A 144,179-nucleotide genomic window follows, 5' to 3' on the forward strand; every position below is an offset into this window, starting at 1 on the left:
ATTTGTGTTTATAAAATAAGTTCAGTATAAAATCATAACTATTCAAGGCTTATGCAGATGGGATCTGACATTTTGCAGGGCTGGGACCATGACTGAGCTCATGGGGTTGGGGCAGAGACAGGGGACTGAGCTCGCGGGGACAGGGCAGGAATGGTGATACATTTTTTCCTCCATGTCATTCTCTAGTAGAAATCTCTATCGAGGCTTAGTTAAAGGAGCAGTAAGTTAGGCGCCTATTTATTTAGAAACCTAACTTCTAGGCGCCCCTTTTAGAATTTCCCCCTTTATGCCTGTGACTGCTACACACTAGCTTGTGCTGCCTCCTTGTGGACTAAAGGTATTACTACATGTGCATCTTTGTTCTAGTCTGCTGTGATTCTGCGGTTAAGAGCAAGGGCTGCAAAATTTCTCTTAATACTACAGAATTGCAGCAGCTAGCTGGCTCTGTAGATATATATTGAGGGGGGGGGTGCTCCTCATCTCTTTGTTCCCCTCATACTGTTGGAAAAGAAGGTGAATAGCAGAGCTTCTCCTGCCATGCAGTTAGAGAATCGACTTCTCTTTCGAACTGTATGGAATGTCCTATTACTGTATGCTTGTGACAGTCAGATTAGAGCAGTGGGCTGAAAGCCAGGACTCGAATCCCATTTCTACCACCCGACACCTATGATCTTGGATTGTATCTCTGGTTGTCTCAGGGGCAGAAACATTAAATCTGAGTAGAATCACCAACACACTGTACTGTGTATAACTACTATTGTTATAATAATTACAATAATAATAATTATTATTATTATTGTCTACCCTGGGTGCTCCTGCTAGCAGCGAATCAACAAAGGAAGAGGGGAATCAGTGGAGAGAAGAGTGAGAATAAGGGACAGGAGAGTAGGTAGTGTTTGTAAGTAAGGATATGAGGGGTTTGTGTACGAGAATGAAGAGAGGGTGTGTGAAAGGTGATTTTTCCCTTACCTGGCCCAAACTCTCCTTATCCCGTTTTTGATCCCCAGTTACCCACATCCCTATCCCTGATATTTTCTATCTTCCCCATTCCTGAAATCTCTTCTTTCTTCCTCTCTGGTCCCAGTCCCTGCCCATCCCTTCCTCTACCTGTCACTAAGATCTACTTCTCCACCCCCAAAACTCAAACATCCCACTCTTATGTGAAAATAACACCCCCCCACTCCCCCCCTGGACACACAAAAAGTTAGGAACCAACTTTACTTTTTATAAAGTAAAGCAAACATATATACTGGTAATTCTGTACAGTATAGTACATAATACTGTAAAGACCTTCTTCAACTAAAGGTCACCCTCAGTCTACACCCAACCCCTTAAACCCCACCTCTACCCTTCTTTCTCCATTCTAATCTTCTGCCTAAATTTCTGTATAGTCCACTCTCAGCCTATACTCAAATAACTTGTATCTAAACTAAACTACTTATATTTAAACTACTGTTCTTAATTTGCTGTATAGTCCCTATATCTAAACTTCTGCACAGTCTTGTATGTCCAAGTATTTAAATCTACCGTATAATCTTGTATGTCCAATTCACTCCATTGTGAATGTTTACTTGTAAACCATTCTGAGCTACTGGGAGGACGGGATAAAAATCGAAATAAATAAATAATACTGCAGAATTGTTGAGCCTTTCCCATAGAATCTATCCCTGAACTTCCATCAGAAACTGTAGCTTGTGCTGAATATACATGCATAACGAGGTAGTCATCAGAAAGAGCATGAGTCACTTTGCTATCCTACATTTTGACTTTTGGAGTTATCCCAAGAATTTTAGGTGCTATTATTTGTATTTATCACAGATTAACATTTAAATCGTCAGATCGGTGTACCGTTTCTTTAGCTAAACTTAAACAGCTGGATATAACACTTGGGGGATTAAAACACCACCCGAGTGCAATTAGAGCATTCCTTGCATAGGTGATTACTCACAAAATTGTAAGCTTAGATCCAATTCTCACAGGATGTCTAAAATTAGCATAGCCCCCTCCAGATTGCTACTGTGGCAGTAACCCCCAGACTCCAGCAGCCCCCCCCCCTTCCCCGATCGGCTTTGTTTTCACAATTTCCAAGCAGGAGGAAGAAACAGCCCAAGTGAAAAAAAAATTAGGATAGCCATAAGTTTAAAAGAGGTCATTTCTTTGGTTGGGAAATGATTCAGCACCATTTAATAAGAGGGAATGATTTAATGAAACCTAGTGTTACCATATGGCTCCAGAAAAAAGGGGACGGATTGAGACATCCGGGTTTTACTTCCATTGAAAGCAATGGAAGTAAGGAGAACAGATTGAAACATCTTGGTTGCTTTCAATGGAAGTAAAACCCGGATGTCTCAATCCGTCCCTTTTTTTCTGGAGCCAATGAAACCACAAAAATCCCTTGCTTTCATTATATCAGCAGGTAATGTAAACATTAGGGTAATGGAAGGAAAGTAAATTGTCTTTATCCTCCCCCCCTTACAAAGGTTTTTGGTTGTTTTTTTTTAGTTTAGCAAGATGATATACCTGTTATTTGTGTAATCTGTTTATCAAAAGAGAGATTTTAGTCCACTGTGAACAAGTAGCAATGCTAGTACAGTACTAATACAGTGTTTCCCTGAAAATAAGACAGTGTCTTATGTTCATTTCGGGCCCTAAAAAGGCACTAGGTCTTATTTTCAGGTAGTGCTTCTCTCCCTTCCTCTCTTTCATCCCAATTCTTCCTCTTTCCTTTCTCTCCTCCACACGTACAACATCTTTCCTCCCCTCTCACCCATCCCCTTGTGCCTTCCCTCTGCAGCATCTTTCTATCCCTCCATCCTTCCCATCCCCCTGTGCAGCAGAACCCTTGCCCAGCTTCTATCCTTCCCTCCCTCCCATCCCTCGTGCAGCAGAACCCTTGAGCACCCGCCGCCACCCCCGCAATGCAGCCAAACCCCCGTTGACCTTCCATCCTTCCCTCCCAACCGATCCCTGTTGACCACGACCATAAATACCTTGCTGCAGAGGAGCGTCGGGCCAGCAGCACTCAAAGGCTGCTTCGTGGCTTTCTCGTTGGGGGCCGTCTGTGTACTGATGATGTCATCAGTACGCAGATGACCCCAGTGAGAAGGCCGCGAACTAGCCTGTGAGTGTTGCTGGCCCGACGCTCCTCTGCAGCAAGGTATTTATGGTCGCGGTCAACGAGGATCGGTTGGGTGGGAAGGATGGAGGGTCAGCAGGGGTTCGGTGGCGGGGGGGAAGCACGGCTGCTTATGCCTAGGGCTTATTTTCAGGGAAACACAGTAGTATGTCTCTATGGATCAGGGGTTCTCAACTCAGAGGCAGATTCTCAAAACTTACCGTGCCCTTAACGATGGTCACTATACCAGTTTCAGCTGGTTTAGCGTGTATGTATTTTAACGACCGATTATCAAAATGACTCGCCACAGTCTTTTCTGAGCTTTCTAGCAGTCTTTGACTCTGCCGTGCAAATGTCATTAATATTAAAATGGTAGCAAAATGGGCTTATCAGTATTCAAAGGAGCACTCCGGGTGATTCTCTATCATGGCCGTGTGATTCCCCAAGCTTTTAGTGACCAAAAATAACCGACTGCTTCAGAGGTGCTGGCACTGTGAAAATTGCATCTCAGGCATATGTTTCTGGCTAGGCTACTGCAAGTGCTGTTCAATTTGTCTGGCTAGTGGAACTAACACAATATTTGTTACAAGGAGTGGTTAACAAAATTGCAAAGTCTCCTGATACCGTATTTCCCCATATATAGGCAGTGGCCTATATATGGATTTTGCAAGCCTGCCCAGTGGGTTCGGCTTGCAAAACTGGGGTGGCCTATACAATTAAAAAAAAATCATGCCCCCCCTTCTTACCTCCGAGGCCGGGCTGGATGAGGCTGTGAAGCGGTAGGGGTTCAAGGTGGGTGAAGACGCAGGCAGAAGCACCAGATGAAGCTTCTTCAGACTCGGGCTCAAGGTAAGCAGCGGTGGCGGCAAGCAGCGCTGGGTGCAGGAGAAGTGGGGGCGCCGGCAAGGGGGGGGATCATCACCTAGAGAGCTCTCCTTGCTGTAGCGCGGCGGACTCTAGCACTTTACCAGCTTGGGCAATTGGAAATACTTGGCCTCATGCTGCAGCCAGCTTCGCTCGGGGAAGTAGTCGGGGTAACACCAGCCGCAGGTCCTGCAGGTAGTCCAGGATGTAGCGGAAGAGGAAGCCGTTGCGGTTGAGGAAGAAGTGTTCATGCGAAAACATGCACCCGGCACGGCGAGCAGCGTGACATGGCGGGTCACGTACACCTGCCCACCCACGTTTAGCTCCACCAGCTCTGGGAAAGATGACGAAAATGAGCCTCCTCCGTTGGGTAGCCCGCGAGCTGCGTTGTTCTACAGAGCCATTCCTCTGGGTGAGAAGTGAGCCTTTACCCTACCTCGGCACCACACGTGTTGAGCTAGCTTTAGCTGAAGGAGGGAGCAAGGGAGGTAAGGGGGGGATAATTTTTTTAAAACTTTATATGCCGCTTGTTACTGGTAGATAAGCCACGGCTAATACAATGGGGCTAATACAGTATATAGGCATTTTTTTATGGCCTATATGCAGGGAAATACTGTATTCAACACAAGCAATTGATCATCTAATTGCAATTGATTTTGTTAGTCTATGAACTGGACATTTTAGATTATTTGTTGGAATTTGTCATTGTTCACAATGCACCTTTTTTTTTTAAAATCTTTATTCATTTCATATTTAAAAATCAAGTACAGTAAATGATGTTTAACAATTGAACATTTAAAAACACTTGAATTATTACATTTGATCGTATCATCCTAAAATATTGTCCCCCCCCCCACCCTCATTAGCTGTCCAAAAAGGAAATTATAGCAAATTTCAGGATGTGTGGAGGCCATTGATAGATTATTGCAAAGATTAAAAATATTCTTCCCTGATTATAATATGACATGTGAGGGGAGGGAAAATTAGATTATTAAAGAAATAGATCATTATATATATATATAAAAATAATGATCTATTTCTTATATGATATATAAAATATATATATCATATATATATAATGATCTATTTCTTATATTTATATAAAATGAGGGGGGGGTACAATATTTTAGGCACAATGCACTTTATTAGCTTGTTACGGTGAGGGCAGTCGGGGTTATACGGTAATATGAATGAAATGTATAAATTATACTTGGCTGTATGTGAATACAACTATAATAAGTAGCTTATAAAAATTGGCAAAAAATTTTTGCTAAAATGTACTTCTTTATAGGGATCATGCTAAAATTTAACATTAAAAAATTACCAAATTCCAAAGCCTGTGAATTAGAGGCGTTTGTGAGCCGCACGTGTTTTGTGCCAAAATAGTGGATGGCTTGATGGAGGCTGGTTCTTAACCTCACGCTTTCCATGCTCTCCTGATGAGAAACTATGCAATGAGACCTCAACGGGATAACGACGGCGTTGCTTTTCCCAACGCATGCACACATTTGAGCCTCTTTTCGTGGCATATTCTGCATGCGCTGATCGCTATCACCAGCGATTCATTGCATGTAAATGTAACGGCCCTTCGTGAAACTCCACAGACCTCATTTGCATGCTTGGGGGGGTATTTTTTGAGAATGACTTTCTCTTTTTGAAATTGTTACAATAAAGGTCATGGGAGCGGCCCATCAGATTTTACCGAAAACATTAGAGAATCTTCCCCTCGGTCTGCAGGACACACCCAGCCAGTCAGGTTTTCATGATACCCACAATGAAATATGCCTGAGAGAATTTGCATACAATGGAGGCAATGCATGCAAATTTATCTCATGCACATTTATTGGGTATCTTGAAAAACACTCTGGTTTACTGTATCCCAAGTACTGGGGTGAGAACCTCTGTATTAAACACAGGTAGAATATTATTATTATATCATTGTATGTATACAGCTACCCGGTGGGGTACCTGGCTTCTTGGCTACCCTGGGTGGAGCACCCCCTCCTAGCAGCATGAGGGTATGTGAAACAGTCATGGGACCACAGTCCGCTTGCGCACAGCCTCTGGCTGTTGGTCCCCTGCCCCGGAACAGGAAATTGACAATAAGAGGGGGCGAGGCTGCGGGGTCCGAACGGCTTTTCAAAACCTGGTACTTTGGGTTTTGAAAAGCTTTTCTCCACATCGTGTCACATTCGCGGATGTCCTAACCAACGAGAGCAGGCAGCAGGGGGCGGGACTGGGGCAGGGATGGGTGGAACTCCTGATTGGTGAGGCCCGACTTTAGTTCAGGAAAAGGCAGTCGGAGCATACCGCGAGTGATTTCCTTCACTCGCTGGCGCTCTGGCTGCCCTCTCCTGCCTCTACGGCTGCCCTTTCCTGTCTCCCCTGCTAAAAACCGTATTTGCGGTTTTTCAACATTCGCGGGTGTTCCTGGAACGGAACCCCTGCGAATATCGGGGGAGTACTGTGTACATAATCAATAGGACAGACAGGTAGTAATGGAACACAGACTGAAACTAAGACGAGAGGGAAAATGGGGGAGAACTACATTATTTAAAGAGAAAAGAGGAAGTAGGGTAGAACAGCTAGGAGGGAAAACATAGAAGCTGACAATAGTGCAGGTCTAAAATGCATGTAAAACATCCTTAAAAGGACAGTCATAGTCCAAAGGCATCTTTGAAGAAGAGTGTTTTAAAGTTGGACTTGAAGATGTTTAGTGACGTATCCTCTCTTAGGTGGTTAGGGGCTGAGTTCCAGAGCATAGGGGCAGTTACGGAGAAAATATTAGTTTGCATGGAGTTGATATGTTTTGGGATTGAGAGCAAGCAACTTCTTGTCTCTGGTTGCAATGCAGCAAATATTAACCAAAAGAAGAGGAAGTCACCTTTGTATGCCTGTCTAAAAATACATTGGGAGCCTCGACAGAGGGAAGCCGTCTGTAACATCTTGGCTGAAGTTTCTCTAGCTCTGTTTTCTAGATTAGTGCTATAGAAATAATTAAAAGTAGTAGATTTCATTTTACCTATTTTTTTTCCTGTCTAGATACACACACTGTGTCCCAAACCCTATTACCACTCTCCTCGCCATCAGTGTATTATCACTGTTAATTTGGGATTTTGAAATGACGAGAGTCTCCGAAGGGAGTCCCTGTCTTCAGGGATTAAACCACATTATGTGTAAAAGTTAAGAGCTAGAGCAACCTTCAGCTGCTGCCTGAAAACAGCTGAACTATACCCTAAGAATGAGATTTTTAAATGAGAGTAAAGTGGCACGTTCAGAAAAACAGCAACTGGGTTGGTAACGATTGCGTTTCTACCAGAGCATTGGAATGTGATGCTAGTCATGGCTACAAAGACCTTCAACTTCCTTATCATCGGCTTTTCTTTGGGTTACGGCAGTACAGCGGGCCTATTTGGTCTACCGCTGCTGCCTGCTAGTAGGCTGAGGGCTTTATTTTGGTGAAAAAGGGCAATGGTGTTGCTCTCCATTCTCCTGTCAGATTGAGGCTAGGCCATATGCCCTCTCCATAAACGAGCTGCCAAAGAAGATCACGCTTAAGAGATTTTCCAGACAAGCACATCATATACAGCAACACCCTTCCTGCTATCCCATGTCCTCTAGACATTGTTTATCCTGGCAAATGCAGGTGTAGCAGGGCTGCCCAAATGCTAGTGATTTAGCTGCAGACAGAACATTCTGGACATTGTCAGTCAAAGGATAACAGTAGGTGCTACTTTCAGAGATTCCGGTTGAAGTAAGGGGGGGGGGGGGGCGCGGACCACTGGGACGCTGGGTCGGTGGGGGTACTGGCACCTCTCTGCCACTGTTCCCTCTAAGCTGTGTGCTTGTGGAATGGTCTGCTTTTGACTGTACAGCAATATCACAATGCGACTTTGACTTTGGAAATGGACATATCAGATCTCTTTGTTTAAAGTATAAACAATTTCTTCCTGAGGAAAGTGTTATTATTCAGCAATACAATGACTTTAAATTCCTTGTTTCATAAAAAATCAAAAGCAATCTGATAAACAGCTTTCCAGATATGACGAAATTTGCATTTCAGAATGATCAATTTGCAGATTTAGCTAAATTGATGGACATTGGTGCCACATTCTTAGCATCTAGTTCAGACTGTGAGTGTAGTTTTAGTCTAATGAACAATTTGAAGACTAAACAAAGGAATCGTTTACATTTAGAGCATTTGGAAATGCTGATGCGTGTTAAGAGTCACCTTCAAGAAGGAGGCTCAACAGATCTTGACAGAATTTATTCGGAATGGATAAATATGAAAGATCGCAGGGAAAAACTTTGAAAACTAAATTGCTGTTATTTTCTAAATTTTAAGTATAAAGTACAATGATACCTTGTTTATAGGTAGCGCTCAATGAAACATTTCAATGAAACATAATTTATGTTTATTAAAATGAGACTTTATGTTACATAAAGTGTAACTAAAATTACATTGTGTTTTTATTAATTCAGACTAAATTCAAAGACCTGCCCATAAATGCCCATAACTGAACTCTGGGCCCTCTGGCAATCATTTTTATAGCGCACACAAATTTAGTTTTTCTTTAAAATGCGCACAGATGAAATTTTTTGCGCACACAGCCTATGAAAAATTAGAGGGAACATTGCTCTCTGCCCTGCAACACCATGCCTTGCTTGCGCCATCCCTCTCCACCACCCCGTACCTCTGTATTATCTTTGTTAGCGTGAGCAACTTTTGCCTGCCTCTTCTCTCTATCGCAGCCCACCTCTGTGACACACTTCTTGCTTCCTGTTTCCTCAGACGTAGGTTGTGGCAGAGAGAAGAGGCTGGGGCTGGGAGTTAGGGGTGGAGTGGGTAAAACTGTGGGACCCATCTTTACAATTGTCTCTGTGGTGTTTTGTGTTATGTGAAGCCTAACATTGTCATGTTGCAACAAAATTTCCTTCTTGCACTTCCAGTTATTCTTGCAAAGTTTTCAGGGTTGCAATGTAACACTTCTAATTATCCCCCGATTGCCTTTATGAATTCATCAACCTTTCTCATATGAGAATTGCCCACTGCTGTCATGGGTCATCCACTTCATTTTTAATCACATGTTCAGCCCTTCACAGTCCACAATCTTTATATTTTTGGGGGACCAGTGGCACATCATATCAACAAGGTCATCACCATAAACAACCAGCATGTGGTGGTGAATTTCAATGGAGTGACTCCTTCAATAAGAACATAACATAAGAACATAAGCAGTGCCTCTGCTGGGTCAGACCAGGGGTCCATCCTGCCCAGCAGTCCGCTCACACGGCGGCCCATAAGGTCCAGGACCTGTATAATGATCTCTATCTATACCCTTCTATCCCTTTTTTTTCCCTATCTATCTATACCCTTCTATCCCTTTTTTCTTCAGGAATTCATCCAATCCCTTCTTGAACCCTGATACCGTACTCTGTCCTATCACACCCTCTGGAAGCGCATTCCAGGCATCCATCACCCTTTGGGTGAAGAAGAACTTCCTAGCATTGGTTCTGAATCTGCCCCTTCTTAATTTTTCCGAATGCCCTCTCATTCTTGTAGTTTCTGAAAGTTTGAAGAATCTGTCCCTCTCCACTTTCTCTATGCCCTTCATGATCTTGTCTCTATCATGTCCCCTCTGAGTCTCCGCTTTTCCAGGGAAAAGAGCCCCAGTTTCTCTAATCTTTCAGCATATGAAAGGTTTTCCATACCTCATCAATCGCGTTGCTCTTTTCTGAACCCTCTTGAGTATCACCATATCCTTCTTAAGGTACCTTTTGTGGTCAAAAGGTAGCCATGTTTCCTGAGGTGGTTAGGGCCACTCAAGCAAGATGAAAGCTTTTTCTTTACTATAGGGGTGACCTTTTAATTTTTTTATACAGTTCCCCTGTTGAAATCATCGGTGGGTTAATGCTTTCTTGGTTGTGGATGCAATGCGTGTAGTGGTATTGTGGTCCAAGATTGCACCATATGCCGTATAACTGCCTATATATGTGGTGGGCATGGTTGCAAATTGCCGACTGCCGTGTTTGTGACGCTAGTGGTTAATCATGAAGGAGTGAAACCTGCGTGGAGTGGTGGGTGTTACTCTGGCCACCTTGTTGGACAGACTGGATTTCATCATATTGCATTATATTTGCTTGATACACCGCAATAACAAAAATGATTTGGCTTTTATGCGATTAACAAAAAAAAACCAAAGCAAGTATGTCAGGAAAATGGAGTAAAAAAAAAAAAAAAGGAAAGAATATTTAGAAAGTACATGTTACCTGGAGATGTTGAAGGTCTCATGATAGAGCCAGGTCTTGATGTGGGTTTTAAATTTACCCTAAACAGCTGAATGAATGATCAAAATACTCATAAACACTCCATATTAGAAATGATTGTGTGTAATATTGGGTGACTTCAGTTTATATGAGGGTGGTTTGAAACATTTATTAAAAAAAAAAAAAACAGTTTAGTACAAAGGAGTCCTATGTCTCATCTAGAATGAGATTTACAATGGCTTTCTCTGAAAATGACTCACACTTGGATTGCACAAAGCTCACAGGTTTCACAGCAACATAAAATTCTTATTTTTAAATATAACAGTGGTGAGAAAAGACCTCGGACAGAGGCAACACTCCTTACTTAGGACTTCAATAGTCCATAAACAGTAACATAGGAGCTGCTATAGTTACTGGTCAAAAAAACACCCCCTCCACTTTCTGCTAAAGTCCATCATCAACCAAAGGGCAGTTCTTTAACTCACCAAAGACAGATTTTACTTAAACAGAGCAGATTCCTTTCACTCTACCAGCAGCCTGGGGCTGATCTTCCTCCAATAGTAGAGGGATCTTGCTAAGCTGTTGCATGGTGAGATACTTGTAGCTCTCAGCGTCTAGTCTAGGCAGAAACTCAGCGTTCTCTACCGCAGCTAATCCAGCTGCTGCCCCAGCACTCTTTTTGTTTCCAGGTCTTGGGAATGCCAGCCTAGTCTTGGGACTAAGTGAGACCTGATCATCACTAAGGTTTGCCAAAACAGGTATCCAGCATTGTCTGCACAATCAAGGCACAGGGTCCCGCTTGGAGGACAAACGTAGGACCTGCATTTTCACTTCCCCATTGGGTAGCAAAAGCTGGAGAAAAGGGAGGTAAGAAGAGCTCCTTTATTCAGCGTCCGCTCATAATGCTGTCTTGGCTCCCCTCTTCTCTAATTTTTGGTATAGCAGTTACCTTGAACTTATCTACCAGCACAAAAGCTGTAGGTCATCCACTACACTTACAACTGTTGGCAGAGATTGATATTCAGGACCAGCTCCTTCAGTGGTTTGGATCAGTTCTGCCTGAGCAATCATTTTTTGTGTGGAAAGAGCTGGATGAGGGGGCTTCCACTGTCCAGTGGCAGGAGGGAGTGGGCATCCCTCCTGCTGTTTGTTTGGGGGGGGAGGAGGAGAGGGGCCGATGGCAGAAGGGAGTGGGCATCCCTCCTGCCATATTTTTAAGCGTGGGTGTTCAGCCAGCTGCGGGCGGGGTAGGAGGGACCTGATGGTGCCGATGGCAGGAGGAACCAGGCATCCCTCCTGTCATATTTTACAGCACAGTGGGGGAAGTGTTGGGTGGCAGAAGGGAGTGGGCATCCCTCCTGCCATTTGTGCGACAGGTGGGGCATGGTTTTTTGACAAGTCTGCCTGTTTTTGATTCATGTTTTTTTACGGGGCAGATATTTTGCATGTGTAATACATGCAAAATATCTGCACCATGGAAAAAAAATGAATAAAAAAACTAGGCAGACCTGTCGATAACACAGTAACCGACAGGTCTACAGCAGTCGGGTTTTAGTATAGTAAAACCCGATGCAAAATAGCCAAGCAAATGTTAGTGAATCAATTGCTTGGCTATTTTGCATAGGGTTTTACGGATTGGGTCAGATCGGATCGGAAAATACACGGTGGGCCGTTTAGTGAATTGGGTGGGTAGCTGACTTTAGTGAATCAGGGCCTTAATCCCCCCCCATTGCCCCAGGCACATTAGATAGTGAGCTCTCAGGGACAGAGAGGGGAAAATGCTTGAGTACCTGAATAAATTCATGTAAACACTTTTTTCCTACTGTGATCCTTTGCAGTTGACTCCTCTCTCTGCACTCAGTTTCCTATTAATTTTGGGTTTATGCATACTGATAAACAACTTGCTGACTCTAGTTCTGGAACACTGCTATCTTTAGAATTATAATATTGCAACCTGGCTGGTGATACTGTTTTTAGATACCACCTGGTTTTCCTGGGCCGCTGACATAGCCCTTGCATGGGCAAAATACGGCCTGTGTCAGTATTTTAATGTCTTGTGTGTCTTCACCCCTGATGAAGATTGTACGAAACACGGACCGTGTTGGGTCCCTTGCCTAGAAAGAGGTTTTTAATTAATGATTTACTTGTTATAAATAAAGTCTGCCTGCATCGTGTACAAGGTCTGCAGTCTTCTGTTTTGTTTGCTTTGGATTGTTTTTTACTGCAGACAGTTGGACCTCTGACTCCTATTTTTGGTTGTGTTTGTGTGTCTCCACAACAATAAAGTTACATGGACACTTTGCTTTGGCTGATTTGCTGTTTTGGATCATCATCTTGGATTTTGCAGACCACCTGCCCTGTCGCTTTCTGGGACCCTGAATCGATAAGGGGAAGATTTAATTGGATCTATTGGCAGCTTTTGATCTTGTGGATTATAGCTTGTTGCTTCCTAGACTTTCAGAAATAGGTTTAATTGGGAAAGTACAGTAAAACCTTGGTTTGCAAGCATAATTCGTTCCGGAAACATGCTTGTAATCCAAAACATTTGTATATCAAAGCAAATTTCCCCATAATAATGGAAACTCAGCCAATTCATTCCACAACCCCAAAACTTTAATACAAAATACTGTATGTACTCGTATTGCAAGACCTTGCTTATCAAGTTAAAATGTAATAAAATGTTTTGCTTGTCATGCAAAACCTTGCATACCAAGTTACTTGCAATCAAAGGTTTTATTGTACTTCAATGGTTTTCTTCCTATCTTACTGATACTTTGGTTTTCCATTTGCCAATTCATCATCACCATTTACTGCATACTTTTACAATGTGGGGTCCCCCAGGGGCTTGGTTCTGGTGCCACTAACTTAGCCCACTTACAACCCTGATCTATGATCTTAGAATTAGAGAATGCTGTTGTGCAGATGATATCTTGCTAATTCATTAAACTAATTTTTCATCTCCTGATATTACCGCTCTTCAAATTGGTCTGAATAGAATATCTTGACTTCTGGAAAATAAATTAGTGCTCAATTCATCCAAGATTACTGCTTGTTGGATTATCAGAAACAGTGAAGCCCCTTTACTTTCACCATCTCTTGAAGTTACTGGAATAAAATTAATTTGAGCATTATTCTGGATCATGAACTATCATTTGTTCCACAAATTACAGCATTAATGAGATATTTGTGGCTTTACAACAGTTTTATGCAGTTTGTCACTATTTAGACAATAATTCACAAATGACTCGTCTTTATCTTGGATTGTTAACCTATTTGGATTACTGCAATGCTGTTTATGCAGGCATAACTCAGGCCTTTCTCCAAACGTTACAATCAGTTGAGAATATTCACTCAAGCTAGGAAATATGATCATATTACTTCCCTTTTTATTCAGAATCATAGGCTTCCAGTAGCATACCATATTCAATTTAAGTTTATAAAACTCTCTCTTCAGGAATTCCTTTACATCTTTCTATAGTTATCGTCCAATATCTTAAACAATCATCAATTACATATTCCTTCAGTTTCATTGGCATGATTGGATTCCACTAGATCAGGGGTAGGCAATTCCAGTCCCCAAGAGCCGGAGCCAGGTCAGGTTTTCAGGATATCCACAATGAATATGTATGAGATAGATTTGCATGCACTGCCTCCTTGAGATGCAAATCTATCTCATGCATATTTATTGTGGATATCCTGAAAACCTGACCTGGCTCCGGCTCTCGAGGACCGGAATGGCCTACCCCTGACCTAGATAATCGACCTTATATGGCACAGAACTATCTTTATGGAACTCGTTCCCATCTGCTCTTCATTTTGAACTGTAATTTTCAAAGTTTAAAGCAGCTCTTAAGACTCACATATTTAAAGTGGCATATGGAGATGGTCAGGTGATTGGCACCGGGTGTCAGTGGATCATGTCTTGATTTTGAAGAATGTTGATAAAGATGGAAATGATATTGTTTCTTGTATGCTTCTTTCCTGTGTAATTTGGAGTTCTTTTTCTATTAAATTAATTCCAACTGTAAACCACTCTGTATTTATATGAATAGGAGTATATCAAATACATTTAAACCATAAACCACACGGGGGGGGGGGGGTGAATTAAAAAAAAATCTAAGTCCAATTTGGACATTTCCTGCAAAATGTCCAAAGTTGAACACACAAAAATTGCCATTTTTGAAACCCAAACTGCTAGGTGTTGAAAAAGATTTTTTTAAAATTTAAATTGTCTACTTGTAACTGAAAATCCAATATTGAAGCATCACCCCCTAATCAGGGCAGGATTAATTCGTCAAGGGCCCCTAGGCACACAAGTACACTGGGCCCCCCTGCCCCACCCCACCCCACCATGTGCCCAGGCGGAAACAGGAAGCTGCATCAGAGGAAAACTTTGGGCAAGCAGCACCGCTTGCACAATTAAAGTTCCCCGTTGCCTTCCTTACCCGCGTTGCTTGCTTGTCTTACTTTCCATCAATGGGGGGGGGGGGGGGGGCCCGCATTGCTGATCAATGTTGGAGGGGGCCCATTGCCGTTTGGAAAAAACAATGTTGATGCCCTCCTTCATCAGGACTCCCTGACCATTTTGGGCCCTAGGCATGTGCCTACTTGGTCTATTGGTTAATCCTGCTCTGCCCCTACTGCTAGCAATGCAGTTGGAGGACTCCCGCTCAGAGAACAGTAGAAGAGAGGGAAAAAGATTTAGGGGCCTTTCTACCAAACTGCAGTAAAAAGTGGCCTTAGGACATTCTTACACGGGTCATTCCCATGCATTAAGGCCATTTATACTGCAGGGGCAAAAGGATCGATTTTTCCATTCTCAGTATTAATAAGCACGAGCTAATTTTGCCTTTAGCGTGTGAGCCCCTACCGTCACCTATTTTGTAGATCAGGGGTGCCCAAAAGGTCGATCGCGATCGAACAGTAGATCACGAAGGCAACGTGAGTCAATCGTGGAGCCCACGTTGCCTTCCATTCTACCTGCTTCCCGACCCTGTAAGGAGGATGCTGAAGCACTGGGCCGATCAACGTTCCTCACTCGAGGTCAATTCTGATGTCGGAGAGGCAGTTCCAGCCCAGCCAATCGCAGTCTGGCTGGCTCGGAACTTCCTCTCCGATGTTAGAATTGACGTGGGGTGGGGAAGGTTGGTTGGCCCGCCGCTTCAGCGTCCTCTTTACAGCAGCGGCCTGTTCCCCGATGGCGGCGGCGGCGGTGGCTTGGGGGAGGGCAGGGAGACAGACAGAAATGGCATGGAGACAGAAAGAAAGAAAGAGGGCATGGAGAGAGAAAGACAGACATACAGAAATAAAGGGGAGGAGGACAGGGAGAGAGGAAGAAAAAGTTGGGGGAGGGAATGAGGTCTGGAGGAGGGGAAGCATACTGGAAACTGAAAGAAGGGAAGAAATATTGGATGCACAAGCAGAAGAAGAAAGTGCAACCAGAGACTCATGAAATCACCAGACAACAAAGGTAGGAAAAATGATTTTATTTTCAATTTAGTGCTCAAAATGTGTCCGTTTTGAGAATTTTTATCTGCTGTCTATATTTTGCGCTATGGCCCCCTTTTACTAAACCACAATAGCGTTTTTTAGCGCAGGGAGCCTATGAGCATCGAGAGCAGCGCAGGGCATTCAGTGCAGCTCCCTGCGCTAAAAACTGCTATCGCGATTTAGTAAAAAGGGAGAGGGGGGTATATTCATCTATTTTTTGTATAGTTGTTACTGAGGTGACATTGCATAAAGTCAGCTGCCTTGACCTCTTTGAAAACCCGCGGAATATGATTGATAATTAACATTTTCTCTGCGTACAGTGTGCTTTGTGTTTTTTTTAAATTTTACTGTTGGTAGATCATTTTGACTTGGTCATTTTAAAAGTAGCTCGCAAGCCCAAAAAGTGTAGATGGTAAGGACTCATATGGTAACCAAAATGCAATGTAGCTGCTAACCGATTAGTGCCGAACACACCCACTTTCCGCCTCCAGACCCGCCTAAAATATGTTGTTTTTTTTTAACACATGGGTAGCATGCGCCAGTCCCAAAATCACTACGGGACACCTGAGCATGTCCCATGGTGAGGCATTTTAAGGTGTGATAAGCACACATTATCGTTTACCTCAGCTTAGTAAAAAGGACCCCTTAGTTCAGGGGTGTCCAATGTCGGTCCTCGAGGGCCGCAATCCAGTCGGGTTTTCAGGATTTCCCCAATGAATATGCATGAGATCTATTAGCATACAATGAAAGCAGTGCATGCAAATAGATCTCATGAATATTCATTGGGGAAATCTTGAAAACCCGACTGGACTGCGGCCCTCGAGGACCGACATTGGACACCCCTGCCTTAGTTAGAATGTATAATGCCCAAATTACCACATAAATACAAAAGTTTATAGTCTGAAAGGCTCTAAGTATAGTCATTTGTCATTCGTTGTGTTACTATATTAAGAGAAATGTACGGATGTGGCACAGTTTATGACAACAAAATCAAATTTCCATGCAGGCCCGCAGTAACAATTGGTTCAGTAATGTACAAATGCAAAAATGCCTCTGCAGATTTTACAAAACAAACTTTAAATTGAATAAAATAACACAGTTAGCAACACATCTCAAACACTGTGAATTTTTCGTTGAGGTACTCAGACTAATCTCTCCGGTACAGCTGTTAAGTCTGAATACCACTGGGACAGAGGAATGTAGAGGTTTAATCAGTTCTGGAGTTTTCAATACTCTACGAGAATGCTTTCAAGTGTCTTGTTTTACAAAAGCCCTAGCAAATGAAAAGCAGAAAACCCGTACCAAAGTGCATTTGATTTTTAAGTGGAGATGAGAATACAGACCAAATTTAAAGGAGAAAACTGTGATTTTTTTTTTCTTCTTAAATTTGAATTGCAGGTTCTTTCAGGCCCTATGGAGCTCTTGATACCGTTTGAAGGGCAACAAGATTCTGTCACACTTGCGGACCACTTTACTAATTTGTGTTTAATGCGTGTGGCTGTTTTTTTTTAAAAAAAGTATTAAATGGATTTATTAAAAAGAAATTAAAAACTGGTCTAAGAGACATTTGGAGCATTGAGATTAAGCATGAAATTACTGCATTTCAATGGCCACGAATTTGGTCTTGGAGGATGAGATGTACAGTGTCGGCATCTATGAGACAAACTTGGTTTTTTCTGTTACATAGAGCGTTATGGACCCCTGTTCGGTTGCAAAAATTAGATAGCTCTTTGTCTAATAGATGTTGGCACTGTCATCTAGAAGCAGGAACTTTAGATCATTTATTATTTTATTGCCCACTTATTATGAATTTCTGGAAATCAATTTGGGACCAAATTAATAATTTATTAGATAACCCAGTGGCATTATCATACGATACGGTGATATTTGGTATGGAAATGAGAGCAAAAAGTCAGATTTCTGCGAACAACAATAAATTATTACTTATAATGACTGGTGTTGCCATTCAACAAATTACATATAATTGGAAGGATTGGAGTAGATTAAATTATAATTTTTGGTGGAACTCTATGTCATATTTATAAAATGGAAAGATTTATTGCAATACAGTGGGGATATTTCAGGAAATTTCAGGATGTGTGGGAACCATTTACAAAATATTGTACTGATTAGTTGACATTGTTTCCCTTAAATTTATAAGTTTAATAGTGAAGGGGGGGATATTTTATTATTACATATTGTATAAGATAATGGAATACATGGTAGGGAGGGGTGGGAAGGGGGGAGGGATAAGAGTTTATGTATTGTACCAATGATAGTTTTTAAGTGATGTATTTATTGTTATTTTGATTGAACATATATAACACATTGTAATTTTGAAAATGAATAAAGAATTATTAAAAAAAAAAAAGTTTGCTGGGGGTATGCCATGGGTGGAGAAGGGATGTGGAAGCGTTAATACGGGAGGATTTAGTACTTCCCAAACAGGATACAGTAAGTGCTCCTGCATTAAGGGCTCCTTTTACAAAGGTGCGCCTGCGGTTTTAGTGCATGCACCAGATTAGCGCGCTTAGCTGAAAATTTACCACCTGCTCAAAAGGAGGTGATAGCGGCTAGTGCGCACGGCAATTTAGCACGCACTATTCCGTGCATTAAGGCCTTAGTGCACCTTCGAAAAAGGAGCCCTAAATTTTTTTTTTTTAAGGTAAAGCATGCTGATGGGAAAATTGGTGCAAGACCTGAAAATTTTGTAAAAAATGATTGACATAGCCATGCTAGAAATGGTCTGGGCGCATAGGAAAATTGTGTTAAAATGCACTAACGGTTGAATTCAGTTCTCAAATTTAGAAACAATTTTAGAATGGCGCTTAGAGCCCATTCCTGCATCCAAATTTGGATGCAAACCTAGTGCAAATGGTGATTTATTTAGAAACATGTAAATGAGTGGCTTCATGGTAAGAACGAGAGGGCACTCTCTAAAGTTGAAAGGGGATCGATTCCGTACAAATGTAAGGAAGTTCTTCTTCACCCAGAGAGTGGTAGAAAACTGGAACGCTCTTCCGGAGTCTGTTGTAGGAGAAAACACCCTCCAGGGTTTCAAGACTAAGCTCGATAAGTTCCTGCTAAACTGGGACATAAGCAGGTGAGGCTAGACTCATTTTAGAGCACTGGTCTTTGACCCGCGTGAGCGGACTGCTGGGCACGATGGACCACTGGTTTGACCCAGCGGCGGCAATTCTTACGTTCTTATGTTTGTAATCAATTACTAAATCCCATTGGGTAAACCAAATAAAAAACATTGTTGTTGTGGGTCCGCAAGCAAGCTGAAGAGGTAACTGCAGAGTTTGAGCAAGATAATATTCCCCTGACGCAGCCTTATTGTGAAACATACGAGTACTGTGTATTTCGTAGTACTGTGCTGGGTGTTATGTGGCAGAACGGACATTTATAGCGGCAGAAGGCAAGATTAAGGTAAGTTATTTTTGCATAAAAAAGATTATAGTATCAAATGAGGGCAGATTTTTGCATTATGAAAAAAGAAAAATTGAACTATGGGACTTATGGAAAGTGAAGTGAGTACTGCAGGAGCGTTTGCTAACTTGCTATCTTGAATATTCACGTCCTGAAGACCCACGTTATGTATGTAGTTCACCCAATGGGATTTAGTAGTTGATTTCTGCATGAGTTTCAATCTGGGTTTTGAGTAGATTTGTAGGCGTAGGCTCAAGTTCAACAACGCTAGGTTTTTCTTAGCGCCCAACTGTTGGCATTTGGGCATAGGAATGGCAGTATTTTCTATAGCACCCCTACCCTGCCTCCTTCTGAGTTGTACGCTAGGGGATTTAGGTGTGAAGGGTTCTAAAATCGTGTGCAGGAAGATGAACATGCAAAACCTAATTACTGCCAATTAACTGCAATAATTTATTGTTGACATCAATGTTAATGGCTTATTAGTTACTTAATTTAGACATGCATATATAGATTCTAGGGGTAAGTCCATATTCTAACACGGCTTGGTAAAACAGCTTCTTTGACTTGTGCCGATGTGTTAACAATCAAGCAAAACTTGGTAGGTTGCTAAGAATAAGGTTTCGTGAGGTCTCGAGCAATTATGAGCAAGACCAGCTTGGATTTAACTCCCAAAGAGTGGGAGAGGGGAATGGCACCGTTTTCCTGCACAGCAAACATCTCTTCTTGCCTGTGAGTTGAACTATCTGGCGATTTTAAACTGGGGGAATAAAAGGAATGAGCTCTGCATGCTGGCAAACCAAAAACGAAAAAGTTCAAATTGATTTAAGAAGAAAATCACAGTGTAAATGCAAAAGTTGCTCTTCTCTAGATGGATGTGTAAGTTGGGCAGTTGTTAAGAACATAAGAAGTTGCCTCCACTGGGTCAGACCAGAGGTCCATCGTGCCCAGCGGTCCGCTCCCGCGGCGGCCCATCAGGTCCATGACCTGTGAAGTGGTCACTGACTATTCCTATATCCTACCTCTACTTCTATCTGTACCCCTCAATCCCCTTTTCTTTTAGGAATCTATCTAGACCCTCCTTGAACCCCTGTAGCGTGCTCTGGCCTATCACAGCCTCCAAACCTTCTTTGAAACCATTTAATGTGTTCCTGTCTACCACAGCCTCTGGAAGCGCGTTCCATGTGTCCACCACCCTCTGAGTGAAAAAGAACTTCCTAGCATTTGTTCTAAACCTGTCCTTTTTCAATTTCTCCGAGTGCCCCCTTGTACTTGTGGCTCTCCACAGCCTGAAGAATTTGTCCCTGTCTACCTTCTCTATGCCCTTCATGATTTTGAAGGTTTCTATCATGTCTCCTCTAAGTCTCCGCTTTTCCAGGGAGAATAGCCCCAGCATCTCCAATCTGTCAGCGTATGGGAAGTTTTCCATACCTTTATGTTATGTTATGTTTGTGAAACAGGTCGTCATGCTGAACATCACCCTTTGCATTTATACTGTGATTTCTTTCTCAAGATAAAGCACAAAAGGAAACGTTCACATTGACTTAACACATGTGAGTTGTTGATATTATTGAATTTTCATTGCCTGGACCGATGACAATAATTGTGGTGAGTTGCTTGTAACCAACAGCATTGGTTATAAGTGTGTGGCTCCCCCATTTCAAGGTCTTGTTTCACTGATATTTTCAAACTTTTGCATTCTTGTAGGGTTAACTTTTTGAAAATTTCTCTCTTTTTTGGACGTGCCATTATAATATGGGCATCTTTTTAAGCTTCCCACATAGGGCTGTTGTAAAATTACCCCCATAAATCCTAACTAAACCCCCCCCCCCTTTTACAAAAGTGTAGCATGGTTTTTAGCGCCAGCCATGATGGTAACAGCTCCAACACTCATAGGAATTCTTCCGCCCATAAAGTCAGATGCAAAAGGGAAGCTACTGGGAGCAGAGCAAGTAAGCTGTTCGAATGCTTCGGCTAGGTTATTTTAATTTGATTGATGCATGTTAATTCCCACAAACTTACTTTTTGAAGCTAGCATTCTTTTGCTCTACGAGGACCTGCAAAACGGCATTTTTGTAACATTCACAGCAGCTTGGAGGGATTTTAATATTTTCTTTTCAGGTCACAGTAATTGATAAAATGCACAGCGTGGTGAGCACAGATATATCATAAAGTCACTGATGCAAAAATACAGTTAAGAAAACATATATGGAAGCAAATAAATTAGATTCCTTTAGAGTAAAACATTTCTTGTAGTTTTGTACAAAAAGAATCAAAGACAAAACAAGACCAAAAAAAATTCAATACAACAAAAAAAACTTACAAATTTTTCATATAAATTATCAGATGGCCTGGTACACCAGTAAGAAATAATATATTAACAATGTTTTTATGTATTTCAAAAGTGCAATCCCAACATTTTCCCTAAGTTATTACTTCAACCAGAGCATTAAAAGATTATGAGCCACAGGAGCGGGCTGACGTGGGTTTAAAGGACAGAGAGGCCGACTGACCTCATCAGCCCAGGGCAGCGCTTCTCACCACCTGGAATGTACACATCTCACTTCACAAATGTGTAGAAGAGGAAGTGACCAGCAGAACATGTCTACTTCCCAACCTTTTTTTTCTTTTTGTTACAGGAAATCAAAACCAGCCAGAATCAGTTTGGCGACTTCTTCAAAACCCCTTGCCAGGAAACTGGAGGTAGGTGTTGAAACACACCACCATCACTCTTCGCCAATGTGCCAGCCTTCTGCTTCTTTATCAAAGGAAGCGTGAGACTTTTGTGTAGGAAAAAAAATGTCTTTTCTTCTTTAGGGTAATGAATTCAGACTTCATAGATTTTGTCTTGCAGGTAGCTGAATAACGAATCCAGTCCTTTGGAAGAGCTCCACAGCTGTTTTAACATCTGACATTCTTTTTCATTCACATCTTCAAGAACATGTTTCAGGAAGCTTCGCACCAGGCATTTAGATTCCTCCAGTACCTAAAAGAAAAAGAAATCAAACGTTTTACAACTGGAAAAAAAGGGGAGTGTGTGGCGCAGTGGATAAAGCTACAGCCTCTGCACCCTGGGGTTGTGGGTTCAAACCCACGCTGCTCCTTGTGACCCTGGGCAAGTCACTTAATCCCCCCCATTGCCCCGGTTACATTAGATAGATTGTGAGCCCACTGGGACAGATGGGAGAAAATGCTTGAGTACCTGAATAAATTCATGTAAACCGTTCTGAGCTCCCGTGGGAGAACGGTAGAGAAATTTGAATAAACTGACTGAACATTTTCAGCCTCTGATAACCAGAGCTGGTATTGTGACATCATAATGCCTCATTCCACCAATGCCTAAGAGCCAGCCTCATCAGTGATGTCACAATGGCTTGATTGTCCTTTACTTGGCTCACTTTTACTACACTTTGGTTTCTAGAGTGGGACAGTGGTTAAAACTACTCCTTGTGACCCTGGGCAAGTCACATAATCCCCCCATTGCTCCAGGTACATTAAATAGATTGTGAACTCACTGGGACAGACGGGAGAAAATGCTTGAGTACCTTTAATACATTCATGTAAACCGTTCTGAGCTCCCGTGGGAGAACGGTATAGAAAATTGAATAAATAAATAAATAAATTATCAAAAGCTACTTAGGAGACAACAATGTCTCTTAGGATAGTCAAGACTGCTCTTAAAACCTGGCTCTTCATTCAAGCCTATCTAGACCTAGTCTCATAATGGACAACTTTCCTCCGAGTCTAAGTATGGCCTCAGGAAATGCTTACCTTTGCTACTTTTCTCCCCCTTCTTGTGTGTCCTATCGACATTGTTTATGGCAATTATTGCTGTTCTACATCAATTCTCCAGTTCTGTTTTTGACTGGCCACATTTATTATATGATATGAGAATGTTTGAATTCACTGCTAGAAGCCTAAGAAACAAGATGGGAGAAATAGAATATATGGCACTAAGTGAAAGGATAGATATAATAGGCACCTTTGAGACCTGTTGGATGGAAGATAACCCGTGGGACATAATATTGGAGTGGGGTGGGTGAGATTGCAGAGGGAATTGTTAAAGAGGGAATTGAATCGAACAAAATAAACTTTCTGCATGATATAAATAACAGTGCAGAATCTATATGAATAGAAATCTATATGTGTGAAAGGGAAGGAATATACAGATAGGGATATACTATCGTCCCCCAGAACAGAATGAGCAGACAGATGAAGAAATGTTCGGAGGAAAGGCAGGAAAGGGGAGATACGATAGAGACGTTTAAATACCCTCATGGAATAAATGCGCATGAGTCAAGTCTCTTTCATTTGAAAGGAAGCTCTGGAATGAGAGGGCATAGCATGCAGTTAGGAGGCGATAGGCTCCGGAATAATCTAAGGAAATACTTTTTTGCAGAAAGGGTGGTAGATGCATGGAACGGTCTCCCAGAAGAGGTGGTGGAGACAGAGACTGTGTCTGAATTCAAGAAAGCCTGGGATAGGCACGTGGGATCTCTCGGAGAGAGAAAGAGATAATGGTTACTGTGGATGGGCAGACTGGATGGGCCATTTGGCCATTATCTGCCATCATGCTTCTATGTTTACAGAGTATAGGGAAGCTGGCAAATTGGGCAACAGTAAAATAATAGGTGATTTCAATTACCCATAGTAATAAGGCCAGAATAGAATAATGGCTGCTGTGAGTTTCCGTAGTCTCTCGAGACTACGACGGGAACTCCCTACAGCTATTTCCTATGGCAATCTGCACGGAGCAGGAGCGTAGGAAGATAGCTCCTGCTCCGAAAACCCGCTAGACCACCAGGTAAGGCTGGGATGCCGGGGGGAAGACTTAACAATGTTTTTTTTTTTTTCTTTTTCCCCCTCCCCAAAAAATCTCGAATATGTGAAATCGCGATTACCGAAACTGCGAATGGGGAGGGGGAAGTGTATGCACGCAACTGGAGCATAAATGTTAGCGTCTACTTCACAGAATCACCACCAAAGTAGCATTTTATGGGCGTTACCTTACATGCATACGGTTTGTACACATGCAGCTTTTCCTGAACTGAGCAGAGGCGTTCCTGAGGCCATAAAGCACAGTTACTTACCGTAACAGGTGTTATCCAGGGACAGCAGGCAGATATTCTTTACGCATGGGTGACATCACCGACGGAGCCCCGGTACGGACCTTTTTAACTAGAAAGTTCTAGTTGGCTGCACCGCGCATGCGCGAGTGCCTTCCCGCCCGACGGAGGAGTGCGTGGTCCCCAGTTAAGATAAGCCAGCTAAGAAGCCAACCCGGGGAGGAGGGTGGGACGTAAGAATATCTGCCTGCTGTCCCTGGATAACACCTGTTACGGTAAGTAACTGTGCTTTATCCCAGGACAAGCAGGCAGCATATTCTTTACGCATGGGTGACCTCCAAGCTAACAGAGAGGGAGGAGGGATGGTTGGCCATTAGGAGAATAAATTTTGTAACACAGATTGGCCGAAGTGACCATCCCGTCTGGAGAAGGCATCCAGACAGTAGTGAGTAGTGAACGTGTGAACTGAGGACCAAGTGGCAGCCTTGCAGATTTCCTCAATGGGAGTGGAACGGAGGAAAGCCACAGAAGCATCCATAGCTCGGACCCTGTGGGCCGTGACAGCACCTTCCAGTGAGAGACCGGCCCGAGCATAACAGAACGCAATACAGGCAGCAAGCCAGTTGGAAAGCGTCCGTTTAGAGACAGGACGACCCAGACGGTTAGGATCGAAGGTCAGAAAGAGCTGAGGGGACGAGCGATGAGCCCTGGTACGATCAAGGTAGTATGCAAGGGCACGCTTACAATCCAGCGTGTGCAACGCCTGTTCCCCAGGATGAGAATGGGGTTTAGGGAAAAAGACAGGCAACACAATGGACTGGTTGAGGTGAAAAGCCGAGACCACCTTGGGAAGGAATTTAGGATGGGTACGCAGAACCACCTTATCATGGTGAAAAACAGTGAACGGTGGATCGGCGACCAGTGCATGCGTTTCACTAACCCTCCTGGCAGAGGTGATGGCAATGAGGAAAAGCACCTTCCATGTTAGAAGTTTGAGCGAAGTTGTGGCAAGAGGCTCAAAAGGGGGTTTCATGAGGGCTGATAAAACCACATTCAGGTCCCAGACGACAGGAGAAGGCTTCAGAGGTGGTTTGACATTGAAGAGGCCTCTCATGAACCGGGAAACCAGTGGATGAGCCGTGAGAGGTTTTCCGAGGATAGGCTCATGAAATGCAGTGATGGCACTGAGGTGGACTCTGATTGAGGTAGACTTGAGGCCAGCCTCGGACAGAGAGAGCAAATAGTCCAGTACAGTTTCCACTGCTAATGAGGTGGGATCGTGATGATGCAGGAGACACCAAGAGGAGAACCTGGTCCACTTCTGATGGTAACATTGGAGGGTGGCCGGTTTCCTGGAGGCATCCAAAATGCGACGGACAGGCTGAGACAGATTCTCTGGAGAGGTCAGCCCGAGAGAAACCAAGCTGTCAGGTGGAGCGAAGACAGATTGGGGTGCAGTAGAGATTGACGTTGCTGTGTAAGTAGAGTAGGAAACACAGGAAGAGGAATGGGCTCCCTGGAGCTGAGCTGAAGCAGGAGGGAGAACCAGTGTTGGCGAGGCCACCGAGGAACGATGAGAATCATGGTGGCCCTGTCCCTGCGGAGTTTGGATAATGTCCGCAACATCAGAGGTAGTGGAGGAAAGGCATAGAGGAACCGATCCGTCCAGTCGAGCAGGAATGTATCTGGGGTCAGACGATGAGGAGAGAAGAGTCTGGAACAGAACTGGGGCAGCTGATGGTTGTGAGGCGCTGCAAAGAGGTCCACCTGCGGAGTGCCCCAGTGAGCAAAGATGGAGTGGAGTGTTGAAGGGTCCAGCGTCCACTCGTGAGGTTGAAGGATGCAGCTGAGATTGTCGGCCAGGGAGTTCTGTTCGCCCTGGATATAGACAGCCTTGAGGAAGAGATTACGGGCCGTGGCCCAGGTCCAGATGCGTAGAGCCTCCAGACAAAGGAGGCGAGATCCGGTGCCGCCTTGCTTGTTTATGTAGTACATGGCGACTTGATTGTCTGTGCACAGGAGAAGGACCTGAGGGCAGAGAAGATGCTGGAAGGCCTTGAGGGCGTAGAACATGGCTCTGAGTTCCAGAAAATTGATGTGATGTTGACGCTCCTGTGGGGTCCAGAGTCCCTGGGTGCGTAGATCTCCTAGGTGAGCTCCCCACGCATAGGGGGAGGCATCCATGGTGATGATCATGGAGTGAGGGGGTAGATGAAAGAGCAGACCCCTGGAAAGATTTGAGGAGTTCAACCACCATTGAAGAGATTGCTGAAGAGACGATGTCACAGAGATGGGATGAGAAAGAAGATCCGTGGTCTGTGACCATTGGTTGGCGAGAGTCCATTGAGGTGTTCTGAGGTGGAGACGTGCCAGAGGAAGTACATGTACTGTCGAGGCCATGTGACCCAGGAGGACCATCATCTGTCGGGCAGGAATGGAGTGATGCAGGAGCACCTGACGACAGAGGTGGAGTAGGGTCCGCTGACGATCGGAGGGGAGAAATGCCCTCATTAGTGTGGTGTCGAGAACTGCTCCAATGAACTGAAGTCGCTGTGTAGGAAGCAGATGCGACTTGGGGTAGTTGATCTCGTACCCCAGGAGATGGAGGAGAGAGATGGTGTGATGAGTGGCTTGTAGCACAAGCGTCGATGTAGGAGCTTTCACCAACCAATCGTCCAAGTAGGGGAACACCTGGAGGTTGTGAGACCTGAGGAAGGCCGCCACCACAATAAGGCACTTGGTGAACACCCTGGGCGATGAAGCGAGGCCAAAAGGTAGCACTTTGTACTGATAGTGACGGTGCTGTATCTGAAACCGTAGGTAGCGACGTGAAGTCGGATTGATTGGGATGTGAGTGTAGGCCTCTTTGAGGTCCAGGGAACATAGCCAGTCGTGTTGAGAGAGAAGAGGGTACAGCGTGGCAAGGGAGAGCATTCTGAACTTCTCCTTGACCAGACACTTGTTGAGGTCCCTGAGATCGAGGATGGGACGAAGGTCTCCTGTCTTCTTGGGAACCAGGAAGTAGCGGGAGTAGAATCCCTGACCCCTTTGGGCCGGAGGTACCTCTTCGATGGCATTGAGAAGAAGGAGGGATTGGACCTCCCTCAGGAGGAGGGGGGTTTGGGAGGAGAGAAAAGCAGACTCTACGGGAGGATTGTCTGGTGGAAGAGTCTGGAAGTTGAGAGAGTAGCCGTGGCGGATGATGTTGAGGACCCATTGGTCTGATGTGATGACCTCCCAACGGCTGAGGAAGATTTGGAGACGTCCCCCGATTGGTTGAGGAAGAGGCAACGAGGGAGAAAGACTGGCTATGCCCTGGAGAGAGAAGTCAAAAGGGCTGAGAGGGTTTCGAAGTAGGGAGAGGCTTAGCAGGCTGAGTAGATTGAGAACGAGCCTGAGTGTGTTGATGTTGCGGACGGGGCCGCCGAGGTTGTTGTGAAGGCGGATTGAGGGGTCTGGAAAAGAACCTGCGCTGGTACGAGGACTGTGGTCTGTAAGGACGAGCAGGTGGAGCCTTTTTCTTAGGTTTGATAAGGGTGTCCCACCTGGTCTCATGGGCGGAGAGCTTCTGGGTGGTTGAATCTAAGGACTCCCCAAAAAGTTCATCCCCAAGACAGGGAGCGTTGGCTAGGCGGTCTTGGTGGTTGATGTCCAAATCAGATACCCTCAACCAGGCCAGGCGGCGCATGGCAACGGCCATGGCAGATGCACGGGAGGTCAGCTCAAAGGAGTCATAAATAGAGCGCACCATAAATTTTCGCAGTTGAAGGAGGCTGGAAATTTGCTGTTGGAAGAGCGGGACTTTGCGCTCTGGGATGTATTTTTGAAGGGCGGACAGTTGTTGCACCAGGTGTTTCATGTAAAATGAGAAATGAAATGTGTAATTGTTCGCCCTGTTGGCCAGCATAGCGTTTTGATAAAGGCGCTTGCCAAACTTGTCCATCGTTTTGCCCTCTCTGCCAGGAGGGGTGGAGGCATAAACACTGGAGCCCTGAGTTTTCTTCAAGGTAGACTCAACTAGGAGAAACTCATGAGGTAGCTGAGGTTTGTCAAAACCTGGGATCGGGATGACCCTGTAAAGGCTATCCAGCTTACGGGGAGCCCCAGGAACGGTGAGTGGGTTCTCCCAGTTCTTATTAAAAAAAATTTTATTTTTTTTTTGAAAAATAAAATAAGAGAAAAACCCGAAGGGCAAGGGAGAAAAATAGAGAGAAAAAATGCGAGCGGGAAGGCAAAAAGGTGGATTCAACGGTTGTTGAGAATACACGCGTCTTCTTCGCTCCGCAGAAACGAAGAAACTGGGGACCACGCACTCCTCCGTCGGGCGGGAAGGCACTCGCGCATGCGTGGTGCGGCCAACTAGAACTTTCTAGTTAAAAAGGTCCGTACCGGGGCTCCGTCGGTGACGTCACCCATGCGTAAAGAATATGCTGCCTGCTTGTCCTGGGATAATTGGCATTTCTGAACAGATTTTTGAAATCAAGCACAGATGCAAAAAAAAAAAAAAAAAGCAATTCTAAAAATGTGATCAAGCCGAAGAGCAGGTGCTAATGTAAGGTACATACATTCCCTGGGGCAATTTCCAAAGCAGAAGTGCGGGTGCCCTTTTGTTCTGAAAGTTCACCGGACAAAGCACGCACCTGCTATCTCCACGTGAGCGCTCAGGTGTAAAGTTTCCCCCTTAAGGATGATCTTACCACTGCACTGCACGACGCCATCTCTTTAACTCGGAGCATCACTTCTTGACTAAATGTTGTTGGCCAGAATACCTGTGACACGAGCCCTCTGCTGCAGGCTTCCTGGGCAGTAAGCTTTCGGCCGCAAAACAACATTTCATTTGCCTACAAAAGAAAGAGCTCATTCTAGCCATTTTATAAGTTGAGGGGAGCCTTTTATGGGTAGAAAGAAATGATCACAATGCCTTTGAACAGAAACAGAAAATGGCCTATCCAGTCTACTCATCCATATCACCTACTCATGAAATTACATAAACATATCTTATCACATACATAGCAACATAGTAAATGACGGCAGATAAAGACCTGAATGGTCCATCCAGTTGGCCCAAACATTTAAAATGTTCTTTTTCTTATATATTTCTGGGCCAGAAACCCAGAGCTCTGCCTGGTATTGTGCATTTACTGGAGTCTCCGTCAAAGCTCACTCCTGCTCATCTAAACCATCCCAGTCCATCCTCAACTGAATGGCCATATACGAGACACAGGCCAAGCAACCCAGTACTAGCCTTAGTTCTTCAATATATACCATTATTTTCTGATTAGAGATCCTCTGTGTTCATCCCATGCTTTTTTGAACTCTGCCACCGTGTTCTTCTCCACCACCTCCCTTGGGAGTGCATTCCAGGCATCAACCACAAGAAGAATTTCCTAACATTACTCTTGAGTCTTTCACCCCTCAACCTCATATTATGCTTTCTGGTTTTACCATTTTTCTTTCTCTGGAAAAGATTTTGTTCTACGTTAATACCTTTCAAGTATTTGAATATTTGAATCATATTTCCCCTGTGTTAAGAAAACCCCCCCAACTATATAAAGCTTGTTTTCTGCATACATTTGTCAAAATTATGATCACTTTTAATAAAATGTAGGATATATAATCCTGCTTTTTACTAAGCTGCAGTAATAACTGGCATTTCCCACACATCAAGGCCATTTTTACTGTAATGGAAAATGGCTGATTTTCCATTTTCCTAATAAATAATAATAATAGTTTATTTATATACCGCAAAGCCGTGAAGTTTTATGCAGTTTATATAATTTAAAATACATTTAAAATACAATAAAAGCAGAAGAAAATTAGAGAGTAAAAAACCAATAACTAAAAACCCTAAAAATCTAATAATTACATAATATAAAATTTTTAATTAACGGCCATGTGCTAATATTCCATATGAAAGAAATCCTCTTACTCACAAGTTTTCCCCAAAAAGTTTTTCAGACCTCAGTGAATATCCTCAGAGGACTCAAATTTATCCAACGGAGCTTCAGTATGCCAATATCTTCATAATTCCATACTCAACAATTGCAGCATTAACTATTCAAGGATGTTTTGCCCAACGCGAGTTGTTGCTACTTCAAAAGACTAAAATGGATCAAGATTGTTTAACGTATTTTGCCATTTTCTACAATTTCTAAATATTTGTGCAATCGATTAGAAGCTATCTAGCTTCATCCAATATTTGATGTATCTCCCGTGACAGTGTTTCAGAGGAATAAGCATAGTGGGATAATTATTGCAACATCATTGATACATGGCAGTTGAGAAGGATCGAGAGAACACAGGTCATGTTGTCTGTGGTCACTGCCAATGGTATAAAATGGCTTTGCTTGGTTCCAGTTGGACTATCAATCTGGTAGATGTACTGGATCCAAATTGTTGACCTCCTGTACTAGTACCCAAGTGGTATACATTATATAATACTATGCCGTTGTAATCTAGTGTATGTGGTGAGAAGTAGTCAACCAATACGTTATCTGTTGACAGAACATAACTCAAGAATTATTACAAATAATTTGCAAGCTCTGTTGGTTCAACATTGGTTGAACAGTTCTCGTACAGTAACTAATATAAGGTGGAAAGTTATTGATCAGATAAAAGTAGGTGGGAGATTGCTTAATTACAGAGAACAGCAGTGGATCTATCCGTTCTCAATGCTGAGGCTGAATGGATGTCATTGGTTTGAAATCTCTGCTCTGTGATTGGCTAATTTAAGATCATGTGATGAAGATGATATGCAAGAAACAAACCGCACCATCTTAGAGAGTAAAGATGCTGAGATGACTGGCATGTAATTCAAAGGTAGGAAAATTTTGAGCAACTATGGCCCTCATTTTACAAAGGCGCACTAAGGGTTTTAGCGTGCGCTAAATCAACGTGTGCGATAATAATAATAATAATAATTTTATTTCTTATATACCGCTATACCATAAGTTCAAAGCAGTTTACAACAAATTACATACAATGAAATAACTGCTAACACGACCATAGGATAACATGCATGCGTTTAGCGCGTGCTATAAAGCTTAGCGCACCTTTGTAAAAGAGGGGGTATGGCAATGTACTATCTTTTTTGTACGACTTGCAAGAGTATTACTTGGATAAAGGCTGAATTATTGATACTATTTTATTGGGGGATATTCCTTGATACAGCCAATTTTGGTGAAATGTGATATCCCTAGCCTATGATGGAAGAATACTAAAAAGATGAATATGATTTTATCAAATAAATGAATGTTTAATGCTGCAGTTGTTGAGTATGAACTTATGAAGAGATTAGCACACTGAAGCTCAGCATGCCTATATAGTCTTGTGCTAATATTGCCATTAGTATATGGCCAATAACAAAAATTAGTGCATGGGCCCTTGCTGCTACCCATGTTGTAGGCAGTAAAGGCTCACGAGTTAATCCTGCGGTAATGTGGCTGCACTTACTGCTCTGTCACGCCCACTTTCCAGCTCCCGGACAAGTCCTCTCCGAGAAACGTTCAGAGATATTTCTTTAGTGTGTGGTTTGCGAATGCACTTTGTGATTTTACTGGAGGATGCTTCAGCATGTCCCGCAGTAAACCCCCCAATTCTAAAGTTAGGCACCTACATCGGCATACTTAAGCACTTTAGGCGTCTAACTTAATTAATAGTCTAACTCAGTGGTCTCAAACTCAAACCCTTTGCGGGGCCACATTTTGGGATTTGTAGGTACTTGGAGGGCCTCAGAAAAAAATAGTTAAAGTCTTATTAAAGAAATGACAATTTTGCATGAGGTAAAACTCTTTATAGTTTATAAATCTTTCCTTTTGGCCAAGTCTTAATAATATTATAATTTATAGCTAAAGAGACATATGATCAAGAAACTGTTTTATTTTACTTTTGTGATTATGATAAACATACCGAGGGCCTCAAAATAGTACCTGGTGGGCTGCGAGTTTGAGAACACTTCTATAGGCCACGGCTCTTTACACCTGCATTGTGATGTCATAGAACTTTATGGTTATAGAAACATAGTAACATGATGGCCATCCACAGCATCCACTATCTCCTCCTCTCCCTATTGGCTAAGGCTCTTAACATTTGCATCTCCTCTTCCTATAGGCCAGTGGTCTCCAACTCAAAGCCTTTGCAGGGCCACATTTTGGATTTGTAGGTACTTGGAGGGCCTCAGAAAAAAATTGTTAATGTCTTATTAAAGAAATGACAATATTGCATGAGGTAAAACTCTTTATAGTTTATAAATCTTTCCTTTTGGCTAAGTGTTAATAATGACATTGTAATTTATAGCTAAAGAGACATATGATCAAGAAACTCTTTTATTTTAATTTTGTGATTATGATAAACATACCGAGGGCCTCAAAATAGTACCTGGTGGGTCACATGTGGCCCCTGGGCCGCGGGTTTGAGACCACTGCTCTATATCATCACTCAACACCTCTTAAGTGGAGTTAATTGAAAGTTAGGCCCATATTCTCTAAATGGCGCCTTAACTTAGGCACCTAAGTCCGAAATGCTGTTTAAAATGATACTTAAAAGGAATTTCAAGGCGACTACTGACGCCTAAGAAAAATGGCACTGAAATCGTCTCTGGAGGTACCTACCGGCGTCTAACACCGCTGTAGGCATGGCTAATGCTGGAAGTGGCGTTAGGTGCCGGTAAGCACTTCTGGAGGCGTGATTCACGTCAAAGGTCAGCACCAGAAATGTAGGCCTTGAAAACCCTGGCCTACGTTTCTGGCACCTACCTTTGCCAGAGGCGCGACTCTCTAAAAGGTGCCGTCGCGTGATTCTTACTTGATGGGCAGCCGCTTTTAAGGCAGTGTGGCAACTGGGCACACTGGACGGACCGTTCAGGTCTTTATCTGCTGTTATTTACTATGGGCTCCTTCTATTAAGCCGCGTTAGCGTTTTTAGTGTGGGCGGCAATTTAGCACGCGCTATTCGGCGCGTTAAAGCCCTAATGCGGCTTAAAAAGGAGCGCTATGTTATGTTAATATTACTTTTTAGCTCTGAAATTTATAACATCCCCTTTTGTTTCTTGTTAAGTTGTACTTTCTATTTTTATTATATTTGTGGTTATATAAAATAAATATGATTATGATTAATATCACATATATTGCCTATTTTTCTTCTCTGTCAATAACACGCCAGAAAATATATGCCTTCCACCAGATAATGGGCAAAACATTTCCATAACACCTTCTTTCAAAACATTTTAAGCAATACATTCTGAAGGAATAATTCATGCCTGAAGTTACCTACTTTCAGTTGATATTAGATGTTTAAATCAGATCTTATTAAAAAAAAAGGGAGGGGAGGAACACCACAAAGTATAAACCTGCCTCAGTGCCCGCAAATCAATTTTTAATTTATCTAGAAAGTGAATTCCAAAGGCCGCTGCTAAGAACACCCTGCCAGTATCATCTCAAAACATTCTAGCTCTTCTTCTGATTAAAAATGTAACATAGATCTGTGCGGCTCTCTATATCCGACTTCTGTGGCTGCTGGATTTGATTTCTCAGCAGGTGCTGCTGCACTGATATTCTGTTATTGTCTTCTGACTTGAAAAAAAAAAAAGAACCTTATTCATGAGATCTCAAAATAATGTTAACATCTTTCTAAACTAATCTAATCTTTGGTTTATATACCGGGTCATCTTCCAGTGGAGCTCGACGACTAAGTTCAAATATAATTAAGACTAGAGTACATAGCAGAAAACGTAAGAGAAGGAAGAACTAATTAAAAACTAAAGAACCTATGAAAAGCATAGGAAAAATAACTGTAATATTATCACTTCGTTGAGGCTGTAGTTAAACCATTTAAAAACTGCGAGAACAACAAAGTTTTCAGGAATTTACGAAATAATTGCAGCTGGCCTCAAGTTTCAAGTTTATTAAGATTTTGATTTACACGCAATATCAAATATTTTCAATGCGTATTACAAAAATTAAAATTTGGGGAAATAAATTATTTAAACAATAGACATAAAGACATATCCACAGACAATAAAAAATACATAAGGATTACTAGGATAAAATTACATTTGTTTAAAAAAAAAAAAAACAAAAAACCTTTTTTAGGGAAGAACAACATCAGGAAAGGTAGGGAAGAAAAGGGAAAAAAAAGCCTAATGGAGTCAGGAAGTTCATTCCAGATCTCTACAAACTTGAAAACAAAAGATCGACTGAGCTTCCCAGCAGATTTAATTCCCTTAAAGGAAGGGAAGGCTAATGTATATCTTTGTGTGTTTCTCAAATGGCAAAGTCTAAGGGTATTCCAACATAAGGGGACAAAAGGATCAAATATTCCATAGAGAAGCTTGAAGATTATGCATGCACATTTAAACTGAATCCTATAGCGAACTGTGAGCCAATGAAGCTTTATCAACAAAGGGGAAACATGATCATTCTTTCGTTTCCCAGAAATGAACTTAGCTGCAGTATTCTGTATTAACTGAAGTCTTTGTAGACTGCTCTGCTTAATGCCCAGATAACATTTCTAACTTGAAGTATAAATGCACACATTTGATTCTTGGTTAAGAACATCTAGAGAGACATTCTAGAGATAAAAACCCTTACCAGAGCAACCCCCAGGATCTGGGGAAACGTGTATGATGAGCAGCCAGCTGGAGTAAGTCGGATCGTTGCGTAGGGTGTCTGGAACCAGGCCTTTTCACTTGCCCACACAATGTCGCACAGTGGCAAAATAGATGCTCCCAGGCCAAGAGCGGGGCCGTTGATAGCAACCACAATCGGCTTTTTAAACTGAATAAAGGCCTTTACAAAATCCCTAAAAGAAAAAAAAAAAAAAGGAATCTTAACAATAACCGAATCTGAACTACGGCTAATCTAATCTAGTATTTATGAGTCGCTCTATACCTGACTAGGTTCAAGGCGACGAACAAGTCTAAGGATATACAACTCTTTGAAAATAAGAGGGCTAAAGGCCCACTTTTTTGAAACTACTTTTAACCCTTTCAGGACCAAGGGACATATTTGTCCCATAACTTTAAAATCCTATAAATTTTGATTGGGATAGTCTACAGTTCTAAATTTGATATGTACGGATTCCATAGGATACTGCCTTTATGTAAACAAACTGGTTCCGACATTCATTCATTAGCGTCGTTGCCAGATTGACGAGAAGATTCACTTGCCACACTGTCCATAAGCCAGAAGTTTGATTTTTAAAAAAAAAAAATAATGACATTTCACAAAAAAAAATCAATTTTTTGGCATCTGCAAGCCCTTTTTACCATAAAAATGTCGTCAAAACCACAAAAATTGGCCTACGATCCTTATGGTCCTGAAAGGGTTAACTCTTAACTCCCACTCACTGCTGTCAGGTACCTAGACTCACTATAATCTCCTCAACCCTGAAATGTCCCGTCTAAATTAGATTGTAAGCTCTTCTGAGCAGGGACTGTCTATTGTGTGTTAGAATGTACAGCGCTGCGTACACCTTTCAGCGCTATAGACATAATAAATAGTAGTAGTAGATAAGAGGAGAGGCAGATAGCTCTATAAAATAAATGCGTGGAATATGAGACCTTCATTGTAGTTACAACTATGTTAGGAAGTAAAATATGCTGTAGTTAATTTGCAGATCCATTTCAAAACTAGGTTTTACTAAGCTGCATTAGGCGCCAACATGTGGTGGTGGTGGTGGTAATGGTACTGATATAGGTGCCTAAGCAGCTTAAAATGGCAACCCTGGGACGCACTCAGGCATCCTATGGTAACTTCCAAATTAAGAACATAAGAATAGCCTTACTGGGTCAGACCAGTGGTCCATCAAGCCCAGTAGCCCGTTCTCACGGTGGCCATTCCAGGTCCCTAGTATCTGGCCAAAACCCAAAGAGCAGGAACATTCCAGCATCTCAAAGAATACCAAGATTCCGGAACCCCAATGAGAGCAACATTCCAGAGCTGAGATTGTGATGTCATAATGCCTCAGAGCCAACCTCATCAGTGATGTTACAATGGCTTGATTGCCCTATACTTGGCACACATAAGAACAGCCAAACTGGGTCAGACCAATGGTCCATCTAGCCCATGGTGGCCAATCCGGGTCACTAGTACCCTAACTGTATGCAAAAAAAATATTTTACATTTTTTGAGGGTGTGTTAGGGGAGCAAAGAGAAGGCACTTCCTGTGTGAATTGGTCACCACAGTTATGTTACCACGATAGCGATGTTGCCACAGTAAACCCACTGAAGTCCATTCAATTCCGATGGGCTTTGGTACATTTGTGCAGCAGCATCGCTACCGTGGCTTTGTAAAAGGGGACCTAACTGGTTAGTGTAGGAATATCGAGTGAGCCCTTAGGGACCATTAGAATCTGTAATGGGCACCTATTACATGTCAATCACACTTAGGCACCCATTATAGAATCGCGCTCAGCGGTGCCTAAAAGCTTAGGCGTCTGATATGTAGGCCAGGGTTTTAAAGGGCTACATTTTAGTCATCTAAGTCTCTTACAGAATTCTGCCTAGTAATGCCTCCAACCCCTAAACACGCCTACTTTGGTGTTAGGCATTACTAGACGGCTGTTTGTAGCATTGCGCCTAAGAAGATAAACGCCTATCTCCCAATTCAATTTTATTTTTTTCAGTTATGAGCTTGTTAAATCGCATTATTGAAGCCTATTTATTAATTAAGTTAGGCACCTAACTTTTGACACCTTTTAGATAATTTCCCCCCTTACTGTCTACAAAATGAACGGCAGTAAGGGTTCGAGGGCAACATTAACGCATGGGAAGTCCAAGGTAACAAAACAACCAGACGATTCAAATTGGAAATCAAGAGATTTAAAATCTTCAAGTCATCGAAAAATGCTTATGGCACAGATCTAGGGACCCGACACAGCCGTGTTTCAGCAAAACATCGCCTGCATTAGGAGTCATAAGATTCTAAGGATGTATCACTGGATGATGAGTGAATAGCCAGACCAGTCTTTAGTGCAGATGTCAGCAAAACCGTCACAGTGTAGAAACAATGCCATCGAATCTTCGTTCTGAAAATTCCTTAAACAAGTTTAAAACACTCCTTAAGACATTCCTCTTTAAAGATGCTTATCAAAATTCCAATTGAGTCCCCAAATAAAAACGGGACAACAAAAACGCTTCCAGGAAACGACACCCCATTTTTTCCTCTTGTTTTATCCTCCTCTCCTCCCCTGATTTTATCTTCATTTATACAATGTAATTTAAAAACTTTCCCTTCCTTTTTCTTCCCTTTTGTCTCATACCCTTCGTAATCAAGTCTTTGTTTCGAACTTATCCCCCCCCCCATTTTGATTATTTTTTCTTTTTTATATATAACTTTTTAATCATTTTTCTTTTTTTATTATTGTAAACGACCGGATACTTGTGATGGTCGGTATATCAAAATATTAATAAACTTGAAACTTAGGGTTCCTTTTACAAAGCCGCGCTAGGGCCTTAACGCGCGGAATAGCGCGCGCTAATCCGGTCCGTGCGATAAAACCGCTAGCCCGGCTTTGTAAAAGGCGCCCTTAATAAACCTGAACACGCGATGCCGTTGTTTCCTTTAAGAGTCTAGTGCTTCCGCTGAAACAGCTGTTCAAATGCTGAATTACATTACATTACATTAATGACTTCTATTCCGCCTGTACCTTGCAGTTCTTTAGCGGATTGCATCAAAAAGATAACTGGACATTTCCAGGAAGAGGAATACAATTAAAGATGTTGGGCCTAATACATCAAAACGATAGCTGGACGTTTTCAGGAAGAGGAGTACAATTAAAGGCGTTAGGTCTAAAACAATTTTGAAGGGAGGATACTAAGAGGGAGAGAGAGGGTGAAAAGAATGGGGGTTAGGACATTTGGATGAATTTCTTGAATAGTATGGTTTACACACTGTGGCGATTTCACTCAAATCTGCATTGTAGACCGCTTGGATCCCAAAATACTTAGTGCACTTTCTTCTCTTCCGCCTGCTCCAGCCAGTTCCTTATAATGGGCAGAGAGGGGCCTGGAGCCTGCTATTTGTGTCTATCTACCTACTGTTGCCTATGATCGTGGATAGCTGTAGCCAACTGCAATTTTTGACATATTCCCGTATGTAGTAAAAAAAAAAAAACAACAACCTAAGCAGCTTATCTAATTTAGAAGGATGCCAGGGTGCATAGGGAGAGGAATAGCCAGTAGGAAAAAAAGAGGTATTGACGCCCCTGTATAAACAAGGAATGGTGAGCCGGTGGCCAAGTGCATGCAGCAGAAACATTCTGAGGGCTCATTTTCCTAAGGTGCAGTAGCCGATTTATCTTGCGCTAAACGCTAACGCGTCCTTAGAATATAACGAGCACGTTAGCATTTAGTGCGCGCTAAATCGGTAAAAGCCCCCTTGGTTTGTCTTATCTTCTTTTTCCCCTGATTTTCAGTTGGTTCTTTGCTATTTTTTTTTTTTTTTTAATTTTTTTAACACATATTAAAACTGTTTAGGCGCACTTGGGCCTGATTCTATAAATGGTGCCTAACTGCGCCTAACTTCTAGGCACTGGGCAGCGCCTTTTACAGAATCATGCCTAGTGGCACCTAAGCAGACTTAGGCATCGGTAGGCATCCGAGATGTAGATGTCGGTATATTAGGCCAGGTTTTACCTCAGATGCCTAGCAGTGCCTAAGTCTAACATGCCTACTTTTCAGGTATGTTCATGGTTTGTTTGTTTTTTATTGATGTAAACCGTTTAGATTTTTGGAAGCAATAAAAAGTTTCAAATAAATAAATAAGTCAGCCATTTTGGCCTGCCACAGATGTCCAGTGGTAGCTTTGGTGCCACTAAAACCCCCGACACTTCCTTTATGCCTCGGACTGTGGCTTTAGCTGACAGAAGCCGTTCTCTACATAGCTCAGCTTCTATTATATAAAGAGAAATGATTAGAGAGTCACTAACCCCACCTTTTACAAAACTCTATGAGTGTCGGCAGCAGTGCCAAGCATTCAGCGTACCGGCCTGTGCTAAAAACCGATTTTGCTGTTTTGTAAAAGTGTTTCTGGGGAGCTAAATGTAGACGTTAGAGGAAGAGTCATAGTTACAGAAAAGTGCTTTAATGTACTCTCTTATAAAATTATAATCAAATTTTCATTCTAGCAATATGCATTGGGTTTTAAACATTATTATATTTATATCTGAGCAGATTATATTTCCAACACAAGGCTATCTGCTGTTTATATTGAAATCCCTTATAACGATGATGAGTACAGACAGGAAAAGACTGAAAGCTAAAAAAAAAATGTTAGAAGAATCCACCAATCATTTACGCATAAATCAAGACTGCAAGAAAAATTCTGAAATGAGGTGCTCTACTCTTGATAACAGAGGGAGGAAGGAACCCCATGCCTTTTAACGAGATAATTTTATGATGCATTTTCTCAGCATGTTTTATACACTGAAAAAGGCTCTTTCAAAAATTTCCTCTAAATACACATGCAGATAAAATTACACGTACATATGGTGGTGGTGGGGGGGGGAGGGATTGGGACTTGTATACTGCCTTTTTGTAGTTATATAACCACACTCAAAGTGGTTTACATACAGGTGCTTCAAGTATTTTCCCTGTCTGTCCTGGTGGGTTCACAATCTATCTAATGTACCTGCAGCAATGGGGGGGGGATTAAACGACTTGCCCAGGGTCACAAGGAGCAGTGTGGGATTCAAACCCACAACCTCAGGGTGCTGAGGCTGTAGCTCTAACCACTGCGCCACACTCGCCTCCTTTAGGCATTCGCAGGGGCATATTTTGGACAGAGCTGAGGCACAGTTGCGATATAGGTGGATAGTTTATAGAAGTCATCTATACATAGAATGGGCGTAAATTTGTGCATGACCATTTGCGCGCTACAGGGGCTAATTGTAGCGGTGTCAGGTCAAAAGCGCGCCCAGACAATTGAGCGTAGCGCGCGCCGCCGCACCGCTCTAAATTACAGTTTTTAGGGCTCCGACGGGGGGGGGGGCATGTGGGAGGAACCCCCCCACTTTACTTAATAGACATCGTGCCGCGTTGTGGGGGCGTTGTGGGGTTGTAACCCCCCCATTTTACTGAAACTTCACTTTTTCCCTGTTTTTAGGGAAAAAGTTCAGTTTACAGTAAAATGTGGAGGGTTACAACCCCCCCCAAACCCCCCATAACGCCAGCGCGATGTCTATTAAGTAAACTGGGGGGGGGTTCCCCCAACAAACCCCCCCGTCGGAGCCCCTAAAAACTGTAATTTAGAGCGGCGCGGCGGCGCGCGCTGCGCTCAATTGTCGGCGCGCGCTTTTGTCTTTCGCGCCGTTGTCTATGAACCAATTGTAGCAGCCTATTTTACATGCGATTTGTTTGGACATTTCATATAGACACCTTATTACGATATTACCCCCCTACTTGCATGCCAGCTGTCAAGCTCAAGTTCAACGCATTTACGGCGAGCGTAAATCCAGATTTCATAGTTCAGAGTCGCAGTCCAGAAATATGGAAGCTCACGTCACCTTATGGCTTCTGCGATCCTGGCACTTTCCTTTCTCCTGTCGCTAGACAGGCTGCCAATTAAATAGGAGTAATCTAGGCCACTGCAGAAGACGCTTCCCACGGCACTGAGGAGCAGGAGCTTGCTATCATCGGCTGAAGCACTGCACAGCGCTCTCCGGACTTCCTTCATGATCTGTCAAAGAAACGGAAGAAACAATACTATGAGAACATACGGGATGCCGACTTTCCAAACAAATGGCCAAAGAACTGCCTGGTACTGGCTTGGCCATTCCTCATCCGTTGGTCCATTTTCCACCTGGCTCTCATTAATCGGCTCTGACGTGAGGAAGGCAGTGCCGGGCCTAGTGTCCTGTCATGCTTTGCTCACGTTTTAAGATAATTAGGGCATCAAGCTCCTCTAGTCTAATCAGGGGTCGGCTCAAGGCAATCTGCTGCCTGACACAACAAATGAGATGGCCAACCCCTCCCCACACCCCCAAAGCGCCAGAACTAGAATCAGAATGTAAGGCAGTTGGGAGTCACAGAAGCCAGTAAACTGACAGGAATCAAACAACTACGCTTATTACAAAATTATGAAAGGAAACATTCTTTTTCTTTGTTAATTGTGCAGTGGGGGCTGCCAGGGGAAGCCCGAACAGCTGAGTGGGGCTGGGGAAGGCCCGAAGAAGCCTCCTGCCGCTCAGCTGTTCAGGAAAGGAAGCATTTTTTTTTTAATGAGCACAGATGTGCGTGTGTTACACATGCACAATACCTGTCCCCATTTTAAAAAAAGTTGTGCCAGGCCCCCCCTGATGACAGTTGGATCCTCCACCCCCGAAGACACCCCCGCGGGGGCCCCTCAATGACAGCCGCAAACCCCGATGACAGCCGCTGACAGCTTCCGCAAGATGAGTCACTCCCCCAAGATGACAGCCACCTCCCCAAGATAACAGCCATTCTCCCAATGATAGCAACGGCTCATTCCCTCCTGCCTCAGCAATCCAGCCTTTTGTAGTGCATCCGGGCCATCTGGACCACCCACATACATAAACACACTCCCCCCCCCTACATGAAAGCCATCTCCCACCACCCCACCAAGTACTCAAAAGAAGACTCTAGTGGGCTGGGGGGAGTCAGCTCAGAATCCCCCTCCAGCTCAAGCACACACCCCAAACTCCCTCCTCCCCCGCACCTCATCATAGAATCCAGCAAGAGGGATGCCTACTCCCTCCTGACGACAGGCCAGCCTCTTCAAAATTGCAGGCCTTCCCCTTCCCAGTGCATTTTGGGATGCACTGGGTAGGGCCTAAGACTTTGATTGGCGTGGAGAGCCAACGCTCCTCCCATGGTGGGGGGCCTTAGGCACCTTGGCCAATTAGGGCCTTAGGCCCCCTTCCCAGTGGGAGGGACCTTAGCTATGTAGGCCAATTAGAATCTTAGGTCACACCCAGTGCATCCCAGGATGCACTAGAAAGGGGAAAGCTCTCCATTTTTAAGAGGTGGGCCTGCTGGCAGGAGGGAGTGGACATCCCTCTTGCTGGATTCTATGATGAGTTAAGGGGGTTGGGGTGGAGGGTGCTTGAGCTGGAGGGGGGGTTCTGAGCTGACTCTCACCAGAACACAAGGGCCTTCTTTTGGGTACTTGTTGGTGGGGTGGTTGGAGGGGGCCTTCATGTTGGGGAGGAGTGGGGTGGGGGTGGGGATTCAGGTGGCCCAGATGCACTACAAAGGCCAGATTGCTGAGACAGGAGGGAGTGGACATCTCTTCTGTCTCTCTGATTTTTCAAGGGCCATTGTCGTCATTGGGGGGAAGGTGGCCATTGTCATTGGGGAGTGCAGTGGCTGTCATCGGGGGGCCTGCGGTTGTCATCGGGGAGAGACTGTCATTGGGGGGCCAGCAGGACTTTTTTTTTTAATGGGGACAAATATTGTGTGTGCATAACACATGCACAACATCTGTGCTCATTAAAAAAAAAAAAAAAAGAAAAGAAAAAATATGGCAGACCTGTTGATAACACCTGTCAGTTTTTTAGTTTCATTTGAGGTAATCGCTAAATTTAGTGCATGGCAAAGCGATGTTTTGGCATCGATTGGTGGGCTAGATTTAATATTAATGACCTCACTGTAATACTAATGAGGTTGTTTGCATGGCAGAGTCAGGGAATGTACGAACACGTGGAAAAGCACGCGGTGAGCCACTGTGTACATCGGGTCAGCAAATTAAGTTGTTGCTAAACCAGTCAAACTGGTTTAGCGACAATCGTTACACGACTGGAGAGTTTAGTGCATCTGGGCCTTTGTCCGTTGCTTCCTCTTCTGTCGCCCCCACAAATGAACTAACCTTAGAATGCGCTTTCCCCCCCCCCCCCCCAGGATTTGTATGGTTTGAAATTGCCCTTGTGTTATTTTTGTATCTGCGAGTTGTCAACAACAGTTTCATATTACTAAACGGATTAATCTTTGTTATCGTTTTGGCAAGATTTCTCACCGTTGAACCTAGCGCCATGAACTTGAGTTTAACGTCGAGCGGGTTTAAATCCAGCCTGAAAACTTAACTTGACAGTCCCTCAAAAAGAGTACCGCAGTCTGAGCTTTTTTAGTTCTAACACCGTAGCTTAGCAAATGATGGCAGAAGATGACTTGTTCAACATGGCATGCAGAGGCCATATCCACTACTCTGTGAAGGTTACATTCATTCCTGATTCAACACTGGTTGACAATTTGCCATCAAGACAACCACATATAAATCATTAAATATGATGCCGTCTTGGAGCAATTCATGTTTAACAAGTTTTAGTAGCTTGCTAAATTTCAACATTAGGATGTCTTCTCGCCACCCTTGAGGTGCACATTGCTCTCACTGATAACATATGATATTAATGTAATATACAATACATGGATTTGATCGACATCTGTCATTTGCTACTTATGACATGTAGACAATAGAAATTTTTGTGGGAGTGGCCTTGGCTCCCAACTACTGGAGATGCTGGATCTTTATTTGCCTGTTGTCATTTATGGGACACAGACCATCAGGTAATGAATGCACAAGGACTCCCTGAAGAAAAGCTAAGGCTGCCTCAGGAGTGTGGCAAGAGAGGAACCAGAGAGCTTGGAGCTCCTGACCGCTGTGATGGGAGCGACAATCATGGCAGGAAAGGAAGAAGAGCCGTCAGGGGAAATTTTGAAAGTCCCTGTCCCACATGCACAATTAAATGCACAATTAAAAAAAAAAAAAATGTTTCCTGTCCCGAACAGCTGAGCGGTAGGAGGTTGCTTCGGGGCTTCCCCTGCCCCACTCACTCAGTTTGGGCTTCCCATGTGTGAAAGTCACTTTTTCAGCAATTGGTGGGGGCGGGATTATGGCCGACCCCCGTGAAACTCATTTGCATGCAAAGTCAGTTACGCATCAGTCGCCGTTTTAAAGCCGGACAAGGGATCGGCCCACAGCATCCAGCTCGATTTTTGTGACCATTTTATAGCATCTAGGCCAATTGAGCCATTCAGGTCGTGCATCTTCACGTAGGTAAATAAGCCTTTAACAATCGCCATCTTTCTACCAGCATAAAGGGTACTAATGTGCCTTTCTTCTCAATTTTGTCCCCTCTCATATACTGACAGATTGAAAAAACTGGGGCTGTTCTCCCTGGAGAAGCGGAGACTTAGGGGAGACATGATAGAAACCTTCAAGATCCTGAAAGGCATAGAAAAAGTAGACAGGGACAGATTTTTCAAATTATGGGGAACCACAAGTACAAGGGGGCACTCGGAGAAATTAAAAGGGGACAGGTTTAGAACAAACGCCAGGAAGTTATTTTTCACCCAGAGGGTGGTGGATACATGGAATGCGCTTCCGGAGGCTGTGATAGGCAGGAGCACGTTACAGGGCTTCAAAGAAGGTTTGGATAGGTTCCTAGAGGACAAAGGGATTGAGGGGTACAGATAGGAGTAGAGGTAGGTTATAGGGATAGGAGTAAGAGGTAAGTTATAGAAATAGGCAGGGACCACTGCTCAGGCAATAGGCCTGATGGACCGCCGTGGGAGTGGACCGCTGGGCGAGATGGACCTCTGGTCTGCCTCAGCGGAGGCAACTTCTTATGTTCTTATCTCTCACCACAGAAGAGAGAGATTTTGCTTTAATCATAACCACATTAAAAAGTGCCAGGCGGTATTTGTTTTCAGTGCACCATAAGTGTGACCACCAACCGCAGGTTTCTAAAACCTATAGATTCTTTTCAGCGTTGATGTGGTAGGATGGAGCTTCATTCACTGTATATAGTGCTTATTAACCGCATAACCAGACGTTCAACGCGGTTTACAAAAAGTAATAAAAGTAAACATGTTACATAGAATAAGATAATTAATTAAGCAGTCAAATATTTAGAAAAAATATAGGTCAGTTGTTTTCTGAAGTGTCCACAGGAATGGGTAGTAAGCAACAATATTGGGAATTCGTTGTCATGAAGAGCTGCCTGAGATGCCAAAGTATGATTGAGAAATTTCTTACTCCTACAGCCCTGGAAGGATGGAAAATTAAACAAAGGATGAATTCTTCTACTAAGTCTGTATGATGCTAAAGTGAATCTATTGACTAAGTAAGAAGGGGCTGTACCATAAACAGCCTTATAACAGAAACAACCCAATTTAAACAATACCCAGGCTTCCATTGTCAGCCTAAACTAAATCTTAGGTTTGTATACCGCATCATCTCCACATTCGTAGAGCTCGGCACGGTTTACAGGAGATGGGATGGAAAGGAACTACAATGAAGGGTTAGAGGTCCAAGTATGAAGAGTTTTAGAGGGCTTAGAATGCCGGAGATGGAATAAGTATCAGAGTTTTGAGAATAGCCAGGTCTTCATCCAATGCAATTCCCAGTAAAAGGGTGTAGCATGATCAAATTTCTTCAGGCCATAAATCATTCTGACCGCTGTATTTTGTATTATTTTAAGTCTTGCTAGTTCTTTCTTGGCGACTGTCAAGTAGATAACATTACAGTAATCGAGAAGTATATAAAACTTTTCTTTCTGCTGGTAATGGGTAAAATTAAGCCCACGTATAACCACTGGGCAGGTTATGACATGTGGCCAAGGGGTCGCCTGAACTAGGTTTCCTTTCATGCGAACTGAGGGAGCTCAGCTCAGAGCAAGCTGGTGGGCCCCGATTATATAGGGTGAACGTAAGGCAGGATGTGTCAGGCTTCAGATCGCTGTATCCAGCTTTCGCTTTTCAAGAACATTGTATTGCACTCCTACAAATACAGATTTAATCTAAGCAAAACATAAATGGGAGCATTCCTTTGCAGTGTTACCTTCTATGGGTCAGGCTATAACTGCTGACTATTCTGTATTTGGGCTGTGTTTCCAGTTTTACCTCCGGTTCTTTGTTGCCCTGCCTGTCCTCGACCAAAGTTCTGCCCCCCCACCAAGATGACTCACAGTTTTGACACCAGTTGTTGATCTGCCTGTTCCAGACCGAAGTTCCGGCCTTCTAGGGCGAAGCACAGTTTTGTCACTTGTTCTTTGTTGCTCTGCTTGTCCCAGACCAAAGCTCCGCCCCCTAAGGCGATGCAGTTTTGCCACTGGTTCTTTGTTGCCCTGCCTGTCCCAGACCAAAGCTCCGCCCCCTAAGGCGATGCAGTTTTGCCACTGGTTCTTTGTTGCCCTGCCTTTCCCAGACCAAAGCTCCGCCCCCTAAGGCGATGCACAGTTTTGCCACTGGTTCTTTGTTTCTCTGCCTGTCTTGGACTGAAGCTCCGCCCTTAAGTGATGCACAGTTCTGCCACTGGTTCTTTGTTGCCCTGCCTGACCCAGACCAAAGCTCCTCCCCCTAAGGAGATGCACAGTTTTGCCACCAGTTCTTTGTTGCCCTGCCTGTCCCAGACTGAAGCTCTGCCCCCTAAGGTGATGCACAGTTTTGCCACTGGTTCTTTGTTGCTCTGCCTGTCCCAGACCAAAGCTCCGCCCCCTAAGGCGATACATAGTTTTACCACTGGTTCTTTGTTGCCCTGCCTGTCCCAGACCAAAGCTCTGCCCCCTAAGGCGATGCGCAGTTTTGCCACTGGTTCTTTGTTGCCCTGCCTGTCCCAGACCGAAGCTCCTCCCCCTAAGGCGATGCAGTTTGCCACCAGTTCTTTGTTGCCCTGCCTGTCCCAGACTGAAGCTCCGCCCCCTAAGGCGATACAGTTTTGCCACCGGTTCTTTGTTGCCCTGCCTGTCCCAGACTGAAGCTCCGCCCCCTAAGGAGATGCGCAGTTTTGCCACTGGTTCTTTGTTGCCCTGCCTGTCCCGGACCGAAGCTCTGGCCACTAATGTGGTCACACATGGTCGACGTTGGACCCGGAAAAAAGTATTTTAAAGCACATAATAGCTGCAACTGTCTCTTTAACTGACGTGGGTTACGTTATAACTGCTGACTATTCTGTATTTGTGTTGCGTTTCCAAAGATTTGCCACCGGTTCTTTGTTGCCCTGCCTCCTGGGCGAGCTCCTTTGGGCGACTCCAGGGCGATGAGCATTCGCTACCTTTCAAAGGCCAGTACTCGGCTACCCACTTTCAACTTATTTATTTAGCCAATTTTCTAGCCCGTTCTTCTAGAAGAGCCCAGAACGGGTTACAATTTTACATACATAGTGGAAAGATAGCAACAAAGTTACAAATTCACACATAGCAGATATGCAGAACAACCCAATTGAAAGGATGAATGGCAACTGTGAGATAATTCCTTTCTGCTGCGTGTAGGATTGAATACATGTTAAGGGAATTAAGAACCAAACATTGCACTTAACTGATACTTTCACCTGTGAATGTTTAGATTTTTTTTTTTTTTTTTAGCACATGTATATTACTGCTGCCAAGTTGGCAACACTCAATTTTTCTGGCCATACCATGCCCGTAATGCGCAGTCTTTAAAACTGTGTCTACAGTCGATCTACATGTATAAGGAGCAGCTTTCCTAAAATCACTGTTTATATGCATGCACAGGGCACGCAAAAATGCCATGCAAACCTCTTATAATGACCTCACACATCACTCATTAGGTCCATTTATATTTGGTTTCATTCTTTGCCGTTTCAGGTCCCGTTTTACATTTCTACGTGGCTACGTGCTTACCTCGGGCGTCAACGCGTTGTTATCCGACGTCTGGCTTGAAAGCAGTATGTGCGTAAAACCGTCTTCCTTCCTTACCACGATGTCTCGGAATCGGCAGTTGCCCTCGTTCTGCCGGACGCTGTACCTCAGTCTTTTATCAAATACGTAATCTTTTACCACTTCCAGTTTTCGTTTCACAGGGCTGTGCGAATTCATCCCTCCATTAGGCAGCGATGAATCTTTTGGGATGAAAAAATAGCATCGGTGACTATACAGATACAGTATATAAATGTTTGCGTTTTGGGGGTAATTTTATACGGTTCGATATTTAAAGCAATTGAACGAGCCAGAAACAGCTCCTGGACCAGTTAAATCAGTGGTCTCAAACTCAAAGCCTTTGCAGGGCCACATTTTGGATTTGTAGGTCCTTGGAGGGCCTCAGAAAAAATAATTAATGTCTTATTAAAGAAATGACAATTTTGCATGAGGTAAAACTCTTTATAGTTTATAAATCTTTGCTTTTGGCTAAGTCTTAATAATAATATTGTAATTTATAGCTAAAGAGACATATGATCAAGAAACTCTTTTATTTTACTTTTGTGATTATGATAAACATACCGAGGGCCTCTAAATAGTACCTGGCGGGCCACCAGTATGAGAACACTTCTATAGGCTAAGGCTCTTTATACCTGCATTGTGATGTCATAGAACTTTATGTTGGCTGATAAAGGCCAAATGGCTCATCCAGAGCATCCACTATCTCCTCCTCTCCCTATTGGCTAAGGCTTGTAACATTTGCATCTCCTCCTCCTATAGGCTAGGGCTCTTTACACCTGCATTGTGATGTCATAGAACTTTATGTTGGCTGATAAAGGCCAAATGGCTCATCCAGAGCATCCACTATCTCCTCCTCTCCCTATTGGCTAAGGCTTTTAACATTTGCATCTCCTCTTCCTATAGGCCAGTGGTCTCAAACTCAAACCCTTGGCAGGGCCACATTTTGGATTTGTAGGTACTTGGAGGGCCTCAGAAAAAATAGTTAATGTCTTATTAAAGAAATGACAATTTTGTATGAGGTAAAACTCTTTATAGTTTATAAATCTTTCCTTTTGGCTAAGTGTTAATAATGATATTGTAATTTATAGCTAAAGAGACATGTGATCGAGAAAATGTTTTATTTTACTTTTGTGATTATGATAAACATACTGAGGGCCTGAAAATAGTACCTGGCGGGCCGCATGTGGCCCCCGGGCCGCGTGTTTGAGACCACTGAGTTAAATTGCTTGTTCAGGGCTCTTTGCTAATATTCAGCGGCACTTAACCAGTGACTCTGAATATCATCCTAGACTGCTAAACTCATAGCCTGCTATTTTGTGTGCAGTCCATGGGCGGAGTCGGCACTTACGCGGTTAAGTGCCAAGATTCAGCACTTAGGGCCAGCTTCTATTGTAGGTGCCGCTCAGCATGGCCATCAATTAAATCTCTAGGTGCTATTTACAGAATCACGCCTCGCGGTGCCTAAGCGGACTTAGGCGTTGCTAGGTATCCTAAAGGTAGGCGCTGCTACGTCAACCAGGTTTTCAGTGGTCTAATTTACTGGCACCTATCTAGGACGCCTAGCAATGCCTCACGCAACCATACCTAGTCTCCTACTTTCCAGGTAGGTGTCGTTAGGCGCCAGAAGGCGCCTTCACTTAAGTGTTGATAGGCGCTGCGTGGAATTCTACACCTAACTTTTAATTTCAGTTTTTTTGTGAGGTGTTTTTTTTTTTTAGTAACTATTAAATTAGCTCAGTCAATTACCACGTCATTTAAGCTAATTGATTTAATTTTGGTTAGGTGCAGATTTTTAGGTTAGGCATCGCTGGGCAGCCCTTAACCGCCTAAGTTTAGCGGTAAGTGCTGAACACTGCACGGACCTGCACAAAAGAGAGCCGGCTGCATACAACTGAATATTTAATGCCGGTGCCTGGACATGGTCTGGCATTGAAAACCTGTGAGCAACACTGGGCAGCCGGTTAAACAAATATTCATCATCGCCAACTGAAAAACGACGCCGTAATATGTACAAGGCTACATGTGTGCATAAATGGCTTGTTCTAAAAGACCGACCAGAGTAAAGGATGGCTGATGACATGACGGAGCAGACTTTGACGGCAATGATGTACAGGGATGGAGTGTGGGTGGCCTTCACAAGTACACGCATAGATGTTAAAATTAAATTCTTTATTCATTTTCAAACTTAGAATAAGTGTGATAAATGTTGAAACCAATTAACAATAAATACATCACTTAATAACCATCAATGATACAAATCATAAACTCTTATCACTCCCCTTCCCACCCTTTCCTAATATATGATCAAATATCTTATAGAATATGTAATAATAAAAATAACCCCCTTCCCCCCCACTACTAAACTTGTAAATTTAAGGGAAATAAACTCATCTAATCAGTACAATACAAGAGAGGATGTTAAAATATACTAATTTACGCATGAAGGCATGAATGTCCACGCCAGGAAGGTAGCCATGATTTCTGCCGCTTAAGCTAGTATTTTATAAATAGTAACTTAAAAGTCCTAAACTAGCGGTCTTTAGTAATGTTTAAGCTGGGGCCACTTTGGATTCTAACGAGCTGAAGGAGAGCCACCAAATATCTTCCCATGCAATGCCACGACACTGCTGATCAGTGTGTGTTAGTGACATCTATACCCACCAGCTCACCTTCAAACTTCATTATTTATTTCCTTATTCAATTTTCTATACCGTTCTCCCAAGGGAGCTCAAAACGGTTTCCATGAATTTATTCCAGTACTCAAGCATTTTTCCCTCACAATCTATCTAGTGTACCTGGGGCCATAGGGGGCTTAGGTGACTTGACCAGGGTCACGAGAAGCAGCATGGGTTTGAACCCACAAGCTCAAGGTGCTCAAGGAGGCTGAAGCTTTAACCACTGCGCAACTTTAGAAATCAAAGTGTAGCAAAAGTGAGCCACGTATAGGACAATCAAGCCGTTGTGACATCACTGATGAGACTGGCTATTAGGCATTGGTGGAATGAGGCATTATGATGTCACAATACCAGCTCTGGTTATCAGAGGCTGAAAATGTTCACACTATTTATTTGTTCATTTTTCTATACCGTTCTCCCAAGGGAGTTCAGAATGGTTTACATGAATTTATTCAGGTACTTAAACATTTTTCTCTGCCTGTCCCATTGGGCTCACAATCCATCTAATGTACCTGGGGCAATGGGGGGGGCGGGGGGGGGGGGGGGGATAAAGTGATGACCAGGGTCACAAGAAGCAGCGTGGGCTTGAACCCACAAGCTCAGGGTGCTGAGGCTATAGCTTTAACCCCTGCACCACACACGCTTCATTAGAGGGTAGTCTTAAGGTTGTGAGAATTTCCAAATGCATTCTCATATTGAGAAATGCCTTTTCCTTCAAGCATGTGGCTCTTCCCCCATCTACTTTCTGAAACTGATCCTGCATAGAGAGACAGAGTAGCAGAAACAAACCCAGGAAGATGATGGGGTCCTCCCCAGAGGTCTCTGAGGGCAACCACTGGCCCCCGGACCTTGCACTGAACACTGTCCTAAACAGTGGAGGAACAATCAGCGATGCATTATGAAAATATCCCAGTGCTCTTCTTATTTATACACAAAGAATACGATATACTTAATTTAGGGCTCCTTTTACTAAGCTGCGATAGTGTTTTTAGCGTGTAAATTACCGCGTGCACTAAACCTGCGCTACGCAGCTAGAACTAACACCAGCTCAATGCTGGCGTTAGTGTCTAGTGCGCGCGGCTATTCTACGTGTGCCAAAATCGCTATCACAGATTAGTAAAGGGAGCCCTTAAATATCCTTGAAAAATTTTTTTGGGACCAGTCGCCAGTAGCTAATCGCCCAGAAAATCTCAACAGGTGAATCTCATGGCCACCAAACATCATCATTAGTCCATAAATATTTATTTAAAAATGCATATAGATAAATACAGAAATATCATCCATGTGGAATTTTTTTTTAATATATCTTTATTAATTTTTCAGTCTAAACACAGTGCATAGAGGAATACATACAAGTAATTTGAAAAACAGCACTTACATCCATCAATAAACACATGAGAAACCATTTTCTCCCCCCTCCCACCCACCCTAATTCCAATTTATTCAATTAAACCATACAATAGTACATACATGTAATTAATAAACAAATCCTAATATAATAACCCTCTCCCTCCCACCCACCCCCCTTCCCTGGATGTGCAAATCAAACCAGTAATAGGGGAATAAACCATTAATTAAAATTAATAAAATTGGTCAACGGTCCCCACGTCAGTTTAAACAACTTACTATTAACCATTAGTTCAAAATTCATTTTCTCGTATTTATAACACAAGCATAATGAATTCCACCCAAAAGTGAAATTTAGGGTTCTTTTTACTAAGATGTGCTAGCGGTCTTAGCGCTCGCTAGATGCTAACGCCTCCATTGAGCTGGCATTAGTTTCTCCGTGTAGAGTGGGGGTTAGCGCGCGCTAATCTGCAGTACGCGCTAAAAATGCTACCGCAGCTTAGTAAAAGGAGCCCTTAATCTATCAAAATTCTTCCAATTTTTAGTGACCATTTGCATGGCTACCCCAGTCATTATACCAAGTAATCCAGAACTTGGAGGCGAGGAGGATGGCAGTTTGAGTGCAGAGCTCCTCTCCCTGGACATTCTCACTAAAGATTTTATAACTATTTAATCCCTTCAGTTTAACTAAAGTGATTTCAGATGGCTTCAAGAAAACAACTTACATTGGATACTGTATTTGCTACAGATGGAAAAAGTAAAAGACCAAAACCAAACCCTGTAACACCATCTAACACCATTCCAGCAGGGGAGAGCCGACGAAGCAGGGCTGCAGTCCGGCCATCGGACCAACGGTCGGCTCGGGGGCCCGTTCAAGCTGGACTTCAGTTTTGGCTGTTTTGATTTTATTTTCATTTCTTTTTAGTTTATGATATATTTTTTAATCTCACTTATTTTGTTTTATTTTATCATTCAAATTTCATTTAAATTTCCCCAGAATTCTATTGCTTCAACGGTTCTCCCTCTGCATCTATTCTTCTCTCCCCTCTTTTTAACCTTTCAAATTCCTTTAGATCATTGTAATCTTATTAGTATGTTTATTTTCTTATTTTTCTCCTCTATCTCTATTTTCTTTCTTTATTACTCTTCTAATTGTCATTTTTCCTGGTACTTTAGTTAGATTGTGAGCCTTCGGGACAGTTAGGGAATTTCTAAGTGCCTATCTTACTTATAATTTTAATGCACCAGTATATTCATTGTAACCCGTTCTGGGCTCTTTTGGGAGGACGGGCTAAAAAATCGAATAAATAAATTAAAATAAATAATCTGATTTTATGTTTATCCATTGGAGGTGTAGGAGATAACAATGTCCCACACATTACCACTTCATACGACAGCGGAATCAGTCTCCAGAATCAAATTAATATGTCTCCATACAGATTTCCAAAAGTTAAGTACACTTCTCCCTCCGTATTCGCGGTTTCGATTATTCACGGGTTTTAGCTTGCTGGCTCCTCTCCCCAAATTACATCAGCTTGCACAGAGAAATCGCCGATTCCAAGCGTTTACAGAGAAAAATCGCTGGTTCCCGGCACTTTCTTCACCGTGTGTTGCCTCTCCTCAGGAACAGGCCAAATCTCCCTCCATATTATTTGCGGTTTCACCATATTCACGATGTTTTTTAACAGAAAACAGCAAATAACATATAAAAAAGTTATTTGCGGTTTTTCCGTATTTGCGGTTCTGTTAATCCCCCATCACAGCGAATACGGAGGGAGAAGTGTATCAAAGAACAATAGAACAACAAATGATCCAGTGTCCCTACATCAAGATGACAGTGCCAGCATCTATTAGACTTGGAACAGTCCAACTTTTGTAAATGAACAGGGGGGTCCAAAAACTTCTATGTAACAAATGAAACCATGTTTGTCTCTTAGATGCTGATGCTGCACATCTCATCCTCCAAGTCCAAATCCGTGGCCATTGAGTAGCAGAAATCTGCTGCTTAATCTCAATGCTCCAAATGTCTCTCAAGCTTGTTTTTGGTTTTTTATTCATATAGTCAGATATGAGTTTATATCACTTGGCTGCCTGATGCCCTAGCAAATCTGTCTGGACATCCATGTGGAATTAACACAGTAAGAGTCCTGAAGTCATCATGCCGTTATACAGATCCATGGTGAGGCCTCACTTGGAGTATTGTGTTCAATTCTGGAGACCACACTACTGTAAGGACATGCTGAGGGTCGAGTCGGTTCAGTGAATGGCCACCAGGATGGTCTTGGGGCTCAAGGATCTAACGTATGAAGAAAGACTAAAAAAATTGCGGCTGTACTCACTTGAGGAACGAAGAGAGAGGGGAGACATGATTGAAACGTTTAAGTACATCACGGGTTGCATCGAGTCGGAAGATGATATCTTCTGTCTCGTGAGACCCTCGACCACCAGAGGGCATCCACTGAAAATCAGGGGAGGGAAGTTTCATAGCGACTCCAGAAAGTACTTCTTCACCGAAAGAGTGGTGGATCAGTGGAACAGACTCCCACTGCAGGTGATTGAGGCCAGCAACGTGACGGATTTTAAGAGAAAATGGGATGCTCTCGTGGGATCTTTGAGGGAGTAAATTCAGAGGGGCGGATACTTGGCAGGGGCAGACTCGATGGGCTATGGCCCTTTTCTGCCACCATTTTCTATGTTTCTATGTAATGAAAAGAACATATCTTGTAGAGGCTGTTTAATGCATCTAGAGAAGAACTGCGATGAAGGACTACAAAGGGACCTGAACAAACTGAGTGAATGGGCAAATAAATGGCAAATGAGCTTCAATGTAGAGAAATGCAAAGTTTTGCACATAGGGAAAGGAAACCCGATGTACAACTACACGATGGGAGGGATGGTATTGGGGGGTAAGCAACCTAGAAAAGGACTTGGGGGTTTTGGTGGGCAAAACAATGAAGCCGGAGGCACAATGCGCAGCAGCCTCAAAGAAGGCGAACAGAATGTTGGGCATTACCAAAAAGGGAATCACTACCAGAACCAAAGAAGTTATCCTGCCGCTATATTGGGCGATGGTGCACCCGCATCTGGAATACTGCATTCATTACTGGTCACTGCACCTTAAGAAGGATATGGCGATACTCGAGAGGGTCCAGAGAAGAGCAACAAGAATGATAAAGGGCATGGAAAACCTTTCATATGCTGAAAGGCTGGAGAAGCTGGGGCTCTTTTCTCTGGAAAAGCGGAGACTTAGAGGGGACATGATAGAAACTTACAAGGGTAAAGAGAAGGTAGAGAGGGGCAGATTCTTCAGACTGGTGGGGGAAACAAGAACAAGAGGGCACTCAAAAAAATTGAAGGGAGACAGATTCAGAACAAATGCTAGGAAGTTCTTCTTCACTCAGAGGGTGGTGGATACCTGGAATGCGCTTCCAGAGGAGGTGGTTGAGCAGACTACGATTTTGGGTTTCAAAAAGGGGTTGGACAAGTTCCTGAAGGAAAAGGGGATTGAAGGGTATAATTAGAGGGGTACTATACAGTATAAAATGTATTAATAAAGGATCACTTACAGGTCATTGACCTGGGGGACCGCCGCGGGAGCGGACTGCTGTGCACGATGGACCTATGGTCTGACTCGGCAGAGGCAATGCTTATGTGCTTAAGGAGAATTATTGCCCTGATGCAGAAGTCGAAATGTAGCTATGTCGGTAGTGGCTCTCTTATTTATTTCACCACAAGATACTTAAGTTCTTTTCAACGCAAATAAATAAGGATAATGAACCGTTAGTCAATAATTGGCTGTTAATTCTTGACATTAATTAATTTGGATTTGTACACAGATCTGCCTGCATGTGATTCTATAATGATCCACCCCCAAATCCTCTCATATGCAACCCTAAAGAGGGCATGGCTACTAAAGAGGCATGAGCGGGTCAGGGGCGTTCACAAAATATATGTGCAGTGCAGCGTTCAACAGGTGAATCTCTTGGTCACCAAATATCATCATCGGTCTATAAGTATTTATTTTTTAAAATGCTTATAGATAAATACAGAAATACCTTCCACGAGAATTAACACAACAGTGAAAAGGACTTTAAGGAAATTCTCGAAGCTGCCGATGAAAATATTCCACCTTTTTCACAGATTTATTATTTACCGTCTAAGCCGATGGAGGGCCAGAAACGAACAGAGCAAGATATTGCTCCTTTGAACCTTTCAGCTATCTTGTCGACACCAGACACCGAATTAGCAAAGACTTCAACATTAATTGCTGCTGTGGTGTGGGCACCAGATAAGATCTGGACATTGAAGGGTGGATTCTAGTAATGGCGCCAACATCGGCAGACGTCTCTAATAGCGGCACCGACTGCATGTCCATCATGCGTAGGCGCTGTTAAGAGAATTGAGGTTTACATCTAACGTAGGCACCGGCAATGTGGGCCAGGGTTTTGTAGACCTACGTTAACGGTGCCCAAGGTTGCCGAGAATCACAGTACCTAAGATCATTTCCGGCCTATTTTGGCCATAGGTGCCACATAGCATCCTTTTTTGGAGGCGCCTACATTTTTTTATAAAAATGACTTTTTAATTGGTTTTAAATGATGTGGTCAATTACCGCTCCGATTAACACCAATTAAAGTGACTAACCCCCTCCTTTTACAAAACCGTAGCGCAGTTTTTAGTGTCAGCTGCGGTGGCAACAGCTCAGACACTGATAGGGGGGGTGGTTAAGTTAGGCAGTGGTAGGGTGCTTACCACCACCTAACTTATGGTGCTGTTAAAGAATATGTCCCTGAGAATGTACTTAAAAAAAAAGAATAAATCTTTATTGGGTTAAAATATGGAACTCCCTTGTGGGCCAAATACGAAATTGTCGTGAAAAGGGCACGTTTAGGAAACTTCTTAAGACGCAATTATTTGTAGATGCCTTTTTCTAGTTAATAACTGCCCTCTCTGGCAAAGTTGATGAAGAATTCATGACCTTTTTAAATATGGTCTCTCGAGACTACGACGGGAACTCCCCGCAGCCATTTTGTACGAGTGATCTGCACAGGGCAGGAACGTAGGAAGAGCTAGACCACCAAATAAGCTACGGGGAGGTCCAGGATGCAGCGTTTCGTTTTAAAAAAAAAAAAGGTTCGGGATGCCGGGGGGAAGGTAGGGGTGAGTCAGAGCCGGCCCAAAAGTTAGTTGAAAATTTTCACTATTCACGGGCCAGCTCTGCCCCTAACCCCGTGAATATTGAGAGAGAAGTGTAATTCACCAGATTCTCAACCAACTCCACGTAGTGTTCAGCCTTGTGATTGCCCAGGAAGCCCCAAACCACTGCGACAAAGCTGTTCCAAGCCTCTTTCTCCTTCCTGGATGCCATCTAAAACAATGCAGATATGTTACCACTTAGGCAGCTGGAACTGATCTGAGCCGGTGAGCTTAAGATCTCTATAGTTATACTGTACTACTATTTATATTGATGGACGGTTCTAGAAAATTCTTGAGGTTACTCTAAGTGGTCCTTTTACCAAGGCCCATGGCCAAAATTAGCACAGCAGGAGCCAACACTGATTTTGGCCCATGGCAATTCAGAAATGATCCCGGGTCAAAAAAGAATGTCTCATAGGCGTATCTGCTGAGAGGCAGGTTTTTGCCCACACGTGCTGTGCTAACAGCATTTTCTGAGAAGCCCTTACCATCTGCCTTTTTGCAGGTGGTAAAGGCTCCTGAGCTAATCCAATGGTAACAAGTACTATGTGCTTTTATCACAGTGTGCCAGTGCTTTGTGGGTATGCACGCCCACAACACGCCCCTTCCTTTGCTCAGAGCCATGGTAAGCCTTTCCACCTGAATTGCCAAGCGATAAATCTTTTTTCAACTGTGGTACTGTTTGCCACCCAACAACAATACCTTACTGCAATTTAGTCAAAAAAGGACCCTAAGTTTACTCAGCTTGGAATCAATCTAGAATGTTCTCCAAAAATGTCAATGTCCTGCTCACAAAAGCAAAGTCTGAGGGGAACGATAGCCATTTTCTATACTTTGTGGCATAGGCAATTAAGAAAGAACACTTATTACACAGGAACAAAATAAATAAAATTTTGTTACATAGTGTTATATTTTTATATTTTTAATTGGGATAAATTTCCTTTATTGAGGAAGTACTAGGCACTTCGATCCCTAAGACCATGCAGTGCTGTCTGTTGAATAAGGGGCCAGACGCCCTGCCTCTGAAACATCAGAAATGGATACATCTGATAATGACAGCAGGGCGACTTGTCCTGGCATCTGCCTAGAAACAATTAAATCTACCAGAGTTACGAGTATTTCTGGCTAACGTTCAATATATACAGCAGATGTCTAAATTAACAGTTCTTCGGAGAAATCAATTACAGAACTATAATACCATTTGGAATACATATGAAATCTGATTTAATTCCCATAATGATAGGCCCAATTAACCTTTGACACTTAAGCTTTTGCCCAGATCTTATGAATCTCCTGCACACATCCTTCCATCGGGGTTGGGGGGGGGGGGACGCGAGGGTTGAGTTATATTAGACATCATAGATAATTTAAAATTTTAGTATGCACCATAAAATAAGATATACAATGATTTAATGTATTGTTCTGTATACAACTGTGTAACTTCAGATGTTTTTAATTGCATTATTTTTCAATTAAAAAAAAAATTTGTTACATAGTGTTATAATGCTTACATATAAAAACTTAACTTAAAAGTTGGAGCTATCAAGTTAAAAATCCAATTAGAACATAAAAGTTGCCATACTGGGACAGACCGAAGGTCCATTAAGCCCAGTATCTTGTTTCTAACCCATAATATTTCAGTCTAAATACAAATCGTTGTATTTCCAAGGTAAATTCCATTCAGTAGACAGACTCTGCTTCATTGAACCAGCAAAGGAAAACAGCCAAGTTTTAAGGTTTTTATGGAACAGCAAAGAACTGTTCAACTCTAGGACCTTAGGAGGCAGATGATTCCATGGCGTAGGTGCTATGCCATCGAAAGCATTCTTTCTAGTACACGAGAAAATGCAGAAACATCTTAGTGCTACACTGCAAAGCCCTTCCTTCCCGGTCAACACCATGAAACTTTCGCATCCAAATACCAAGACATCACTCAGTGAAGGGCTTTGAAGAGCAGAATTACAATCTTACACAGGATAAGCAAAATCACAGATAGCAGGATAACCAGTGCAAAGATGCTAGTGATGTTTTTCCTCTCTCATCTACTTACTGCAAAATGATTTTAGTTGTTCATTAGGAAGAATTGCAGCCGTCCAGATATAAAAGAACTATGGGCTAGATTCACTAAGCAAACCGATTGTGTACCGATCGATTTGCAAGCCCTTAGCGACCAGATTTCCCTGCTGCAGTATTCACTAACCTGTGTAGCGATCCGCTTCTGGTGCACGCAAGCAAATGAGGGAAACTGCATGCAAAGTAGGCAGGGACGCGATTCACTAAACTTTTTTTCGATCCAACTGGGCTCGCAAAAAGCGACTGCTGAGGACTAGTCGCTGAAGCCCTTTGCGACTGCCCTGCTTTCTAACCTGTCAGCCCCATCTCCTGCAGCCCCGAACGCGCCTGCCTGCCCCAAACCCCCATGCCTGCCTGTCCCGATCTCTCCTGCTCTCTGCCGCCCTTCCCTGCAGTCCAAGCCCGTGGTTTTAAAGCGGGGCTGCATGCCGCAGTGCAGCGCCAGCTTTAAACCTGCGGGCTTGCACTGAAGGGAAGGAGGGAAGAGGCTGCCGCCGCCGCCAAAGTTAAAAAAAAAAAAAAAGTCACGGCTAGGATGGGTCTGCACATGAGCGATCCGTGCAGGCAGATGGGGGCGTTCCTCCAATTGCCCCATCTGCATATTTTAGGTTAGTGAATTCGTCGGACCTGCCTGAATCGGAAACGGATTGTTCCGATTCGGGCAAGGTTAGTGAATCTAGCCCTATAGCCTAAATTACTGTTTCAAAATCTCCTGGCCCAGCCTGGGTAGAGTTTACCTGAGCTGCCAGCATCGTGGCATAAGTGAGCCATAGCACACCTGCTCAGAAACACTGTCTAAATCCCGGATTGTGTTCGAGTATACAGCATATGGTAATTGGGTTATGCAGCAAAACAATGATCCAAAGCACAAATGTAAGTCCCGACTTGAACCCACTAGAGGTGCTGGGGCAGGAGCTACAATGTATGAAAATCTACGAATGTGTCTGAATTAAAGCAGTTTTGCAAAGAAGAGTGGACTGCGATGACTCAATATCAAACTGTAGGAAGTGTTGGGTTGCAATTATTGCTGGTAAATGTGAAACAACCAATTCTTAAGTTCAGCGGGCAGTTGCTTTTTCACATGGGCAATATAAAAACTGGATAACTTTGTTCCTTAAATACACGAATTAATCATTTAAAAACGGTATTATCTCCCAAATTCTATATATGGCGCTTTCAGTTGCGTGCACCCAGTTTGCATGCGCAACTTAATTGAATAACAAGCCAATTAGCACTGATTAGCAATTGTTAGCATTAATTGGTTTTCATTTAAATTTGCGTGTGTAAATTTAGGTGAGGGATCCACACCTGAAATTTACAAGTGGCGCCCAAAAGGGGGCAAGGAAATGGGAGGGTCATGGGCAGATTGGAGCATTCCTCAAAGTTATGTGCATAATTATAGACTAAAGGGCATCTGTGCCTAACTTTAGATGTGAGGATTTGCACACTTTTCCATTGGTGCAAATGGATGTGGCTAAAGTTAGGCGCAGTTTGCGGGTATTTGCGCTATTTTATAAATCATACTTAACTTTAAGGGTGGCTTATAGAATACCACTCTCTGATGCCTAACGACACTTATCTTATTTATTTAAAAACTTATACCCCACTTAAAACCTAAGCAGGTCACAAAATGCATACATCATTATAAAAACAATACTATAAAAATTATTTACACTTATCAAAAGAACTTTCCAACAGTATTAAAAAGAAAGTCATCTTTCAAGAAAAGACCTCTAATAATAAAGTTGTTTTCAACACCTTTTTTAAATTTCTGAATTTCAGAGACCAACCTAAGCGGTCCTCTCAGATTATTCTATAAAAGTACCCCTACCACCGAAAGGGAATAGGTGTGACTGACTTGGGCGTCGCTAGGCGTAAGAGTTGGGCACCATTAAATTAGGCCAGGTAAAATCTGGCCTAATATAACGGTGCTTACCTCTAGGACGCCTAGCGATGCCTAAGCACCACTAAATGTGATTCTATAAATGACGCCTCGAGGTTGATTGACAACCGAGCCGGTAGGTGCCATTTATAGAATCAGACTATAAAAGGGGCAAATTCTATAAATGGTGTCCTGATTGTAGACGGCAGTAGATGTCCTATCGCTGTCTAACCAGCAAATTGGGACACAAGTTTAACCCCCCCTCACCCCCGAGGCAGGCAGCCTACATTGTAGGCATTTTCATGAGCCTAGGGAGATGCATAGGTAAGCTCACCAAAGACATGGGCGTGGTTTTGCCTGGAAGTGGCCTTAAGCGAGCGTAGGTGGCCCTAAGCGTTTCCCTAGGGCCACGATATGCACCTGAAAGTAGGCCAACGGTGACAAAAAAGCGTGGGATGAACACAAAGGATTGCGAATCAGAAAATAATGCCATATATTGAAGAGCTAAGGACAGGACTGGGCAGAATGTGTCCCATATATGGCCATTTGGTTGAGGATGGGCTGGGGAGGGCTTCGACGGCTGGGATGGTTTAGATGGGCTGGAGTGAGCTTTGATGGAGAGTTCAGTAGATGGAACCTAAGCATAGTACCAGGCAGAGCTTTGGGTTATGGCCCAGAAATAGCTAAGAAGAAAATTTTAAATTAAATCAGTAATTTAAAGAGAGGGTAAGGTTGAGCAGACTGGATGGACCATTCGTGTTTTTATCTGCCGCCATCTACTATATTAAGTGCTCCTGCATTAATTTCTTTAAATGTTTGTGTGCTATTGCTGACATTACGCCACGGCCAAAAATTCAACAAATAGAAAAATGACTCTTTTACAGAAGCACTAGAAATGGGCTTAGTGTATTGGAAGGGCCCGTATTAGGACGTACAAAACCCATTTACTTGTGCAGCTTAGTAAAAGGGTGCCTTTGTTTTTCCCCCCTCCCCCATTAGCCCTATAATATACTTTCACTTTAATTCTTCACATCCTGTAAAACTCACACAAGACCATTAAAGTGCATATTTGTGGGGAGTTGTTACTAACTTGGAGGATATTTGGAGGAGGCTTTTTGTGTGGTCCCAGTCTCCTGCAGCAGCGGTTCTCTCTTCCTTGCGACCAACGCCGACAGGCACCCATAGAGACGGACCCCTGACGTCATTGGGTCCGTCTCCAACATCTTAAAGAGCAGCCGCTGCCGCGCCCCTTAGGGCACGCCCCTTGGAGCCACGAGGAGTCCAGGAGCTAGAACTTGTTGGTAACATTATTTACTTCCATAATTTTTGTATGTTTATTTGAATATGGGGAAAAGGAAAATTAAACCAAAAAGTTCAACACCAGTGGTATCTGGCCCCACGGACAGACATTTAACACTATTATCTGAAAACCCACTTGCTGTACCATCAAATATAGATTCCTCCTTGTCAGGAGCTTCAATAAGTCCCCTCGAACGGACCCCTCCCCTTCACCCAGTATCTAGTGATAGTAGGAATATAAACCCTACTATATCCGATGGACAAGTGGTTTCCTCTACCCATATAAATAAATTAGTTTATACTGAAATACCTAAACCATTGATTTTTTCTGGAGGAGTGGAGGAAAATCCACGAACAGAGGAAACACAGGATATTACCCTAAAGGACTTATGGTTAGGAATATCTAGAGTTGAAGGGTTTCTCAGGACAACGATGAAACAAATGGGGGTTTTTCTCAGTCAGTTTCTTGTAAATTAGAAAATGTGGACTCTAATTTAGGTTGTTTGGATAAACGACTAAATGTTATAGAAACTCAATGTAATACTTTACAAGCTGTCTCGGTATCTGCTGTTAAAGATTCTACAGTGATACATTCCAAAATTGAATCTATGGAGAATATGAATAGAGTAAAAAATCTCCGCTTAGTCAATTTTCCAGTAACTCATCTATTGTCACCTGAAATTTTATTAAGGAAGTTTTTCAAAGAAGTACTGGGAGTGGCCAATGCGGAGAATTTTCCAATAAATAATTATTATTATATTCCTCCTAAAAAAATTGAATCTGCCCAGAAGTAAATTTGACTGAATTTCTGGAAGATACACAGGATGTGATCCAGAGTCGGTCCACCCTGGTGATAACATGCATGAGCGAGATAGATAAGATGTTATTAATGAAACTTTACTTCAAAAATAGGTTAATGAAATTCTGTGGGGATTTAGTCAGGATTTTTCCGGATGTCTCTAGGACCACTCAATTGAGAAGGAAAGAATTTCTGAAATTGAAGGCTAGAGTTTTGGCCCTAGAGGCATCTTTTTACCTGAAATTTCCTTGTAAATGTCTGGTTAAGTTACAAGATATTGAGTATGCCTTTTGGGATCCTATACAACTACAACAATTTTTAGTTGCGAGAGAACAGAAATGAGTTTGTTTCATCCAGCTGAGAATAAGAGGAGAAATTAAATTAATATCCCACTTAGTAAGGAATGATTCAAGGTTGTTTACTACGAACCGAGAATTATTGTCCTTTAGTTTTTCTTGAATTTATTTGATTAGAAATAGTAACATGTTCTCCCCATTAATGTGGGCTTAAAAGGAATTATGTTTGTAAGATTTGATTATGTATTGTTTTGTGTGATTTTTCCTTTTTTCCTTTGGAATTATTGGATATTGTAATGTATTCAAAATTATAATAAAAAAAAAGTGCATATTTGTAATGTTTCAAAAGTCCTTTGAAGCAGATATATACAGTGCCAAAATATTTTTAGACTGAATAAAAGTTTTTTGCCTGAAAGGTTTGGCATTCTTCCCACTTTTCCAAATGACTGAAGATGCTACACTCAACACAGATTACTTCTTAGACATAAGGGTCCCTTTTACAAAGCCACAGTAGTGAGTCCCCTGCGGCAAATGCACCAAAGTCCATTCAACTCCTAGGATGCAGGAGACTTGCTCCCACAGCTTTGTAAAAAGGACCCATAGTGAAGGACTTTGCTCAACACTAGGCATGCCTTCTTTCCAGCCCCTGGAATCCACTTTGGATTTTCTGCTTTGGATGGATCACACGCTAGAATGCGATTGGCTCATGGAAAGCATATGATGCAGGTCATTTGTGAAATCACTACGATTGTAAACCAGCTACCGTATATGACATTCTAAAATTTTAAAATAATTTTAAAATAAATGACTGAGGCAGTTAAGTATAAATGACTAAGGCAGTTGAGTATAAATAAAAGTACTTTAAAATATTTGTAATTTAGGTCTCAAAATTATGGTTTTCATATTGCCTACGGTTGTCACATGGTTAGATAATCTAGGGTAGGACAAGGATATAAAAATGACTCACAATTTTCTTAACTTCAAAAAATATTTTCCAACTCAAGGAAGAAGTGACTGTGTTTTTCATCCTTTGCCATTACAAAGGCAAGAACAGAAAATCAATAGCAGAGTAAAAGGGCATACCTATTCCATTCATGAGAGGTGAATCGTTAACTTCCAGCTTGTTTGACAAGTTATGGCCTCCTTCATGATCATCCAAATCCATTTTTCCCTGCCCTGATGTATTTCCAAAATATCTGGACTCTTTCTCATGGTCGGTATCTCCATTCTCCATTCCATGATGAGTCTTTTTAAGTGGCATTATCTGCAAGCCACTGGGTGTAGTCCGGTAAGTCACGGTTTTGGTGGCTCTCTCACCAGATGGTTGTTTTGTCGTATACACCCTTTTTGGTTTCTGAAGAGCTGAGTTTATGTACCTTTTTTTATGTGCTGCTCCCCTGCCTTTCCCAGACTCGGAGGCCCGGTGCGATAGTTTCTGAAGTGATGATCTTCGAGCATCTCGTAAAAATTTTGGCGTGATGGCCTGCTTGGAATGTTTTGCTCGCTTCTCCCTGCCGACATTAAGTCCATTAAATTCATCAATAAATTCCTCACAATGCATCAGGTGGTGCTCAGGCTCCCATGTGTCTTCATTGCTCCCGTAACCCTTCCATCGGATGAGATATTCCCATTTACCTTTCCTAGTCTTCCTTTTGTCTACGATTCTTTCAACCTGAAGAGAAAGGAAGAACGAAAGGTTGCTGAAAATGATACTTTACAGGCAAAATGAACTAGAAAGTTTCACAGGTTGCTCGGTATTTGAACTTGACACCGTATCAAAGACCATTAGTGAGGCATTGGCCAAACTAAAGTTTCATTAAATAGAGTACCAGACTACAGGTATACAAGCAAAAACTAGAAATGTTCCTATTTTTTTTTTTTTTTTACACAAGATTATCCTTTTAAGAACAACGCTAATTGGTCTCAATGTCAGGACATTTTGCTACTAATATTTTAATTTGAACTTCATTCTCACAAAAAAAAAAAATCAATATGGCTACCATGTTATTTCACCTCAAAATCTAGTAAATTGTGAGAGATACCTTCAAACACTTTTGACCAGCTTTCACGAGTCTTGCTTTACCAGAGCACCTTCAGAAACAAGCTTTGGACTCTGAAAGGCTTTTCTGCTTACTCAGAGTAGTAATGGCTAAGAACTTTAACCTAGCTGGGATAACACCACACAGGAAATATGCAACCTGGAGGTTATGATGCACCAAAACTTCACTGCACATCTAGGGTTCTCTATATACCACAAAAGATAAGCTGATGAAAACCATTTTTCTGGGCAGCAGCACCTGCAACCGCAACCTACCATCAGTCATAATACCTCTGGATATTCATCGTGGACTTCAAGAGGTTACGTTTATAAGAAGTTGCCTATGTGTGAAGGCCATGGCTTTTCTGTGTTGGTATAAAACACAAGGGTAAACTGCTTTTATCTTTTCCAACTGCTCTCTCTCTCTCTTATCTCCTTAAATCATTTCACTGGCTCCCTGTCTGCTTTCGCATACAGTTCAAAGTCCTAATACTAACCTACAAGTGTGTTCATTCTTCTGCCCCTCAATATCTCTCCTCTCTCCTTATACACCTTCCGGAGAACTCCGTTCCTCACATCAGCTGCTCTTAGCTGTACCCTTCTCCTCCACTCAAATTCTAGACTTTGTTCCTTTCATCTAGTTGCCCCATATGCCTAGAATAAACTACCTGAGTTTGTCCCTCACGCCCCTTCCCTTCAAATTTTTTGCGTGGCCATCATACAGTGGTATATAATAGGTGCTTTACTTTTACGTCTTAGCAGCACGCTGCGAAGTTTAACCATTCAAAACTTGAATTGCACGTATAATTTCTCACAAGGACATATAATAAAGTACACCACAAACTCTGAATCACAAGTAGTTCCAAAACATAAACGGTATATTTTCTGATCCAGTGGATTCACAAACTCTGTTATTGTTAATGAGACAGAGTAGGTCTTACATCTACCACATGGATTATGGCCTCTCAATCCATCCATCTCATTATGGGATTCTCGAAACACAGCAGGACTCAACTTCTTTGAAATTCAAACCTCTTCTGTACGCCACTCTCAACTGAGTATTTGCAAATGCTGGAAGCATAGAGACTAAGACCCAGATTCTGTAAACAGCGCCTAAATTGGCTGGCACCAGCTGTGTGTCAATCACGCTTAGGCAACGTTTACAGAATGGCGCCTATGTAAAAATTTAGGCACCAAAAATGTAGGCAAGGGTTTTAAAGGACTACATTTCAGGCACCTAAGTTTTTGGAGAATCGTACTTTGTGGTGCCTAAGTCACACGCCGCCCATAAAAATCCCCCCCCCCTTTTTATTGAACTGGGTAGGTGCCTAACACCCAATTCATCTTTTTTCAATTATTAAAGCTATTAAGGGGATTTTACCAATTAAGTTTGGCACCTAAAAGGTATCTAATTTTAGGTGCCACTTAAAGAATCTGGCCCTAAATGCCAGTGTCTTTTCAAAATATGCCCCAATTGTTGTGCCCTCTGATCCAAGTTTAACACACAAGTAACTATTTCTTCCTCGTTATTTTCACAGTTTTTCTCAAAACATCTTAAGTCCTGGTTCTTCACATTTGAAGTTCTCTTATACGCTCTTCTGATCATGTGTGCTAGATAATCTCACAGTCTGCTGCTTACATCTTAAAATCTCCTCGGGTCGAACAAATCCTCCGATATCTCAGAAACTGAGAAAGAGGTAGACTTTGTTTATGACGCATAGGATGAAAGCTACCAAAATGTAGGAAAGTGTTGCGGTCAGTGCTTTTCCTAAAAACAATAGTCTCAAGCTGATTGTTTTCAAATGCACCCTTCTACCAAACCTTCAGGAAATCAATTAAAACCTATCTCTTTGATAAATTTCTCTGACTCCCTTCCTGCCTTATATCTCTGATATACCTCCGGATATACCTGACTACTCTTGACTTGCTAAGGTAACCTGAAAGTCTTTTCTGTAACATCGCTGTCTGTGTACAGTCTCTTCCTCTGTAAACCACTCTGAACTGTTGTGGTACTGCGGTAGACAAAAATAAAGTTATTATTATTATTATTATTTCTCCATATCAATTTAACATCCAAAAATGAGATCTCGCTACATTTGTGTTAGAATACGATAGGAATTGGATATTTCTAATGTATTTTAGATTTAAGATAATAAAATTCATGGGTAATCCTGTTTTGATATTTCCTGACCTTTGTAGGTCCACTCAACAGAGAAGAAAGGCCTTTTTGGCTCTTAAACCCCTGGTATTGGACCTTTTTCTTGCAGTTTCCATGCAAATGCATTGTTAAAGTAGAGGAGAAGTCTTTCGCATTCTTTAATCCTGAGCATTTGAGAAATTTCTTGGAAGCAAGGAAATCTCTAATTCCAATAGCAGTCTCTACCCTTTCAAATATGAACCATGTTGAAATTAATGATGCTTAACATGTAAACCGCCAGTTATAGATCTAGGGCTCCTTTTACTAAGCTGTGCTAACGGTTTTAGCACGCGCTAGACGCTAACGCCTCTAATGAGCTGGCGTTAGTTTTTCCATGTAGCGCACGCTAAAAACGCTACCGCAGCTTAGTACAAGGAGCCCCTAGTCTTTTGGGATAGCTTTTCCTTTATTTCCTGTCTTTTCAAACGTCTTGCCTCAGCTCTTTTAGATACTTTCCCTTATAATGAGGTTTAATAGCGTTACTTAGGCCCAAATTCTGTAACCAGCGCCTAAAGTTAGGCACCTATTTCGGAGGCACCCACCTAGATAGGCGCCTATCTAAAATTGAATAACAAGCTCAATTAGGCTTTTTAAACAGCACTGATTGAAACATAGGCGCCTATCAAGAAGGCGTGATTCTGTAACAAGGCGCCTCTAAAAATTTAGACGGCCTTCAAAAAAATAGGCGCTATGCTTGTTAGGCATGGGCGTGGCTACACGTTAGGCGTCTTATTGCAGAATCACTTAAGCGTGCTTAAGTGCTACACTTAAGCGTGCTTAAGTGCTCAGCTAGGCGCCTAACTTTTAGTTGTGCCTAGAGCTGGCCTATTTCTTGGGCGCCTCTAAAATAAGTTCCGCTCAGCATGTTTACCCAACGTCCACTTCGATCACCTGATCAAAATCTACTTTCTGTACCCTCTTTGAAAATCATAGGGACAAGGAGATCAGACATGTTTACTGTGATGGGACCACAATGGTGGAACGCCCTTCCTCAGTATATTAGAACTGAACACGATATCGTAATATTTTAAAAACTTTTAAAAACTTATTTAATGACGCTTTTAATACTTGAAACTTTTATATGTTTTAGAGATACTTCTTAAACTGTACATTGGTTTTATAACCCCTTACCTCTTGTTTTTACCTTTTCTACCAAACTCAAGATTGTAACTTTAATTTCTTTCCTCCCACCTCAAGTATGTATTTTATGTAATCATATTGTTAATATGTTAGTTTCTCTGTTTTATTCTTTACTTGGATTATGTACATCGCCTAGCAATTTTAATAGGCGATTCATCAAATGAATAAATAAACTTGAAACTTGATTAATTAAACAGCATCCAATTTTACTTGAATCGCACTGAACAATGCCTAATTAGGCGCCTACATTTTGGGCGCTTCTTATAGAATTTCCCTTTAATGCTGAAATTGATGGATATTGATTTTCTTTATAAATTTGTCTTATTGTAACCTTATTTCTTTGTCAAGATACATGCTTTTAAAAAATGGAAAATTTTGTTGTTTTTTTTTTATAATCTTTATTCATTTTTAATACTTTCATTAAGTGAATACAAGGAAAAGAATACATTTTACACTTTATACATCACCTAAAGTCTTTACAATATATAATGAGGTCAACATATTTCCCCCATAAAAATTATTATATATAAAGTTATTGATAAAGTAAATTCATACGCTTCCAAATATGCAAATATTTAATTGTGCAAACCCCCACCCAATCCTCCCCACCCACCCAGCCCATCCCCTCTGGATTAAAATTTTGATTACAAATTTTCTTTAAAAAAAGAGATCTCTGTCTTATCACAAGTCATCATGAAATTGATTTTAAGAATGCCTTTCAATCAACTGGTTAAAATCTTCAAGACCTGACTTATCTCCATCCCAAAAGAAAAAAAACGTCATCAATAAAGCTAATCCAATGCAAAATATGCTGCTTATAGGGGAAGTCCGAATATAACGTTTCTCAAAATGGGCCATATACAAATTTGCAACTAATGGAACCGCCGTGGCTCCCATTGTTACTCCTAAGGTTTTCTGGTAAAACACTCCATCCAAAAGAAAGCCAAAAATATTGCATAGCTATTCTTGCGAGTTCGATCAGAAAATCCATTGGTATTCATGGTGATCCTCCATGATAATACCAATAATAAGTCAAAACAAGTGCTTCCTCTTCAGGTATCACAGTGTAGAGTGATTATACATCTAAAGTCACTATCTGTATTTCATACTGTGCCATAAATTGAATGTTGGAAATCTTATTCAAGAAATTGGTAGTATCATGAACATGAAAATGTCTTATTGGCAAATGGATGTGCAAAAAAAAAAAAAAAAAATCAACACATTTAGAGCGAGGTTCTAGTAACGAATCTTGTTCTGATATTATGGGTCCTCATGGTGGGGAAATTTGCCGCTTATCTTCAGTAAGATTATCGATATTCATGCCCCGTTAAATAACCAAGAGGCAGTGTAGATCACACGGTTCAGAGAGTGGCGACTTAATGACCAAACCAACAGTGAACACACGCTAAATAGCGTGAATACTCTAAAATCTAATATAATTTAGTAATGGAGTACCCTCAGTGTGAAAGAGGCAGCGAAGGGAGAATAACTCCAGCGCTTCACATGATGAGACAGAGACCCACAAGTCCCTGCCCCCACACCATCATAGGGTATCTATCTCCTTGTGTGTAATAAATCAAAAACAATAGTGAAAAATAAATCACCAAAACCAGTGAACGCAAGTGAGGTCAATAAAGGAGCCACTCTGAGAACCTCCCCCAAGCAACTCCCACAACAGATCAAAAAACCGACTTAACTGAAGGTGTTCATAGACAGTTGTTACAACAGCAGCTACCCGCAGTGGGGGGGGGGGGGGACCGCTGGTATCCAAACACTTCCTGGTTGCCACCGGGTCCTCTCTGACCCTCCCTGGACTTCTAGGTTTTTGGGCAACTTCTGGTACCATTACCAGTCTCTCCGCTGGTCACTCACTAGTTACTGTCTCAGGGTTTATTGTGCTTCACCAGGTCCTCTCCAACCCTCATTGCTTCCGGTTCTTCAGCAGCTTCCAGTACCATTACCAGTCTCTCCACTGGTTGCTACTGGCCCCGCCGGTCCCTCCGCTGGTCTCTTGCCAGTCACTTTTGGGCAATGATCTCTGGCTGCTTCCTCCTGGGTCTTCTGGCAGCTTCCGGTACCATTACCAGTCTCTCTGTTGGTTGCCCCAAGCCTAGGACCTCAAACTCTTCTAGCTGCTTGTGGGGGTGCTAGAAGGGAAGACGCACGGAGAAAAGAGACGCTGGCTGACTGCTTACAGAATGTGTCTCTTGCTGCATGAGGCACATCCTGTAGGCAGTCAGCCAGCGCCTCTCTTCCTCCCAGGCATCTTGCGGCACGCCTAGAATCTCGGGCGGTACACAGTTTGCAATACACTGCTTTAGATTTTTGTGATATATTCCTTATAGAACAGTAATATATGTTAATATTAGTATTTTATATGTTTTGCTATAAGTTGGACTACATGATTTTTTTTTAGATAATAATATTCAAGATCTAAACGTCAGGGAAGCAGAAAAATGATTAGGAATGATATTAGCAAGATGATGAAAATTCCTTTCCTCGCTTTTCTCACTTCGATGAGAGATTTTCTGTGCGACATGGCTATTGAAATTTCAGATCTTTAATTTCCTGTTCATTAGTTAAAATGGGATACTGTCACGTCTGGTATAGTGGGAAAATGATCTTTTTGAGAAAAAGCAGCCCAGTGCTCTAATATTATGTTGCATTTTCCCTGTAGCATTTTTTTATGGGTGGGGTAAAAGGACAAGTATTCTATGCACGTCTTTAAGAATATAAACCTCAGTCTGCTGCATTGCAATACTTACACAATAACTCCAAAAAATACTGCAAAAAGATACTAAACAGAAACCACATGAAGCAGTGAAAAGTCTAATAGACTCACAGAGCGACCCACTCTGTCTAAAGCACCAAATATTCAGTCCAAAATATATTATGTGAAAGAGGGGTCCTCAGTGTGAAGGATAAGCGAAGGGAGAAAATTCCCCAGCGCTTTACACACACTAGTGAAGATATAACAACCTCCATCTGCACACCATCACTGGATCCCTCCGATGTGCTCAAATTAATCACACAACAGTGAATAAAATGAATAAGTGATAAATTAATCACAGCACTACAGTGCTAAAGTGAAGACAGAGTAGGACGCTCTGGGAGTCTCCCAGCCGACTCCTAGGTGCAAAAAAAGCAAACTTAGCTTGATGGCATGGTCCGAGAAGCTGGAATCAGCGGCAGGGCCAGAGAAGGTCAGGTTCTGTTGGACACGACGGACAACAATCATTCGGCCATGAGCGGTACAAAAACAAGCCAGCCGGCGGGAGGGAGGAGGAGCTAACAGAGCAGCGCGCATAACGCACTTAAAAACTAAGCAGGAAGAACACGTCTTGAGCAAACAGCCAATCAGAGCCCCAACAGCGCCAACCAATAGGCTACACGATGGTATTCCACGCCATACATTCATGGAGGCCGTGGGGATGAACAGCATTAAGTTCAAAGATCCAAAATTGCTCCCGTAGCTGGATATAGGTTCCTGAGGAAGGGACCCAGAGTCTCCGAAACCGGGCTTGGTAGAACCTGACCTTGGCGGTGGTTTTCTCTTGCCCCGCCGCTGATTGCAGCTTCTCGGACCATGCCATCAAGCTAAGTTTGCTTTTTTTCACCTAGGAGTCGGCTGGGGGACTCCCAGAGCGTCCTACTCTGTCTTCACTTTAGCGCTGTAGTGCTGTGATTAATTTATCACATATTCATATTATTCACTGTTGTGTGACTAATTTGAGCATATCGGAGGGGATCCAGTGATGGTGTGCAGGTGGAGGTTATTACATCTTCACCAGTGTGTGTAAAGCGCTGGAGAATTTTCTCTCTTCGCTTATCTTTCACACTGAGGGCCCCTCCTTCACATATTATATTTTGGACTGAGTATTTGGTGCTTTAGACAGAGTGGGTCGCTCTGTGAGTCTATTAGACTTTTCACTGCATTGCAATACTTGGCAGCTTTTTTTTTATTTTTAACATTTTAAGGGATCTGCTCAGCAGGCTAAGCTGATTCTTTTGCTTGAATCTGCCTAGGCATCTTCCTAGATTATAAGGAAAACACAAACATAAAATACCTTGCAAAAAAGTGAATCAACGTAAATGAAAGCTTATTTAACCCCCCCCCCAAAAAAAAAAAAAAAAATTAACATATCTGACTTAAACACACCTCTCTCCAAACATTGTAAATAGCTGGTTAAACTCTACTTGAAAATTATTTTTAAAAAATCCCAAAACATTAATTGAAACAGTATAGGCTCCTTTTACTAAGGTGCGCTAGCATTTTTAGAGCGCGCTAAAGGTTAGCGTGCGCAAACCACGCGCTAAATGAAAAATACTAACGCAAGCTCCATGGAGGCATTAGCGTTTAGCGTGTGCGATATTGTAGCGCGTGCTAAAACCGCTAGCGCACCTTAGTAAACGGAGCCCTTAGTGGTGATAGTTTTTATCTGCTGTACCCAGCATACTTTGTATTATTCTAAAATCATTAACTGAAAGCGAAGACAAAGACTGCATATTGTATAAGTAAAAGTCCATTACCACTAGGGGACTTGCAATGAAACTACAGTACTAGTAAATTTAAAACAAACTAAGAAAATATTTCTTCACACAATATGTAATTAAACTCTGGAATTCATTGCCAGAGAATGTGATAAAAGCAGTTAGCTTAGCAGGGTTTAAAAAAGGTTTGGCTAATTTCTTAAAAGAAAAGTCCTTAAGCCATTATTAAAATAGACTTGGAAAAATCCACCGTTTATTTCTTAGAATAAAGTAGCATAAAATTTGTTTAACTCTTTTGGGATATTGCCAAGTACCTGTGAACTGGATTGGCCACTGTTGGAAACAGGATACAAGTCTTCATGGACCTTTGGTCTGTCCCAGTATGGTACCACTTAGGTTCTTATGGAAATACAAAGGTGTCCTTTCTGGTCTCTAAACTATATGAATATTCCAGAAGAACAAAAGGAGAACCAGATCCTCTTGGATAGATGCACATAATGTTGTGAAGTCAAATAAGGAAACCAAAGAGAGTCTTCCAGATATAAAGAAGGTCACTTCTATTTATTTAAACCAAATGCAAGGAGAAACAATCCATGCTTCAAACAAAAACTCACAACTGAAAAAACAAGATTGGACAGGACCCATGTTTTCAACACAGAGCGACTAAGATGATAAAGGAGATGGAACTCCTCTTGTATGAGGAAAGACTAAAAAGAATGTCTTCAGCTTGGAAAAGAGAAGTCTACACAATCCTGAGTGGAGTAGAACGGGTACAAGTGGATTGATTTTTCACTCCGTCAAAACTTACAAAGACTAGGGAAACTCAATGAAACTGCAGGAAATACTTTTAAAACCAATAGGAGAAAATATTTTTTCACTCAGAGAATAGTTATGCTCTGGAACACATTGCCAGAAGTTGTGGTATGAGCGGATAGCGTAGCTGGTTTTAAGAAAGGTTTGGACAAATTCCTGGAGGAAAAGTCCATAGTCTGTTATTAAGACATGGGGGAAGCCTTTGATTGCCCTGGATCAGTAGCATGGAATGTTGCTACTCCTTGGGTTTTGTCCAGGTACTAGTGACCTGGATTAGCCACCGTGAAACGGGCTACTGGGCTAGATGGACCATTGGTCTGGCCCAGTATGGCTGTTCTTATGCTCTTATGTGTGCCAAGTATAGGACAATCAAGGCATTGTAACATCACTGATGAGGTTGGCTCTGAGGCATTATGACATCACAATCTCAGCTCTGGAATGTTGCACTCATTGGGGTTCTGGAATCTTGCTATTCTTTGAGATGCTGGAATGTTGCTACTCTTTGGGTTTTGGCCAGGTACTAGTGACCTGGATTGGCCACCATGAGAACAGGCTACTAAGCTTGATGGACCATTGGTCTGACCCAGTATGGCTGTTCTTATGCTCTCATGTGTGCCAAGTATAGGACAATCAAGCCATTGTAACATCACTGATGAGGTTGGCTCTGAGGCATTATGACATCACAATCTCAGCTCTGGAATGTTGCTCTCATTGGGGTTCCGGAATCTTGCTATTCTTTGAGATGCTGGAATGTTGCTACTCTTTGGGTTTTGGCCAGGTACTAGTGACCTGGATTGGCCACCGTGAGAACAGGCTACTAGCCTTGACGGACCATTGGTCTGACCCTGAAAGGCTATTCTTATGTTTTTGTGATTAGTAACTCAGAAAAGGATTTTTTTCAAGCTGGATTACTGTAATGTGTTATACTCTGTTCTAATTCTACACTTAGGGCTCCTTTTACTAAGGTGCGCTAGCATTTTTAGCGCGCGCTAAAGATTAGAGAGACTACGGGAGCTCATGGCAGCCATTTCCTATGAGAGATCTGCATGGGGCAGGAGCGTAAGAAGATCGCTCCTGCCCCGAAAACCCACTAGAACACCAGGTAAGGCTTAAGGGGGGTCTAAGAGGGCTTAAAAATAGAAAATGGATCTAAAAAAAAAAAATTGTGAATAACCGAATCCGCGGATGCTGAAACCGCGGATTCAGAGGGAGAAGTGTATTGCCTTCCTGTCATAGTTGTCATTGGAGCTTCAAGGACCATAAAAAATATGCTCCTCTGAAACCCACACAGTATCTTTTTTAATGGGCCAATGAAAGGATCGAACAGGATCTTGTAGATGCAAAAAGTTAATTAAGGCATCTTGTTCCAAAGAGATTTCAGAAATATTTCCAATCCACCAATAATTGTCATACATGCAAGCAACATATTCGCCAGGTTGACAAGTTGAATAGATGAAAGAGGATTATCAACTTTAGTGACATCAGCAATGAAAAATGTTTCATTTCCTGATACTCCGCTGACACAAATTTTGGTTTCATCAATTGGCTTAAATTAGTGATTTTCCCCCGAGTTCCAGCTACCGAATGGCAATTCTCAAACCTGGATTCCTGAATAGGTCTTAATTTCTCAATATCTTCTTTTGAGATGAATAAGAATTTGACCCCCAGTAATATTCTCTTCACAAAAGCTAAACAAATCGTTTGGAGTCGAGATCTGATTTTCCAAAGGCTGCTGCAAGCTGGCATGTGCAGAAAGTTGTTTTAAAAATTTATCATTTATCGAACCTAGTTACAGCACAATTCAAGGCGGTCTACAATAAAATATATCAAATACAACAAAAAAAATGTAAAAGGAACGCCATTAAAACAGGAAAGTACACTACTTTCAAACAGAAAACTATTCATGGTCTATCATAGAAACATAGAAGATGACGGCAGAAAAGGGCCAAAGCCCATCAAGTCTGCCAACTCTAACAACCCCACCCCCTTGAATTTACCCCCCTAGAGATACCACATGTGTATCCCATCTACATTTTTACCCCCCTAGAGATGCCACATGTGTATCCCATCTACATTTTTACCCCCCTAGAGATGCCACATGTGTATCCCATCTACATTTTTACCCCCCTAGAGATACCACATGTGTATCCCATCTACATTTTTACCCCCCTAGAGATGCCACATGTGTATCCCATCTACATTTTTACCCCCCTAGAGATACCACACGTGTATCCCATCTACATTTTTACCCCCCTAGAGATACCACATGTATATCCCATCTACATTTTTACCCCCCTAGAGATACATGTGTATCCCATCTACATTTTTACCCCCCTAGAGATACCACATGTGTGTCCCATCTACATTTTTACCCCCCTAGAGATACCACATGTGTATCCCATCTACATTTTTACCCCCCTAGAGATACCACATGTGTATCCCATTTCCTTTTAAAATCCGGCACGCTGCTGGCCTGAATCACCTGAAGTGGAAGTTCATTCCAACGATCGACCACCCTTTCGGTGAAGAACTTCCTGGTGTCGCCATGAAATTTCCCACCCCTGATTTTCAGCGGATGTCATCTTGTGGCCGAGGGACCTTTAAAAAAGAAGATATCATCTTCCACCTCAATACGGCCGGTGATATATTTAAACGTCTCTATCATGTCTCCTCTCTCTCTACGTTCCTCGAGTGAGTATAGCTGCAATTTATTCAGCCTTTCCTCATACGGGAGGTCTTTGAGTCCCGAGACCATCCTGGTGGCCATTCTTTGAACCGACTCAACTCTCAGCACATTTTTTTGGTAATGTGGCCTCCAGAATTGTACACAATATTCCAGATGAGGCCTCACCATGGATCTGTACAACGGCATTATAACTTCAGGCTTCCGGCTGATAAAGCTTCTTCGGATACAACCCATCATTTGTCTTGCCTTTGATGAAGATGTGTTCTCTACTAAATTACAGAGTTAACAGAAAGCTCATTCAAAGAGATAAGCTTTCAAAATAATTCAGAAGCGCGGATACAATGGTTCCAAACGTAAACTAGGTGGTAAAGAGTTCCATAGAGCGTGTGCTATTGCAAAGAATGATGAATTTATAGTTCTCTCCCATTTTGTTTTTAAGGGGTGTGGAATTACTAACCTAGTATCCCGTAAAGATCGGAGAATCCTTGATGGAGAATATGGGATGACTAGTCTTGAAGCCCGTTACATTAACGGGTGCTAGAACATATGTGTGTGTGTCTGTCTTTATTTCTTTCTCTCTCTCTCCTTAGCCGCTTTTTTTCTTTCTGCCTTTCTTTTTCCTTGGCTGTCCATCACCATCGCCTGCTCCCCCTGTCCATTTTCCCTTCCTTTTACCTCCCCTGTGTCCACCACCACCCCTTCACTGCTCTCCTTATGCAGCAGCAGCCCTTCTCCCTTTGTTTTACCTCCCCCCTGTCCAGCAGCACCTGTTTCCTTCTCCCCCTGTCCAACATTAGTCCTCCGTTCCTTTTTTCTTCACCCCCCCTGTCCATCAGCATCTCTTTCGTTCTCCCCCTGTCCAACGGGTGCTAGAGTAGATGACTGTTTTTTTTTCCTTTCTCTGTCTGTGCTTGGATGCTGTCTGTCATTCTTTCTGTCTGTGTCTCTGCCTTGCGCCCTGCCTGCCTGTATTTCTCCATTGCGCCATGCCTGCCTATCTCTCTGTGGCCCCCTTCTCTTCCCCGCCATGATTGGTGTGTGCCCCCAGAACACCCTTCCCCCCAAAGCAGCCCCGTTTCCCAATGCCCCTGCCCCCTTTTGTGCCATGCCTGCCTGCTCCGTGGCCCCCTTCTGTTTCCCCCCTATGATTTCTGCTGGCCCAGCAAACCCCTCACCCCAAAGCAGCCCCCTTTCCCTCTCCCCTTGTTGAGCCATGCTTGCCTGCTCTGTGATCCCCTGCCCATGATTGCTGTGTGCCCCCAGCACACCCCTACCCCCAAAGCAGCCCCTTTCCCTCTCCCCCTGCTTGCCTGCCATGCCTGCCTGCTCCCTGTGCATCAGCATCAGCATTTCCCTCCCCCTCACCTGTTCCTTCGTAGCAGCATGCAGATAAAACGGCTCCCTTAGTTTTTTGCTGGATTTTTTTTTTAAGTTTAAAGATGCCGACGCGGCTCCTCTCACGATCCCGCCTGCGTCGGAAGCCTTCTCTGACACAGGCCGGGATCGTGAGAGGAGCCACGGCAGCAGCTTTAAACTTAAAAAAAAAATCCAGCAAAGAACTAAGGGAGCCGTTTTCAAAGCCGCCGCCGCGGCTCCTCTCATGAGCTGCACTTATATTATGTCGGAAGATGAGAGAGGAGCCGCGGCGGCGGCGGCAGATTTCAAATTAAAATAACTTAGGCGGCCAGGGAGTTTAAGGGACAGGATTGTACAGCTGGAACAAGTCTGTCCTGGGCCCGCGTCTGCCCTCCGCCGACAGCCGGCTCCCTCAAAGCCCTCCTCCTCCCCATTTCCCTTCCCCTTCCCGCGGTCCGTCTGGCTGCGGTCCAGCCTGTGGAGGCGATCGGCTGGTGATGTATTAGCGTGCATGCGCACTCCTTCGGCCACAGACCTACACGCACGGAACACGCAAATAGGAGTGCGCATGCGCGGCTAGCTCTTTATTATATTAGATTAGTGATGCCAAATATTTGGGGGATACCTGAGTGTAAGGTTTTATACATCAAGGATAATATTTTAAATTGTATCCGCGAACAGACCGGTAGCCAATGTAACTGTTTTAGCAAGGGAGTTATATGATCATATTTTTGCACATTATTAAAAACTCTCACTGCCATATTTTGTAACACCTGAAGATGTTTTAATTGCATTTTGGGCAGACATGCATACATCACATTACAGTAATCTAATTTTGAGTTTATAAAAGTGTAGAAAAGTTTCAACAGTGATTCTTTATCAACCAGATTACGAATCGCTTTAAGGCTTCTTAGGGCTTTAAAGCCAAATTTAACCACAGCTGATAACTGTGTAGTGAATGGTAACCGGGAATCAATAATTATTCCCAGATAACGAAATGAATTGACTACCTGAATTTGTTTATTCCAAAATGTGAGAACCATCCATCCAAAGTCTTTGTAATGGCAGCAAATATTTGTAATTTTTGTATTGTGCTGCAGATCCATCGCTAAAGTGGTGCACATTTTTGATTCCAGGAAGAAATTGGTTCATAAAGGCAATTAAAGCTTTCAAAAAGGCATGAACTGCAACAGTGTCATGCTGCAGGCAGACCCTAATTATGCAGAGAGTCCTGAGCCAGAACTGAAGTAAAGAATAAAGGGGAACACACATGGACTATGAAAGAGAGAACAGAGTTGCAATGAATCACCAACAACTAAATGTTCATTTATATGAGCCATTTACAAGAGTATGTGAAAGAAGGATGTTGTAACCTGAGTTAGCATGGCAAGCCCAAGAAGCTTAGCTGCACCATGCAATTTCACACCTCTAGCTCATTTGCATATTGCACAATAGGATGCTAAAGATGTCCTTTTTTTTACCACTGCATGTATACACATGTGAAGAATGCATGCATTTGAGACCTAACTTCTGGCCAAAGCAAGGCTGGGACAAATATGAAACAGAATGGCTTTTGTAGCAAAACAGATGCGCTTTAAAGTGATATAAAAAAAATGGATGATGTACAGTTACATAGAAACATAGAAGATGACGGCAGATAAGGGCCATAGCCCATCAGGTCTGCCCACTCTACTGACCCACCCCCAAGTCTACTATCCTAGGGATCCCACTCCTGGTGACAGGTTCCCTTGGCTTAACCCTCTAAGGGATCCCACATGGGCATCCCATTTGCTCTTAAATTCTTGCACGCTGTTTACCTCGATCACCTGCACCGGGAGCTCGTTCCAAGGATCAACCACTCTCTCGGTGAAGAAATATTTCCTGGTGTCGCCATGAAATTTCCCGCCCCTGAGTTTGACCTAGACCAACTACTCTCGCCCACTACTTACGGAAAATTCAGAAAACGCCTAAAAACATACCTGTTCCAGAAATACCTAAACAATTGACCCGATCTCCCCCCTCTCCCCCTCCATAATCCACCTAAATTTACTGCACTGCCATAAATATAATATGTTATCTTCATCTTGTCGTAATTTTACGTTGCCATTTATTCCAAACAGGTCCTGTCGGAAATTACCTACCAAAATGTATATCTTATATTTTGCTCAGCAAATTGCATTTCTGTACTATTGCCTCTTAAGGTCTCTGCTCTCTGTATTTCCTCTGAATATCTGCATATTGTATTTCGCTGTATATCCAGCTCTCCTGTATGTCGCTGTGTATCCAGCTCTCCTTACTGTAAACCGCCTAGAAGTCGCAAGATTGTGGCGGTATAGAAGAATAAAGTTATTATTATTATTATTATTATTTGAGCGTATGCCCTCTTGTGGCTGAGGGTCCTTTGAGAAAGAGAATCTCTTCTTCCATCTCGATACGGCCGGTAATATACTTAAACGTCTCGATCATGTCTCCTCTCTCCCTACGTTCTTCGAGTGAGTACAGCCGCAAATTTTTCAGCCTTATATCTTTGCTTCCAATTGGCTGCAAAGCTTCATAATGCAAATCCTATGTGCATGTCATGTGCCATGACTGCTGGAATGGTTATGACTTGAATCGAAAGACAGGTCAGGAACAATGAAGGAGTCAAATTAGGCATTATATTTCTTTTCTTACATTTTTTGCCTACTTTGCTGGCTCATAACGGGGGAGGTAAATTAATGTTACATTTCAAACTTTGCACATTAAGTTAGTGGTAGGGGTTGTATTAATCCCCAAAATTTCAATTCTCTTGGAGGCTTTGTTGGGCTGTAGTGGATAGACAAAATAGTCATTTTAGGTTATGCAGAGCGCAGTACTTCGAAGGTGACCTACATTCGACAGCCTCTAGGTCTGAAAGCAATAAAAATCCAGCTGAAAAAATTTTACATGTTTCATTTGAGGCTATAGGGAACATCCACACAAAATTTTATTCAATTTGGAGGAGATTTTTAATATTGGACCACTTGACGTGGAATGGCATTTCCTGCTGCCACAGCACAGGGATGCAACTCCTTTTGCCTCCGACGGCCAATCGGTTGTGCCACGAGCAAAATGATGGGTGAAGCTAGGTGTAGCAATGGGTGGGGCAGGGTAGGCCGACCCTTAATCTCTTGTCAAGTAGGTTGGCCCCCTTGGCAGTTCTGTGATACTCTCCTAGAGGAACTTAGAGACCTCAAATATGTATAAGGGAAAGAGGATGGAATTTCATATGTTGCCTTTCTGTGGTCACAATCAAAGTGGTTTATTTTGTACCTGAGATAATGGAGGATTAAGAGACTTGTCCAGAGTCACAAGGAGCTTCAGTGGGAATTGAGCCTAGATCCTCTGGTTCAGGCCTCTGAACTAATCACTAGGCTACTCCTTCACTCTAGACTAACTTATTCTTTAGGCACCATACTCTTCCCACATTTTCCGAGTACCTTGAAAATATAGTACTGGTAGCCAGTACAGTTTTGTAGGAAGGGTATGATGTGGTCGATGCAGTTGGAGTGCTCTTGAGTATGCTCCACATAAACTTCCAAGGCCACAGTCCATTCTAACTCTGTTAACCTAAGCTGGAAGGTTTTAAAATTGCTTTGTTTATGCTGCCAATTTCAGTATTAAATCTGTGGCATGATTCTCAGCAAGCATTTCCTGGAAAACACGCAGCTCATCCTGCATTGCCGATTTGGCTTCATAAGACTCTCTCCTCACTGCCTTTTAAGGGGATCGTATGTTTGTCGTTTCATACCTTGTGCAAGCGTGAAGAAGGCTTTGGTTAGGGTCTATTGGAAGTCATATCTCTGATGGGTAGGAATTTAAATTTGCAATTCTTATCTTTAAAAAGTTATTTAGTACTTTTAGGGTTGATATTTAGAGATCTGACCAGGCTTATTAAAGAGGGGCACTTTCACACATCAGCTCATTAACATGCCCCTCCCCTCCCCTCAATTTAATTTTAAACATGTTTCCTGCTGATGCAATGAAACACTGTGAAGAAAAAAAAAATCCACAGACATAATTAGTTGAAAACAAAGTAAGTGCCATATTTTAGTTGAAGATAGATTATCAAGTTATCTAAGGAAAGCATCAGATTTTGCTTGAATAACAGCAGAAATTGATTTTCCTCTTGTTTCATCAATATCCTGCCTGCTTGAAATCAAGACATTGATAAATGTTCCTGTAGGCTCAAAAAAAGGGAGAAAGCTTTCAGTAAGGATTTCCCTCTAAGAAAATTACATTACATTACATAACATTTATTGATTTCTATTCTGCCTTAACCATACAGTTCTAGGTGGATAACAATAAGAAAATCAACCAGTCAATTCCAGTGAATTACAATTAAAAATATAATAAAACCATATATTAACAAATTCATAAATTAACATATTTCGTAAATAGTATTGTTTTAATTTTCTTCCAAAAGACTTTACAATGTGATATACTAAACCAGTGGTTCCCAAAGCTGTCCTGGGGGACCCCCAGCCAGTCAGGTTGTCAAGATATCCCTAATGAATATGCATGAGAGAGATTTGCATATACTGGAAGTGACAGGTATGCAAATCTCTCTCATGCATATTCATTAGGGATATCTTGAAAACCTGACTGGCTGGGGGTCCCCCAGGACAGCTTTGGGAACCACTGCACTAAACACTTATAAAATTAATAAGTAAAACTATAAGAACAGTTTCTTCCAATTTTGCTGCTTGAAAGGTCAATAGGGCTTCTAGCATCTTCTATCTTGTTTTATCCCTTAATTAATGGGAAAGTAAAAGGATTTTGAATTCTCCTAGATTTTACTACAGGCTCCTTTTACTAAGCTGCGTTAGCGTTTTTAGCGCACACAGCATTTTAGCGCACACTAAACCCGCGCTACACGGCTAAAACCAACGCCAGCTCAATGCTGGCGTCAGCGTCTCGTGCGCTACTCTGTGTATTAATGCCCTAACGCTGCTCAGTAAAAGGATCCCTATGTCTTTCAGAGCAAATCTTTCATTCAGATAGATTAGAGCAGGGGTGTCCAATGTCGGTCCTCGAGGGCCGCAATCCAGTCGGGTTTTCAGGATTTCCCCAATGAATATGCATTGAAAGCAGTGCATGCAAATAGATCTCATGCATATTCATTGGGGGAAATCCTGAAAACCCGACTGGACTGCGGCCCTCGAGGACCGACATTGGACACCCCTGGATTAGAGCAAAACCATACAGAACTTTATATAATAAAACAGTAAAACATAAATAAAATTTGAGCTTGTCCAGGAAGATAATGTTCCTTTGCATAAACAAAAGACACAAGATCATATTTGCTCAATGAAAAAAAAAATCAATCCTAAAGCTGCGTTTTGAATAGTCTGTAACTGTTTTTTCATTAATATTGGGCATGGTAGATAAAGCACAGTTACGTACCGTAACAGGTGTTATCCAGGGACGGCAGGCAGCTATTTTCACATAGGGGTGATGTCATCGACGATCGTCACCCATATGTGAGAATAGGCTGCCTGCTTGTCCTGGGATAAATAATCTAATATTCCCAAAGTAAAAGATTATGCTAAAAGATGAAACTGTGCTTCTTCAAAATATTTATGAATATTTCTCAATTTACACATTACCATGAATGATTTTTGAACGACTTTATTAATTTGATTTTGGAATGAACATCAATCTATCCCTAATATTTTCAAAGAGAGTACCAAAGGGTATTTTTTCAGAACTGACAAATCTAATCTAATCTAAACCTTAAGTTTATATACCGCATCATCTCCATGAGAATGGAGCTCGACACGGTTTACAAGAACTTAAAATAGTGGGTAGAGAAGAAGAAAAAGGATTACATGAACTGAATCTGGATTATGGTTAAGCATAAGCATTCAGGTCCCTGGTTTACAGAAAGGGGAAGGGAAAAGGAATAAGGAATGGGGACTTACATACTGCCTTTTAGTGGCTTTGGCATTTCAAAGCTGACATTCAAAGCGGTGGGCACTGAAGGATTAAGTGACTTGCCCAGGGTCACAAGGAGCAGCACCGGCATTGAGTCCTTGTGAGAATTAAAAGGCTTATGATGAGATGCTGAATGAATATCATAGCGAAGAAGGAATTTTATAAGAAAATTGAGTCAGTTAAAACAAATGTTAAATAATTATTTTTTTTTGTGGTGTATTGTTTGTTGGAAGGTAATATAAACATGGAAAATAGTTTTCTTCTTGAGATTTTACAGATAGAGTTCAAGAAAAAATTCACAATATTGTTTGTTCATTTGATTCAGTAGAATTACAACAAATTATTCATTTTGGTGGGAGTCCCTATGCTATGGGCTCCTTTTACGAAGTTGCGTTAGCGGTTTAACGCACGTAATAGTGCGTGCTAAACTGTCGGCCACGCTACCGCCTCCTCTTGAGCAGGTGGCAGTTTTTCGGCTAGCACGGGGGTTAGCACATGATAAAAAGTCGCGTGCGATAAAGCCGCTAACGCGGCTTCTTAAAAGGAGCCCTATGTCTTTAAAATGGAAAGGTTTATGGCCATTCAGATGGGAAATTACAAAAAATTTGTGGATGTTTGGGAACCATAAACTAAATACTGTAAAGACTGGTATTTTTTTGATGGGTAAATTATACACATCTAGGGAGGGGGGTATTATTTAGAATAATTTGGGGGTATATTAAGGTGTTTATAGATATTTACTTATTCTTTGATTAGCTGAGGGAGGGGTGGGGGAGATAATTTTCAGTCATCAAATCCCGTAAGTTATCGTGCTTTAATCTTAATTATTATATGTATGTGTATTAATTATTGTGCACAACTGTATTTATAAAAATTAAATAAAGTTAAAAAAAAAGAATTACCACAAAGAATTGAGACAAATAGAGGGGCATAATAAAAAAAAAAATGTCTAAGTCCCCTTTTGGCCTAAGGCCTTAAACGTTGAAAGTAGAAGTAGGGAAAATGTCCATTATCAAAAAAAAAAAAAACGTCCAAAAGGAGTTTAAAAAAAAAAAATAATGGCCTACCTCTACATTCAGCTGTTTAAATGCTCAGACCACCACTAAGTCTAAACTAACAACATATAATCAATCAGACCACAGCGCCAGTGTGGTTAGGAGAAGCCAAAGGGGGTGAAAAAGCTATAAAATAAACCCACCAGGATGTTTGAAAAAAACACCCAATTGGGCAGGAAAATCGAATCGAAAAACCAATCCAATAGGCTGAATCGAATCAAAATTTTTTTCCTGAATCGGGCAGCGCTAGTTTGCCCGATAAAGTCTAGTTTGCCTAGACTTTAGGACCTGGGATTGGGGAGAGATGGCATCCTCAGTACTTTATAATGCAAGTGAAACGAGGATTTGGTCAGACTTTTGAAGGGTCTGCAGAAGAAAAATATTGTATAGGCCTGGGACATGAGACAGCAGTAAACGGGAACTTTTCTTCCTTCTATTTTTGTGAATGGCAAGGCTGAGGATGTCAGAGAGTTCAATTAAAATATGTGCTATATAAGAAAATATAATAATGTGTTTTAGAAAGTTTATAAGCATTGCTGGCCTACCCGGTGAGGTGTTCCTAGTGGTGGTGGTGGTGGCAGCAGTGTGTCAATGTGTTGAGAGGAAGAGGTGGTCTGGGAAATTCTGCTAAGCAAACTCTGGGCCCATTTCCACCCCCCAGTTAGTCCACTCCATTCAATTGGTTCACACACTGAGTGGGTCTTTGGGTGTTGTGCCTGGGTAGTTGTTTTGGGATCTCTTCCAGTGGTTTGTCAGTATCTCCTTGTGGTCCTAGGAAGGAAACTTTGTTAACCTTAGCATTGACCTTCAGAATATGTTTGTAACAGCGCTGCTTGTGTGGCATTAGGATATGTAGTGATCGAAAGAAAAAAACCAGAACTTTGCACATTTTTGCACTGTATGGTGGGTGTATGAGGAGATTCACATTTCCTGCATAGCTAAGTCCTTGTGAAGTTACCTTGTTCTTTCTGTATTTGACATCTAGCAAGGTCTCTGTTTGGAAGGAAAGATCTAAGCTTAAAAATGAAGTGGCCAGAAGTTATGGTAAAAGCAGATAGCGTTGCTGGTTTTAAGAAAGGTTTGGACAAATTCCTGGAGGAAAAGTCCATAGTCTGTTATTAAGACATGGGGGAAGTGTCTGCTTGCCCTGGATCAGTAGCATGGAATGTTGCTACTCTTTGGGTTTTGACCAGGTACTAGTGACCTGGATTAGCTACCATGAGAATGGGCTACTGGGCATGATGGACCATTGGTCTGACCCAGTTAAGATATTCTTATGTTATGTTCTCATCTGTAGGGGCCTTTGTTTTACTTCTTATTTTAATGTATTTTTTTTCTGGAAACTTATCAGTGTTTTTTATAATGGGAACAAAAATGGAAGAGAATTAATGTATGTGGAATGAGGGGGTAACTAATTTATTCAGCTAAATAATTCAATTCACCTCAACCAGACATAGGAGAACTCACGCACCATTCACACACCCTCCAACCAAAAATGTCAAAAGAAAAAAAAGTGTTCGACAACCTCCTAACACTCGACCCTCAACTCTACAACCTATTGACCTCGACCACAGACTACAAAACCTTAAAAAAGAAATAAAAACCTTTATGTTCAAAAAACACATAAAACTGAACTAACACAATCAGAACTGTCCCAAGCATCACCTGCAACTACTCCATATGTACTTCTGATATCATGACAATTCAGACATAATTTATGTTATGTTTGGAATAATGGTTACATATATGAGGTTCAATAACAGAAAATTTTCACTGCCTGTTTCTATTCTGACCATTTATTCCGTTTCATGGTTATTACAAAAAATATTTTTTACATGGGTGGTGTCAAAAAATGATGGGCCCTTGGTGCTACATACCTTAGGTATGCCACTGAGCGTCAAAGCTGTTACCGCCGTGGCTGGCACTAAATATTAGGAGTCACATTAGACACCCACTTGACCATGATCAAACACACGAACTTGGTGCCAAAAAACTGCTTTTTTGCATTATGGAAATTAAAACCTATTAAAAAAGATTTTGACCCTCTATCTTTTAGGCTACTGGTTCAGTCATTGGTTCTATCCACATTGGACTACTGCAACATCATTTACGTGGGTATACCTAAAAAAAAACTGTGAGAAAATTAAGAATAGTGCAGAGCACGGCCGTCCGCTTAATATTTGGACTAAAGAAAAGCGAGCATGTTAGTCCCTACTACAAACTGCTACACTGGTTGCCAATGGAGGCACGGATAATGTTCAAGTTCTCTTGCTTTTGCTTTAAACTGAATGGCCCCTACCTACCTCTTACCACATTTCGAGCTACACATCCCCACTAGGACAACCAGAAATTGCAATCTTTTTGCCTATCCAAGGATCACTGATTGCAAATACAGGTCCTTTCTGGACAGAACTTTTAAGTTTCAAGCTAGTAAACAGCAGACCTGGCTAGGTAATTACATCAACGGAGCCAGGTTGACCTATGGCGCATTTCGGAAAGAAATTAAGACAGCACCGTTTGATAGATTTATCTCCTAATCAGACAACATTTTTAAACTACTAGCTGATGCCCCGGCGTTGCACGGGTATTTAATTATAGCAATAACACTGTAAATGGATTCAAATAAAGATACTTTATAGTGGTGAATGAAATTATTTTTTTACAGCTTAATAAAAAGTACAATATTCAAATTATAATGTGAAATATTTGACAAAATGAATACAATACAACTAACGCAAAACGTGATTATAAACAACATTTTTAGTTTCACCTCCTGGAGCAAGAACATATAAATTCTTGGGTGAACCCACCCTTGAGCAAGCAACATAGAGTTGTGGGCTGCGAGACCCCCAGAACATATCACCCCAGGTAGTGAGGGATCAGCATACCAAGTTTCGTTCAAATCGGTCAAGCCGTTTTTGAATTACTGTGAGAATGGCAGCTTTTTACATTTTTTCCATTGACATGAATGGGTGAAATCTGAATTTCTGTTTGTAGCTCCGCCCACGTGTGCAGGTGGGCTGCGAGACCCCCAGAACATATCACCCCAGGTAGTGAGGGATCTGCATACCAAGTTTCGTTCAAATCGGTCAAGCCGTTTTTGAATTACAGTGAGAATGGCAGCTTTTTACATTTTTTCCATTGACATGAATGGGTGAAATCTGATTTTCTGTTTGTAGCTCCGCCCACGTGTGCAGGTGGGCCGCGAGACCCCCAGAACATATCACCCCAGGTAGTGAGGGATCTGCATACCAAGTTTCGTTCAAATCGGACAAGCCGTTTTTGCGTGATCGCGGCACATACACACATACATACCTCCGATTTTATATATATAGATTAACACCATGCTGATAACTTTGAGAAATATGTGTATTTTTACTAATTGTATTCTGTAATTCTCTAACTGTTCTGTGACATCTTCGCTATTTGTATTCGCTGATTGTCCAGCTCTCTTCAACGTAAACTGCCTAGAAGTCGCAAGATTGTGGCGGTATAGAAAATATAAAGCTATTATTAAAAACTGCATTACTGTTTTGTAAAAAAAAGGGGAGGGGAGTGTAAACTCAGGAATATGAAATATGTCTCTTTTGAAATAAGATGCAAATGGAAAATCATGAAAAGAAATGATTCATGGACTCTAATGTGGATATATACATAGTTAGCAGAAAGCATTTGCTCATTTTGTAAGTTGATGGAATAGGATATTCCCTCAAAGAGAAGTTGATTATCTATGATTTTAAGTATTAAAATTATTATTTTGCATTCTGTATGTTTCATTGTCAGACCCTATGTGTATTGAGACTTAATAAGTGGTTCTGAACAGGGAGCACAGACCTCCCGTGAGGATAGGAATCTTTTTAAAGAAATTAACCACTGGATCCTGTAAATAGGTCACCCACAGTCAGGGGTACAAATTTTGTGCATATATCAGATCTATGCATAAACTAATTAGCCAATTAGTCACAATCCACTATTGGGCAGTGACCATGCCACTATTCACAGCATAATTAAAGTGCACATTGTTTTTAAATTCACTCTGCATCTTTTCCAGCATTTCTAAAATTAATCAACATCCTTATATAAAGTTACATTAGAATACAGACAACCGTATGCCTAAATTACAATACAATACAAAATGAAATAATCCGCATATACCGTAAAGTTCAATGCAGAGAACAAGATAGAAGAAAACTGATCACACATTGGGAATTATTAAATAAATAAATAAAACCAATAGCCTCAAACAAGTAGGGGTAGACTATCGGCCTCTTTTACAAAGGCGCACTAGCGGCTGCGCCGACGGCCCCGAAGCCCATAGAAATTTAAAGGGCTTTGGGGCTGTTGCCGCGCAACTATGTAAAAGAGGGCATATGTGTTTATTTTTATTTTTTTATAAATCTTTATTAATTTTTAAATGTTAACAGTGCCATACAATGAATTTAAACATAAACACTACACAGAAGGCACTTTAAATACACAAATAATTCAAAAAACAATCATTTTCTGCCCCCTCCCCATAATTAATAGAAGTACATAATTAATTTCAATAATATAGATAATATACATTCCCCTCCCCCCCACCCACCCACCCTGGATGTGTAAGGAAGTCAAATAAAAGGAAAGGTACATGACAGTTCTTGTGACTCAATAAATGCAGTCAATGGGCTCCAAACCATTTTGAATGTTTTACTATATCCCAAACATTCCGCGTTCATTCTTTCATACTTGTAACTGGATCATAGGTTTGCCCACTAGAAAGTGTAATTCAGTTGATCATAACTCTTCCAGTTACGTGTAACCATCTGGACGGCTATTCCCGTCATTATCGAGAAAAGCCGGCTTTTATGTTGATCCAAAGAAGGTTTAATATGTAATAGAGTACCACAAAATATGGTTCATAAGTCATTGGTACAACACTGATTTGTCCCCAAATTGACTTCCAAAAATTAAGTATCAATGGACAATAGAAACATAGAAACATAGAAATAGACGGCAGATAAGGGCCACGGCCCATCCAGTCTGCCCACCGCAATGACCCTTTCCCACCTAACTCAGTGAATAGATCCCACGTATCTATCCCATTTGGCCTTAAAATCAGGCACGCTGCTGGCCTCAGTGACCTGAAGTGGAAGATTATTCCAGCGATCAACCACTCTCTCAGTGAAAAAGAATTTCCTGGTGTCACTGTGCAGTTTCCCTCCCCTGATTTTCCACGGGTGCCCCCTGGTTGCCGTGGGACCCATGAGAAGGAAGATATCTTCTTCCACTTCGATGCGACCCGTGAGATACTTGAACGTCTCGATCATGTCTCCCCTCTCTCTGCGTTCCTCGAGTGAGTAGAGCTGTAACTTATCCAGCCTTTCCTCGTAAGGGAGATCCTTGAGACCCGCGATCATCCGGGTTGCCATTCTCTGCACCGACTCTAGTCTCAGCACATCTTTTCGGTAATGCGGCCTCCAAAATTGCACACAGTACTCCAGGTGTGGTCTCACCATGGATCTATACAATGGCATAATGACTTCAGGCTTACGGCTGACGAAACCCCTGCGTATGCAACCTATGATTTGCCTTGCTTTGGAGGAAGCTTGCTCCACTTGACTGGCAGCCTTCATGTCCTCACTGACGATCACCCCCAGGTCACGCTCTGCTTCAGTTCTTGTTAGGATCTCGCCATTTAGGGTGTAAGTCTTGCATGGATTATGGCTGCCTAGGTGCATGACTTTGCATTTTTTGGCATTGAAGCTGAGTTGCCAGGACCTAGACCAGCGCTCCAGTAGTAGTAGGTCGTGCATCATGTTGTCGGGCATTGAGTTTTTGTCTGTTGTACTCTTGGCCACTACATTGCTTAGTTTGGCGTCATCAGCGAATAATGTTATTTTACCTCGGAGACCTCGGAGAACAACAGATAATCCAGCATCCCTATATTAACATGACAATGCCAGCATCTATTAGACTTAGAACTGTCTATCTTTTGTAAACGAACTGGGGTCCCAAAAATCCTATGCAACAAGAAAAACCAAGCCATATGTGTTTATTCACCAGAAAGTATTGGAAGGTTTATGTCGTTGCTGTTACTGTATTTGTTCTTTCAAAATAAACAGTCTCAAACAATTATATATCAAGACTTGAACACTTCTTAAAAAGAAAGGCATTTTTAAGGATATGATCCCATTTCTCTTATAGCAAAAGGAACTGAATTCCAAATATGCTCTGATTGATAAGACAGAGAAGAATAAAAAAGCCTTTTTTTTTAGTAGAACAATTTTGGATTGGGAAAAAAGATGAAAAGATTTTTCTTTTTTTTTTTTAAACTCTTTATTCGTTTTTGAAATCAAGTACATAGTGTAAACAGTTGAACAATCAAGTAATATAACATATTGCACTTTATTCCAACAAATAATTTAAAGCTGTTTAAACGAAGAGAAGGGGCAGGAGAGTAGCTGGCGCCTCGCGGCGCTCCGAGGTGCCCTCCTTCGGCAGAACTTGACGAGATGTTGCGGCGGTTGCAGGAAGCAGCCCTTTGAGAGCACCGGAAGGGGGCGAGACCAGGGTTGTCTCTCCAGGGCTAGAGACTACCTTAAGCCCCGACTCGAGAGCTCCACCTCCATGTCCCCGGTTAGCCAGTTCTCCAGGGGTGGAGGAAACCTCGGAGATGGGGGGAAGTACTTCCCCATGAGGCAGCAGGGTCATCATGGGAGACTGAAGAGGCAGTACTCTCAGACCAGGGAGTAGCTGCAGAAGAAGCTGGGGTAGGACAAGCAACCGGAGGTGAAGGATTCCAGCCAGAACCTAACCGGAGGAACTTTTCTTCTTAGAAACATAGAAAAATGACAGCAGAAAAGGGCCAAAGCCCATCAAGTCTGCCCACTCTAGTGACCCTTCTCCTTGATTTTGCTCACCACCCCCTGCCTTTACATCATTAGAGATCCCACATGAATATCCCATTTATTTTTGAAATCTGCCACGCTGTTAGCCTCAATCACCTGCCGTGGGAGTTCATTCCATTGATCGACCACCCTCTTGGTGAAGAAATACTTTCTGGAGTCACCATGAAATTTCCCTCCCCTGATTTTCAGCGGATGCCCTCTGGTGGACGAAGGTCCCATAAGATGGAAGATATCCTCTTCCACCTCGATACGACCCGTGATATATTTAAATGTCTCAATCATGTCCCCTCTCTTTCTTTGTTCTTCAAGTGAGTACAGCTGCAATTTATTCAGCCTTACTTCATACGGAAGATCCTTGAGCCCCGAGACCATCCTGGTGGCCATCCGCTGAACTGCCTCAATTCTCAGCACATCTTTCCGGTAATGTGGTCTCCAGAATTGAACACAATATTCCAAATGAGGTCTTCTGACGGTGAGCATTTTTACACCCAGCAAAGTTTTCCTATTTTTGAAAATCCAGCGCAAGTGACTTTAGATTCACTATAGGATTTGATTGCAAACTTTACTATGACTATTAGTCCCAATTTCCAATATATTGAGGGGAAACTGATCCAACATTCCAGAGAGCTGAAAGATTTGTCTGCGGATGTGACTGTTTCAAAGGCTACAATTCAAAAGCTTGATCAAGAAATTTCTATGACTAAACAAGTACAAGAGTCCCTAATTAAAGACAATATTAACTTAATGAAGAAATTGGAGACACTTGAAAATAATTCCCGGAATAACAATTTGAGATTAATTAATTTCCCTAGATTGACTTCGGTTACTCCTAGGGAAATGCTTAGGAGATACTTGATAGAAACTTTGCAAGTTTCAGAAGAAACTTTACCACCATTTCTTCAAGTGTATTACTTGCCAAATAAAGAAGGGGCCCAAACGCAAGTTAAAGCATCGAACCAAGCATTACTGAATGTTTCTGAATTGTTAGAAACTTCAGACAGAGAAACAGTTGTACCTTCTACAATGATTTTGACCGTAGCTCTCGCCATAGATAAAAACATGGTTATTGAGACTTTTCTTTAAAAATAGACAGAAAGAATTCCTTGGTTGCAAAATGCAAATGTTTCCTGACTTCTCCAGAGAAACTCAAAAGCGACGTAGAGAATTTTTGTTGTTGAAATCTGGAGTCACTTCACTTGAGACATCCTTGCAAGTGTATTATTTGCTACCGTTCACTTAAATATGTTTTCTTTGAACCACAACAGTTAACAGCTTTTCTGGCTATGTCTCAACTGGATAAAGAGAAATCAACAGCTCCATAATTATATATCTGCCCATTTCTCAGTGTTGTCTGTATTTTATCTTCTAATAATTTCTTTTGCTCGCTTTAATGTAATCTTGGATCCACATTTTGAGGACTTGAGTTGAGTTGGTTGAAAGAATTTCCTGTATTTATTTTTTCTTTTATTTGGATTGAAAATGATTTATATATATGGGTCATATTTATGGGTCATATTCATATATATGGGTCATATTTTTACCAACTTACTTTCTGTACAAGTGATTACTTGGTATGTCATTTGAAAAATTAATAAAATAATTAAGAATTAAAGCTGTTTAAAAAAAACCCTCCCGCCCTAACCCGCCCCTCCTGGATGTGTATAACAATCTTTCACGAATCAAAGGGAAATATTGTTCATAGTTCACAATCATATCTTACAATACTTTGTTAACGGGCCCCAAATTTCCTTGAATTTGCTATGGTGTCCCCTCTGTAAAGAGTTAGGGCTCCTTTTACGAAGGTGCGCTAGTGTTTTTAGCGCACGCTAGCCGAAAAACTACCGCCTGCTTAAAAGGAGGCGGTAGTGGCTAGCACGCGCTAATCTTGTGCGTGCGCTAAAAACGCTAGCGCACCTTTTAAAAGGAGCTCTTAATGTTTTCAAACTTATAAATCTGGCATAAGGATTCCCACCAGAAACTATAATTTAAGTTATCCCAACTTTTCATTATCAGCTGCACGGCTGATCTACAGGTCAATTCTCCAAGGACAGTACAATGCAGCCTAAATCGGATGGTGCCAAATTAGACAATATTCTATATACTAAAGTATATATTTTGAATTTAACTCTCGGGCCCAGCAATTGTCCCTTTGTATTCCCTTCCTCCTTCCTTCCTGTGTCCTAAGTTAGTGCCTCCTTCCTTCCTATGTCCCAGGTTCGGGCACCCTCCCCCTCATTGTCTTCTAGCCTTTGTCCCACCCCCTTCCTCCCTCCCCCAAAGCTGCGTTGAAGCCTGCCTGCCCCCAAGCCGACCCGCTGCCGATTCCTCCTCCTCCTAGGATTTAAGGGTAAACTAGATCTTTAAGAGTGGCATAGAGAGATACGGGTAAAAGTAAATTAGAAGCACATCTCCCTTGAGAAGCATACAGTGAAATTGGGACTAAAACTATGCTAGGGTACACCTGGCGGGGCCTCCGCATGTGCGGATCACCGGACTTGATGGACCCAGGGTCTGATCCGGAGATGGCAATTCTTATGTTCTTATTTTTGGAAGCCAGTGCAACGATCTCAAAAGTGGAGTAATTCTGTCAAAAGAATGAGCAGGAAAAAAAAAAAAAAAATTAACCTGGCAGCGGTATTTTGTATCATCTGCAATCTTCCTTCATCAGTACTTTAGGACTTCTGATAGTGAATGAAGGCTCTGGATTACTAACGAAAAATCTTGAACATTCAATAATACATTTCTGATTCTATGCAATTTTCTTATGAGTAGAAGAGATTTTTTTTTTTTCAAATATTTATTGAAATTTTAAAATTGTTACAATATAAAAGATTCATAAACAGGAACACAAGGAGATTTTTAATTAAAGATGAAATCTACACTTCTGAGGTAAGTCGACTACACTTCCCCCTCCCCATTCGCGGTTTCAGTAATCGTGATTTCACATATTCGCGATTTTTGGGGGAGGGGGAAAAAAGAAAAAAAAAAACCCATCGTTAAGTCTTCCCCCCAGCATCCCGGCCTTACCTGGTGGTCTGGCGGGTTTTCGGGGCAGGAGCGAACTTCCTATGCTCCTGCCCCCGTGCAAATCGCCAATAGGAAATAGCTATAGGGAGTTCCCGTCGTCGTCTCGAGAGACTAAGGGAACTCACAACAACCATTTCCTAATGGAGATCTGCACGGGGCAGGAGCGTAGGAAGATCGCTCCTGCCCCGAAAGCCCACTAGACCACCAGGTAAGGCCGGGAAGGCGGGGGTGGGTCAGAGCCGGATATTCATGGTTTTTCGCCATTCGCGGTCCGGCTCTGCCCCTATCCCCCACAAATCCGGAGGGAGAAGTGTATTAAGCAATGCTCCTAAAACTTTTGAAATTCAGGGCTCCTTTTACGAAGGTGCGCTAGGGTTTTTAGCGCACGCACAAAATTACCGCACGCTATAGCGTGCGGTAGCCGAAAATCTAACGCCTCCTAAAAAGGAGGCGGTAGTGGCTAGCGCACTCGGGAATTTAATGCGTGCTATTGCGCGCGTCAAGGCCCTAGCGCACCTTTGTAAAAGGAGCCCTCAGTTTTAAATTTTAAACCATCCCGCTGAAGAAGAGAATCATTTCAAATCCGATCTACTTGACCAACCATTTAAAATTTGGCGCTTTTTTTTTCCAACTTTTATTTAATTTAGGGGTCCTTTTACTAAGCTGCGATAGCGTTTTCAGTGCATGCAGATTTTTAGCACGTGCTAAACCCGCGCTACGTGTCTAGAACTAACGCCAGCTCAATGCTGGCGTTAACGTCTAGTGCGCATGGCAATTTAGTGTGCGCTAAAATCGCTATCGCAGCTTAGTAAAAGGAGCCCTTAGTAGAAGGACCTCTTATTTATTTATTTTAGTATTTATAGATCTCCTATCCGTTTCTCAAGTTGTTGCATTCAGTTTGCAATGCAACATAGTCTCAGCAGATGTTTTATAGGATGGTAATAGAATTATATCATCTACATACGAGAAAGCCCTGTAACTAACTGATGAGAGCATGTAGACCAGCAAATTAGTAAGACCAGTAAACATAGTAGCAGATAAAGGGGACCCTTTTTGACCAATGATAAGTGAACTTATTACTAGTTCTCAGCTTTTGCTGTCACGTTAAGTTCCACGAGGCCTTTTCCCTCCACTATTTATGCTTATATGTATGTTTCTACCCTAATAGAAGAGGATAGAGTTGTGAGGTTTATATTGATCCTTGAGGGACCCCGTATAAAGGCTTCCAAGGAGATGAAAAAGTTTTGAAACTTTACCACGTATGACTGCTGACATAAAAAAAACAATGAAACCATTTCAAAACGTTGCCCTCTATAACAATAGAACTTAGAATAGACATTGTAAGACGATGGTCAACCAGGTTCAAAGCACATGATAGATCCAACTGTACTAGTACAGCTTTTTGACCTCTCCCTAAAAAAGATTGTCCCTCAGTCAATATAGCCTCAACTATAGATTCCATACTGTGATATTTTTGAAATCCCAATTGCAAAGAATGTAAAATATCAAATCTTTCTTATTAAGTTGAGAAGTCACCAGTCCCTCCATAAATTTAGTAAACAATGCTATGGATGCACTAGGTCTGTAATTAAGAAACCATATGAGCTCCTAAAGAAGAGTTTTCCACAAGGATAATTTCCCCCATTTTGTGGGAATCTTCTAGCCTTAAGCTGGACATTCAACCATTGCTTCAATAAACAAAGAAAGAATTCAGTCTAGTAGACAGTATGATATACTATAATTAAAAAAAAGAATTCTCAATTTTGTCTCATCAACGGGATCAAAATTACTGTATATACTCGATTATCAACCTAGATTTTAGGGCAAAACAATTACCCAGAAATGGGGACCTTGGTTTATATTTGAGTCCTCCCCCTCTCAGACCCATTGAAGGTCTCTCCCAGGGGCCCACCTTAAGCCCTGCTGGTCCAGTAGTGAGCCAGGGCGAGAGCGATCCTCCTATGCTCCTGTCCCATGCAGTCTCACTACTCAAAATATCTTGAAGAGCAGTAGTACATTTTAATGTTATATTTATCCTACGTATGTATGTTGTAAACCACTTAGATTTGTAGATTTACATTATATAAGAATTTTTTAAATAAAATAAATAAGAGTGTCCATAGTAACCTTGCGAGACTGCTGCAAGTTCTATTTACATTGGAGCCAACCTTTTTTCCCCCTTCTTTGGGGGGAAAAAGGTTAACTCGGTTTATATTCACATATGGTAGTCCAAAGCCTATTGCCAAGGCACCTTAACTTATTATATTTCCTAAATTAATCTGAAGTTTGTGTATTCAACTTTATTTGAGCTCTAATTGTAGTAACCTTGTTCTGAAGGGGAAAAAAGGCAAGATTATCTGCTGAGGGTAGAACTATTAGATTGAGTTATATCTGAAACTTCTTTGAAGTGATATACTTACTTAAAAAGTTTTGCTTGACTTTTTTTTTTATAATTGAAATTTTATTGAAATTTTACAAATACAAAAGTATAAGAATAAAACAAAACAATAAGCTGCAGATACCAAAATATACATAATAATATGCAAAATATAATATAGTTAATATACAAAGTAAAGTTAATTGGGATTTACATGAGTCCTTACATATTCATCAAGAGGGGTCCAAATTTTTGTGAATCTGGCTATGTTATTTTGTTTGAATGTTATTCTTTCCTCATACTTTCTGATGACACAAAGGTGATTCCACCATTCATAAAAATTAAGCCTAGAGTTGGTCTTTCCAATTGGAAACAATATGATGGATAGCTAAGGCAATCGTGAAATCAAATTTTTTTTATATAACGGTGGTATTGATATATCTGGATTAGAGGAACGCAAGATGATTGATTTATATGACATGGCAACTCATTAATATTCATGTTTAAAATTGAGCAGATTTTGGACCAAATGTCTGACCAGTAAACTTGTAAGTTTTCCTTGAATTAATAAATCTTTACTGATCAATTGAGAATAAGCTTTCTTCTTATTTCTAGTTTACATAAGTGCTAGGAACTAACCTATAATGTACATGCCAACATCACTTAGCATGCATGAGGTGACATGGGCATGGGTGAGTCATAGATGCTTCTCTGAGATACACACATGTAAACATAGAATACTTCAGGGCATAAGTAGCCGCCATCGGTTACAACTACCATTGACTTGGCATTACTGTTGGTGCCTAATATTAGGCGGGTTAATTCCAATTTACGCAAGTATTCCATAAATTAATCTTGGTGCCAAGAAAGCTGATACAGGATTGGCACTAAGCAAATGGCATTAGGTTACCTAGGCGCCAACATAAAGAATTGCTACCAAAGGGAATGCCATGGATGAGCTACTTTTAAATAATACCATCATGGGCAAATATCTTCATAAAGGCAGTTAAATCCCAATAAATAAATTCTGTTTAACATGCTGATGACTGGAGAGCACATCAAGTTTCAAGTTTATTAAATTTTTGATTAAACGCAAATCATAATTTCTAAGCGTTTTACAAAATTGTTTTTTTAAAAAGAGGAGACGAAAATAACAGATATCTACTTAACACATGACTGACAGGAACAATCGGGAAAAGTTGGGAGAACTACAATTTACCGGTAAGTTACAGTATACTGAATTACTTGAACATGAAAAAGTACTCTCACCCTCTCTATTTACCGTTCACGCTCTCTTGCAACGGTCTCAGGAAACCAAGGTACATCTCCCAGTTTGACGTGGTCTACGCCTAGATTTTTTTTTTTTTACCTAGCCATGTGCAAACAGCATAAAGGCTACAAGTTTTCATGAGGTTAATGTCATTTCAGATAACTTATAGCGGAGAATCTTTGTATTGTCATGTGAGGGCTGCACCACTGCATATCAACAGCTCAGCTGCTTGGCAAACATCCATTGGGTCTAAAATGGATGTTTCCAAAGAACTTAAAGAATAAGGAAGTCCTCTTCTTCTTGGCAAACATCCATTAGCAGCAATTTGGAGGCGACAAACAGTGGATCCTTTTGCCTAATAAAATATGCCCAAATTAGAAAATGGGAAAATAGGTAATAAATATGTGGGCAAACATTAGCTAATACAAATACAAAAAAATACCACACTTTCTATACGAAAACGTGAATATTCAAACTAAATACAAGAAAGTGCTCAGAACCAATGAAATGGTAATAAAAAAAGATCACGCCGGGGTTTTACCCCTAGAGAAAATCTTCACTTGTTCAATCATCGCTCTTTGCGTATTGTACTATATTGATAACTATTCCCACTACTTAAAAAGCCATAAACATTCAAAAAGTGTTTAATGTACTCATTTTGGGCGTCTAATTGTTCCAGGTTCTGACGCGTTTCGCCAGACCAGGCTTCCTCAGAGAACCCACACAGACGTCTCAAAACGATTGTGATCTGATGTTCTTTCCTACTTGCGTTGAACAAGAGAAGATTTTCTCTAGGGGTAAAACCCCGGCGTGATCTTTTTTATTACCATTTCATTGGTTCCGAGCACTTTTTTGGGCTCAGTTTGAATATTCACGTTTTCGTATAGAAAGTGTGGCATTTTTTGTATCTGTAATGAAATAGACCACCAGGTGCAAGTCCTTTTATTTTAAATGGCCGGTAATCACAGCACAAAGGTCATGATATGTGCTTTAACACCATTTATCAGTAAAGATTCTATGTACAGTCATAGAAATCAGCTTGTACAAATTTTGGGGAGTGCTAAACCCGATGGAAATTACCGGTACCTCTCCCTGCCTGGCTACAATCGGTGAGTTTGGTCAATATTGGGGGGAGGGGTGCTAGAGTCGGCTCCTACAGGTGCAGTATATGGTATAATCAGTGTGTCTTTAATTTCTACTGTCCATGCACCTGTTGTGAATCACCTGGTCACATCCCATTTCATTCTCATCCAGAAGAAGTTTTCCTCCATTTCCCTTCAACGCCCAAACCCCACCATGCTCACTTTAGCCGTTTTCACACATAAAACGGTTCAAACGGTACCACCTGGAATTCATTTGTCGGTACAACAAGGAGTGCCCTAGACGTCCCGGGGGGGGGGGGGGGGGGGGCAACAGTTATAGCTTCACCTGAAAACCTCTTCCCAGGGACAATAGGGCGCGATCTTTCTGATCTGCAGGTATCATTTCCGAAAATGCATCGTTACAATTTGATACTGTTATGACTCCCCCCCCCCGCCCTGTTAACAAGTAGAGGTGCAGAAGGGGAATAAAAGCCCTCTCCCCGGGCACGTTCATGTCGAGCGGTGGCCGAAACCTGTCACAGCCACCCCCCCCCCCCCCCAAAGCCCAAGCTGCGTCGCCTCGACCATTGGGCAAACTTTAGGGGGGGGGGGGAGCGCGAGGCGATGACCAGCGAGGTCAGAAGCGGCAACAGCGCCAAGTTTGACAGTCGGGCTCGCCGAGCACGACCCGCACCCCCGAGGCACGTTCGACCAGCCCCCGCAGGGCAGCGACAACCGTTCCCCCCCCCTCCCCGGAATTCCTCCGCCCACAGCAGCGTCTTTGCACCCAGATCTGCTAAGTGAGCGCGGCGGGCAGCGACTTTTTACCTGGACTTTCTGCACTCGGGCAAAAGGGGGCGGGGGGGGGAGAGGGTCACCCCCCCCCAGCCCTTCAGGCCTCGAGCTCAAGCCACCCTAAAGTAGACGGAAAGAGAGAGAGGGAGGCGTCAGCGCCCCCCCCCCATCCACGGAGCTCTCTCCATTTCCTGCATTGGGCGGGAGCGACGGGCTCTGCGCTCAGCCCCCCCCCCCTCTCCACCTCCCCCCCCACCCTGTACCTCGTAAAGGTCCCCCGAAGCCATGCTGGGTGGCGGAACTCGGGGCTCGCTCGCCCTCTCGCCGTCCTGAGCGTTCGCAGAATGACAGGGCTCTGGGGCTGGTTCTTTTCGCTCGCTGTGCGCAGAATCAGAGGCGCGAGAGGCGGCTGCTGGCGTAACCAGCTCCGGAGCGGCGGCGGCGGCGAAGAAGAAGAAGGAGCCGCCGGGGAGAGAGGGCGCCCCTCGCACGGAGTCCGGCCGATCCGCTCCGGATCCTCCTCCTCCGCCTCCCCCGGGGGCCGCCTCAGTCGAGAGGGCGCCTCTTTTTTTTTGAACCCCGAGCATGAGTTTTGCACGGAAGAGAGAGTCGGGGGGCGAAGGAGGCGGAGCCGCAGTTTTGGGGAAAGACAGAAGGGGTTAAATCCAAGGAAAGCCCCCCCCCCCACCCCTGCTTTTTACTGTTCAGAAATCTTTCTTTTTCTGAGGTGCGCCATCGAAGTCGCCTCTGATGCTGTCTCGTGCTGGGGGGGCTTCGTGAGTGGCTGTTGGCACGTGCTGAGAGGCGGGAAAGGGCCCAGGTCCCGCATATGTCCATGTTGCTTGCCCTTGGAGTCGGACCTTGCTTGGGAGAAATTCATTCTGGACATATCCACTAGGATACCTCTTATTCCACCTCTATCCTGAAGCTTTTGCTTTTTCCTCCCACATTTTTCTTTTTTGGGGGGGAGAGGGTAGCATAAAGTCTGGGGTTATTGGACTGGTGCTGTGTCTGCCTGGCTGCCTTCTACCTATTTCTTTTCTTTTTTTGTTTAGAAAGGCTTTGGAAGGGGGTAAGGAAAGCCCCAGGAGGCTCGAACATGAGCAATATTCGTGGAAGGGCATATTGATGGCATGTTCGGTTCTTTGCAGTTTTCAAGGAGTTTGCAGTGACATGGAATATATATTCCCTAAGTATGGGAAGAGAACATAAGAGTAGCTCAGGGGTAGAGAACATGTGGCTTTAAGGCCACATGTGACTTTCTAGGTCCTTAAGTGCGGCCTTTTAACTGAACCCAAATTTAACAGATCCTTTTATTTTTATTTGGGTTTATATATATATATATATATATTTTAATGGACATATTTAAAATGTCAAAGAATAAAATAAGTTTCAATGAAATAATCCTCCCAGATTGACTGGCACAATTAGAACATTAGTAAGCCATAAGGGCCAAATTGACGGCTGCTACGCTCATGGTTTAGTTCTATCTTCCCCTGACTGACTAGTGCCACTACCGCACAAGGCTGGTTGGTGAGAGTTTATGTGGGTCGAGTACACCAGTCTGTATCATTCCGTTTATTGGTTCAATCTTCCATTCTAAGTCTGCTTGATTACTCTAATATCATTTACTTGGGAACTTTAAAGAAAACCCTTCAACGACTTCAACTTATTCAAAACTCGGCTGTTAGATTGATCTTTGGTTTGAAAAAAAAAATGGGAACCTATAAGTCCCTATTATCAAAAATTACACTGGTTGCCCCTAGAAGCAAGAGTTCTGTTCAAATTCTCTTGTTTTAAATCAATATTTGGGTTGGCCCCTACGTATCTGGTCTCTCATTTTAAACTGAACTGTTCTAACAGGCCTACTTGTAGAATTCATATATTCACTTATCCTACAATAAAGGCCTGTCGATATAAAAGATTCTTGGATAGAACTCTTGTTTTCCAGGCAGGTAAATTGAATGAATGGTTGGGTAATATCATTATGCATTCTTCATCCTACTTCAGTTTTAGAAAATTAGTAAAAACAAAATTGTTTAATTGATTTGTAAGTTAAGGTTTTACTGTTTTTACTTTCACGTTGTAATATAAAATCATCAGTATATACATACATTACATTAGAGATTTCTATTCTGCCATTACCTTGCGGTTCAAGGCGGGTAGTTGTGTTTCATTCCCTGGTTGTCCAACACTTTTTGTTGTAAACCGCCTCGGATTATGGCTTTGGCGATATATAAAAATAAAATTATTATTATTATCAGCTTTTTGACAATGGTACATTGTGCTTCTGTTTGAAGTGGAGTTTGTGAATAATTGCACTGCTCGACCAGTATTTTTAAAATTCTGTCTGCTTTATAGCCCATTATGTCTACTTAATTGAAAATTTGAAAATTTCCCCTGATATTCCTCCTTCAAATAAGATTTATTATCCTTTGAATAAAAAGATTCCTCAAAGAGAGATGGAGAAAAACAATGGACGAGAGAAACAGATTGAATTTGGCAATGTTACCGCTCTTTTGGAACAAACTCTGAATTCAGATACTGAAAGAGCTACGCTTCTAATAGCCTTTGTTTTCGAGCAAGATCTAAACATGATTCTAAGACTATATTTTAAGAATTCTCAAAAACTATTTGGAGAACAACGGATTTGGACCTATCCAGATGTCTCAAAAGTTACTCAAGAGCGAAGGAAAGATTTCCTTTCACTACATCAAGAAACTCTTAAATTGGGGGCTACATTCCTTTTAGCTTCCCCCTGTAAATGTCTGGTGAGGTATTTGGGAATTAAGTACATATTTTTTTTCTCCAGACCACTTGAGGGAGTTCCTAAAAGTCAAAAAGATCATTAAAGACTGATTAAGAATGGACTATAATTAGATGGTAAATGTGCCACACTAAGGGTTCCTTTTATCAAGCCGCGCTAGCGGGGTTAACGTGCGTAAAATTTCATCACACGCTAACCCCCGCACTGGCCAAAAACTACCGCCTGCTCAAGAGGAGGCGGTAGCAGATAGTGCGGCCGGCGGATTAATGCACGCTATTACGCACGTTAAACCGCTAGCGTAGCTTGATTAAAGGAGCCCTAAGCTTTTGCCTTTGAATTTACTCTTTAATTATCTCCAATATTATATGATTATCATACCCCCTACATTGTGGTCTAAGGAAGGGATAACTGTAGTTTGATAAGTTTTTGTATAATTGGTAAAAATTTGTTTCTTTCTCTGTGTTGCATGGAACAAGATTTATTCTTGTGAATTGAAGTGAAAATCTAATAAATAAATAATGAAAACAGCCCATCATGTCAAAGAAGACCAAGAGAACGCTGAAGGAAGAAAACATATATTTTTTTTTTTTAAATGAGGATTGGGAATTGCAATATTATCTTGTTTCTGCTAAAGATGAGATGAGTTGCTTGCTTTGTGATACTGTAATATCAATATTAAAGACATTCGATGCTCGTCAGCTTTATAACACTCATAAGGGCCACAAATATTTAAAATTATACATATTGTATAAGTTGTATACATGTTGATTATATGATAGATAAGGGTGGGGAGGGGGGAGATAAGAGAATATTATATGTATCATTGTTGATTATTAAGTGATATATTTATGGTTTTTGGAAGGATATGTTATCACACTTATTATAAGATTAAAAATGAATAAAGATTTTAAAAAATAAAATAAAATTAGAAGGAGAGGCGCGAAAGGTTGTATTGCAGAAATTAAAAATTGTAAAGCAGAAGCAAAGACAATTCTTTCACACATCAATAAGACCTGGGAATAATGCCACTTATAAAGTAGCTTATATACTTGGGGAGAAAAAAAGGGAAGCCATTCAGTGATGTAGAAATTATGAAAGAATGCATTGTCGTCGCAGGATGCTTAGACCCCAATAACGTTTCAAAGTATAAACAACTGCCTCTTTCAAGGAGAACCGTAACTGATCGGCAGCATTGAATTAGCCTTCAATTTAACAGAACAACTTCAGGCAATAATTCAAAAGGAAAAATATATATTATTCAATCACTTTGGATGAATCATCTGATACTACCGACTCAGCGTAGGTCATAGAAGATTTTCTGTGCAACAACGAGTTGCTCGCTTTGGGCACTCTTGTGAACAGAACACGGGGAATAGATATCTTCAACCTTCAAGATAAACGTCGTGAAGTTGGACTGAATTTGGTAAATTTAGTGAGTGTATGTACTGGTGCACCTTCCATGGCAGGAAAACATGAAGGGGTTATTGCACAGATAAAGTATTAACAGATCCAGATGCTTCTTGTCATTGCATCTTGCATCAGCAAAACCTCTGTGCTAAAGCTACTATTTTAAGTGACACTTGCAACAAGTTATAACCACATTTGTGCAAATGATACACAGCATCGTCAGTTTTGTAACATGCTAAAGTTGAATGATGAAGTATTCATTGTCGATTTGCTGTATCATTCTAAACTGTGTTGGTGCTAGCCAAAATTGTATATCTGCGAGAACAGATAGTTCAATTTTATGAAGAACAGAATCGGCAATGTGAATTATTGAAAGGCGATTTCTATGGGAATGCTGCATTTCTGTGTGATAATCATGTCAAATCAAAGTGACTTGAATATTTCTTTGCAAGGTAAAACTAAGGGCTCCTTTTACTAAGGTGACCTAGCGTTTTTAGCGCATGCACAAGATTTGCGCGCGCTAGCCAAAAAATTACTGCCTGCTTAAAAGGAGGCGGTAGCGGCTAGTGCGCGTGGAATTTTAGCGTGCGCTAAAACCGCTAGCGCACCTTTGTAAAAGGAGCCCCAAGTCTAGTCTAAACTGAAATTTGTGGATCGCTCTGTGCTTATAAAGATTCTAGGTGATTTACAATAAGTTAAGAACCCATATAACATGGGGAACTTAAGAAGATGCCGCTATAGTGTTTTACAACTGAGAGGGGCAAGGCAAGAGAGGAGCTAGCAAGAGAGCTAATGGAAGCAGGGTTATAAACGTCGTCTGGATAACCCCTGGTGTAGACTAAAGGATTGGCCTATACTACAATGATTGCTATAGACAAGGAATGTTTTCAGTTTTCTTCTAAAGCTCGGGTAGTTGGTTTCTGATCTAGTGTCCATGGGGAGGTGGTTCCAGTTTTTGGTTGCGACGTATGTGAATTATGAGTTGAATATGCATTTGTATTTGACCCCCTTTGGTGAGGGAAGGAGCATTTTAGAGGTTGAAAATTCTAGCAGACGAGAATCGGAATTCAGAGAAGAGATGAGTTGTTGCATCTGCTGAGATGGTAAGGCGTTGCTGGTGCAGAATGATTTGAAGTAGATTATTGGCACTATTAATAACCAGTGAAGCTTATGGAGGTAGTTGGATACTATATCGTATGTGGCAACAAAATCCAAGCATTTCGAAAAAACTATCTTTTTTCAAAACACTTCTTCAAAAGGAAATTTCGGATGAACATGTTCCCCAGTTAACAAAGGTCATTGATGAGTGGGATGATATATGCAAATCATTTGAAGAATACATAGCAGTTATAGACCTGTTAATTGGAGAATACAATGAACGGTTCACTGACTGAGAATCATGACATCATACTCAAATTGGCATTTCAGCCTCATGTAGATTATATCACCAAGGCACCTAAGGAACTACAGATAGAACTGATTGAGCTCTCGGTAGATGACATTTTAAAGTCATTGATGCTAAGACCCAATTGAAATATGGAAAAATGCAGTAGAATATGCCTTTGGCAACATGCCCAAAAAATGCTTTATTGCTTTTCAACCACTTATTGCTTCAAATCTACATTCTCCTACCTAACCCAAATCAAAGATGCCCTTAAGGTCACAAATGACTGACACCCAACTGAAACTGGGGACCTCCGTGCTGCAACTAAATATTCAAATGCTTTCCAACAATAAACAGACACAACAAAGTCATTGAAAAAATAGTTAACATTAAAATTGATAAATAGTTTTCATTCTTTGTAGCTAGATTTTTGCAAATTAATGTACGTTTTTAAGTTTAATTGAAGTTTCTTGAATGCAACCTTATTTGAATACAGCTAAATTAATGCGGCCCCACCCCTGGAATAACCTTACTGGGTCAGACCAGTGGTCCATCTAGCCCAGTATCTTCATGGTGGCTAATCCAGGTCACAAGTACTGTAGCTGGCAAAAACCCACCTCTCTCCCTTTCCCTCTACTCTTGCATGCATTACCACAGATATCTTGGGCAACTTAAACAATTGCCCCAATGTTCCCTAAGACCTATCGGCAATATAAGGTATGATAAGAGCAGATAGCGTAGCTGGTTTTAAGAAAGTTTTGGACAATTTCCTGGAGGAAAAGTCCATAGTCTGTTATTGAGACAGACATGGGGGAAGCTACTGCTTGCCCTGAATCTGGAATGTTGCTACTCTTTAGGATTTTTGCTAGGTACTAGTAACCTGGATTGGCCATCAAGAGGATGGGCTACTGGGCTAGATGGACCATTGGTCTGACCCAGTATGGCTGTTCTTATGTGTGCCAAGTATAGGACAATCAAGCCATTGTAACATCACTGATGAGGCTGGCTCTGAGGCACTGTGGAATGAGGCATTATGACATCACAATCTCAGCTCTGGAATGTGGCTCTCATTGGGGTTTGGAATCTTGTTATTCTTTGAGATGCTGGAATGTTGCTACTCCTTGGGTTTTGGCCATGTACTAGGGACCTGAATTGGCTACCTTGAACGGGCTACTGGGCTTGATGGACCATTGATGAACGGATTGATGCTCATATGCTCTGCTGTGGGAAGCTTGTTTCATGACTCCCTTCAGTTCTAATTCCTATTCGTTTGTTCTGCAGAACAGATCCAATGAGTTATACAGTGGTACCTTGGATTACGAGCATAGTCCGTTCCAGGAGCATGCTCGTAATCCAAAATGCTCGTTTATCAAAGCGAGTTTCCCCATAGGAAATAATGGAAACTCGCTTTGATATGTTCCCACCCGTCTACCCCCGATAACCGGCATTGCTCCCCCCCCCGCTCGCAAAGGCCCCCTCGCTCCAACCGGCACCCCCCCACTGCGTGAACCGCCCCCCCCCCCCGCCAGTACAACTTAAATTTACCCACCTCCCCGTCCAGCACCGGCACGCAGGCTTCCGGTTGACTCGAGAATCTCGGCGAGAGGGAGAATTAGAAGTCCTTGAGCATGCGCAGATGCATGCTCAAGGCAGGCAGGCAGAAGCCGGAGGTGTCAGGTCAAAAGCGCGCCGGGACAAAGGCGCGCTTTGTCTATGGAACCGAAGCCGGAAGATCTTCTAGGCACACGAGCTGTGCCTGCGTGCCGGTGCTGGTGCTAGATGGGGAGGTGGGTAAATTTAAGTTGTACTGGCAGGGGGGCCAGTTCGTGCAGTGGGGGGGGGGGGTGCCAGTTGGAGCGAGGGGGCCTTTGCGAGTGGGGGGGGAAGCGATGCCGGGGGGAGGGGGGGTGTTCGCAAATCGAGTCAACACTCGGTTTGCGAGTCAAAAGTTTACTGAGTGTTTTGCTCGTCTTGCAAAACACTTGCAAACAGGGTTACTCGCAAACCGAGGTTTGACTGTATTACCTCTCGTTCTTTCCTGGTAACTCTTCAAGCCTTATGCCTCCAGTTCCAAGGTCTCTAATTAGTTGAAGTGGCAATTTTCACAAGAAATTGGCACTTACACACATTTGCATGTCCCTTTTCCCCTACTTAATTACAGTATCTAACAACGCTGCTGGAAGAAAGAATCGAGTTGACGACCATTGATATGGGTATTTCTGCAGGTGAAATGATTCATGATCCTGGACCTTTCCCCATTGGTTCCTGAGAAGAGGGTGAGAGTGTATATTAAATGAGGCAGGATGGTGTTGGAAAATGAGGGAAACTGCTTTTGACTGCTTGCCCTGGTATGATTTCTTCAGTATGCTCAGCGCTGCGCAATCTGCCTTTTTCTGTAGAAAATTGATGTCATAAGCGTGACTTTGCAAATGTGAAAAGGAATGAGACTCATACATATTATAATTAGGCAGATCATGCATTCCACAAACTGGAGCCAGGTTGGGCCTGAATACCTCATTATTCCCTCATCAGCAGCCTGTTCGGTGCTGTGCAGGCTCCCAAGGATGGATTTTCAAACACAGGATAGCCTTTAAAACATTTGCCCAATCCTGCCAAATAATTTTCTGGCCTGAAACTGGGTAAATTGATCCGTTGACAATTTCCGTACACACTGTAACACTGATATTGCTTTTATATTTTTGGATGATTAAAGGAGAAATGAATAAGAAACTTTGCAATGAATGACCTTAATTTACAAGGACGTTTTTTGAAAATCTGTTTGCTGTCCTGATGATGATAACATTTACCCACTCACTTCAAGCCACAAACGTGTTATGTCACAGCGTTTTTTGTGAAGATGAACGGAGTGGCAAGCTGAGAATCAGGGAAGCCCAGTTCAAATCCTACTGGGCATCCATGTGACCTTGAGCAGGTTATTAGCCCTCAGGTGCAAACTTGAGGACCCTTTTGATAAAACTTAGTACACCCCAACAGAATTAGAGTGCACTAAATGCTAAGAAGCCCATCTTACATCTGTGGGTTTCTTAGCAATTATTGTGTATTAATTCCATTAGAGTGCATTAAGCTTTAGTAAAAAAAAGGCCCCTTAGATTACAAACCCTCCAGGGACAGGAAATATCCAGTGCACCTGACTGTAGCTCACCTGGATCTGCAATTTTAAAGTGGTATGAGCTAAATCCAGCTCTGACCTTTGTCTGCTCTACTCAGTCTAGTTGTCTAATTATGTGGGTTCCAAAACATTTTGCAGATGCCCCTGATCCTGCTACATATTTTACCCCCCCCCCCCTTTACAAATCTGTGTTAGGTTTTTTTATCGCCAGCCAAAGCGCTATTAGCTCTGACACTCTTAGAATTCCTATGAGCATTGCAGCTAATACCACCACGACCGGCGATTAAAAAAAACCTAATGCAGCTTTGTAAAAAGGGGGGGGGGGGGGAGGAAGTATTAATTTATAATCTAACATACTGAACCTGCTACTTAAAAGTGAAGAAGTGTTTCTAATATTCAAGACAGGTGGTCACCTGAGCTCCTGTGATCAAAGCACATGATGATAGAGCAAAGCACATAAGAACAGCCTTAATGGATCAGGCCAATGGTCCTACTAGCCCAGTTTCCTGTCTTCACGGAGGCCAATCCAAGTCACAAGTACTTGGCGAAAACCCAAATAGTAGCAGCAGTCCATGCCACCGATCCAGAGCAAGCAGTCGTTTCTCCCATGTCTGTCTGAACAGTTTATTTTTCCTCCAGGAGCTTGTCCAAACCCTTTTTATAACCAGCTACATTAACTGCTCTTACCACATCCTCTGGCAATGCGCTCCAGAGCTTAACTATTCTCTGAGTGAAAAAAAATATTTCCTCCTATTGGTTTTAAAAGTATTAAGCTGCAAATTCATTGAGTGTCCCGTAGTCTTTGTAAATCTTGATGCAGTAAAAAAAAGAATTGATCCACATGTACCTGTTCTATACCACTCAGGAGGTATACACAATCAGTGCCATGTATTTCAGGCATAATGGCTTTGTTGAAACGGCAGAATGCAAAGTGCTTGGTGAAGTACAACAGTGGAATAAGATAAATGAGGCTAAAGTAAATAAAGGTAAGAGGAAAATGATTGGTATATGCATTTTCAAAGAGAGGGATGAAAAAGAAAGGGCAAAATAATTAGCATTGAAAATGTCCTGAGAGAGAGATGTATTACTGCACCATTCTAGAAATCAAAATGTAGTAAAAGTGAGCCAAGTATAGGACAATCAAGCCATTGTGACATCACTGATGAGGTTGGTTCTTAGCCATTGGTGGAATGAGGCATTATGATGTCACAATACCAGCTCTGGTCTGGTTATCAGAGGCTGAGACCATAGGCGTCGGAACGGGGAAGGCCAAAGATTGGTGTCCGCCCTCCCATCCGCTTCTTGGTGTTGTAATGTTTAAATCTTCTGGCAGCTGCCGTGCAGCGTCAGTGCGCAAGCCTGCCCCGGCGCACCGTATATTGGTTCCCATGAGGACGGCTACCACACCATATAACTAAGAATTTAACTGGTTTAGTGTGGCTTTCTGAGGAACACGGTGTCGAGAATCACTGGATATATCTAAGATGGACACTAAAGTATTTCTAAGTGACTTGATCTCCAAAAATAAGACATTCTCCAAAAATAAGCCCTAGTGTGTCTTATTTTCAGGGCAACACGGGTAGCTAGTTGGGTTTTCAGGATTTGCACAATGAGTGTGCATGAGAAGGATTTGCATATGCTGGATTCAGAAAATCCAAATATATCTCATGCTGTGGGTTCCCCAGGATAAGTATCAGAAGCTCTGGATTCGTAGATTTGCATTTTCTAAATATGGACTTAACAGAAACATCTTGTTCTGAGCCTTCAAGTTCATTTAAGTGCCATCTTCAGATATGTGGAGGCCTATCATGAAGTATAAAGCTATTTTAGAATGGGGAGTGTGTGGCGCAGTGGTTAAAGCTACAGCCTCAGCACCCTGGGGTTGTGGGTTCAAACCCCCGGTGTTCCTTGTGACCCTGGGCAAGTCACTTAATCCCCCCATTGCCCCAGGTACATTAGGTAGATTGTGAGCCTGATGGGACAGACAGGGAAAAGTGCTTGAGTAACTGAATAAATTCATGTAAACCGTTCTGAACTCCCCTGGGAGAATGGTATAGAAATTTGAATAAATAATTAAGGGTTACATCTCTGTGGTATAATGACATGTTGAAATAACATTGTTCTTTTTTTTTTTTTTAATATCTTTATTCATTTTGAAGCCATAAGTAAGTGCAACATATAATGCAATCATATTACACTATAAAAGCACTTAAATACAATTAAAATTGTAATCTATGACAAATAGATATACCAACCCCCCTAATTATATTCAAAAAGTACACTCAAATTAAGAAATTAAAAATATAACATTATTCTTGAGTGAGCACAGCTAGGAACAAGGTGTGACTGCATATTCACGTAGACAGATCCAAAGGAAGTCACCGCAGGTCGTTTGGGGTGTGGCAAAACAGTGTGGTTTCCTGACCTGCCGCCGTTTTTTTCATCAGTGTTTTCAATCTGCAGATCGTTTCGTGGCAATTTCATTTCTTAGGAAAAGGCAAAAAAAAAAAAAATCATTTCCAGCCATGACTCTTATGCACTGAACAGTCTGACCTTTAGTCGGAGAAATTCTTTCTTCGCTGGCACATATGAACATGTTTTTACATCTACAGTGCATCATCATTCTCACAAAATTCCTGAGTCATTTCACCATGTGAATTAGTTCACACACGCTGACCCATTGCCATTTTGTTTATAGCTGCTTGCTTATTTTTTTTTTTTTTTTAATCTTTATTGATTTTCAAACTTCGGACAGCGCAATATAATTAATTGAACATACACACTGTATGAAACACACTATTAAATACACAATTAATATATAAAACAATCAATTTTCCCCCTCCTTCCATTTATTAATACAAGAAGACATATTATTTTATTTTATTTATTTATTTATTTATTCGATTTTTTAGCACGTCCTCCCAAAAGAGCCCAGAACGGGTTACAATGAATATATTGGTGCATTAAAATTATAAGTAATTATGTGATTACAATATTATAATTAAGTAATTTTAGTAATCAAAATACATTTCTCTCCCCCCCCTCCCCCTCGGATGTGTAAGGAAATCTAATAAATAGAGAGACATGACAATTATTGCAATGCAACAAATGCAGTCATTGGGCTCCACACCCTACCAAATGTATTACCAAACCCTAAGCATTCTGCATTCATTCTCTCATACTTATAAGTGGTGCAAACATTTGTCCACCAAAATGTGTAATTCAGTCTGTCGTAGCTCTTCCAATTAGGTGTAACCATTTGAATAGATGCTTGCTTATTTTAAAATGCCAATATTACGGATCATTTCCTTTAGCAAATGATCTGATATTTTGGCTTCCATAACCTTTTTTTTTAGAGGGGGGGGGGGTTCCATTTGCAGTAGCAGATTATGATTATGATAAGAGGTGCTGGCCACACTGTATGCTGGGCTAAACTGGCATTGGAGGTTCATAGACAAAATCGCGCGAGACAACGGCACGCCGACAACTGAGCGCAAGGGTGACGGCGCGCCGAAGAAAAGCACTATTTTAAAGGGTTCCGACGGGGGGTGTTGGTGGGGAACCCCCCTATTTTACTTAACAGACATCGCGCTGGCGTTGTGGGGGATTTGGGGGGGTTGTAACCACCCTCATTATACTTGAAACCAAACTTTTTGCCTGTTTTTTAGGGAAAAAGTTCAGTTTTAAGTATAATGTGGGGGGTTACAACCCCCCACAACGCCAGCGCAATGTCTTTTAAGTAAAGTGGGGGTGGTTTCCCCCCACACCCCCCGTCGGAGCCCTTTAAAATAGTGCTTTTCTTCGGCGCGCCGTCAACCTTGCGCTCAGTTGTCGGCGTGCCGTTGTCTCGCGTGATTTAGTCCCGTCGCCGGCATTGGATTGGGGGGGGGGGGCAAAACTGGCACTGTGTGCAGAAAGGCAAACTGGGCTGTTCACGAACAAGGCATCCTAACAATGTTCCGTTGGGGCTTTTTAAGAGGAGAATTACACGGATGGCTCAAGGAAATGGTTTAGGCCGGTGGTCCCCAACCCTGTCCTGGAGGACCAGTAGCCAGTTGGGTTTTCGGGATAGCCCTAATGAATATGCATGAAAGAGATTTGCATGTAACGAAAGACGATAGTTCAGTTTAGTTTTAGTGATAGGAGTGCAGATCTGCCCCGTGCACATTCATTATGGCTACCCCGAAAACCCGACTGGCTACTGGTCCTCCAGGACAGGATTAGGAGCCACTGGTTTAGGACACTGTAACCCCTGGGCGAGTAAACAGCTTCTGCAAACAGAAACTGCGCTCTGCCATGGCTGAGACTGGTTCCTGTTCAAGTATTTGTGGAATGTGGCAAAGCCGACCAATCCCCTCCCTTCAATCTGCATATGCCAGCTGCTGCTGCAGGGAGGAACTTGGAAACATTCAATGAAAAACTGCTGTCCAAAGTAACCATTTGGGCCCTAAAACCTTTGAATTACAGATGAAAGAACAGGGTTGGACCCTACCATTGCCTGAGTCTGTTTTATGTCAAATATAAAGAGGGGACGAGTTATAACCAGTATAACAAGAGTGATAAAGTGCATATATTGTAATAAGAAAAATCACTCTATGGACCTATTCAAAGAACTATATGAATGATATAACTGAGTTCACAAAAACTTGCTCAGAATCATGGAGGGGAAAACTGGGGCGAACCCCAGAAAAAACCACCTCACAGCCCAATCATCACATGGAGAGTAAACAAAACGTTATATCATCTCATACACTTATTTGTTGTTGAAAAAACTGGATTTGAACAAATTGTTTACTGGGCATACGTCAAAACAAGCTTTAAAAAGAACTTAGCAAACTTAACTTGCAGCTTGCGGGTTCCGACGTGCACGTTTCGATCCTGCCTCAGGGAACCAACAGGAATAGATGGAACAAACGCTCATGCGATGGGTGTGAAAAGATTCAAAAAGGACTGCTGTCTCACATAGAAAAAAGTGCGTAAAGCGCAGATTGTCTGCTTTGAAAGGTCTGTTTCATGGCACATGGTCCCACTTCTCTGTCCCTTTTTTTTTTTTAGCGGCTACTGATTTATGCATAGAAGGCTTCACAAATGATCTTTTCATCTGCTCTGCATCTGCAAGGAATAAGGCGGAATATAAATCACCTGTAGCGTAGCATATGGCCTTACATCCTGCTGCAGTCCCCCGAGGGCCACCGCTGTGAAAGAAAAGCACAGGAGCACGACGTGCTTGAGAGCAGATGTGCTCTGGCTTCCGCACGGCGCTTCTTTGTCCGGCCACACTATGGTTTTAAGCAGTTTTACTTTATCAGGTGACTTTATCAGGTGAGAGTGACTTGCTGTTCCAACTTTTCAAACAAACAGCAGAATACAATGAAAGATCGAAGCCAAGATACGATAACGGAAGTACAGTAACAATAGCTGAGAGGTAACTAGAAAGAAAGGAGAAAATAAGAAAGGCGACAAGCACAGGGAGGTAGAAACAGATAGGGAAAGAAGGAGAGCAGTTGCAGTCAGAAAATCAAGTCGCAGCCTCATCTGGTGTGTGAAACGAACGGTGACAAGGCTTGTGTGAAGAGTCTCTTACGGTAGTGCCTCTCGGCCTTCTCCTGGAGACATTTCCAGCCAGATGGGTTTTCAGGATTATCATAATGAATATGAAGAAAGACTAAAGAGGTCAGGGCTCTTCAGCTTGGAAAAGAGACAGCTGAGGGGGGAGATAGGATAGAAGTCTACAAAATCCCGAGTGGAGTAGAGCGGGGTACAAGTGGATCAATTTTTCACCCCATCAAAAATGACAAAGATTAGGAGACGCTCGATGAAGTTACAGGGAAATACTTTTAAAACCAATAGGAGGAATTTTTTTTTTCACTCAGCTCTGGAACGCGTTGCCATAGGATGTGGTAAGAGCGGATAACGTAGCTGGTTTTCAGATAGTTTTGGACAAGTTCCTGGAGGAAAAGTCCATAATTTGCTATTGAGACAGACGTTAGGGAAGCCACTGCTTGCCCTGGATCAATAGCATGAAATGTTGCTACTATAGTCAAACCTGGTTTGCAAGTGTTTTGCAAGACGAGCAAAACATTCTCGCAAAACTTGACTCGCAAACCGAGTGTTGACTCGATTTGCGAGCCCCCCCCCCAAGAACCGGCACCCCACCGCACGAACCGGCACCCCCTGCTCGAACAACTTGAAACTTACCCTCCGTCTGGCACCGGCACGCAGCCCACAGAACATGCTGGTGCCGCTTGAAGAAGTTCCTGCCTCTGCTAGGCCTTGAGCATCTGCGCATGCTCAAGGCCTTCTAATTCTCCCTCTTGCTGAGATTCTCGGAGATCTCCGAGAATCTCGGCGAGAGGGAGAACTAGAAGGCCTTGAGCATGCGCAGATGCAGGAATTTCTTCAAGCGGCACCAGCATGACCTATTTCAAGTTTCAAGTTGTTTTCAAGTTTCAAGTTGTTCAGGTGGGGGTGCTGGTTCGAGTGGGGGGGGGGGGGCAGTGCCACTGGCAGGGGGTGGGGGTGGGTGGGAACGTATCAAGCAAGTTTCCATTATCTCCTATGGGGAAACTCGCTTTGATATACGAGTATTATCCCAGGACAAGCAGGCAGCATATTCTTTACGCATGGGTGACGTCACCGACGGAGCCCTCGGTACGGACCTTTTTAACTAGAAGTTTCTAGTTGGCCGCACCGCGCGTGCGCGAGTGCCTTCCCGCCCGACGGAGGAGTGCGTGGTCCCCAGTTTCTTCGTTTCCGCGGAGCGAAGAAGACGTGTATTTTTCAACTCCGTTGAAATTCTCTTTTTGCCTTCCCGCTCGCGTTAATTTTTCGTTTTATTCACCTTCGGGTGCTTTTTTCTTTCTGTTTAAAAAAAAAAAAAAAAAAAAAACTTTTCTTTTTTGCTTTATTTTTTCGTTCCTGCCCCGGCGGGGCCTGTTGTCACGATCCAGGCCTCGGGGTTTGATTTTGCGGAGGCCGTCTTCCCATTCATGCCCCCGCAGCCCGGTTTTAAGAAGTGCCAGCGGTGTGCATGCCCGATCTCCCTCACTGACCCACACAATTGGTGCTTACAGTGCTTGGGACCGGAGCATCGGGCGGACTCCTGCACCCGCTGTGCCACTCTTAAGAAACGCACTTTGAAGAATCGTCAAATCCAACAAAATCTACTTTTCGGCACCGGCCCGACTATGGATTCGACCTCTTCACCTGCGGCACCGTCGAAATCGGCACCGACCACTTCGACGACGCCTGAAACGACTTCGGCGCCCCCGGCGCCAGGTAAGCCGGCTAAGAAGCCTTCCACCCTTGAGCGCCCTCCCACCTCGGTGGCGACACCAGTCCTTTCGGCTCCACGCCGCCCCAAAAAACGCTCCGTTCCGATATCGGTGAGTGCCTCGTCATCGGCCTCCTCATCGCCGGAGCGTAGAGCGGCACCCATGGAACCAAAGAAGAAAAAAGTGGTTCCGGTGCCTCCCCTGGATGACCGCATTGCGGCCATCCTCCAGGATAAGTTGCAGGAACAACTCCAACAGCAACTTAAGCAGCTCTTACCCTCTATCTTGGCACTGCTGCTTTCGGTACCAGACCGGCCCGAGCCCCGCACCGTCCAACCGGTATCCACTCCATTGGTACCTCTGGACTCCTCCATGCCTATTCTCTCGGCACCACATCTCCATTCCCATGCCGAGACTATCGCCTTGACGACGACCGATCCTCCTCGGGACCGAGCAGGGCACCGGTCTTCCCGCGACCCTGACCGGCACCGTTCTTCCCAGGACCGAGACAGACACAGGTCTTCATCCCCCGGTAACGTCTCGGTACGCTCAGGCAAGTCTTTGTCTAAAACTCACCATACCGAGCCTTCCACTCCGGTCTCTCGACACGCACACACCGATGTCAGAGACCCGGACCTATGGGAAGAATCCCCTCCCGGTACCGAGGAGGATGCATCGTCGTCGGACGAAGAGCCTTCGGCCCCCGATACCACATCTAAACCTGAACAATCTTCCTTCTCTAAATTCCTCAGGGAGTTGTCGGGGGCCCTATCTTTGCCTCTGGAATCTGACTCTAAGAAGTCACAAGCTTTCCTGGAGGCATTGGATTTCGATCAACCTCCCAAAGAGTTCCTAAAGTTGCCCGTGCATGATATCCTGCGGGAAACTTTTTATAAAAATTGGGAGAACCCGCTGACTGTCCCTGGGGCCCCCCGTAAACTGGACAGCCTCTATAGGGTTATACCAATCCCAGGATTTGATAAACCCCAACTGCCTCATGAGTCTCTCCTGGTGGAGTCCACTTTAAAAAAGACTCAGGGCTTTAGTGTTTATGCCTCCACCCCTCCTGGCAGAGAGGGCAAAACAATGGACAAGTTTGGCAAGCGACTCTATCAGAATGCCATGCTTGCCAACAGAGCTAACAACTACTCATTCCATTTCTCATTCTACCTGAAACATCTGGTCATGCAACTCTCCGCCATGCAGAAGTACCTGCCAGAACACAAAGTTCCTCTATTTCAGCAGCAGATCTCCAGCCTGCTCCAACTAAGAAAATTCATGGTGCGCTCTATCTATGACTCTTTTGAGCTCACCTCCCGTGCATCTGCCATCGCTGTAGCTATGCGCCGCCTGGCCTGGCTCAGGGTCTCTGATTTAGATGTCAACCATCAAGACCGACTTGCCAACGCCCCATGTCTTGGGGATGAGTTATTCAGAGAGTCCCTGGATACCACCACGCAGAAACTCTCAGCCCATGAGACCAGATGGGACACTCTCATAAAGCCTAAGAAAAAGGCTCCACCTGCTCGCCCTTACAGACCACAGACCTCATATCAGCGCAGGTTTTCTGCTCGGCCGCTCAATCCACCTTCACAGCAACCTAGGCGAGCACGCCAGCACCAGCACAACCAGGCTCGTACCCAGTCAAATCAACCTGCCAAGCCTCTTCCTCCTGCCAAACCATCTCAGCCCTTTTGACTCCTCTCTCCAGGGCTTAGCCAGTCATCCACCCTCATTGCCTCTTCCACAACCAATCGGAGGCAGGCTCCACATTTTCCTCAGCCGTTGGGAGGTCATCACATCGGACCAGTGGGTCCTCAACATCATCCGCCACGGCTACTCTCTCAACTTCCAGACTCTTCCACCAGACAATCCTCCCGTAGAGTCTGCTTCTCATTCAGCTCAAACTCCCCTCCTCCTGAGGGAGGTCCAATCCCTCCTTCTTCTCAATGCCATCGAAGAAGTGCCTCCGGAACAAAGAGGCCGGGGATTCTACTCCCGTTACTTCCTAGTTCCAAAGAAGACAGGAGACCTCCGTCCCATTCTCGATCTCAGGGACCTCAACAAGTGTCTCGTCAGGGAGAAATTCAGAATGCTCTCCCTGGCCACGCTTTACCCTCTTCTCTCTCAACACGACTGGCTATGTTCCCTGGACCTCAAAGAGGCCTACACTCACATTCCAATCCATCCAACTTCACGTCGCTACCTGCGATTCCAGGTGCACCATCGCCATTATCAGTACAAAGTGCTGCCTTTTGGCCTCGCTTCCTCACCCAGGGTGTTCACCAAATGCCTCATTGTGGTGGCGGCCTTCCTCAGGTCTCACAACCTCCAGGTGTTCCCCTACTTGGACGATTGGTTAGTGAAAGCACCTACGTCCACTTGTGCTACAAGCCACTCATCATACCATCTCTCTCCTTCATCTTCTGGGGTTCGAGATCAACTACCCCAAGTCGCATCTGCTTCCCACACAGCGCCTTCAGTTCATTGGAGCAGTTCTCGATACCACACTGATGAGGGCGTTCCTCCCCTCCGATCGTCAACGGACTCTGCTCCACCTTTGTCGTCAGGTGCTCCTTCATCACTCCATTTCTGCCAGACAGATGATAGTCCTCCTGGGCCACATGGCCTCGACGGTGCATGTGCTTCCCCTGGCACGACTCCACCTCAGGACACCCCAATGGACTCTAGCCAACCAATGGTCACAGACCTCGAATCTTCTTTCTCATCCCATCTCTGTAACATCGTCTCTTCAGCGATCTCTACAATGGTGGTTGAACTCCTCAAATCTTTCCAGGGGTCTTCTCTTTCATCTGCCCCCCCATTCCATGATCATCACCACGGATGCCTCCCCTTATGCATGGGGAGCCCACCTAGGAGATCTACGCACCCAAGGTCTTTGGACCCCACAGGAGCGTCGACATCACATCAATTTCCTCGAACTGAGAGCTATGTTCTACGCTCTCAAGGCCTTCCAGCACCTTCTCTGCCCTCAGGTTCTTCTCCTATGCACAGACAACCAAGTCGCCATGTACTACATAAACAAACAGGGCGGCACCGGGTCTCGCCTCCTTTGTCAGGAGGCTCTCCGCATTTGGACCTGGGCCACGGCCCGCAGTCTCTTCCTCAAGGCTGTCTATATCCAGGGCGAACAGAACTCCCTGGCCGACAATCTCAGCCGCATCCTTCAATCTCACGAGTGGACTTTGGACCCTCCCACGCTCCACTCCATCTTTGCTCGCTGGGGCACTCCGCAGGTGGACCTCTTTGCAGCTCCTCACAACTATCAGCTGCCCCAGTTCTGCTCCAGACTCTTCTCTCCTCACCGTCTGGCCCCGGATGCATTCCTGCTCGACTGGACGGATTGGTTCCTCTATGCCTTACCTTTGATGTTGCGGACTTTATCCAAACTCCGCAGGGACAGGGCCACCATGATTCTCATCGCTCCTCGGTGGCCTCGCCAACACTGGTTTCCTCTCCTGCTTCAGCTCAGCGTCAGGGATCCCATCCCTCTTCCTGTGTTTCCTACTCTACTTACGCAACAGCGTCAGTCTCTACTGCATCCCAATCTGTCTTCGCTCCACCTGACAGCTTGGTTTCTCTCGGGCTGACCTCTCCAGGAAATCTATCTCAGCCTGTCCGTCTCATTTTGGACGCCTCCAGGAAACCGGCCACACTCCAATGTTACCACCAGAAGTGGACCAGGTTCTCCTCTTGGTGCCTCCGTCATCATCACAACCCCACCTCTTTAGCGGTGGAAACTGTTCTGGACTACTTGCTCTCCCTGTCCAACGCAGGCCTCAAGTCTACCTCTATCAGAGTCCATCTCAGTGCCATCACGGCATTTCATGAGCCTATCCTAGGGAAACCTCTCACGGCTCATCCTCTGGTTTCCCGCTTTATGAGGGGCCTCTTCAATGTCAAACCACCTCTGAAGCCTCCTCCGGTCATCTGGGACCTGAATGTGGTTTTATCAGCCCTCATGAAACCTCCTTTTGAGCCTCTTGCCTCAACTTCGCTCAAACTTCTGACATGGAAGGTGCTTTTCCTCATTGCCATCACCTCTGCCAGGAGGGTTAGTGAGCTGCATGCACTGGTCGCAGACCCACCGTTCACTGTTTTTCACCATGACAAGGTGGTTCTGCGTACCCATCCTAAGTTCCTTCCCAAGGTAGTCTCGGCTTTTCACCTCAACCAGTCTATTGTGTTGCCTGTTTTTTTCCCGAAACCTCATTCACATCCTGGGGAACAGGCATTGCACACTCTTGATTGCAAGCGTGCCCTGGCTTACTATCTTGATCGTACAAGGGCTCACCGCTTGTCCCCTCAGCTCTTCCTGACCTTCGACCCTAATCGTCTGGGTCGACCGGTCTCTAAACGGACGCTATCCAACTGGCTTGCAGCTTGCATCGCGTTCTGTTATGCTCGGGCCGGTCTGTCACTGGACGGCGCTGTCACTGCCCACAGGGTGAGAGCTATGGCCGCTTCTGTTGCTTTCCTCCGTTCCACACCCATTGAGGAAATCTGCAAGGCGGCCACCTGGTCCTCAGTTCACACATTCACTACTCACTACTGTCTGGATGCTTTCTCCAGACGGGATGGGCACTTCGGCCAATCTGTACTTCAGAATTTATTTTCCTAATGGCCAACCATCCCTCCTCCCTCTTTGTTAGCTTGGAGGTCACCCATGCGTAAAGAATATGCTGCCTGCTTGTCCTGGGATAAAGCACAGTTACTTACCGTAACAGGTGTTATCCAGGGACAGCAGGCAGATATTCTTACGTCCCACCCACCTCCCCGGGTTGGCTTCTTAGCTGGCTTATCCTAACTGGGGACCACGCACTCCTCCGTCGGGCGGGAAGGCACTCGCGCACGCGCGGTGCGGCCAACTAGAAACTTCTAGTTAAAAAGGTCCGTACCGAGGGCTCCGTCGGTGACGTCACCCATGCGTAAAGAATATCTGCCTGCTGTCCCTGGATAACACCTGTTACGGTAAGTAACTGTGCTTTTTGGTTTACGAGCATGCTTCTGGAACGAATTATGCTCGTAAACCAAGGTTCCACTGTATTTGTGACCTGAATTGGCCACTGTGGAAACAGGATACTGGGTTAAATGGACCAGTGGTCTGATCCAATAAGGCTATTCATATGTTCTTAAATATGCATATTGCGAAGACCAATTATATGTAAACTGTATGTGTTATCTCGGTTTTTCTTCAATTAGCTATTTATAAACAGTTTAGTCAGGGATGTCAAAGTCCCTCCTCGAGGGCCGCAATCCAGTCGGGTTTTCGGGATTTCCCCAATGAATATGCATGAGATCTATTTGCATGCACTGCTTTCATTGTATGCTAATAGATCTCATGCATATTCATTGGGGAAATCCTGAAAACCTGACTGGATTGTGGCCCTCAAGGACCGACTTTGACACTTGTGGTTTAGATGGTCCCTGATGGGCAGTATAACAAGTAATACATAAATTTGAAAACGTGACTGATAAGCTGTGCCTCCAGGAGAAGGGTGAGATAACATGAAGGAACATTCAACAAAGATGGAGCTATGCAAGAGAAGGTAGCTTGATGATTGACTTCAAAATGGGTAATTTTGGGCAAATGATAGATCCAGCAGATTATCAAGTTTCAAGTTAATTGCAAGTTTGCTATCTGGCCCATCAAAATAATTGTCGGAACTAAATGCCATGCCTTCTATTATACTCCTATAGGCCAGTGTATTGCAAACTGTGTGCCCCGGTAGATTTCAGGTGTGCTCTGAGATGCCGACAAGGAGGAGGGGCACCGACGCTGGCTGACTGCTTCCAGGACGTGCCTATCACATGATGCATGCACGTGATGTCATCGCGGCAATGTCCACTCATTTCCGGGCGCTCACCAGCTGCTGCTCCGAGATTAGCGTACCACAGTTTCAAGTTTTTTAAAATTCTGATAAAACGCAAATCAAGTTTTCTAAGCATTTTACAATTTATGTTTAAATCTGTTTATTCATTTCAAACAATGGTAAAGAAACAGTACAACAAGAAGCAATAGACATGAAAACTTCCCCCCCCCCCACGCCCACCCCTCCAACCCACCACCCTCCCACCCATGGGAACAGCCATTCCAACGTCCAACAATCAATTGAGCAGTCGACTGCGTATAGAGGGTGTCAAAGTAGAACAAAATGGCAACCAACAACAAAGATAAAAAGAACCATGTTTGGAGTCCATATCCTTAATGGCCAGACGTTCACATCCCGCCAGCTGGATCATATGAGTCCTCCAGTGAGACACCGTAGGGGTATGGGGCGACAACCAGCAACGAAGAATAGTCTTGATGCCCATAACTATAGCTTTCCGGGCAAACGCTGCAGCGCCCGGTCGAACCGGATGCAAAGACAGTTTCAGTGTGAAAATAAAAGTGTCAGTAGGCAACCAAGTACAGTTCCAGAAAGAGGTAATATGCTGACACACGCGTTTCCAATAAGCCCGTATACCAGGACAGAGCCAGAACATATGGCCCAACGATGCTCTGGGTGCTGCACACTTGGGACACTGGTCAGTAGCGCAAATGTGGGCACGGAAAGCTCTGACAGGGGCAAAATATGCCCGAACCAAAAATTTATAATACCGTTCCTTCTCCGCTAAAGACACCAAATATTTCGCCCCCAAGGAAACACTCGCATTTTACAATTTATATAAAAAAGGGGAAAACAATGAATAAATAAGTACCGACTAAACAATATATCACACAGGTGAAACAATCATGAAAGAACACTCTTTCCACTAATATCTACAACCAATACTGATTTAACCTTTAATCATCTTTTCACAGTTTCCAATAATTCACATCTGAACATCGGATTAATTAATGTCCGCTCAGTTAAATCTAAGCATCATTTATTGAAAGATTTAATTTCCTATCACTCCTTCGACGTTCTCTGTCTAACTGAAACCTGGTTAAATGAAGGAGAGGAAGCCTACCTTTCCTACATTTGTCCCCCAGGATATTCTTATTTCTTCAATCATCGCCTTCATAAACGGGGCGGCGGCCTAGCCGTTATTTTCCGAACATCTTTATTAAAAGAAATGGATCATTCTCCCATTAATTCTCCTATTGAATTTCTTCAATTCTCTTTCCAAACTAAACCTAAACTTGATGCTTTACTTCTTTATCTGCCTCCTCCAATAAATAGCACAAATCTATCTGAACTACAATCTCTCCTATTTGATTTTGGTTCCTCTACTATTAACCCTCTAATACTCGGTGATTTTAATATTCATTTTGATGATATTACTGATCATCAAACTAAAACTATTCTTTCTTACATTAATCATCTTGACCTTCATCCATTAATAACTGAGCCTACACACAATCTTGGACACACAATTGACATGGTCATCATTCCCTCTACATCAATAGAGAATTGCTCTTTAAAATTCTGTTACCCAGTTCCCTGGTCCGATCACTATCTATTATCAGTTTTGTATAAATTAAACAATTCAAATTCCCAATTACCTACAAAAAAAGTTATCAAATTTAGAGATTTTCACAACCTTTCATCAGACATAATTTCGGATGCTCTTCCATTAGACTTTTTTGATTTAGGATCCTCATCTCTTGAAAATTCAATACAATTATGGACCAAAAACACATTACATTTACTAGACAAAGTAGCGCCACAACAGACAAAAATTATTTCAGCAAAAAAAAGTTTTAACCCTTGGTACACAGCAGAACTTAAACTTATCAAGCGACAATTAAGATCTCACGAACGTAAATGGAGGAAAGTTAAATCAACACCGAATTATGAATCATTCAAAACTCATTCCAATTTTTACAGAACAAAGATAAATCAAGCAAAAACTAAATATTTTTCAGGTTTAATTCAAAAAGCTACAAATTCCTCTTCTTTATACCAAATAATTAAAACAATTCTTCATTCTAATAAACAACAAAACCTAAACACTGAGATTAATCTCACAGCCAATGATCTTGCGCTATATTTCATTAAAAAAATAGATGACATTAGATCAGCCTTCATAACTAAATTAACCTCCAATTCAAGCTTAACAACTTCCGAGGATATTTCATTTTCTTCAAGATGCTCCTCCTTTAACATTCCCAGTCTTACAGAATTAAAATCTATCATAAATTCCATTAATATAAAAGGCTCTAAGACCGAATCTATACCTCCTTTTCTACTTAAACGCTTCTTTCATATTTTCGGTCCACCAATACTTACTCTAGTCAGCAAAAGTTTAACACAAGGCATCGTGCCAAGTGACTGGAAACATTCAATTATTCACCCCATCTTAAAAAATCAAAAAAACAGTGCTGGAGATTGTACAAACTATCGACCCATAGCTAAGATCCCATTTTTAGCTAAAATGACTGAAAAGGTTGTATTCAATCAGATATCCGACTTTATCGAAAAAACTAACATCCTTCATCCAAATCAGACAGGCTTTAGACAATTTCATTCCACAGAGCACTCTTTAATCGGTATGACAACTTCCATTCACTATTATTTGGACCATCATCAGTCAGTTCTTTTAGTTTCCTTAGACCTCTCGGCGGCCTTTGATACAATTGACCACGAATTATTAATAAACAGACTTCAATCAATAGGTATTTCAGATCAAGTATTAGCCTGGTTCCAATCTTATTTCACAAATCGAACTTCTGTAGTCTCCTTTAATAACTCGACTTCCGACATTTTCTCCTCTCAGCATGGCATCCCTCAAGGTTCCATACTATCCCCTCTTTTATTTAATATATTTCTGGCACCCTTGTTAACTTTATGTCAATCCATCGGCTTTACTACATTCGCCTACGCCGATGACATACAACTCTTACATCCTATTGACCCTACTAATTTTTCCGATATAACTCAGATCAATACAAAACTTGAAAAGGTACATCAATGGCTAAACATGAATCGTTTAGCACTAAACATAACTAAATCAAATATATTACTCTTTCCTTGGAAAGACAATCCAACCTTTATATCCCCAATTTCCATTCTTGGATCTCCGTTACAAGTGGTATCAAAAACAAAAATTCTCGGAGTCATTCTTGACAATAAACTTTCCTTTCATGACCACATCAATTGCGTTATTAAATCATCTTTTTTCAGACTCAGACAAATACGATCAATCTCTAAATTATTCGACACTACTTCTTTAAAGATTCTTATTCATTCCTTCATTATATCCAAATTAGATTATTGCAATGCGCTGTTTCAAGGTATTGCTCAAAAGGAGATCAAGCGTTTGCAGATAATACAAAATACTGCTATCAGACTTATTACTAATGCAAAAAAATTTGATCATATCACTCCTCTCCTCAAGGAGGCCCATTGGCTCCCTGTTGCCCATAGAATAATTTATAAGCTCTGCCTACTTACATTTAAATCTCTTCAATCAAAATTTCCTGCATTCCTTTATAAATTACTAATTCCTTATTCTTCCAACAGAACTTTAAGATCAGATAAACAGCGATTATTAACAATTCCTTCATTAAAAATAATCAATACACGTCGACAATACATCTTTTCAGTTACAGCTCCCCATACTTGGAATTCTCTCCCTATCTATCTACGTGAAGAATCTAATTTGGATAAATTTAAAAGTAATCTTAAAACGTTTTTATTTAATGACGCCTTTATTACTTAAATTTTTTCGGTCTTTCTTTTATTTCATAATAAATTTTTTTTTTTTTTTTTTTTTTTTTTTTTTTTTTCTTTATTCTTCCTTTATCCCACCTACATGTGTTTTTCCCTTACTTGTTCTCTACTTTACTCAAATATATTGTAACTTCTCCCCTTCCTTACCCTATTGTTTCCATTTTGTCCAGTAATGAATTTGTTTTGTCTTGTTTGTTTGTTTTTATGTAAATTTTACATATTGTAATTTTAAACTTTTGTTAATCGCTTTGAAATTGATAAAGCGATCAATCAAATACTTATTAAACTTGGAAACTTGGAGAACTACAATTTATTAGCATATTTTCACTTTTGCTTTTCATTCCACAGGATAAAGCAATTGACTAACTGAGAACAAAACTGTTTGGGTGGTTCAAATATATACCCTCTGGTGAAGCTAACATTTGATTAGTGAAACGGAGGCAGTCCCCATCAGGATGCTGAGCTAAGTGCTCTTCTAGGGTTTTTTGCTTTATGGCCAAAGGCAATTTGTACAAAGGGCTCCTTTTACGAAGCCACGTTAGCGGCTTTATCGCACGCACCTTTTTAGCTCACGCTAACCCCTGTGCTAGCTGAAAAACGACCGCCTGATCAAGAGGAGGCGGCAGTGCCTAGCGCAGCTGGCAAATTAGCGTGCATTAAACCGCTAACGCGTTTTCGTAAAAGGAGACCAAAGTTTGTTACAAAAGACATATTTTGGAAAGTTTTTTTTAAAAGAGACTTGTGATTGAATGCTGGGTATAATCAAGAAGGGTATTACAACCAGGACGAAAGAAGTTATCCTGCCGCTGTATCGGGCGATGGTGCGCCCACATCTGAAATACTGCGTCCAGTTTTGGTCACCATACCTTAAGAAGGATATGGCGTTACTCGAGAGAGTTCAGAGAAGAGCGACACGTCTGATAAAAGGGATGGAAAACCTTTCATACGCTGAGAGATTGGAGAAACTGAGTCTCTTTTCCCTGGAGAAGAGGAGACTTTGAGGGGATATGATAGAGACTTATAAGATCATGAGGGGCATAGAGAGAGTAGAGAGGGACAGATTCTTCAAACTTTCGAAAAATAAAAGAACAAGAGGGCATTCGGAAAAGTTGAAAGGGGACAGATTCAATACAAATGCCAGGAAGTTCTTCTTTACCCAACGTGTGATGGACACCTGGTATGCGCTTCCAGAGGACGTTATAAGGCAGAGTACAGTCTGGGATTTAAGAAAGGATTGGACAATTTCCTGCTGGAAAAGGGAATAGAAGGGTATAAATAGAGGATTACTGCTCAGGTCCTGGACCTATTGGGCCGCCGCGTGAGCGGACTGCTGGGCAAGATGGACCTCAGGTCTGACCCAGCAGAGGCATTATGACATCACAATCTCAGCTCTGGAATGTTGCTACTATTTGAGTTTTTGCCAGTGACCTGGATTGGCCACTGTGAAGATGGGATCCTGGGCTAGATGGTATGGTTCAACCTTAGAAAGGGCTTCCCTAGATCACAAACAAAAACGAAGGTACTCAATTTCCGGGGCACTGACTTCGCAAGCATGGGTGATTTCGTCCATCAGACGCTACAGGCTCAAGAAACAACGGATGATGTGGAAGCTATGTGGTCAACACTGAAAAGGACACTACACGAAGCAACTATCCGCTACATAAAATCGGTAAATAAACAACAAAGAAAGAAGAAACCCCGTTGGTTCACTGATGAGATCTCACACCTAGTCAAGGACAAGAAAAGAGCATTTCTTTCATACAAACGCACCGGGGAGAAAGAAGCTAAAATTGAATACAAGACAAGGTCTGCAGCGGTCAAAACAGCAGTCAGGGAGGCCAAACTTCGAGTGGAAGAAACTCTAGCAAAGAACATTAAGAAAGGGGACAAATCCTTCTTCAGGTATATTAGTGACAGACAGAAGAACACAAACGGGATAGTACGTCTTAGAACAGCAGATGGGATTTATGTGGAAACAGATTCCGAAAAAGCCAAACTACTGAACGATTACTTCTGCTCAGTCTTTACCTGTGAGGCACCTGGACACGGGCCACAGCTGGAAGCAAAGCCAAGCAAGGAAGACCCATTTCAGAATTTTGGGTTCTCACCAGCTGATGTTTATAGAGAACTGTCAAGACTCAAGGTGAGCAAAGCCATGGGACCAGACAAATTGCACCCACGAGTACTCAGGGAGCTGTGCGATGTCCTGGCGGAACCGTTAACCATGCTCTTCAATCTCTCCCTGAGTACAGGGAGAGTCCCCCTGGACTGGAAAACAGCTAACGTCGTTCCTCTGCACAAAAAGGGTTGCAGAGCGGAGGCTGCAAATTACAGACCAGTGAGTCTCACATCAATAGTGTGTAAACTCATGGAAACACTACTTAAATGTAAATTAGACACGATTTTGGATGAGGGGAATCTAAGGGATCCTAGTCAACATGGATTCACTAGGGGTAGGTCATGCCAATCCAATCTTATCAGCTTCTTTGATTGGGTAACAGGAAAGCTGGACTCGGGAGAGTCTCTAGACATAGTGTACTTAGATTTCAGTAAAGCTTTCGACAGCGTCCCACACCGTAGACTATTAAACAAGATGAAATCTATGGGGTTAGGTGAGACACTAATTGCATGGGTCAAAGATTGGCTGAGTGGAAGACGTCAGAGGGTGGTGGTCAATGGTACCCTCTCTGAGACATCGGAGGTGACCAGCGGAGTGCCACAGGGCTCGGTCCTGGGTCCACTCCTTTTTAACATATTCATAAGAGACTTGACCCAAGGGCTTCAGGGTAAAGTAACTCTATTCGCTGATGACGCCAAACTATGTAATATAGTAAGTGAAAGCAATCTGCAGGATAGTATGACGCAGGATCTGCTTACGTTGGAAAACTGGTCCTCGACATGGCAGCTGGGCTTCAACGCTAAGAAATGTAAGGTTATGCATCTCGGTAGCAGAAATCCATGCAAACCTTACACCTTAAATGGAGAAACACTAGCTAGGACTTCAGAGGAAAGAGACTTGGGAGTAATCATCAGTGCAGACATGAAGGCCGCCAAACAAGTAGAGAAGGCCTCATCCAAAGCAAGGCAACTTATGGGATGTATCAATAGAAGCTTCGTTAGCCGCAAATCTGAAGTCATAATGCCACTGTACAGAACCATGGTGAGACCTCATCTGGAGTACTGTGTGCAATTCTGGAGGCCACATTACCGTAAAGATGTGCTTAGAGTTGAGTCGGTTCAGCGGATGGCCACTAGGATGATCTCGGGGCTCAAGGGTCTCTCGTATGAAGAAAGACTAAACAAATTGCAGCTCTACACTCTAGAGGAGCGCAGGGAGAGGGGGGACATGATTGAGACATTTAAATACATCACGGGACGTGTCGAGGTGGAGGAAGACATCTTCTTTCTCAGGGGACCCTCGGTCACAAGGGGGCATCCATTCAAACTCAGAGGAGGGAAATTCGATAGTGACATAAGGAAGTATTTCTTCACAGAAAGGGTTGTAGATCACTGGAACAAGCTTCCAGAGCAGGTGATCAAGGCCACCAGCGTTATTGACTTTAAGAATAAATGGGATGCCCTAGTAGGATCCTTACGAAGGTCGAGTTAAGGAACTAGGTCATTAGTACTCAGACTTAATGGGGTGGGTCAGTAGAGTGGGCAGACTTGATGGGCTATAGCCCTTTTCTGCCGTCATCTTTCTATGTTTCTATGTTTCTATGACCTTTGGTGCATATGTGTTTTAGGAAGTGAGAATGAAGCGGTGAACCTCGATACAGCTCCTGAGGATGCCAATCAGCGAAACACAGTCCTGTATTGGGCTGTAGCTAGTGTGATTTGAAAACAAAGGATTTGGAGAAGTGAGAAAAGAGGGGTATCTGGATGATCTGGAGTGGAATCAACGTCTGGCTATTTCAGCATTTCAACATTTCAGAATTGTGAACATTGGACAAGCAAAATCCCTTCTTTCTCTTGAACTTTGCGAGTTTTGCTGTTCAGCAGTTATTTGTTATCAAGTCATAAAGCAAGAGTGGAAGGTGTAATGGAAAATGTGGGGAGTGATAGGAGGAGGTTCACGGGAGAGTTATTTATGATAATTTATGGAAATTAGAATTATTATGAAGCATTAATTAAAAGTAAAATAAGAAAAAGTATATTTACAGTCTGTTGATTAAAATATCAATTGAAGTGTTTCAGAGAATAGCTTCAATAAGAACATAAAAACATAAGAATTGCCGCTGCTAGGTCAGACCAGTGGTCCATCATGCCCAGCAGTCTGCTCATGCGGCGGCCCTCTGGTCAAAGACCAGCACCCTAACTGAGACTAGCTCTATCAGCATACGTTTTTGTTCAGCAGGAACTTGTCTAACTTTGTCTTGAATCCCTGGAGGGTGTTTTCCCCTATGACAGACTCTGGAAGAGCGTTCCAGTTTTCTACTACTCTCTGGGTGAAGAAGAACTTCCTTACATTTATACGGAATCTATCCCCTTTCAACTTTAGAGAGTGCCCTCTCGTTCTCCCTACCTTGGAGAGGGTGAACAACCTGACCTTATCTACTAAGTCTATCCCTTCAGTACCTTGAATGTTTTGATCATGTCCCCTCTCAATCTGCACTGTTCGAGGGAGAAGAGGCCCAGTTTCTCTAATCTTTCGCTGTACAGCAGTTCCTCCAATCCCTTAACCATCTTAGTCGCTCTTCTCTTGACCCTTTTGAGTAGTACCGTGTCCTTCTTCATGTACGGGAACTAGTGCTGTACGCAGTACTCCAGGTGAGGGCGCACCATGGCCCAGTACAGCGGCATGATAACCTTTTACGATCTGTTTGTGATCCCCTTCTTTATCATTCCTAGCATTCTGTTCGCCTTTTTCACCGCCGCCGCACATAGCGTGGACGGCTTCATCGATTTGTTGATCAGAACTCCCAAGACCCTTTCCTGGGAGGTCTCTCCAAGTACTGCCCCGGACATCCTAATCTAATCTAATCCTTAGGTTTGTATACCGCATCATCTCCATGTTCGTAGAGCTCGACACGGTTTACAGTAGGAGAAATAGGAAGGAACTACAATAGAGGGTTAGAGGTAGAAGTGTGAAGAAAATTTAGAGGACTTGGGATGCCTGTATTCGTGCATGAGATTTTTGTTATCGACATGCATCACTTTACACTTGTCCATGTTGAATCTCATTTGCCATGTCGATGCCCATTTCTCGAACTTGATTATGTCACCTTGCAGATCTTCGCATTCCCCCTGCGTCTTCACTACTCTGAATAACTTCATATCGTCCGCAAATTTAATCACCTCGCTCATCGTACCTACGTCCAGATTGTTCATAAAGATGTTGAAGAGCATGGGTCCAAGCACCGAGCTCTGTGGCACCCCACTGGTGATGCTCTTCCAGTCTGAGTATTGTCCATTTACTCCCACTCTCTGTGTAGTTAAATAGAAGCTATCCATTTAGAGTATAAGTCCCAAGGCTATTGGTTTTAGGTTTATTCCTTATAATTTATGGTGAGCCCTCTAAATCTCTACCATAACCTACTACGTATGGCTGCAGGTAGCACCTATATGGCAGTATAGTAGGATTTTGTTGGGTTTTAGTGGCCTCACACTTTCTACCATAAATATAATGGTTAGAGTTGCTTATGAGTCTGGGTCCTCCTCTTTATGGTTCACTAGCCCATATACCAGGTTACTTAAAATATAGAAACATGATGGAAGATAAAGGTCAAATGGCTCATCCAGTCTGCCCATCCGCAGTAACCATTATTTCTTCTTCTCTCTAAGAGATCCCAAATGCCTGTCCCACGCTTTCTTGAATTCAGACACAGTCTCTGTCTCCACCACCTCTTCTGGGAGACTGTTCCATGCATCTACCATCCTTTCTGTAAAAAAGTATTTCCTTAGATTACTCCAGAGCCTATCACTTCTTAACTTCATCCTATGCCCTCTCACTCCAGAGCTTCCTTTCAAATGAAAGAGACTCGACTCATGCACATTTATACCACATAGGTATTTCCAGCCATTCAGAGAATATCTCATGGCTGGGCAGGAATGCAAAAAGCTCACTCATGCCCGGTACACTGCTGGGCCATAAGAACTTGAGGGAGGTAAAAAAATTGTCCTGGCCTACCATTGGACCATCAGATCATACGGCAGACTCGGTGGAGGCTTGCAGGACATTGGGAGAGAGTGAGGACAGGGTGGAGAGCCTGGCAAGGCAGGGTGTGAGGGGAGTTGGGTGCTGATCCTAGCAGGGTAGGGCACATGAATATTAACCCCCCCCAAGCTTATATTAGACTCAACTTTTTTTGGCGGGAAAGGGTACCTCGGCTTATATTTGGATTGTCTTATATTCAAGTATATACGGTAATATGGAATAGATGCAACTGCTTTGACACACAGAAAAAGTGGTATATCAAGTCCCATCCACCTCCCCCCCCCCATGAAAATCTCTCTTATTAATATTTATTGTGGGTATCATAAAAACTTGACTGGCTGGGGGTTCCCCAGGACAAGTTTGGGAACCACTGATCTGCATATTTATCAGCCATTCACAGAAATAACATATGGAAAATATTTGTACACCTATAGCATATTTATACTATTCTAGACTTTAGTGACTGCCTTTGGAGAGACCAAACTCAATAGATCTCAAAAGCTATGCAGGAATTAGATGAAAGACAATTGGCAAAGACCAGGACTGAAAAAGGCAGCAAGAAACCATTGTGTTATCTTGTCGTGAATGTCAAGGTCACTATCACCTACACATATAATGGACAAGATACCTACCACCACTACCATGTTATGATAGCTAATGTTCAAGAAAAGCTTTATGCAAAACTCACAGTGAGCATTACTTAACAACTATGCAGCTTATTGCAAATTGCACTCCCATACAATTTAGTTATTGATTTATTCAATTTTCTATACTGTTCTCGCAGGGGAGCTCAGAACGGATTACATGAATTTATTCAGGTACTGAAGCAATTTTTTCCCTGTCTGTTCCTGTGGGCTCACAATCTGCCTGGGGCAATGGGGGATTAAGTGACATGTCCGGGGTCACAAGGAGCAGCGTGGGTTTGAACCCACAACCTCAGGGTGCTGAGGCTGTAGCTTTTTAACCACTGCGCCTTGATCTCGCCTATTAAATTAGCCTTGTGTTCTGGTTGGACAAAACATAAAGAATAGAAAGGCAGGATTTGAAACAGTCAAGCTTACAACTGGGGAATAATTTGCTGTGGAAAATAAGATTCACCACCTGCAGTGCTAAAGGAGAAATAGATCATGTGATTTTTTAAAAAAACAAACTTCCTATGAGGTACAGGTTTAGCTACATCAGTAATACTTCAGGCCACAGCATGTTTTAGTTAACCTTAGGATTTCAGCCAGTACAAGCTGAGGTTGCTCAACAAAAGGTCATTTTTTCATAAAATCCATTTAATTACTTGGACCAGGTATTGATTTAGAATTAACCATAGCTAACATAGATGGCCAAATAGAGGTGTGGGGGGGGGGGGGATAGCAAATTACAGAGAGCTTTGGCTTAACCCAGAAGACCCAACCTTGCTCTGGATCAAATCTAACTAATCTAATTTCTTTTATGTATACAGCTGTTTTCATAATGAAACAAAAAGGGTAGACAGACAGGCCCTAGTTTTAAAGGGGACTTTGCCGACTCCCACAGCTTCTGCTTGTCTTCACCATAGCAGGAAATGTGCATGAAGAAATGAATGGCCCTCTATACGCTGTCTAACACTTCTGCTTTTCCTGTTGACATCTCCATTGTGCTGTCTTCAAATGGGTTTACTTTGCATCTATAACACTATTAACGTGGGAAGCAAACTAATGATAACTGTATAAAGTTAACAAATCATGCTGTTTGCTATTCATTTTAATAATTGCTACAATGTCAGAAAGAGCCTTATATCATCAAATATTAAACAAAACATAGAAACATGATGGCAGATAAAGGCCAAATGGTCCATCCAGTCTGCTCATCTGCAGCATCCACTATCTGCTTCTCTCCCTATTGGCTAAGGCTCTTAACATTTGCATCTCTTCTTCCTATAGGCCAAGGCTCTTTACACCTGCACTGTGAGGTCATAGAACTTTATGGTTATAGAAACATTGTAACATGATGGCAGAAAAAGGCCAAATGACCTATCCAGTCTGCCCTTTCGCAGTAACCATAATCTCTTCCGATCTCTAAGAGATCCCACATGCCTAGCCCATGCTTGCTTGAATTCTGACAGTCTCTGGCTCCACCACCTCTTCCGGGAGACTGTTCCACACATCTACCACCCTTTCTGTAAAAAAAGTATTTCCTTAGATTACTCCTGAGTCTATCACCTCTTAACTTCATCCTACTAGAGAATGACACGGTGACAAAATTCATCACTGTTCCCGTCCCCGCGGATAACCGCGGGAAATAATCCCGTGTCATTTTCTAGTGTCTATTTCAACCTCGGTCCTTCTACACCAACATTCTTCAAAGCAAAGCTTGAGGGTCAGTGGTTGTGGCCATTCATACTCTGATTCTTATGGGAGCCAAGGATAATGAAGCCATTGTGACATCACTGATGTGATTGGCTCTTAGGCACTGGTGGAATGAGGCATTATGACATCACAATATCTGCTCTGGATACCAGAGACTGTCATTCTGTAGTGTCTGTTTCAACCTGAGTCCTTCTACACCAACATTCTTCAAAGCAAAGCTTGAGGGTCAGTGGTTGTGGCCATTCATACTCTGATTCTTATGGGAGCCAAGGATAATGAAGCCATTGTGACATCACTGATGTGATTGGCTCTTAGGCACTGGTGGAATGAGGCATTATGACATCACAATCTCTGCTCTGGAATGTTCCTGCTCAATCTCAGCATTCTTCAAAGCAAAGCTTGCGGGTCAGTGGTTGTGCCCAATTATACTCTGATTCTTCCCTCTCTCCTTAAAGAATGACATGAAGATGGTTTCCCGCGGTTATCCGCGGGGACGGGAACGGTGATGAATTTTGTCACCGTGTCATTCTCTACTATGCACCTCTCATTGCAGAGTTTCCTTTCAAATGAAAGACTCAACTCATGCGCATTTACATTACTTAGGTATTTAAACGCCTCAAAGACTTCAGTGCGAAGCCACTCAAGTGCAAATGCAAATATATAAAGTCACCTTTATTATCATTGGCTCTATATCAAAGCTGGGAAAAACAGAACAGTAAAAAAACTGATATAAACATCTAAGAAAAACCTGTTCTTCGAAAACCCAAACTGTAATTTAAAAAGACTCTAACTCATAAACGTAGCAATATTTGCTCATAGCTTAATGGCATAAGTATCATCGGAACTCATGTTTACAATCACTTATCTCAGTTCAAAGACTCCCATCAGAGTTTACTCAAGTCTTTTCCAAAATCTGCACGTGATCCAAACAAAAAATATTTCACGGTTCACTGTAATCCAGTGGGAAAAGGAAGAGTTCTTACTTTGCATGTACCCTGGCAGTCAGTCACATGGATTGCAATTACTTAAAAGACAAGTCCATCATGTGAGAAATAGATGACAGGTATATCTTTTGGTATTTCGAAGTGCCAAACATTTCAATGGTTGCAGTTGAAGCAGGCCCTGAATGGTGAAATTTAAAAGATCAGTATAGTTTGCCGGTCTTATGCTTCCAGACGGATTTCCTAGGACATCAGGCTGCCCAGTGGTATAAACTGATATCTGAATTTGTGAATAAAAAGCAAAAAACTAGTCTTAAAGACATTTGGAGCATTGAGATAATGCATCTCAATGGCCACGAATTTGGAATTGGAGGATGAGGTGTACAGCATCAGCATCTATGAGATAGACTTGGTTTTTCTCGCTGCATAGATCTTTTTGGACCCCTGTTAGGCTACAAAGGTTAGATAGTTCTAAGTCTAATAGATGCTGGCACCGTCATCTTGATATAGGGACTTTGAATCATTTGCTATATTATTGTCCCCTGATACTCAAATTCTGGAAATCCATTTGGGGGTCAAATTATTACGATATTGGAAGTTCCACTTTCATTATCATATGACATAATATTGTTTGGAACGATACTATTACCTAAGAAACCAATTAATGCATACCAGAATAAATTGCTCCTCATCATGACAGGAGTCGCCATGCAGCTGATAATGAAAAATTGGAAAAGCTGGGATAACGTAGTTTCTGGTGGGAATCATTGTGCCAGATTTATAAGTTTGAAAACGTTAATTCTTTGCAGAGGAGATACCGTAGCAAATTCAAGGAAATTTGGGACCCGTTAACAAATTATTGCAAGTTATGAATGTGACTTATTAATATTATTAACATTATTTCCCTTTGATTTATTAAATATTTGTATACACATCCAGGTGGGGTGGGGGAGGGTTAAGTTGGGAGGGGGGTTAAACAGCTTTATATTATTGGTTGGAATAGAGTGCAGTATGTTATATTACTTGATTGTTCATATGTTTGCACTATGTATTTGATGTCAAAAATGAATAAAGGATAATAATAATTAAAGAAAAAGATGACAGGAAAATGCTGTAAGACCTTTGTGAATACTCAGATCTGTAAGGAATAGTATAATACATAAAGGTTAGTATCTGTTTTGCAAAGAAACAATAATATTCTCAGCTGATACTCATAGTAATCATACAAAACAGCTGTTTCATTCTGTTGCCACATAAGTACATGGGCAAGGGAAAAAGAAGGTACCAAGTCTCGAAGCAAACAAAATCCAAACAAAAAGAGGCACTGGAGATGTCAAATCCAACCTCATGGTCAGAGATCCTTTATTAGCAGTTTATATCAAAGATAAAAAAACAAACAAAACGCCCAAAGGCGGAGTCCCAACTAGGATCCAAGTTTCGGTGAAACCATTGCCTTCCTCAGGGGACAATTGTACACTGAAATGACATGTTAGCATTAAAATTAAAGAATGTCTGAACAATAAAAATAGATATAACAACAAATTACTGCACATTGCAAATATAAATATAAATAAAAACATGTGAATTAAAACATAAGAACATAAGAATTGCCACTGCTGGGTCAGACCAGTGGTCCATCCTGCCCAGCAATCCGCTCACGCGGCGGCCCCCAGGTCAAAGACCAGTGCTCTAAATGAGACCAGCCTTACCTGCGTATGTTCCAGTTTAGTAGGAACTTGTCCAACTTTGTCTTAAATCCCTGGAGAGTATTTTCCCCTATAACAGACTCCGGAAGAGTGTTCTAGTTTTCTACCACTCTCTGGGTGAAGAATAACTTCCTTACGTTTGTACAGAATCTATCCCCTTTCAACTTTAGAGAGTGCCTCTCATTCTCCCTACCCTGGAGCGGGTGAACAACCTGTCTTTATCTACTAAGTCTATTCCCTTTAGTATTTTGAACATTTCAATCAAGTCTAATCTAATCTAATCTAATCCTTAGGTTTGTATACCGCATCATCTCCACGTTCGTAGAGCTCGACGCGGTTTACAGTAGGAGAAATAGGAAGGAACTACAACAGAGGGTTAGAGGTAATGAAGGCAAAGATGAATGTCCTTGAGTAGAATAACATTCTGGTACATACCCATAATGCATCAGGCAGAAACAGCAAAGCTGTGTAATTCTTTCTTCTTGCAATTCATGCTGGAAAAATCTCTAGTGCAGCAGAAAGATTTCTTGAGATAATGATTCAGGCTTTGATGACATCATAAAGGCCTAACCTTCAGGTGTGAATACAGAAATACCCCTACAGTTGTTGTTTGGACAGAAGATACAATAGTGGGTGGAGACATTGGTTCTCGGACTAGTCATGCATTATCGTCCTCCAACAATTCGGGTGTGTCCTCCCGGTCATCTCCTGAAAGAGCCTGGGTGTCAGTTGCTACAGACTTGACCACTCGAGTGCCGGAAGGCTTGTAACCGACATTGTTATCCTTTCTCCTCTGGGTCTGCTCCCTTCTAGCTGGGACAGGTCCAGTTTCTCCAATCTCTCACTGTACGGCAATTCCTCCAGCCCCTTAACCATTTTAGTTGCTCTTCTCTGGACCCTTTCGAGTAGTACCGTGTCCTTCTTCATGTACGGCGACCAGTGCTGGACACAGTACTCCAAGTGAGGGTGCACCATGGCCCAGTACAGCGGCATGATCTGTTCGTGATCCCCTTTTTAATCATTCCTAGCATTCTGTTCGCCCTTTTTGCCGCCGCTGCGCATTGTGCAAACGGCTTCATCGACTTGTCGATCAGAACTTCCAAGTCTCTTTCCTGGGAGGTCTCTCCAAATACCGCCACAGACATCCTGTATTCGTGCATGAGATTTTTGTTACCGACATGCATCACCTTACACTTATTACATTACATTACATTACATTAGTGATTTCTATTCCGCTTGTACCTTGCGGTTCAAAGCGGATTACATAAGAAGAAGCTGGACATTTCCAGGAGGGTACGTGACATTTAGGGTAAGACATAGTTACAGAATGAGTATAGACTTGGTAACATTGGGTGAGAGCACTTATCTACGTTGAACCGCAGTAAATTGGTTGGCTTCATGCATACAGTTCTGCTATGACTAAATGGATGCCCCAGAATCAAGTATTATCAATTTAGTGTTACTGTAATGACAGTGGCCCTATTAATCTCTGCCTTGCTGAGAGTTTGATAGAACCACTTGCAAAGAGGCTTTATGGTCCTCTCTTCATCCATTCACTGTCCATTATTATTTGGACCGAGCCTCAGCAAAGATGATGCCTTGGGTCCAGTGATGCTGACCTGTCTGTCCCAATGAGCTAACAAACTCTTGTAATCAATTGTAATCATATTATATGTCTTACTAGCTGATGCCCCGGCGTTGCACGGGTATTTAATTATAGCAATAACACTGTAAATGGATTCAAATAAAGATACTTTATAGTGGTGAATGAAATTATTTTTTTACAGCTTAATAAAAAGTACAATATTCAAATTATAATGTGAAATATTTGACAAAATGAATACAATACAACTAACGCAAAACATGATTATAAACAACAATTTTAGTTTCACCTCCTGGAGCAAGAACATATAAATTCTTGGGTGAACCCACCCTTGAGCAAGCAACATAGAGTTGTGGGCTGCGAGACCCCTAGAACATATCACCCCAGGTAGTGAGGGATCTGCATACCAAGTTTCGTTCAAATCGGTCAAGCCGGTTTTGAATTACAGTGAGAATGGCAGCTTTTTACATTTTTTCCATTGACATGAATGGGTGAAATCTGATTTTCTGTTTGTAGCTCCGCCCACGTGTGTAGGTGGGCCGCGAGACCCCCAGAACATATCACCCCAGGTAGTGAGGGATCTGCATACCAAGTTTCGTTCAAATCGGTCAAGCCGTTTTTGAATTACAGTGAGAATGGCAGCTTTTTACATTTTTTCCATTGACATGAATGGGTGAAATCTGATTTTCTGTTTGTAGCTCCGCCCACGTGTGCAGGTGGGCTGCGAGACCCCCAGAACATATCACCCCAGGTAGTGAGGGATCTGCATACCAAGTTTCGTTCAAATCGGGCAAGCCGTTTTTGCGTTGGCAGCTGTTTTACATTTTTTCCATTGACATGAATGGGTGAAATTTGATTTTATGTTTGTAGCTCCGCCCACATGTGCAGGTGGGCCGTGAGACCCCCAGAACATATCACCCCAGGTAGTGAGGGATCCGCATACCAAGTTTCGTTCAAATCGTTCAAGCCGTTTTTGAATTACTGTGAGAATGGCAGCTTTTTACATTTTTTCCATTGACATGAATGGGTGAAATCTGATTTTCTGTTTGTAGCTCCGCCCACGTGTGCAGGTGGGCTGCGAGACCCCCAGAACATATCACCCCAGGTAGTGAGGGATCTGCATACCAAGTTTCGTGCAAATCGGTCAAGCCGTTTTTGAATTACAGTGAGAATGGCAGCTTTTTACATTTTTTCCATTGACATGAATGGGTGAAATCTGATTTTCTGTTTGTAGCTCCGCCCACGTGTGCAGGTGGGCTGCGAGACCCCCAGAACATATCACCCCAGGTAGTGAGGGATCTGCATACCAAGTTTCGTTCAAATCGGGCAAGCCGTTTTTGCGTTGGCAGCTGTTTTACATTTTTTCCATTGACATGAATGGGTGAAATCTGATTTTCTGTTTGTAGCTCCGCCCACATGTGCAGGTGGGCCGTGAGACCCCCAGAACATATCACCCCAGGTAGTGAGGGATCCGCATACCAAGTTTTGTTCAAATCGTTCAAGCCGTTTTTGAATTACTGTGAGAATGGCAGCTTTTTACATTTTTTCCATTGACATGAATGGGTGAAATCAGATTTTCTGTTTGTAGCTCCGCCCACGTGTGCAGGTGGGCTGCGAGACCCCCAGAACATATCACCCCAGGTAGTGAGGGATCTGCATACCAAGTTTCGTGCAAATCGGTCAAGCCGTTTTTACTGTGAGAATGGCAGCTTTTTACATTTTTTCCATTGACATGAATGGATGAAATCTGATTTTCTGTTTGTAGCTCCGCCCACGTGTGTAGGTGGGCTGCGAGACCCCCAGAACATATCACCCCAGGTAGTGAGGGATCTGCATACCAAGTTTCGTTCAAATCGGTCAAGCCGTTTTTGCGTGATCGCGGCACATACACACATACATACACACATACATACCTCCGATTTTATATATATAGATTGTATTAATAATTGGGAGGAGGATGGGAGAAAATTATTGTTTTATGTATTACTTGTGCAGTTAATAGTGCGTTTTATGCAGTATTTTATATTCAATTGATTGTATTGCACTGTCAAAGTTTGAAAATCAATATAGATTAAAAAAAAATTGTGCAGGCTGCTAAAAAAGACTGACCTACCTTAAGACAGGGCAGCCCTAAGCTTGAGAGACAGCCACTTGAGTGTCCGAATCAATCTTGCTTGCTGATGAAAAATGCAACGTTGCACATGTGTAACAGGCTTTTTCCACAGACAGCAGAAATGATGATCCCTCCCAGCTCCCCAAGAGTTTCTTAAATGTTCTGAGTCTTGGAACTGTCCTTATTTTTGTAGCAAATGTAGGAACGCTCTCTTCAAAGCTATTTACATGGATGAATTGGTTGACTGATAATTCCCCTCCCACAACAGATTTGAGCTGCACCCAGGGGAGATGTCCCTGGGGGCATACCTGGATCAGGGAAGAGAGATAAGGTGCAGAGCTTGTATTTTCATGTCTATTGGGGGGAGGGGGGCATTTGCTAAACGGTGTCAATGCTTCACCATTAAAATGCATCGATAGTGATTATTATCAAGTATAAATGCAGAAACATGTACAGTAATATTTAAAATTGAAAGGGGGAATGCCCGGTATGTGCGAGGGAATCAACCGCCCTGTTAACATGCACTAACCCAATGATTTCTACCACAGAAGCACATACCTGCAGTTTTATTTTTTTTACTATTTGTGAGGGGGGAGGAGGGTTCTATTTGTGCACATTCACATGCACTAAATAATCGTAGAGCTTCCTGCAAACCCCCCCCCCCCCAAAGAAAACAAAAGAAATACAATTGTATTACCTTTTCGGTCATTTTGTCTGGGAAAAGACCAAATACCATTATGATTTCTACCCTTCACCCCTACCTTCTAATACCAATGCTCCTTCTAACAATGTAACTCTAGAACAGAGGTGGGCAACGAGGGCCAGAATCCAGTCGGGTTTTTTATTTATTTTTTTTCCAAAAACAGTTTATTAAATGATAAAGACCAAACAGATCAAGTACAATAACATTTTTCCGGCTACAGAATACAGGAACAAAACAACAACAGCAAACCACCCAACGGGCAGAGCTCGGTAGAGTCCAGGTTGGGTTTTTAAACCCAGACTCGGCCAAGTCCCACCCAACACGAGAAGCCACCCCACCCCTCCCCCCCTAACACCCCCATCCCAACCTCCCCCCTCCACCCCGTTAACCCACTGGCAACACAGGCACCATTGGCTTCCGCAACCAGTTGAGAACTTGGCTTTTAATCAGAGGGGAAAAAGTGTCCAAATAAGGCGCCCAAACGGACAAAAAAAGCTTACTCCGAGGATGAGAAAACATCCAGTCGGGTTTTTAGGATTTCTCCAATGAATATGCATGGAGATCCATTTACGTACAATGGGGGGCAGTGCATGAAAATTGATCTCATGCATATTCATTGGGGAAATCCTGAAAAACCCGACTGGATTCCGGCCCTCGTTGCCCACCCCTGCTCTAGAATATCATCTAAATCTTATTGCAAACTGCATAGATTCCTTGTAGAAAATTGCAGTACTGTTTATAAGATACTGTATTGTATTGTATTGATTTCATTGCTTTTAAAAACAACAGCATATTCTCTGTAAGGCCCTGATTCTAAAAAAGACACCTACAGTTAGATCACCATGCCTAGCTGATCTAGCATCTAACTTAATTTTTTTTAATTGGCTTAATCAGCACTGACAATTGACAGCGCTGTTAAAAACCAATGAAAAAAATTAATTTGCCGGTAGGTTCATAGATCAGTAGGCGCCTACCATTTCAGGTAGGGGTTTACACCCAGGCACCTACCAGTAGATGTAGTTAGAGGCGTTTGGGTGTGGAATGACTTGGGTGCTGCTAGGTGTCACACTTATTTAGGCCAAGATTTAGGCCTGGCCTAAATAGCAGTGCGCCTAAGGATTTGATGCCTACTGGCACCTAAGAACACATAGGCACCGTGCCAAACGGTACTTAGGACTTAGACGCTGTTTATAGAATCAGACCCTAAATGCCCGTGGAGTGTAATCAATCAAATGCCACGCTCTGAAAATATGATCTATCAAACCAGCAATTATAGAAATCTAGCCGGCTGTCGTAAAAGCTAATTGCACTGCTTTTTTTAAAAGCAACATAGAGACTTGGAAGAGCACATCCACGAAATATCTTTGTGTAGTGGCCTATCAGTTTTCAATGGCAAAGGACTTATTTGTACCAGTTCCCATACCTGGTAAATTGGCCGTTTTCCCAAAGAAAATAATGAGTAAATGGTTGCAGAACAGATGTGAAGTCTGCAGCTGGCGAGAGCCCTAGCAGCCTTTTGAATCTCCTGTCTGTTTATTTAATCCCTCGTCTGGGTCCTCTGGGGTGGAAAAACAAGTACACAGTAATCAAATGCACAAGGAAATCGTTGGAGAAGTCATGTGGGAATCGTTAACGCAATCTGTTCGCAAATTCACAGGCTAGAAGAGCAAGTGGGAGGCACGGGACACAAAACAAGTCTGCCTATTCTTCAGCTCTTCGGGCCCCCCGTGTTGAGATCGCTACAGCACAATTGCAATATCTGTCAAACTGCGATTGTGGAAATTTTATTTAAATGCTGCGAAGGGGAAAGAGGTGGTAAAGGAGTGAAGTAAAAGCCTCTACGCTCTACAGTGCAAAAGCCCGGGCTAACACTACATATAAGGGAAAAGGGAAAAAAATGTACAGAAATGTGTTACATTGCATAGTATGGTTTGTGATCTTTACAATATTCAGGGCTCCTTTTACAAAGGTGCGTTAGGCCCCCACATACCTGGTCGCACATTTCAATTTGGACTGCCCCAGCAGGCCTACACGCAGAGTCCACACGTTCACCCATCCATCAATAAAGGCCTGCCGATACAAAAGATACCTAGACAGAACATTTGCTTTCCAAGCGGGCCAAATGAACAATAATAATAATAACTTTATTCTTCTATACCGCCACAATCTTGCGACTTCTAGGCGGTTTACAATCAAGAGTGCTGGACATTCAGCGAAATACAATAAGTAGATATTCAGAGGAAATACAGAGATCAGAGACCTCAGGAGGCAATAGTATAGAAATACAATTTGCTGAGCGAAAATGTAATATGTACATTTTAGTAGGTAATGTCCGACAGGACCTGTTGGGGATAAATAGCAACGTAAAGTTACGATAAG

General features: G+C 42.5%; 1 protein-coding gene across 3 annotated transcripts; it reads right to left on the reverse strand.

Annotated features, from left to right (window-relative positions):
- Nucleotides 1-21,251: 21,251 nt before the first annotated feature.
- On the reverse strand, nucleotides 21,252-101,186 carry CDYL2 (chromodomain Y like 2). 3 transcript variants are annotated; one of them, XM_033940115.1, is made up of 7 exons: nucleotides 100,860-101,185; nucleotides 64,511-65,099; nucleotides 47,825-48,042; nucleotides 40,733-40,905; nucleotides 34,818-35,028; nucleotides 28,929-29,072; nucleotides 21,252-22,151 (listed from the first exon to the last, which is right to left on the reverse strand). In XM_033940115.1, the coding sequence occupies exons 1-7, from the start codon at nucleotides 101,181-101,183 to the stop codon at nucleotides 21,993-21,995; spliced, it is 1,818 nt and encodes a 605-aa protein (XP_033796006.1). In that variant the 5' UTR covers nucleotides 101,184-101,185; the 3' UTR covers nucleotides 21,252-21,992. The 3 variants fall into 3 exon arrangements, with proteins under 3 accessions (XP_033796006.1, XP_033796007.1, XP_033796008.1); XM_033940116.1 differs by lacking the exon at nucleotides 100,860-101,185 and adding an exon at nucleotides 100,630-100,720; XM_033940117.1 differs by lacking the exon at nucleotides 64,511-65,099 and having other exon boundaries at nucleotides 100,860-101,186.
- Between the last annotated feature and the right edge of the window lie 42,993 nt (nucleotides 101,187-144,179).

Source organism: Geotrypetes seraphini, chromosome 4, assembly GCF_902459505.1.
Source record: "Geotrypetes seraphini chromosome 4, aGeoSer1.1, whole genome shotgun sequence".
Taxonomy (NCBI): Eukaryota; Metazoa; Chordata; class Amphibia; order Gymnophiona; family Dermophiidae; genus Geotrypetes; species Geotrypetes seraphini.

Bases quoted from the DNA above. Each gene is read 5' to 3' on its own strand.
- CDYL2 (XM_033940115.1), bottom strand. From the start codon at position 101,183: ATGCTCGGGGTTCAAAAAAAAAGAGGCGCCCTCTCGACTGAGGCGGCC. The intron at 65,100-100,859 runs GTACAGGGTGGG...CTTTCTCTTCAG, and splicing joins CTTCGGGGGACCTTTACGAG to GTTGAAAGAATCGTAGACAA. The intron at 48,043-64,510 runs GTATGCCCTTTT...TCATCCCAAAAG, and splicing joins ACCTCTCATGAATGGAATAG to ATTCATCGCTGCCTAATGGA.